We start from the raw sequence: 144179 nt of genomic DNA on the forward strand, positions 1-144179 counted from the left end.
AATCACAAAGCACCACGAGGATGTATGGTATTTCTGCAGCTACGATCAAGTCGAGTCTCACTGCTGGTCTCATCCTTTTTGCAGGATACTGAAATAGATAAACATGTGACAAACAATCTTACAGTGCTGCCATAAAAGTGAAGCATGTATCGAAGAGAACGAATGACTCACAGACACAAAGCTAAGCCAATGAACTGTGCAGGTTCAAGTGGGTTCTTCTTGGAGTACTGTCTATGCGTAATTATGTGGGGTCACCCTGCAAAGGGCCTTTTTTGTATTCATAGTAGAATATCTCCATGTGGCATGCTGTGGTGCTTGGCATCCTGTAACTCTTCACTTCTGGAACCTATGCAAAAACTGTTGAATGTGATTACGCATAAAAACAACCAATTGTCAATCAATTGCCGCCCGTTTCTGCTGCTATATCTTCCTTCACCTCGCCTAGCTCTGTGTTGCTCCACAGCTACTGTCAGTTTCGGTGTCTTGCAGTAAGTAGATACGCAAGAAGGAAGCGGCTCCACATTGAGAGCTCTCTTGACCAACTTGAATGTTGGAAGTCCTGGAATGAGCGTCAGTACTCCTCCTGTGAGCTCGTGAACATAGTCTACAAAATACCGTGAGATATATGGTTTGTACACTGCAGCATGTGCTCTGCAAGTGAAGTGTGGGTTAGTTATGAAGTGTATCGTGATACATTTTTGTTGATGGCACGGTACGTATCCCTTGCCACTAATGTAACGCAAGTGATGGACTTAATAAACAAAACATAACATGCTGGTACATAGAAATGTAATACAACTAGTAATTTTAGTAATATGACTGTACGACATCAAGCACAAAACAATTAAGGCTATTTTGTTCGGGCTATTTCAAACAAACAACTGTGTGTAAACAAATTCATTCCAGAATCTGCTAGGAAACCCAAATCATCACAGAAGTGGCCGATGCGTAAAACGAAAAACGTAAGCAATGTCGTAGACGTGTGTCGTGTTGCAATGGCCATTGCAAAAGATACAAGGCGTATAAAAAGTTGTCATAGCAGAACACAGAAATTAGTGCACAAATCTGTGCGGTTGGTGGAAGCACTGAACAACAGCATCAACAAAAGTCTTCCCTCATAATCACGTTTGGGTCACTCTCGTCGTGTACAAAGTTCAAAATATCTAGAATGATATTATGTGAGGTGACTTTGAGGAACGGCGCACATTTGAATGGCATGATGAATACAGTCTTCCGCTTCAACGGGTCTCGCAGTTACATGTTTGGTAACAGAGGCGCTAAACACGGTGTCGCTAAGCAATAGTGAGAGGTAGAGAGTCCTCGTCCTGACTTCGCAGGAAAACTTGCTTGTTTGCGAACGTAACATAGTATTGTGCCCAGTTCCCACTTGATGACGCCCGACGCAACGTCACTTGCAAGAGGCGGAAGTAGACGGGCATATACGGCGTTGTGAGAGGAGAGATGCTGAACCAAAAAGTTCGGCATGCTGAACTTCTCGACGTTTTGCAACGTTCGCGAGAGCTCGCGAGACCGATGTTCTCTTGTCCAATGACATGATATGTCGAAATGTCGAAACCACGTCTTCTCGTTTTTCGTCTCCTGGCTTTTCGCCGTTGTTGTGGCAGCTTCTTCGCATTGATTTGGTTCCCTGACGCATCAACCATTAAGATAATTAAAAGTACATCAGGAGCTGCAGAAACATCGAAATGCAGCATAATTTACGTTTAACTAAGACAGTGGATATCGTACCGATGCGCTTTTTCTTGATTTCTACAAAGCTTTCGATAGGGTACCACACGACACACTCCTTCTTAAGATTTTTGCTCTGAATCTCGACAGCAATGTAATTCACTGGCTACGTGATTTTCTCTCTCAACGTCTTCTCTTCATCAGTTGTCAGTTGCAATGGTCACGATTCATCATTCACACCCGTTAGCTCTGGCACACCCCAAGGATCTGTACTAGGCCCCATTCTGTTTTCCGTATACATCAATGATCTTCTCGATAATATATGTTCGCAAATCCGCCTCTTCGCCGATGACTGTGTGCTATACCGTAAAATTTGTTCCTCTGATGATGAAATAACATTACAGAACGACTTATCCTCAATCCAATCCTGGTGCGACACTTGGCAGATGCCACTGAACCTAAGCAAATGCTCACTTATAAGTTTCCAACGCCGTAAAACCTCGCATCACTTCCTGTATACCCTTAACAACACCCCCGTAACGCCCTCTAGTACTCACAAGTACCTCGGCGTACATCTTTCAGCGGATTTAACATATATAGCGGATTTATACATATATATATATAACAGCGGAATAACCACATTGATAAAATAATGTCAAATGCTAATCACACCCTAGCCTTCATCCGACGTAATCTTAAATCGGCCCCACCTAACTTAAAACGACTCACGTACCTAACATTAGTTCGTCCTAAACTAGAATATGCATCATCAATATGGGATCCTCACCAGAGGTACTTAATATGTAACATAGAATCCATTCAAAACATTCAAAATTGTTTCTTCATGCATAAACTTCGTTGTATGTCATATTATTATCTCACATTACCGCGGCGTTGTATTTTCACAATTTTTTCTGTACTAAATGTGATTTACATATACTCGTGATGCTGTTTATTATTGTAACCCACTCCCCCATGTAATGTCCCCAAGGGACCTTTGAGGTATTCTGAAATAAATAAATAAATCAATGAAGGCAAATGCGCGTTGACTACATGAAGGATCCACATAACCTTCTTCAGAACAGAGTTTCTAAACGTGCAGTGTGGGGTTGACCCTGGGGACCCCTGTGGACCACACTAAAGGAATGAAATTTTGTGTAGCTAGTACGCCAACTATCATTCTTGTGATTGTTTAAACATGCCTGCGCAAATAAATTCGTGTGAGTTCAGAGTCTGATATACGTTTGTCTCTTTGTATTAACCACCCTTCGTCCCATCTGAGTGCTGCACTGTAGCGACATGAACGGCATGGATCCGCAGAATACGCTGAAAGGAGAACGAACCGAGGAAATATCCCGCGTCCTGTGTTGGTCGCGAGACACGGCGGCAAGCTCTCTGTAGTGAGAACGCAAAAAACATGCTCTCAGCCGACGTCTCTCGACGTTACCAGTTCCCACTTGGTGACGCCGTGTCGTGCGTCACCAAGTGGGATCTGGCCGCTAGACTAGAAGGGTGAGAATCAGATTGCGGAAGTGCAAAAATGTGTGTTGCAGTTGTACGGATGTGCTTTCTTTTAGCTTCTGGGTAACCTCCCAACGGTAGACATTACTGTTATACCTCACATTTGTACCGTTGAAATTATTACACGTATTTCGGGACTTAGTGATCAGTGTCGCTTACTCACTCTTCGTTCGCAGTGAAACGTTTATTTCCCTTTTGTCGCATGCGCTGGAAATGTGAAACAAATGAACAAATATGGGAGGAGAAATGACAATTGTTCTATTCTATGCCCATTTGCTCATGTTCTGCTCTTGAGACATTTTTTGTTGCATTGCCTATGTGTATGTAACGCCAGAGGCACCTGTCTACATGTGTTGGCCAACGGAATGGCCCCTCTTGCACCCTGCCTAACAGCGGAGGGAGCTATGGGCCATAAAGTGAAGCTCGGAGATCCTCAAGAGAGATGAAGAGCTTCGATTGCTTTGAGTCTAAAAAAATAAGCGCGTACACTGTTAAAAATATTACACCTTTTAGGGTATGAACCTATACCTTCCGAGAAGGTATAAATCGTTTATGCCCTAGTGGAGATCTCGAATTTATACCCCTTGGGTACACAAACTATACCGCTGCAATGGTATATTCTAATTCAGTTTGCGACAAATTTTTAGCGGAGGGAACTAGAAAACTCACCTTTGGAGGAAAAAAACAAAAAACAAAAAAAGAAACAGATAAAACTACATACACACACATAAAACACTATCAACACGCGCAAACGCACATGGGTGTGGAGTGGGTCCGAAATAGAGAGTAAAGCTCGTGCACATTGCTCCCCATGTAACGGAAAAAACAAACATGCAATACAGTTTCAAGGAGCAAGATCGCTCTGAGAGCTTGGTATCGCGAGATACAGTTTACTGATATTCCGCTGGCGATTTTGACAAACTGTGGAGCAACCTTTGCCTAGCAAGTGACTCAAAAGGTGAGGACGTCTACGAGGGTGTTCAAGTCACACCGGGACTTTCTGTCTCCTGAGTGTACTAAGGGCTCGTGCTACTTCTTTTTCGTAATTTTCACACGCGTGGTCCCGAGGACGATAAAACAAGACGGGAGGGTTCCTCACTGAGGTATTCTTGCAGTTGGCCACACCGTAGGACTACGACACCGCATGTTGATATAAATGCTGCTTACGGAAACCGATGAACGCGATTCAAATTTTGAATTGCGTCACTGAAACCGTACGTCATGTGCCCAGGCTGCCAGCAGCGATCTTTCAAGCGCCCAATCCGCTGCGATTTTGCATGACGTCACTGATGGCTCTTGTTACCGGCAGATTTCGTATTTGAAATATGCGTGAACAATTGAAATTTACGAATTCAAACAAACCGCGTAACAGAGGTACTGACGCCAGGCATCGAACCTGGTCTTCTGATATCCGGTCATACATGCTAACCACTACACCACACCGCTAGCTATTGAGTGCCTCAAGTACAGGGGGGACGGACAACCAACCACGCTACTTCCATTCTCTGTTACATCTTTCTCACTCACTTTCTCATTCAGACACGAGGCAGGGCGATTTGTAGACGACGTAAAGAACCAGGACTGGTGGAGGCAGACCACAATTAGGGACGACATATACGAGTAAGCCTCAAACGCCCAGGTTCGATTCGTGTCGTCAGCACCTCTTTTCCAAGAGTTGTTTGAATTCGTTAATACCTGGGCGTTTGAGGCTTACTCGTATGTGTTGTCCATAACTGTGGTCTGCCTCCACCAATTCTCGTTGTTTACAATTGAAATTTCATTTCTTCAATACCAATTTTTCGTGAAATAACTTGCAGGCTAACATTTGAAGCTATATCAAATCGAATGGTGGGAGTCCCCAAAGTAAGTCGCTGCACGCTATTATCGCTTTAAGCTGTCTCGTGTTCCCCGAGCAGATTTTTCAATTGGTTATGCTTCGGGACACGTCACCCCTACATGTCAACTCCGCTCACAAATCTAAAGACATTTGTGATTCGCGTAGGCGCGCTGCGGGCGCATGATTTTGTCCGAGTCACAACGTAGTGTACCCGCTTGAAATTGTTGCATGTCCATTCATCATGTTGCGAAAGCACTTATTGGAGATGACGTATGTATGAACATTGACGTGCACATAATATGTTGAACCAAACACACAAAATATTCGCATTAACAAAACATGTGAATCTACTTCCCCATGCAAATGGCTTCCGCGATCTTTTCAGGAGCTGTAGTTGTTTTGTTTAGTTTCCAAAGTTGCTTTAGTACTGCGCACGTTCCAGTTGCCCCTGATCTTTTTATAGCTTTCTTTGTATATCCGGCATCATATTGTAAGGAAGACGAGACGAAAGAAGACTGTCATACCTGCCACGAAATACCTGCCACGTGCATAATACACAATACTCGAAGTGCATAGTGACGACTGGGGTGTGACAGCTATGCGTAGCTTTACAACGAATCCTTACAACTATGCTTTGACAGAGAAGTATTTTATGACTAGACGCGTCATCATAGAACCCTTTGTGTAATGCGAGCTTCAAGCTGAATTTATGTCTTCATGTTTTGCGCAGTCAGTCAAGAGCAGTTTCTTAAGCCGTGTCATTTAGTAACACGGTGACACGATATACGGTGCTCGAAAGTACACCAAGTAACACCGATGACTCCAGTGGTAGCCCTCGCGGCCTTCGTCGTTGTCGCCGTCGCGACAGTTCCAAGGTAACACAACCCATTACCCGCCACATTAGAGTGTTGTTCGCACTCCTCCACAGCGCAGCAGTTTGAAGGCTAGGCGGCAGCGCTGCCCATCGACTTATTTCGTCTATTGTTTCTTTCCTCCTTACAAAGCATTCTACTCAAGCTTATTAGGTTAGGATTTTTGTAGAAGCAGCGCAGGTCCCAGGAGGTAGGTACTCTTGCAAGAGTTCTAACTAGATAACCGTTATCATCGTAGGCGTTTTGATTGGCTGATTGGAGTTGTACCGATACTGTCGCGTGCTAGCGTAGTGTACCTCCGCCGTTCAAAATACTAATTTCAAGTGTCCCATCGTCATGGTGACCGCGTGGGCCAGAGCGCTTAATGTTCGAAGAGTTGGGACACCTGGGGAGCCCAGTATGCATGACCTGAAAGCTCTCATCCTCCGTCACTCCCTTCGTCGTACAGGGGATGATTACCCCCTTACACACACACACACACACACACACACACACACACACACACACACACACACACACGCACGCACACACGCACGCACGCACGCACGCACGCACTTCATCGCGCTGGGGCTATTTTTATGCGTCGATGGCGGCCGTGGCGGGGCTCAGCGCAGCAGTTCTCGTTTTGGCTCATTTGCATAGCGAAATTTGGTAATTGATATCTCGGAACATGTTCGCTTCTCAGGGCGTTTAATAAGGACGATTAATTTCAAGGATGGCCGGTTCGGATACTTTTTCGGATTTCCCATAAAATATATAATTAATAAGTTAATTAATTAATTTGAGGTAATTAGTCATCCAGTAGTTGCATACGCTGTCCTACAGGACGTGTTCCTGTCTGCATAAGCCGCCTACCAAAATGGCATCAGCGGTGCTCTCGCAACTCTTCTTTTATAGAAACTCAGTGACGAATAATAAAAAGAACAGCCTGTATATTAAATGTCGCATATCGTGCTCACGAGTACAAATAGGAACACATCAAACTCCCATTAACCGCATTGCAAAAATGATAAAGAATAGAACTAAAAATAACATGTGCACCATTACAAACCACAAGAACAAAAGCTACATGCATGACGTTGGGACGAGGTATTTCACTGCACCGTGAGAACACCCTTTGGTGTTCCTTACACTCGATTTGCACTGATCTCAAGTTCGGGATACCTCGAACGATTCCTCTTCGTGACATTTGCACAAGACATTGAACATTTAAGTGACCCATTCTACGATACCATGATTCCGTCCTGTCTATGCGTGCTTGCTGAGTTTGCCGACGGTCTTGAATTATTTTGGCATGCAACCTGTATATTCCCTCTTCTTTGACAGCGTCGAAAACGAAATTTGCGCATCAATACATGGGCAGCAGTCGCCTTTGAATGTCACGTATACCCCGTTGTCCGTCAGCTTACAGACCAAAAGCAGGTTATCGGCCATACTTGGGACATACAGGATGTCCATCATAGCCAGAAATTGTTGCCCTGTACATTTTTTTACCTCGACTGTGACATTTCCAATGTCATCTGTTCGTATGATTTTGACGAGCGAGTGTAACCACCTTCTAGTGATCTTGCCGAAATTCTTTTAAAATACCCCAACACCCTGTCATGTGGCTGCTGGCCCGGAGTCGACGGGCCAACCATTCCATCCGCTGCTGCGTGTGCCGTGCACTTCAACCTCAAAAGCGAAGAAATTCAATACATGATCAATCTCTGTGAGCTGATTCTCCTTGACTGAAGCAACCCTTGCGTTGTATTTCCCCCTGAAGGAACTCCGGTTGGATCGCTATCTCTTCCTTCTTTGTTGCTGGTTGACTAGACGATTTTTCTGGACAACGTCGAGCGATGTGTCCTAATTTTCCGCAGCTGAAGCACTGTATCCTCCTCTTGGCACCATTTCGTCTCGCGGGGCCAATTCTTGCTTCACGCGCTGCCTCGCTGCCATAACCTGTTGGCGTGACCCCTCCTTGAGAGGTACGTAACTTTTTTCGGTAGTGAGACCCGCCATATCAAAAGCTCCAGCAACACCATCCCAAGCAGCACGCCAAGATTGGACCAATATTGGACCAATATCGGGAGCTAAGGTCGCCAATATTGGCCCAATTTTGTAAATGCAACCCGGCCCAATACTGGTCCAGTATTGGGGACCAATATTGGCATGCCAATATTGCCATGCAGACCCCGTTATGGCTAGCCAGTATTGCCATTATGTAATTTTTGCTTTATTTGTTACTTTTTATTTAATTTCTTGCTATTCGCAGAAGTCACACCTGCAACCCCGATCCTTCTAAAAAATTTCAGACCTACAAAACTATTGTACACTGAACATTTTATTTGATTGCAGGGTGATTTGATTACGGGTGATATGATTAGAAGGTGATTTGATCATACGGCGCATTTTCGTCCGTGACTCCAAGTACACTCTTTCGCCTTCACCGCCCACCGTCCCTGTCCGCTGCACCGGCCAGGAACCGCCCCACTGTCTTGTGCACAGTCAATACTTCTACACCTGGAGCCCTCTGCATGGTTGCACCTGGGCATTGAGATAAACGAGGAACATGATCAGTTTCTTTAATAGGGTATTGCATATCGCATCTCAGGCATCACTTCACAAACAAACGAAACTCCAAAAATTCTTGAAATTGTACAGGTTTCCCTGAGAACAATCGACCACAATTTGAAACAGATCTCGCATGTTCGAGCACAATATGTCTGAGGTCCCCTCTCTTAAAGGAGCTCTGAAAGCCATCTCAAAAATGTTCTGTTCCGAATGCGTTGTGGAAGCAGGTAACTTAACTTGATGATTAACACGAAAATTATCTCTCTAGGCGATGTTTTTTTGCACAAAGAAAAAACACTTTAACATCGCCGTGCGTGCTCCCACTCGACTCGCTCCTCCAGGTCAAACGAGGAGGAGAATGAAAAAACGTCATTGGTGACGTAATAAAAGCTGAAAGCGGCGACCGCGCTTCTATCCGGGGCAGTGCTGACTGGTTTTCTTTTCTTTCTTTCCGTTTTCTTTCCCCCTGCTTTCTCCCTGTCAAGCAATGAATAAGAGAGGATCTCGATATTCCTGGTCGTGAAACCCCCCTTCTCGAAATTCATGTTCTGGAAACAAGGAAAACCAGGATAAATGCTACTTCGTAAGATGATATGCATATAATCTTGATTGATCAATCAATCAAGATGATATGCCGCGATTAAGAACATAACATGACGCGAGTAGCTCGACGGCTCGTTCCGGGCATTGCCACCGTTGCGCAGGGTCGCGATCTTCATCATCGAATTCTGCGATATGTGTGCACCCGTTGATAGAATTACTTCGCATGGTGCGTTTTAATAAGCTTACGAACGGCTTGGTTACAAAAATGATAGTGTTTAAAGTGCTTTTTGAGCTCCTTTAATAGTCATTAAATTGAGTGGAATAGTAGTTACGCAGTAGAAGCGAATACAAAGTGAGTAGTAGAAGTGCAAGGGTGCAGGTGAGCTGGTATATTGTAAGACGACTATACAACCTGGGACACGGAACGTGGTGTTGTCTTTTTCTGTTCCGTGTCTCAGGTTTTATATTCGTTTTACAAAGTGAGTAGTTTGAGGACAGTAGTGAACCAAACCAAATTGCACCGAATAATTCAATACTAGCAAAATTCAAAAATCTAGTTAACATAACGGAACATCCTATCACCTTCTGAACTGTGTAGTAGCTACTGGTAGACAGCTGCAATCATGCACACCGGTAGTGTACTGCATGCAAGTTTGAGGAAGCTGACTGTTGCCAAAGAAGCTTTAAGAAACGCATGCCAACTACAACACCACAAAGGCTGGTTCCTTTAAATGGAGCCTTGTTGCCTTTCTTCCCATGCATATTGAACTTCAGCTGTAGCGTTGGATGTAAAACCCACGACATGATCGCCCTCGTTGGAGCATCAAGGCCAGCCCCACCGTAACCAGCCAAGTATCGTTTCTGAAAATAGTGCATTACATAATTAAAGTAAGAGAGCGGCAACATGCATCCTAAGAGCTGGGAACAGTCCCAGAAGATATCTCCACACTGGTTAAGACTATTGTGGTAGGCTGAAAGCAGTAATTATGAACGCTGCTTAGTAATTCGTTCGTTAGTAAATATCGGGTTATATTTTGCTTCAATAATTCGGGTGTAATCGGATTGCAATCAAATAGAATCAGGCGTAAGTCTTCGTTTTGCAATACATAATACAAACAACACACCAGGACACAGAGTGCATGCATGTAACAGGCAGCATGGACTCTGTTTTAACATGGTGCGTCAGTTTTAACATTTGACATGGTCTCAGTTTCCAAAGTTCTCTCTTAGTTGTGATGACCTCAGATCCCCCTGGCCCAATAGTTTTCTGGGAAATATCGGGTTGAACCCTGCTTTTGCGGATTTCAATCGGGGGTAAATATCGTACGTAATCGGATATAACCGTAAAAGGTCAGGCTCTAACTATAGTGTATACAGAATGCCAGTCGACCTCATTAGCGAAGAGCACAAGACAAGCGCCAATTGGATGAAAAATCAGTCCTCAGTGTTCCTCACCAGTGCCTCACGCCTTGTTTTTTCTCCTAGAAGGTCCCCTAGGTCGTTAAAATCTTCCATTGTCCTCAAAGGAATTTTCAAGTCATCCGTGTTAAGCGGTTCCCCACTGTCGTCGTGTCGTCCCACAAGCTGGCTCAGCGTATGGAAGATGTCCAGCTGAGTTCTTTGGATGTGCTTGAGTGTGGATAAAACTTCTTTGGTGTTTTGCTTTGCTTCTTCTAAATGCGTGATGATGTGGTACTCAACAGCTAGAAAGTTAAGAAATACATCACTGTAGCTGTAGATGGGTAGAAATCCAGCGAACCGGTAGAGATGTAGGAAGGGAGTTGCCTCAGGACAGAAGCCGCCGATATTTCGAACAGAGACTGTTCTTCTTCTGGGCACCGTCCTCATCATTGGCATGGTATTTAAAGGGTTAGGTGTGACGTGTTTAAAGGTTCGTGCGAATTGTGGGTCAACAGCCCGGAGGGAAGAAAGGTCCGTACGGGTTTTTACGGCGGGAGTGAATGGCTGCTTTGTTAGAGTGTGGAGGGGATTATGTGAACGTAGTGATCTAGGCTACAGACCGGTTGCAGAAAAATGGAAGGTTCACGAACACGTGGACGAAACGGGACAACAGGCAAGAATTCGCAAGCATAGCGGCAAGCATCACTGTAGCTGGATTTGTAGAGACCGACAAATGCTCTAGGAGAAGAATTTGTTACTCTCAACAAAAAGTAAAACAAGACGGTCCAAAAAAGAAAGACAACCACTGGTGGGCGATGCTAGGGCACTATCATAATACCAGAATTGTGGGAAATTTGTTACAATGTACAGTAAAATCTCATTAACTCAAACACCCACCCAGACCAGTTAGTTTGACTTAAGCAGTATTTTGACTTATCAACAAACCGCCAAATTCTGATAAAAAATGGCCCCTAAACTGTTGCATAATCCACAAATGGATCAATATTGCCTTTATTTGTAGTTATAACTTAACTCACACAATACTTTGCAGACGTACTTCAAGGATTAGAAACATAGCCACTACTGCTGAAATTACTACAAACCACTGGTCGTGGTTGCGCTCTAACAGCTCTTGAAGTAGTCCGATATCTTTCGTTGCTTCCTATACATTTAATGTGCTACAAAGCCTTGAACCCTTTTTCTGTTCTGTTCTGTTCTGTTCTTTGGGCATGCTTCACTGCTGGCAGTTAAGAAAATCTTCAACTTCTTCGCCAAAATTGTGGATAACGTGTTCTTTGGTATCCGGAAGTCCGCGGCAATCTCTCCTTTCGATTTTGCGCCGGCTTCAACAGCCGCTATCAGCTCGTGCTATTTTGCAAGCGCGAGAGTCTTCAACCTGCGTTGCCTCAGCGTCGACAATGACATGTCGCAGAAAACTTAACAACGCGTGCGCAGTACACACAGTTGTTGACTTTCACTTCACTGCGTCCTCATCTAGCATCTTTGGCGCTGAACGGCCAAGCCCGCACACAGCATATCGCGCTAGTTTTGGAATCACGCAAGCCTCGATCCCGTCGACTCTCGATCAGGCGGACTTGGATTGAATTGTGTTGGCTGGCTTGAAGAACTTGGCCGATCATGGCAATTCATGGTCTAGGAAGGTGGTGTTTACCAATCGGAAGTGAAATTCGACAGATGAAAAATGTCACCTGGGTCTAAACACTTGTTCGGCTTAGCAGTGATTTCGACTAAAGCACGTATTATTTACATTACAGGAATACAGGCCGCGCACGGGACATCGTGGGCGTTCGACTTAAGCCAAATTTTGTTCTTAACCGGCGTTTGAGTTAAAGAGATATTACTGTAGTTACTTTTCGCGGTAAGCACCTTTCACAGGACGGTTATGCTGCCACAGCTCCCTCAACCATTGTTGTTAAACGATCAGATCCGGAATATGTCACGTAGAAATTCCACTGCAAAGTGATCAACATTCCACAGACAATTGCATATAGGCGTGTTCCTTATGTGCTTTCTCACCGCTTGTAAGTTTGCTACATTTTGTGTAGAGTAACGTGTGTGTGTGCTCAATCTGTAGTGTCTCTCTTCTGAGCAATGACTCCCACAACCTTGCGCTCGCACTTACCGGTCAACTGCATCGGGGAGGTCTGTGTTTCATTTTGTGTTCCTTCGGGTTCTGAAACTAAACAACACGTTAAATTTGCCGAGAATGTACACCACTCTGATGCATAACCATTTGCACAATGGATCATCACTACAGCATACCTGTTGCTTGCTCTGAATATCTTTCAAAGATCCAGTCTTCGTCACTTGAAACATCTTGGAAAGGATCGCTCTCTGAAGTACAAATTCCTTTTCTCAGACCTGTTTCCGCATTGAAAAAAATTTTCTCATAAATTTCGGTTTGCAGAGCTTGCACTAGAATTTTCATTTTGAGCGCATCTGCCAGTAATATGTATATTAACAACAGCAACATGAACTTGACTGCGCAATTGGAAGGTCCTAAGTATATGCATTGGAATAATTAAATATTTCAACGAATTCAATGTTAAACTTTTCACATGATGTACCACACATTTTTTCAAGAATTTAAATGTTAAACTTTTTTTCATATTTTCCAGTGTATGACGTACAAGTTATAGAGTAAAAAAGTGCCCTGAAGTGGTCATGTGCTTTAGTTACCAGTGCGCATTCTAGCAAAACGTTTTCCTGTATGGTTGCCTTCAGGCATGCGGTGCAAAAATTATTTTCTTTCCTGGAGAGTGCGGCAGGCTTCACCGATGTCACTCAATGTGATTCAGTCACGATAAAGCAAGGACGGGCCCACTACGAGGCAATGTTTAAGCATAAAGTAACTGGCTTTGCCGAAGAAAATCGAAATCAGGGTGACCGGGGGTCGGATTCACAAAAAGCTCGTGCGACCAAATCTGTCGTAACTGCATAGTACGGGAAAGTGTAGATTCAGGGTGTTAGAAAGGGTGTCAGGGTTAGGAAGGGCGGGCGTCGCAAAAATCTTCTGAATATAAGCGGAATCCTGCGCGAGCTCCCGATCTGTCTTGCGAAGAAAGCTGGCGGCATACTTGGTAGCAGGAGATTTGGAGACGGGAACAAAGACTGTGATATGCGTCCAGGCATTGCACTTGTCTCAGACCCTTGGAGACCATCCCCAGAAACGTCAATGGCGCACTTTTTAGCTCGGGCTTTCAACAAGGGCTTCAATTTTGTGCTACGTAAAATTGGGCTGCAGGAATTCTCCAAGCACCCTCTCACGCCCCCCAGAACTTGTAACACCCCCAAACTGTCTGTCAGAAAGGCAAAAGAAGCCAGAAAAACTGCAAATATGGGTGCACCCCCCATGTAACACATGTAATACGAAACATGTTAGAGGAATTCCTCTTATGAGAACTTACCAATCTCACTGTGTTCTTGAGGCTTTGGTGATGACACCAAGTCAGCTAGCTTGCGCTTCGGTGGCACAGGTTTGGACGGAAGAGCTGGTGTTCCTGGTTGGCTATTTCCTGTACCAGGTGAGGACTGGCAGCCTGTGTGATGGTTTGCCACGTATGATAAATATCGAAGTAAAGGAATCACTAATCTCAGTCATGTTGTCACACAAAGTATGAGGCATATATAAATAGCGAACAAGTAATTTGAGGTCTGGATATCCACATCTCACAGTGTTCGTCGCCTAGTCAGTTGGGTAACTCAGTTGAAACAGGAATATGACGAAATATCATGCACTAATGACATTGCTAGAATCTACAGGATATGTCTGTTTTGCTAAGGTTTAGCCAAAAGTCAATCTTTGATAAAAGCTTACTGGGCTCCATGTTGCGCTGTCGTGTTTTTGATGATGGCAACTTCTGTCCAGTTAATTTGCCCTTCGGTGGTGCCGGCATTGAAATGACAGCGGATGACAAGTCTGTGGGCTTCCCCGCTGTGGGTTGGAGGGTAGCCTGTCCCACTCCATTTTGCGAACCATCAACCGAACTTTGTGAAACTATTCCGAACACATCTTCGGAATCTGTGTCGTGCTCCGATTCACAGTTTGATGTGAAAAGACTTCTCTCTTGCCGCGTGACTGCCTGCCCATAATACCCAAGTGATACAGCAGAAACATTATGAGGAAGAGGAATATTATATCCCAAGTGGAGGAATGCATAACCCAATGGGGGAATGCAGTCAGTGGAACTATGATAAAGTGAGACAGCTGTACAGGTGAGACTTACTGTGTCTGCATGGAAGAGAAGAAAAACAATTAAGAATTGAGTACAAGCGAGGAAACATCAGCCCGCGATTGCATAAGCTATACAGGAATCGATACGCCCTCATAATCCGCGACACCCGTTTCCATTAGGCACATGTGCTTTTGCGCTTGGTGCCCGAGCGGTGTTCGCAGTATATCTTGAACTAATTACTCTAGAGCCGCAATTCAAACGAAATCAAAAACATGGCCTACCACATTTGCTCAAACGTCGCGACTTGCAGATCTGCATTCCAGATTGCGGTGGCTTTCCCATTTTCACTGTCGATATAACTTTGAAGCTTGGCCAGGTTTTTGGAGGCCACATGCACAGTCGCCCACTCTTCATGGTCCATGACACCGGCACAATGGCAACTCTCTTCTCATCAGGAAATTAGACGACGGCGAACTTCGCCATCCTGAAACACGTGCATGCAAAACCTTAGCCTAACCGACGCTGCGCAGATTAGCAAGGTACACCCACCTCTTTCTTGTCTTTGAAACGAGGAGTCTTCGAAAGAGATCTTGAACTATATGTGAGAGACCGAACAAGCAAAATGGTTTCTTTGCTACGATAAAAAACATTCCGCAACAACATGAACACGTACCCAAAACCTGCCACGCTAACAACCCTTTGGCATCCTCAACGGGAAACTAGGCCTGACTTTGTGGCGCCACAGAGCGATGTTTGGCGCTAGTGTCCGATGTTCTCCTTTCTTACGCATATAAAAAAAATGCAAACACGCAAGAAAATGTGAGAAAACTGCTCGCAGGTGGTGTGAACAACGAGATGCTTTCGCGAGTTCATTACGACAGTTAATTGTTTTACTTTTCTAATTTGAAACAAAACTTTCGAATGGGTTGTTGAGCAAGTCTGGAAAGAGCGAGCAGTGCTACCCATCTTTGTAAATAGAAAAGAAAGCAGTACAACTTCGGTTGCTAAACGTAGCAATCAATTAGCAATAATCGTCCGAAGTGCGCAACTAATGACTGATTGTAACTCAGCAACCGCGCAATGTTTCCGTTGAATGTCACGACATCTCAATCAGTCTTCGTACGGCTGATGTGCGAATGAGCTGAACGTCAACGACGAAATAGAAGAGGAGCCGGCGCATAAAGAAACTCTGTCAAAGTTATGTGGGCGGAATTCTTGCTGCTTCGTTGCCACCATGTGATACATCAGCCTTGAGTGATATCCGAAGCGACGCATTTACTGTTCCTGGATGCTCAAAGAATGCCACCAATTCTGAAGAACATGCAACAAATCACTCTTCGACTGTCGTGACACCTGCTGAAACTGAAATTCTGCCACTGCCGTCAGAAAATGTGTCTACTGCAGAAACTCACAGCACGACGGACTGTGACTCTGACTCTGAGCTTCTGAGGTCACCCGAGGATGTAGAAGAGCCAGACGAAGGTACACATGTAGGTTTCAATTATTTATTTATTTCAAAATATCCCAATTGTCCAAACGACATGGTGGGGAGTAGTATAGATAGGTGTCGTATAGGCGGACGTGAGAGGTAGAAACCTGGACCCCTGACCCCTGCCCCTAAGCCCTGCGCGTATTTTTCCCTGCGCGGCGTGTGCGCGGAGGGTTGTCCGCGTGCTTAACGGTGGGGGGAGGGCTGCGTGCGCGTTTACCCTCTCACATTTTTCAGCCTGGGCCGACTTCTGTCGACATTTTTTAGCCTTGGCCGACTTGGTTCCCGTATTTTTTCCCGCACCCGGCGGGCGGCGCTCGGGTGGAGGCGCTTACCGTTGGGCGGCGCGTGGCCGGAGGGCTGCGTGCGCGTTTACCCTTCAGCCTGGGCCGCCGACTTACGTCATTTTTCAGCCTAAGCCGAATTGAATCGCTAATTTTTTCCAGCTACAATAGGTGTGCAGTAGACTGTTTACATGCAATGGATAGCTATACACAAAAGTACAAGTGAAAATATATTTATTAAAGTCATTAGTGTCGGGAATTATGTTATGACTCTGTGTGAAGAAGAAAGACCCAGCCAAAAAACCTGATGCAGAAGAAACAATTATTATTATATTAAAAGTTACGAATATTTTCCGAACGAAATTTACTTAAAACTCGAAGAAAGGGTCACTCGCGTCGACGAACCCGTCTCCGGAGAAAGCAACACGCTCGCGTGCGGTACCGCGTAAACGCATCGGGCGCAGAATCGCGTTCGGGAAACGCAGCCTGGCGTGTTGCTGAAACGTCTTCAAGGACGCGGGTACCCTATCTTCGAGTTTTAAGTAAATTTCGTTCGGAAAATATTCGTACTTTTAATATCCACGACATAAAGAATTCGCATTATGTTATAGTGTATACAGAAAATATCAATCCATTCGATTAACTTCTCAGACATCGTGAAAGAGTGCTCGTCAAAGTGAGAGAACTTAAGCTTGCGTATTGAGAAATTACACATTCTACAACACCTGTTCAAATTTTAATTAAACTCTTACTGATGTGTGGTAGTCACCACTTCTCCTGAATGTGAATCGATAAATTTTAGCATTTAAGCCACAATCAAATATCTTGTATAGCATGTGTGAGTATATGCACAACTTTTTAATCTATATCTTTAGAAAAATGCAAGAAATACCGTGCAGTTTTGACTTTGAAAATTTAAAGAAGAAAATGATCTTTAGTGTGGAATTTGCGTTTTGCAAAGTTATGAGCTAAAGACTTATAAAATTAAAGTATGGCCTGTAATGAATTGGTATTTGGTTTAGGCTGGTTAGTAAGGTGTCAGCAACTTCGTCTTCCCGGTTGTGGTTGAGACGAAAAAGAGGGCGATGAAAAAAGGAAAAACGGTGTGCCCTGATACGTTGAGGAGCGTGGCGCACTGTGACTGGTCGATTCAGTTGTTCCAACATTGAAGACGATAAAGTTGTTTTGGTTCACGGCCGTCTTGGATATCCTTTTTGTAGAGATCGAACGAATACCTTTTTTCATGGTGCCGAAACCCAGGAGACTGACTCAGAGGCCTCCCACTGTATCGAAGCCAGGAACCGTGGACCAGGACTGTCTCAACGTTTAGAGGATTGTCGTCTTCAGATCAACGATGGACCGGCTGAAGCGAAAGCGAGCTGTACGCGGAACGCAGACGACTATGGTCATCAACGAGGCGACAGCAGCACTGGCCGACCCGACTACTACACCGCAAACGTACGCATCACTGCTGGAAAGGCTGTTGCACAACAGCAAGGAGCTAAGTATCTTGGATAGAGAAATAGAACCGCTGATTACCGATCAGCACATGGATCAGGAGTATGCGACAGTACTCGAATACGAAGATCAAGCTCGTCCTCAAGATGACGAGCCTGTTGAAGGCGAAGGCAACGGAACCCGTTCTGAACATTGGGGCAGCCACCACGACATCAACGAATCTGATATCAAACAGTGGAAGGCCAAGTGCGGTTCGACTGCCAAGGTTGCAGCTGCAGACCTTTAACGGAGATCTTGCGAAGTGGACACCATTTTGGTAGCAGTTTCGACAGTCTATTCACGAAAATGAAGATCTCTCACGAAGGGAGAAATTCCAGTATCTGCGCTCTTTGCTGTCCGGACTACCTGCCGCGGCGATAGCGGGTCTTCAAGCGACGGAGATGTGCTACCAGGACGCGACTGACATTTTGACTCGTCGTTTCGGAGATCAGAAGAGAATTGAACAAGAGCATCTTGGAAAGCTGAGGACACCTCCTGTGGTGACATCGTCAGACGACATCCGGGGTCTCCGCAGGTTGTTCGACCACGTGCAGACACACAGACGAGGACTACAGGCCCTCGGAATTTCCCCGTCAACGTACGCCGCGTTACTCGTGAACATCATCCTGAAGGCGTTACCTGGTGATATCACCGTCGAGTACTATCGTCGATCGGCTCGTGGATCGTTTCTGCCCAACCGAACACGTCAGGCGGCCACCAGAGCTCCCAACGGAACGACGAAAGCACCACAATGACGGGGTCATCCGGATCCGAGCTCGACAGCATTCTCGATTTTCTACAAATAGAAGTGGAGAGCAGAGAGAAAGCTGGTAACAGCAATGCTAGCAAAAATGATTCTGGTCGAGATCAACAAGCGAAGGGAAACCGACTCAAGAAACCCCGACCAGCATCCGCAGTTTTGCATGCATCGGCGAAGGTGGCACGGTGCAACTTCTGCGATTCCGAGCAGCACACGATGGAGAACTGCACCGCCCCCATAGATTTGGATCGAAAGAAGAGGACACTCTCCGCAGAAAGTCGCTGTTTTAGGTGTACAGTGAAAGGACACCGTGCCAACGATTGCAGGAGGAGGGTTGTATGCTCGTCGTGCAAAGGCAAACACGTGGCTTCACTCTGCGACCCCAACTGGAACTCCGTCTCGGGGACGAAGGTTAAAACGGTCGAAACAACAAGCATGTATGCCGCAAGCACAGGAGGAACAAACGATGGCGACGTCGTGCTATTACAGACATTTCGAGCGTGGATTCTCGCCGGAAAACAGTCGGCCTATGTTAGAGGGATCTTTGATGGCGGCAGCCAGAAGACTTTCGTCCGTCAAGATGTATCCAGGCGCTTGAACCTGGAGAAGCTAGGCGACATAGTGGTGAGGCTGAACACCTTTGGCGACGCTACGGCGGGAGGAGTCGTTCACCGACAGAAACTGGTGCAAGTAAAGCTCCGCAGCCAGTATGATCAGAAGGAGCACCTGCTGGAGGCCGTGGAGATACCGTTCATCTCCAAGGACATCGTGTCACTATGCCCAGACGACGCTCTCGTAGAAGCAGTCAGAGCTGAAGGAGGACACATTGCCGACGAGATGTTTTTCCAGGAGTAGAAGCAGAACCTGGAATCGGGCTTCTGATAGGCGCAGATCAAATGTGGAAGCTGGTGAAGACAAACGTCCGTCGCTGTGCCGGTAAAACGAACACAGTCGCCGTCGACACACACTTGGGTTGGACGTTCCAAGGGCCAGCCGTGCTCAAGTGATCGTTGACTGAGGAGACTAACGCGCTTACCTGCGTTTTGCACGTTGAAGCCGCAACGGAGGAAAGTACCTTCGATCTGAAAAAATTTTGGGAGCTAGAGAGCCTAGGAATTACCGACAACGCCGATGACGGTCGCCACGAGGAAAATACAGTCATGAAGCAGTTTGAGAGCACAGTCACGCGGGAGGATGGTCGGTACAAAGTAGGGTTGCCATGGAAGCACACCAGTAGTCCACTAGAAGACAACAGAGAAGTCGCAGAGCACCGGTTACGTACTTTGGTCAAACGACTGCGGCGAAACTACAGCCACTTATTAGACTACGATGGAGCAATGCGCAAATACCTGGAGCAAGGACACGCGGAGGTCGTTACTCATTTGGAGCCAACGTCGGCAGAGCATGTATATTACATGCCACAACAGGCGGTGATTCGGGAAAGCTCCACAACCACCAAACTCAGGGTCGTTTTCGACGCTTCCGCTCACGCTCCAAACACAGCTCCATTAAACGCGTACCTGGAAAAAGGGCCCAAGCTGAAAACATAACTGATACCGCTATTACTGCGCTTTCGCACCGAACGTATCGCGCTCGTGGCTGACGTCGCCCAAGCATTTCTGCAGGTAGTGGTTGGAGAGGAAGATCGAGACACACTGCGTTTCTTGTGGTACAAAGAAACACCGACGGAGGAGGGTCCTTTACCAGCCCCCGAAGTTTGGAGAATGACTAGAGTACCGTTCGGGACGACCTCGAGTCCGTTCCTCTTGGCAGCAACACTTATACACCACCTGAACGGCGTAGAGGAACGGTTGAAAGCAACAGCTTCCAAGCTCGCCACATCCTTCTACGTGGATGACCTGTTAACAGGGGCTTCCTGCGAGGAGGATGCACAACGGATTTACAAAGAAGCCAACGCGATCATGAGATCAGCGGGAATGCACCTGAGGAAGTGGGCATCAAATTCTAAGCGTCTTAACCAGCTTTTTGAAGAACAAGAAGAGGTTGGTCCCGGAGATCACGACACAGGCTTACTGGGATTACGATGGGATCGGCAGACAGACAGTCTGAAGCTTGCACAACACAACAGGAGTACCGGTTCGGAAAGCACTACGAAACGAACGATACTGCAAGTCTCTGCATCGGTATTCGACCCACTAGGTTTCGTGTCACCATTCACGATATGTTCAAAGATTCTATTCCAACGGATCTGGCAAGCCGGCGTTGGCTGGTACGAAGACTTACCCGTGGAGATGGTTGAAGAGTGGACACGATGAGTCGAGGGCCTACCGTACAGGCAACGCATCGAGATACCGCGTTTCGTGAGCCAAGGAATAGGAGATATCGCGGGAGTACAGGTACACGTTTCACGGACGCAAGTCCCTTGGCATACGGAGCAGTTGCATACTTGAGAACAGAAGACACGACTGGGGACGTCTCAGTAACGCTCATGATCTCGAAGGCGCGCGTCGCACCCTTGAAAACTTTAACATTGCCGCGACTGGAACTGATGGGAGCGTTAGTCGGGTGCAGGCTAGCAAAGGTCATACGGAGCTCCCTTACAAACTGGCCACTGAAGTTCTACTTCTGGACGGATTCCAGCATCGTCCTTGAAGGGATCAAAGGATCAGCCCTCCGGTGGAAACAGTTTGTACGGAACCGAGTCACCGAGGTACAATCCACCACAGATCCGGCAATATTGGCGTCATTGCCCAGGGAAGGAGAATCCCGCAGACTTGCTGACGAGAGGAGAGAAAATGCAAAGGTTGTCGAGCTGCAAAAGGTGGTTGAAGGGTCCGGAATGGCTGATTAGAACTACGGAGTCATGGCCGAACTCAGCACCCAAGGAAAAAGTAGAGGACGAAGAACTGGAAGCTGAACGTCTAAAAACCCAAGTCTTGTTGGCAGGCAACGACCGTCCAACGACCAGCGTCTTGAGCCTGGAGAACTACAGCCGACTGCAATTCGTCCTCCGTGTGACAGCGTGGGTGTACCGCTTCATCAATAACTGCCAACCGAAAGTAAAGGTTTCAGGGCCTCTAACAGCCGAAGAGATACAAAGGGCGGACCTCTACTGGATCAGGGAGGCGCAGAAACAAGAGTACAACACAGAGATGCAGCAACTAAGGCGCGGCGACGGGGTCGACGAGAAGTCTCCTATCGCTGAGCTACGACCAGTGCTTGATGGTGACAACATAATGAGGATATCAAGTCGTTTGCAACACGCTTCGTTGTCTACGGCTGCAAAGCACCCGATATTACTGCCTAATGGCCACAGGCTTGCTGAACTCGTTGTGGAAAAGGCACACCGACGCCTGCTACATGGAGGTGTGCAAGACACCATGACCGAAGTAAGGGAGCGGTATTGGATCCCCAGATGTCGACAGCTGGTGAAAAAGGTCCTACATCGGTGCGTCGTCTGTCGGCGATTCAAAGCTAGACCAGCATCAGCTCCCGTTGCTCCGCTTCCTGCTGATCGAGTAAAGGAAACAGGACCGTTCGATGTGATAGGGATCGACTTCGCTGGACCCCTGTTCGTGAAGACGCCGGACGGAGGGGATCAGAAGACATATATCGCTTTGTTCACCTGCGCAGTTACCCGAGCGCTACACTTAGAGCTGGTGACGACGATGAGTACCGCAAGTTTTCTGCTAGCCTTCAGACGGTTCACTGCCCGACGAGGTGTCCCGTCCGTAATATACACGGACAACGCTTCAACATTCAAGAAAGCGGACACAGAGATCTGGAAGGCACTGCGCGGACCAAGTTTCCAAGACCACCTCACCGAATGGGAAATTCACTGGAAGTACATTGTGGAGCGTGCTCCGTGGTGGGGTGGTTTCTGGGAGCGGCTTGTCCGAGTGGTGAAGAACAATCTCAAAAGGATCCTTGGGAAAAACCGGTTCAGTTTTGAAGAACTGACCACAATCCTGCACGGTGTGGAGGCAGTCGTAAACTCACGTCCTCTGACTTCCGTCGCCGACAGCCCGGATGAAGCAGAACCACATACGCCAGCGCATTTCTTGGTCGGCAAGCGGCCCAGTAAACCACCGATGTCCCAAGGACGTCTACATGATGTTACCCTCAGGACAATGAAGACATCCTGAGGACATCCTGAAACATAATTTTGACATACTTGGGACGTACTCAGAACTGGCAAAATAACATCCGCGCACGTCCCATGGAAGTCCATAGTACGTCAATGACGACCTTTTACGGACCTCTAGTGGACCTTTTTCCCGTGCCTTAGCCAGGCTTACTGGCGTTCTCTGAACATTACATCAACACCGCACAGCAGTGCGTATCAGTGGCACAAACAAGCAACATTAGATCAAACACTTTATTTCGTATGAAACTGAGCGTCATACACTGTTAAAAAAATATTCCTAAAAAAACTGATGTTCGCGCGGAAACCATATTGCCATAACATAGCCCGTTGTTTGCTTAACAGAGAGGCAGCTTATTTACGGACAGTTATCCGTCTTGTGTTGAAATAATTTGTAGTAGTTTTACGGAGGTTCACCCGTTCTCGGATTGACTGAGCTGACGGCTTTTTGCGGACAGTTGTCCGTTAACTGAACAACGGAGTATGCTGTTGTTGTATTGCTTGTGTGCCCTTTTTATTTTAATTTGTTATTTATTATTATTATTAATTTTTGTTATGGCATGCAACACTATCGAACACGGCATACAGTTCACCAAAAGCAGCCAGAGTAGGTTTGGCAACATTCTTTATTCACAAGCTCTGCAAAATGCATGTTTGAAAAGCTATGCGAGAAGATTCATGAATTTAAGGACCTTGGCTCCCACGTTTTTTTGCTTTCGTGAGTTCTTCCTCTTTGTGCCTTTGGAAGGGTTTATATCCATAAGATGCCTATCGAAAAAAAAGCAAGTCGTTGTAAGAGCACTTAAGCAAAGTAAAGAAAAATAAACACGAGCAACCACGGTGGAATTGGGGTCCTTAAGAAGAAATCGCTAGCAGCAATGTCTTATCTGCAACAACAATTTGGCAGATGTAGGTAAAAGCATGCACGTTTTCTCACCTAATGCACCTCACCAATCGCGACTGCCACAGGTAAAGGAAAAAGGGTACATCAGTGCTTTATCTGTATTGGTTTGAAATATCTTGTTCCCTTTTCGAGCATTTTGATGCCAAAATTGACAATTAGTTACTGTGCTCAATCACCTCTGAATGAACTCCAGGGTAGAAGCCACTTCATCTGGGTATTCCATGTTGAACATGTAATAGGCCATGAACATGAGCATCGTTGCTTCGGTGAAAGTGCTGACAGCCTCAAAGATTATGACATGTTCCACAACTACAAAGAACTTGTTGCGGGCAAATATGTCTCCTCCTGAAACGAAAAAGGCATTGTGCTGTAGTTTTGTGCAACAGCACATTATAATAATTTGTTGAAGGTTTACTGTCCACGTGAACGACAAGTTCTTTGTATATACCGGGCTATTTGTAATCCGGTCACCTTTGGGCAACGCCCGAATGTTTATTTCTCAGCCATGCTTTTATAACATGCAATGCAAAACTACTCCGGCTACGGCTGCGTGCCTGTATACTTTGAAACTTTGTCGATTCACTATGGGTGCAGGACAACTAAAGTTACGTACCGAGAACTACCACCACTGGTGTGTACGAGAGATGGTCCAGGCTATCAACAACACTGTAGCCTTCCTGTAAAGTAATGAGTTTCTGAATATACAGTGAAACACACAGCTGTTGTTGCGTACTCAGGTAAGGACATCCTTCTCCGACAGTGCATACGTACATCGAACACCTGAAAGAGGAAGTCCTCTTGGTCAGTGAAGGCGCTGAGCAGGAGAGGTATCAGCACTGTTTCTTGTGGATCCTCATGAACCTGCGTCCGCTTTCGTGCAATTTCTGACAAAGCAAGCCAGTGGTGACCACGAGGACTGGAGCTCTTCTTCAGAGCCTCACTGACACGACCTGCGTACGCCCTCATTCCCGCTCGGAAGGGCACCTAAATTGCGAGGGGAAAAAGTGATAGAATCAGAAAGGCAGCAATATAATGGAAATCGTGAACACCAATGCTCGTTCCAGGCCATATTCCTTTCAAGTAGTGCTATATATCTTGGAAGCTATCATTCACTGCTCACAGGTTACCTCAACATCCTTGCCAAGAAGCCGTTGTGCATGTGCAAGGAAGAACCGGCGCTGGAAGAGCATTGGCCAAGCATTTTTTATTTCTGCTGTGCTGTGGGCTGGTTCTTTAGAATTAATGTATAGACGCTGAGCAAAATAAGTGTCTTGCATTGCACGAGAAGCAGAATGTGCATCAACCAGCTCTTCCGGCTTTTGCACCTCTGTCTGGAGCCACGTTTGCAGTTCCTGAGCTCTTTCTTTGGATATGCTATTATCGGACGGCTGCCAGTCTTCACACCCGTAGGCCTCTTTTGCTTGCCTTTTTGAGAGATTACCGCTGGCGAAGCCTGCAAGCGCTGCATTCTGCCCACGAGAGACATTTTCTACTCTCGTTTCCAACTGTTGGAGAAAGGAACTATACCCATTCCCCAAAACATGCCCGGTGACAGAGCGGTCTTGCAGTGACTCAGGGTACTTTCCCACGAATAATTTAGCGACCTCTATGAGTTGACTCCGTCTCGGTCTTGAGCCCCTCTTTGTAAGCATTGTAACAATCGCTCTCACGAGTTCTAGGCGGTCTCGTGTGAGCAGCCTCTTTCCACCGGACAGCGAGGATTCGGATGATGCTGAAAGGCACAGCGAAGCGATGTTGAAGTCAACTGGATGTACAGGTTCTGAAAACTCCGACTGATAACTGCTCTGCCCGCACTGGTAGTCATCCGTTGTTGATGCTGGAAGGTCAGCATCTGAATAACAATGCAACAGTCAAATTCAAGAATGACAATTATTTTAAGGTGCCTTGCCATTGCGATCAGCCCATCTTTCTGTGATGATGAATATCTTTTCGAAAGAGGAGTCATTGCAGAGATCACCAAATGTATCTTCCTCCACCTGCGTCCCGTCTTCAAGATAGATCTGTAGGTTCATACAAGAAAATGAAATGTGGAATGAAATGCACAGAACGAGAACAAGCATCTGATTACCTTCGCCTCACTTGAGGAACAGATTCCTTTTTCATGTGCGACTCTTATAGCTTCGTGGTAAGATTCTACATTGCATAGCTTCTTGAGCTTTCGGTCACAACTCCAGAGTTTAACCAAGGGCATGGCTGAAACAAAACATTTTCTCACGCATTTTAATACGAAGGTTTACTCAAGAACCTGCATAGCTTTTTTTTTCTTTTTTGGAAACAGTGAAGGTTTGTTTAGTTCTTAATAGTGTGGCAAGAGCAAGGTTCACATGCATGCGCAGAGGTATCCCAAAAACACTTATGCGATTTTTGGCATAACGTGCTTTAGGACAACAACCTGTTTGTTGTAAAACAGATATGAATCATAAGGGGAAAAGTCTGCCAGTCCACTTTGAGGTACACAGACTAACTTATCACTTCTATTGTCGACAAGCTCATGGACGCCAAGAGATGAAGAATACAATCCTCTGACGGGTGAAACAACAAAATGAACAACACCATTTGCAAAGATTATGTGCTGGATCTCTCCAAACATGACTTCTGTTCTACAGCCAGAAAGCACAACATACTTTCCTGACCTGTAAGTAGTTCCATGCACCGTAGCAGCGGCACATGTCTGAACACTGTCAACCGACCCAAAGTAGCGCTGAAGACATGTTGCGAGCTGCACTGCACAAGCATTCATTTGGAGGACATCCAAATCTGACACTCTTATCGAGGAGGAAAAAAGTCCACGTGAAGCAAGAAACGCTTGAAAAAGCTGGTGTTTCTCGCTTAGCGATTTCGTGACATTTATGAAATTTCCAGTGGAACGGATGCACTTTTTAAAGTAAGAGTGTTTGCTTTCAAACTGCATCGTCCAAACCGAAACAAGAGGCCCAAACTCTTGTGTGAGCTCTCCGTAATGGAGGATGTAGTGATGCTTTGGGCGCAGTCGGTTGTCAGGAAAAGAAGCCTGGCGACAAAAAATGTAATCTTGAGCAATTACTGATAAATATGCTACATGCGCAGCAGAGAGTTTCGGAGACAAAGTGAGACTAACCAGCTCCCGAAGCTGCAGGACAAGAATCCAGACAGGGTCCGAGGAGTTCTCTATTCGGTTACCGATAAAGAGTGGAAACAGGCGCATGAAGCACCAGTTCTGTGCAGCATGGCCAGTCAGCTTTTTTGCATTTACAGGAACCTTTGGAGGCCTGTTCCTCCCATCCGCCTCACAGTACTGGAAGCCTCTAATCTTCCTGTTTAAGTATAAGTACGTGAACCATTTTTGTTTTTTCACGAAGTAGTGAATGTAGAGGGCCATGTCGTGACGAACGATGCCCTCCAGTAGGTCATGGGCGGCACACGGTGGTAATCCTGACTTACAGACATGGAAGCTGCTGACTCTATGCAATGGTGACTGAGCTTTTATACCATAGCACTCCTTCATGTCTGGGTCATTCTCAAGAGCAGCAATTACGCCGTCGTAATGTTCTGCTGACCTCCGCTGCCCTACCGCAGTGACATCATTTTGGAATTCCTCGCGAGTGACAAGGCAATACCTACAGAAATGGCTTGACGAGCTGAAATTCTGTGTAAACCCGCCTATTGCATGGCTGCCTAAATTATCACCAGCAACATGTGACAACTGTACTTGGTACACCTGACTTCCAGCAGTAAGTCCGTGCTGTTCCATTTCTGTAATATCATTAATTAGTACATTGAGTACCTTCTCTTGTCCAAAGTACACGTAATCAACTTCTAAACACAAAAATACGAGTTGTATTCCATCTGTAATTTTTCTCAGGGGGAGGGGAAGATTTCCAAGAGTCATATACATTGCCTCGACTTTGCGCTTTCCTCTAGCAGATCCCAATGGGTTTGCAATTTCAAAAGCATCTTGGTAGAGCACAATTTTGATGCAGTTTTCTGTGTCAGAAAATGAGGGATGGTCGTCAAATACGCCGTCTGCTGATTGGTCCTTGCGATTGAAAACCACATTGTCCTCACAGGATGCAAGCAAGAACCGTATGCTTTCTTGGATTGGCACATAATGGTAGAAACACTTCAGGTTATCCCCGTTGATACCCAAGTACACTTCCCTGGGTTTGACACTGTGAAATAACGTTTTATATGCCTTCTGCCGCATATGTTTTGAGCGCATCTGCCCCGTGCACGAGAAAACTGTACTAAATTCATCGTTTCTCATCAGCTCTTTCATCTTTTCAGCGTCCTCTTTTTCTAATTTATCACCAAAAATTCGCAACATATCTTTCAACAAACTTTCCTGGCTCAGTTCATGGAGTATGTGCATTTCATTTATTACATCCTGCAGGCTTGTTGATGGTAGCATGTGCTTAGCTTCGAGTTTCAATGTGAGCTCCGCTGCACTCTTTTGGAACATGCTCGTTTCGCTGCGTCTATTACCGTCGAGGCTTTCAACAGGCGCGTCACGATAGCCACTATATTCTGCCGCACTGGCATCACTGCCATCGCAAATTCTTGGTGTATAACTGTTGTCCACTGAATGGTCAGGTGCCTCGCTTTCAGGACTACTGTCAACAGGAACGATACTACACGATGGCAGACGGGATTCAACACCATAAGTATTCTTGTGCGATTTGTGGAACCGCCATACATGGCTGCGGAGAGAGCTCGGCGTGTTCAATTTGCTGACGCAGGTTTCATAGGGGCATGTGATAGGACCATGCCCGGTCCTGAGGTGGCCGCACAAATGATGCACAAGGTCGTGTCCTGACACTAACGAACTGCAATTTAGCGGACAGGGGACAGTCTCACCGCCCTTTTCGACCGCCTCACGATCCTGAATGTGAAGCCTGTTTATATGAGACACTATCGAAGAGTATTTATGGAAATGTGCTCCGCAAAACTGAAATGGGCAACGAGCACCATCAGCAATGCTGGCATGGTACCGTTGGTGCTGAAAGTAGTCATTCAGCCCTCGGAACCGCTTCCGGCAATGAACGCATTCAAACATTGCCTCTGACGCAGCAGCGTGCGTTCTTCCTGTTGGAGTGGAACGTGTGTCGCATGCAAGAGAACAGACGCTTAAGCAAACGGTAATTATACTGCAAAACCTACATACCCAACGAAATGTGGTTCGCAGATCCAAGTGAGAGCGTCCCGGACCCCAGAAAAACAAGTTATGACAGGCGCGCACGTGCACTCTGCCAAAAACTAAGAAAAAGAAAAGAGCACAACGGCGAACGCAGGTGACGAAGTGAACGCTGATTGGGCTACGCGTTGGTCACGCTGTATCAGCTTCAACAACTACCTTCCCCCTCGGCTCGCCTGTGCCAGCGAGAACAGCGGTTCCTCCGTACGTCTTGCGAACGGTAAATTCTCCGTCGCCACGACAGAGGAAAATGGCGTAATTTTACGTTTTTTTTAACAGTGTAGCATCGTATTACCTCACCAGGTATTATATCACAGCGTAACATGACCAGCATTTTTTTTTCGCATTATTATTGAGAACTTACATGTCTTTGAAAACATGATGTTCATGAACACACACAGCATCGGTCCACAAGGGGAAAAACTTAAAGGTATATGCCCGCAATGTCCGAAGTGCGACGCTGAAACATATGTTGAGCACTGGCATAACCGACGACCATGCTGCACTGTGTTTCGTACAACTGGAGATTTGCGATGTGTCCAGCTTGCCTTTCGTGCGCAAAAATTAACGCTATCCAACTTCGGCTATATTCACTTTTCGCCACGGACTCCCTTCCCTGCCGCGTCATGTGAGCTTAACCTGCAAGAAATGTAATTTCAAAAACACTGCTACAGCAAAATGTCACTGTGAAGTACGCATCGACGTATACGCATACCTTTAGACACAGTGCCTATGGTTGCAGTCTGCAGTAGCCTAGCATTCTCCCTATCAACAGCCCTATTGCCTGCGAAGACGGGAAATGCATGGATAACCACGTAGTAGGAACGTGAATGCCTCGCACATTCACTACGTACCTTCAAAACGGGAAAAATCTTGAAAATGACGCGGGCGACGCCACTTGGAGATCCATAATTCACATTCATCCCCTACGACGTTTCCACACATCTGTAAAAGAGTCAACAAGGTGCGACACATTGTACTTCCCTGCAAATTCTTTATTAAAATCACTCAGCATTTTTTACATACAGTGGCACAGCCGTAAAGGCTTGTGCTGCCGTGGAGCACATGACGAAGTTGCACGGGTGAAGCGTATGCCCAATCTGTTTCGCAGTAAACACAAGTCACTGAAGAGCTCTGAAACGCACTTTAGCGTAACTTACCTGATGTCTTTCAACATTTCTGTGACCTTCCCACGTCGTGAGTGTGCTGTCCCAACCGCGTTGTTCACCGCAATGAATACGTCGAAAGTATCTGAAATTAATAGATTAGACATTAGTAACGGGGCCACTGACGATATTGCATCTTCACCTTGAAAAGTGCTGGTAGGGTCACGAGTACACTTAGCTGAAAGATAAAGCATAGGGTAATAGGAATCAAAAGGGTAATAATCACACCGCTAGCATAAAGTACCCACACGCTAGGAATGATACCAAACAAAAGTTGCACGAATCGTACAAACATAGAACTAACCTTTAATCTAAGAAATCGCAAGGCTTCTGGACCTATCTTCCAGGGTGCACACATAAAAGCACCCCCAGGCAACACTAGTAGGGCATAAAAACACATTCACAGCAGTCCAGGGCACCAGAGCAACGACGGAACGCGAGACAACGGGAGCCAGAAAAAGGCGCGCGAACGCAACGAAGCTTGCAAGCGAAATGGACACCGCCCGCAGCGCAGAAACGGCAGGAAGGCCACCTGCCCGCCAGGCCATGCCCCAGCGCCCAGGCGCTCCTCGGAATGTAGCAAGGGAACGGAAAGTCGCGCGAAGACGGGACCAACGCTATCGGAAAGAGGACGTTTTCCTCTTCAAAAACACATTTCAATCACCTTCCTGCGCCAGCAAGAACCCGATATCGAAAAAAATGCCCCAGGCCCATGTATCACAGAACCGCCGTTGCCACGGTGTTCTAACTCGAGAACCGAGAGGGATAGAAAGATGCGGCAAGTTTCTACGCGTTTCCCATGTCGAGTGCGTGTGCCCATTAAAAGGAAGTCGGATCCGCCGTGGGCTTCAAGCCTGAAGACAGGGACAAAAATCGGTGAACTGTGGTCGGTGTCAGGAATTTCGAGAATGACGTCTTAACCACTGGAAATCGACGGCTGGTCTCAATTGGAAAGTTGTAGAGCAGGGAACAGAGCACGCGCACACAAAATTTCGACTAAATCGGACATCGGGTAATCGACTTACGACACCGAAAAGTTGGAAGCGTTTCAGGGTGGCTCTAGCCAGCCTCGCAGCTCGTCATGCTCTTGAGCCGATATCGGGAGAACGGAACATCGCGCGCCTGCGGGACAAACGCTGTTGGAATGAGCACATTGAGACCTTCATAACGAAGGCAAACATGACCATGTGGCAGCAACGAGAAGGCTTTTTTTTGGGGGGGGGACGGGGAAGCCGCTGGTCCCATGTATTGGGAGGAGTGTGAACGCGGAATCCTCTAACTCGAGAACTGCTAAATTTAGAGAGACGCGGTGAATTTTATCACGTGCTCCGCGTCGAGAAAAGTGGGTTCTCCAAGTATGAACCCTGTCCGAGGCGAACTTCTTTCCAACAAGGGCACTGAAGTTCGGAAAAACGAATTTTACTAACGCGTCTCCGCCTACGAGTTCGAAACCACTACAGATCAGTTCCTGTGTGATTTGCGCGATCACACAGCTAATCCAGGCCCGTTCGGACCTGAATTTTGGTCTCGATCCAACAGTCCGGGCGGGATTTACAAGACTTTAAAGGTATCAGAAGCACCGACGGTTGCCTAGAATTTTCAAATATCTGGACAACCGCCAGGATTTCTCACAAGCCGCAAGGTGCACGCGTAGGGGGATGGAAGGGGAATTTGTCACAAGAAACAGCATCCCGATATCGCCGCTGCAGGCCAAGATATTAGACACGGGAACCCATCGCGAAACACCGCGATATCACTCTGATGGGGTTAAACCATCACTGGATGGCTAAAAGACGCCGCGGTATCAACCGCCACCTCAAGTGGCATGTGCAGTGCTTAGTTGGAATCTCTATGCATATCTGATCTATTCTGACCGATGATGTCACTACGGTGCTGTAGGGGACCTGGGCACATTCTTCTTATTTGTCCATGCTACCAACCTTCCCGAACCGCGCTCTCTCAGATCCTTAGTCAGTTGGAATTTCACCCTTTCTTTCTCTATGAAAATTGCTTGGCCCCTGGTGAAATCCAGCCCATCAACACTCTGTCATGAGAGCTTTTTCGGTCTTTTTAGACACGTCAGGACTTCGATCCTTATGGTGAAGGGGCACATTTCATCGCATTTTATGCCAGTGGGCTCGGGTATCCACACTAGCGACGAAACTCCACATTATTAACCTTAGAAATAAAGTTGTTGTTTTATTGATACTCTAGGCCAATTCCTTCAATTGGTTTCGCATTCTTTGAACTGGTGCAGTGTGTACAAAACATGTTGGATTACATTAAATCGAGTGGAAATCAGCGTTTAGCATTTATATCCATTAAACCAATTCATTGAATTGCTTCTTTATTCCGTGGGTACGGTCTTCGCCACACAACATAGTGGAACATGATGTGGCGAAGGTATAGCTTCTCTTCAAAAACCCTGATTCTGTCAGTGAGGAACTTGTACCTGACGGCTACATAATGAACGAATTGACTGTCTGATTTGTCTTTGGATCTCATTGGAATTGTGGCGACAATTCAATGATGTTATGTCTTCTCGTTCCGGCAGGGAAGCACATCTGGAGATGTAGTTGTGTGTGTTCCGTTCTACATGGAGATATTGCAAGAGATATCGAGGTCTTCTCGGCCTTCCCAACTACCTTTATTAGCACTACAGTAAAAGGAAACAGAAGCTAGATAACGTGGTACATCTGCTAAGCTCGGACCATGTCGGGAGTTTCTTTGTAAATTCAGATGAATAATTTTTGTGTGTTGCCACTTCGGTAACACGGATAAAAATTAGCGTCACTGTTTTAGTTTCTTGCTGCACGCTGTTGAACGTTATCATAAGGATACAAAAATATAATAAGCATCGAAAGTATGTTTGTATTCTACTTCTAAATCAACATCCGATCGGGACGCCATTTCGAAGTCACAGCGATATCATTAAAATACATCCTGGCTAGACAACGCTAGGACGTTTCGAATGACGTCTTATTTACATCATTGGGACATTTTTCGCGGATCAGGACTTCGGGATCTTTTCAGGACGTCCATGGGACATCGGTGGTTTACTGGGGGGTTACTTCGGTACCATCCTTCTCTGAGAGCGCACCGAAGCCGACAGAGGATCTACAGGCCCGTTGGAAACAACAGCAGCTCTTACTAGATCGTTTCTGGAAACGATGGAAAGAAGAATATCTTCTGCAACTTAGGTCAGCGCACATGGCCAAGACGTCCAGCAGAAAACCGACGCTACGAGTGGGAGACTTAGTCATTGTTCATAATGAAAGACTACCGTGTCACCTGTGGAAGACCGGACGCATCACAGAGGTGTTTCCAGGCAGGGACAAAAACATTCGCGCGTGTGCAGTGAGACTGTCGGACAAAACAGTATTGCGCAGACCAGTGCAACTGCTCTACCCCTTAGAGATTTGTTAGAGTTGTGTGGTTACTAGTTTGTTGGTGGGGCAGGTATCACTTTGAGTACTTTTGCAAATGAGAATTCTCATTTTCCCGGGGGAGTGCGTAATGAATTGGTATTTGGTTTGGGCTGGTTAGTAAGGTGTCAGCAACTTCGTCTTCCCGGTTGTGGTTGAGACGGAAAAGAGGGCGATGAAAAAAGGAAAAAGGGTGTGCCCTGATACATTGAGGAGCGTGGCGCACTGTGACTGGTCGATTCAGTTGTTCCAACATTGAAGACGATAAAGTTGTTTTCGTTCACGGCCGTCTTGGATATCCTTTTTGTAGAGATCGAACGAATACCTTTTTTCATGGCCTTTCCATTTGTAGTGCCCGGATGCTATGACACTAAAATAATGTGATAGTTTTTCTGTATGGCTACGAGAAATCTCGAGTATATCTTGTGAATTGGATCTACGTCTATGTGTGACCTGCGCTGATCTGGTTATTATAATTGATATAACATATATCCCATTGTGTTTATGCATAACGCTCATCTTCATTGTATATTGGTTAAGCACTTCTGATGGCTGTTGCGTGATCCGCTTCTCCCAAAATCTGATTGTCACTTGGAAATTATTTCATATACATTTGTGTGCCGTGTGTTACGAAGAGTACGTGATTCGAAATGTAGACTTGGCCTGCACGTCATGCTCGTAAAATCTTTCGTTTGCATTGTGGCATCTGATAATAGATTCGCTTTTCGCGAAGGCTTCGTATTATCTCCCAGGCACTGAACCCGAATGCGATTGTAAAAGTCGATGACACTGTGTCGCGAATGCTTTGAGTTACCCGCCGCAATCAGTTATCTTGCCTTATTTCCCGTTTTGCCATATCTTGGACGGCACATTTTTCCTATCCAGTCATACAAATGGACAACTGTGTTGACAAAAATATTTATTTATTTGTTCCGCACTCCAATCCGGTTGCTTGTCAAAGATGCCTTTTCTTCTTCTTTTACTACGTCTGGGCTAGTGCAACTGATAGAGAAATATACATGCACTGTGGAATTTAACTCATGAGATATGATAAGTTTTCACATTAGATTAGTGATCCTTTTTTTTGTAATCATGTATGACTGATGTATCATGTCTCTAAATTTCAATGACCGCTCCTTCTCCGGCAATTCTATCCTTCGGGTGTTGAACTTGTACAGAGTGTGGTCGAGTAAAACCTATTTGGTGGTCAGGTCTCATTCCATATGAGAATTCTTACACAAATTGTGGAATATTCGTTTCCTTAGCGATCACTGTTCTCAGTCTAGCCATGCTAAATGCAAGGTGTTTTTCATTGTGATGCGTAGAATCGATTATAATGATGACAAAGATTACATTTATTGTTTCAGTTATACACTTGTTTATTTCGATAAATTACAGTTCTATTTCAATCTCTGAAGTTTTCGTTTGTTGTCTCATTGATGAATTCCGAAGACATTAAATAGTTTATTTTGATTATTAGGCGCTGGAATCCAATGTTGATTAACGCAGGCGCTATGTTGTCGGCGTGTTTGTATTGCTTCAACAACTTGAACTTTGTCGCGATGAACCTGCACAGTCTCTTATTGATGTTTCCTTTCTTTGTATGAAGATTCTTGAATGGCGTACAAGTGAGTATTAGATGAAAATTGTCCGGTGGTCCACCGCAATTGATATGTTTGTTGAGTTTCAACAGGTGATAATACATCAGACCTTGCACGACAATATTGAACTTCTGTTCATTCGACATCTTTGCAGAGACTGGTAGAATAAAATAATTGCGTTGCCGTGGTAGTGGAACATATCACGTGATGAGATTTTATGTACTTTCCATCTCAGATATGTGTAATTTCAACAAATCTGTAATGAATCGTGCGATATAGACCGCTTATATATGATAATTTGATCCGACTGCTTCCTTGATGAACGCAATACCCATTGCAGTGATTACAATTACATCTGGTCTAATTTCAATTCTTCGTTAGCAAACCTCAAAAACTCCGCCATCAATCCCAGTGGCCCTTCCGACGTTGATGTGCAGATATTTTTATAAGTATTGTAGATTGGGCATATAAATTCTTGCACCTTCAGTTCTGTAGTTTGTACCATATCTCCGAATACGACCATGTCTAGGACGTATTGAAATGCAACGATAATAAAATCGTTTCGCGGCTCCTCCTTTTTGAAGCAGTTTTTTATCACATCTTCCCATGACATATGGTATCGAGTACAAAATCTGTCCATCTTTTCAATGTAGAGCAATTGTCTCTTCTGTTTTCAAGTGCACGTCTACACTTAATTAAAAGCATATCTATGTTTATTTTATTGATTAAAATTTTATTATCTGGTTTAGAATGCTATAATCTCCACCTGTCGTGAGAATTATTGTTTTGACTTTGTTTCAAGTATTCACTGGACTGATTTATTTATTTATTTATTTATTTATTTATTTATTTATTTATTTATTTATTTATACTTCTAGCGTCTTAGACGCCAAAAAAGGAGTGGGATTACATACACACGGAGAAACATCTTGCTCCGTAGCAGCCGCGGATATACAGAAAATTTAGATGAACCTCGAACACATGTATATACCATATATCAAAAACCATCTACACACGCATACAACCTTCACATAAGATTACAACAAACGTAGCAGCACACTCTACCTATAAATTTGCGATCGCCAGCATAAAACTCGACAAGGTGTCACACCGTACCACTTCCTCCGTCAGTTCGTTCCATGCCTGAATGGACAGCGGAAAGAAAGAGTACATAAGGCAGTTAGTCCTAGAAAATAATTGTTTTATGGATTTGCTATGTTTCGTTCGGTGGCTACCAGTTGTGTTAAATGTAATATAATCAGAAGGCCTAATACAGGTATGGTTATTTATTATGAGCCATAGTAGCTTAAGTCGCTGAATTCGAGTCCTTTGATACAATGGTGTCAGTCCCGCGAGGTGGAGTAATTGCGAGGGGGAGTCATAACGCGAATATCTGCCATAAATAAATCTAACAGCTCTTCTTTGGATCATTTCAAGCATATGTATTTTGTTCTGCTGCTCAGGGAACCATACCACCGAAGCGTAGTCCATAACTGATCGTACTAGTGCTTTGTACGCAATTAGCCGCGTGTGAGAATCTGCGTCGTTTAAGGTCCTACGTAAATAATTGAGGCGGGTACCGGCCTTCCGAACAGTCTCTGTTATACGACTATTCCAGTTCAAGCTGTCGGTAAATGTTTTACCTAGATATTTATAATTTGATACTCGATTCATTACCGCACCGTTTATAGTATAGTCATGTATCAACCGAGATCGTTTTGTAGTCACGCTCATAACTACGCTTTTGCTCCTATTAATGCTCATTTGCCATAGGTCACACCAGCTCAAAATTTTATTTAATGATGACTGCAGAGCTTCATGGTCGTCTCCTGAAGATATTTCACGGTATAACACACAGTCGTCCGCGAACAACTTGATGTTAGCACTAATGCCTTCAGCAATGTCGTTAATAAAAGTTATGAATAGTAATGGGCCCAAAACTGAACCCTGAGGGACCCCAGAAGTGACCGACGTCATAGCTGAAGGGCTGTTTTCAAAACTAACAAACTGGAAACGATCAGATGGATAAGACTGCAAACAACCACATAGCTTGTCGTTTTTAAAGATGGCCTTGACCTTGAGTAGAAGTTTAGAATGTGACACCTTGTCGAAAGCTTTTTCAAGGTCTAGAAATATAACATCAGTTTGTTTGTTTCGATTAACGGAAATAGAAAGGTCGTGTACAAATTCGACTAACTGGTTTACAGTACCTGAGCCAGATCTGAAACCATACTGATAACGAGAAAGAAGTCTGTGTTCCGCAAGGTACGAAGCCATGTGTTTACTAAGAATGTGTTCGAATATTTTGCAGCTTGTGGACAAGAGAGAAATAGGTCGATAAGACTGAACATCTCTTGCTGCCTCTTTCTTGGGAACTGGTATTACCTTTGCAACCTTCCAATCAAACGGTATCTGACCTGTTGTGTAAGCTCTAGTAAATATTATTTGGAGATACAGGGACACCCAATCGGCGTATCTTTTCAAGAAGTGATTATCAATCCCGTCATAGCCTGGACTCTTCTTTACATCCAAATTTCGGAGAAGAGAAAGTATGCCCTCGCTGCAAAACAAAACGTCCTTCATAGCAGGAAAACCATGACTGGCAAAGGAAGGGACAATTCCGTTCTCCACCGAAAAGACGGAAGAAAAATAGGCATTGAAAGTATCTGGAAGGTACTCATCAGATCTTGTCATAATTTGGGTTTGAGGTGCTTTCTTAGGAGTCAGGTACCTCCAGAACTTTTTTGGAGAGGACTGAATAAAGGTTGGTAAGGTAACTCTATAAAAAAGCTGTTTATTTCTCGCTATTGTTGCCTTCAATTCTGCCCGTAGACTCACAATAGCCATGCGACTAGCAGGACGACGTTTGTGGAGTCGATTCAGACGACGCTTAATGTGGATAACTTCTCTGGTAATCCAGGGACTCTTTCGATGAGTCCTCTTTTTACTTAGGGGCACATAGTTGGTTATGCAAAACGTAACGGTGTTTCTAAAAGAACACCAGAGATCATTAATATTGACGTCTGTCGAAAGAGATCTGAATCTGTCAAATTCCCTCTCCGAGAAATCAATTATGCTTACATCATCAGCACGCACAAAATTAGGAAAGGACAGGTATTTCCCTTTTTGGTTCAAAACTGGTGTTACTTGTAAGGATAGAATAGTCATTTTGTGATCAGCGAGGCCATCTACAAGTTCACAGGTATAATTATTTAAGTGGCAGCTCACAAACACGAGGTCTAAAAGGGACGATGAATTATCTGTTACTCTTGTGGGTTCTCTCAGTAACTGGGTCAAGCTGAAATCTGACATAATGTTTAGCAGAAGGTCCGCACTCTCTCTTTCCCTACAACTTCCAGTGAACATAGCATCCCAATCAATACCGTCGAGATTAAAATCGCCACACAGTACAATTCTAGCATCCACACCAAGTGAGCTGAACATGTATTTTTTTTTTTATTTCGTGTTAGCGCCGCGAAGCAACTGTGGCTATGAGCGGCGTATAGACGTGGACAGATGAAGAGAGGACAGCAGGAAGGAGTGGGGGACAGGGGGGTTAGTATGCGTCCTGGGCCGACTTCAAGGGGAACTGTGCCGACATTCGTCTAGAAAGTCTTCGGAAAACCCAGGGAAAACCTCAGACAGCACAGCCGGTGACAGGATTCGAACCCGTGTCACCTCCCAGTCTCGGCGTGGAAAGCGATCACTCTAACCACTATGCCACGGGAGCTGGTTGAACATGTATCGACGTAAACTATCTAATACTTTCTTATTTGAAGACGGTGGCCTATGGACAACACCTACATATACGTTCCCTCTGTCAGTCTGTAATTTACACCACAATGTTTCACAATCACATGAAGATGGTGCGATTACAGAATACGACAGTGACTTAGATATGAGAAGCGCAACACCGCCACCACGAGCCCCCCTGTCCCTTCTAAGGACGGCATAGTCGTCAATGGCAAACTCAGTTGAAGATATGTCAGAAGATAACCATGTCTCTGTGATTGCTAAAACGTCAGGCTTGTGTTCAATTAATAGGCATTCTAAGTCGGTTTTCTTATTTAATATACTTCTAGCATTGGCATGCAAGATTTTACATAGATCATTTGTGGCAGCGACAGAAGAGTCTGCACGTGCCGACCGTCAGTCGTTCGTGTGCAAAGAGACTTCCACTCTCCTATCTGTCTTCAGGTCCCACTCAAATACAGTGTTGTTTACCTTGAGTCGTGTAAAAGATAACCGCACACTATCACCGTTTTTCCGGTTTTCAGCTGCACTGTCCCATAGCTTTTTTCTAATAACCCTTACTCGTTCTTACCCTTACTGATATTCTATTAGTCGTGAACTTACTGCCTGAAATAATTATTGTCTTGTATTTGTTTCAATTGTTCACTCGATTGACATAAGTAAGTACCTCTAAGATGGGAATGCCTCATAACTCTGAGTTGCAATTCACATTTGATATTTCTGTGTGGTTCATTAGAACTTTCTGTTGCAAGATATTACAAAAATTGATGTAATTAAATTTGTTTTTCGTTTTTGATGGAGTATCGTTGCTACCAATTAATAATTTGGACTTTCTTTACATGTTCAATAACAATATCGCATCTCTACAAACTTAGTCGACTTGTCAACCACTTTGACGAAAGATTTCCGTTTCAGGGAAAGGATGCGAAAAGATAGTGACCCCCGTGAGTGATATCGACATCTATTTGCGCTGCACAATAAAACATATCGACTTTGAACTCTCTTATCTGCCCTCTAGAGCGCCTCGTTTGCTGGACGAAGTAATATAGCCCCTAACCCTTTGAGTGATAAACCATCCACGGTGCTATGGTCACATAGATACAGACAAAGTCTCCCGGTTTTGAGGAAAGGAGTGAAAACAGTCCATATTTTCTACGTCTTGGATACCTCCATCAAGGTTCGTAGCGTTTGTTAGAATGAAAATTGTATATTGGTCGATTTTACGATGGTTCAATGATAGATTATTTTCCTCTGTTGTTGTTTACGTGTCGCCGCGTGTTCCTCTGTTCTTCAGCGTTATGTCTGTGCTATATTGTAATATTTCGCTCCCTCTAACTTCTCGAAGTGAGACGTAGGTAGTCCTTCTGCCATCTTCAATGATTAGGATTGACGATTGTCTATTTAATGCTTACCGTAGCCAAGCTGATATCTGGGCCCATAACCTATGTTGCAGATTAAGTACGCAGCAGATAACGATAAGCCAAGGACACGTCAGAACTCTATCTCGTGATGGCTAGGAATGTCCCGAGCTTCACGATCGTCATACGCCAAACTTTATTTTTATCTAGACACGTAAAATCACGAAGACAAGAGACGAAGACGGACAAGTTTAACGCGCAAACACATATTAACAAGAGCCACATTCTTTTATGGGGCGTGATATTTGGAGAGAATGTTAGCCAAGCTGTTTAGTGCCCTTATAATGCTGGTGACTGAATATTAAGCAAAAAGTGCTTGTCATTGCCGGCGCGATTCCCAATCGCTCAGGTGACGGCGTCGCCAGGTTGGTTACAATCCGATACCACCGAAAGCGTGGACGCAGATGTTTCTAGAGACTCTTCAGCAGCATATTGCGAGTCGGAAGATTGCAGCTTGCGACGGACACAGCTTGTCTTCATGACCGACTCCAGTGACGTCCGTTCGCACACTGTTGCCTGAATTCTGCGGGGAGCGCGGATCCGGCTGCAAAAACAGATGAAATTCATTTTCTAATGTTTTCGACTGTTTCAAAGCGAAATATTCCGCTTACATGCATTTCAGAAACCCGTTATTCCCTACTGGGAAATCTCACAAAACCTCTCACACACATGTCTTATATAATCATAAGAGAAACTCTATGGGGTTTCTGCCCACATTCTTATAAATATTCTTATAGAATTCCCTACAGGAATCCTTCTATGAGACCTCACAGGCCTAGGATCTCATAGATTTCTTATAGCTTGTTTCTTACAACATTACTTTTAAGTGTTCTTGCGTGGCATCTCATAGCATTTCCGTTAGAATGCTGTAAGAAACTATAAATGAAATTCCGCATGCAGTAAAAAATGACAGAATGGACTAGATCCTTATTCTTTATTCAAATCATTCAGAAAGCTTCGCATATATAAAACAAAACTGCCAAGCCTTTTGGACATCGAAACATCTGAGGGCCTTGTGCTGACATATTGTTGGTATGCATCTGAAAAACAAGGAAGGACAGTAATTAGCGAAATGTTTTATGTTGAGTCGTTTCACATTGGTCACAATCAAGTTGTGGTCCTTGAACTGTAACATGTGAAGTAACGTTAACGCAGCCACTCAGACATGGGCACAGAAGGAGGAGACAACACAGGTGCTTACTTGCAACTGACAAGTTTACTATCACGCAATGTTTGAAAACAAATCACAACACATGTACAGCATAGGCAAAAAGTTCACGTAACACTGCACCACCATATTTCTTCACTGGAGTGATCCCTGGGTCATTCCATCCCAAATGTAAAAAAAGTGACGCTGCACCCTCGTCCATTTTGTTAAAAAAATTCATACAAATTCGCTACTTGGAGAAAACCACAAAACCAAAGGTTTTACCTGTCATCACAAAATAGCTGCCTCAAGTACATGATTATTAGCTGTATGCATTATTTCTCGTATAACAGCGAGTCGCAGTTATGTCACGCCTATGTCGTGCCCCCCTTTGTGTAATGACACTTGTTGTTCCTCAACGTATAACCAAAATAAATAAGTGACCGTTCAAAGTTACTGAGTTTCTACCACTCCACAGTTTACGGATGTTGCAGCCAAAATTATGGAGATACTGCAACTATTTTCATGCTGCCTAAAGGAGAAGTGTTCGTCTACGTATCTGAGGGGCTTAAATATTCTGGCTAATTCCATACGCACCCTAATGGCGCTGCAAAGCATGCTTCGCGAATCAAAGTTTTGCATTTTTTTCTCAGCTACATTGCTCGAAGTAAAGAGCCAAAGCTATTTTTAACTTTGAGATACGAATGGGTACTATAACCCACAAGTCTTGTCGAGAGGCTAAACAAAGTAATAGGAGAAAAAAATATACAAATATGCGTCTCTGCCAGAATTGCAGCACCTTTAACCGTAAATAAAAAAAATAGCGAAGCGCAGAATACAACGAGCAAGTTAAAAAGAAAGTATATGTTTTTATGGCGGATAACATAATTTTTGGAGTTCAGGGCCCCGCGCAGACAGCGCGCGCAGCTGTCACTATGCTCTCCTCGGCAGCTCATCGAAGGTGCAGCAGGTGCGAACCTTCTTACCTGATTGACTTGACCTTATTGACCTGATTTCACTTATACCATTCTGTGACTTTTTTTGCAACTTTCCTTTGTATTTGCTGCGAGATCGACCTAGAGGAGGCGACATCGTCACCTAGTGTGGGTAACACGCCGGTCGAGGTTCGAAGTTGACGGTTCTTTTCCGTAATTCTTGTGTATATTCACCGGAAGATCACTTGTGCCGCGACGGTACGATACCGTTCGGTTCCCCAATGATCCACCTACTGCACTGAACGCGGAGTAAACGTGCAAAAGCAAATGACACAAGGGAGGTACCCAGACTACGGTAGTTCATCATTCCTCCGCAGCGCACCGTTAGATCTTGGAGCGAATAGTAGACTATGACGGCACCAGAGGACTGCCAAAACGTCTGGCAGCAAAAGCAAGCATGCAACAGTCCTTCGATGAGTATGCTCTACGGGTGGGCCAACCGGAGCCTCAAATGTTATATTGCTGCACTTTTGCCAGAGCCACATATTTGAACATTTCTGTTTCTCCTATCATGTTGATTAGCCTCTCAACTAGACTTTTCTGGCTTGTAGTACACATTAGCACCTCCAGATTAAAAGGAATTTTGTCGCTTTACTTCTAGCAATGTAGCCAAGAAAAAATGTAAAACTTTGTATCTCAATACATTTATTGTACCGCCTGAAGGATAATATAGCGAGTAGCCAGAATATTTGCGACCCTACAAACACTTCTTCCTTAGCATATCACAAAAAGAGACCTCCACAATTATGGCACCACCATGTGTAGACTGCAGAGGTAGTCAAAGGCTAACCCTGTAACTTTAAATGGACACTTAGCGACAACAATGTTGTGATGGCAGCTAAAGCCTTTCTTTTAGTCGCCCTTACCTTACCTTAGCTGTCATAACCAAATCGACAGAGGTCGAACGTCACCTCGGCAATGTTTGGCATGGAATGGCCCCCCTGCTAAAGGGCGTCAAGGGATCGAGTAAGAAATGGGTGACCAGCTATACCATGCGTCTCGCCATATGTGCTGCTCCTGTTTGGTGCTAGCGTGTCACCCCAATGGAAAGATGTGACACCCCAGTGTTCTCCTACCTTTTGTCCCTCCAGTACCTTCATGAAATTTATGAGTAGAACAAATGAACTATAGTATGATACCGGTTCGAGCTACGAGATTTGTACGAGACTAGTGTTTCTTCTAAGTGTGTGGATGCAACAGTAAACTTTGTCAGTTGTAAGTAGTAAGTAAGCAGTATCGTTCTCTTGTGGCTTTTGTGTCTGTGTCTAGGTTGCTGCTGTAACATTATGTCGCTATATGTGCCAGACTGAGAGTCATGTATTCTGAAAGCCATATTAGAAGCACTCTCTTGCAAGGGCCTGAACTCTTTGGGGTGTCAAGGCAGGCTTCGGGGGAATACCAGTCTTAGCATAACGATTGCTGATGGCCCCACTTAAGCTTCGACCCAGGAGGTTGGAGGTCAGTCTCCCTTCAAAGCTGCCGAGAAAGCTCTCGGCAGAATGTCGAGTCTCTCTTGGACGCCATTGCCCATTCGAGCTTCTCCTTCTTAACGTACACATCATTCCCCAGATGCACCTAAAATGCATACAAAAGCAGGATTAGTCTGGGATATGGATTACATAACAGAGTGACCTGATGTTCAGTAGCTATGCATACAACGAGTTGTAACTAAGGGTGACATACGAGAGAAATGCAGGCGCAGGTATGTGGTGGTACAGTCAAAGTCCTTTACAACAAACTCCAAGGGTCCGCATAAAATATTCGTTGTAAAAGTGACTTCACTAAAAAAGACCGTGCAGCGGTATTGCAGTTCAAAGTGACGATAATAGTCGCGATGCACTAGTACAACATTTTTTTTAACGAGAGCGTTCAAAGCTCCACACTTTCGGTCAGTACACTATCAGACAAAATGTGTGCCAAAAAGACAGCAGCCCTTTTCTTTTTGCGTCCAGCCCCTAGTGAGTCAGTGGCCACGGGGTCTCTGGAGGGACATGACCTCAGTGTCCTCGGATAATGCGCGCGGGGAAACCAGAAACTACGGGCGCGTGACTGAGGCGGAGAGGGGGTAAATGACGCTGCGGGGCATGCTGCGCTGCCCATTGCCACGTGTCGGGAGCATCTGCTTTTGAAACTTCGTTGTATGGGTCGTGCACTTCGGTAATCGGACCGCAGAATTACTTCGTTATTTCGGTAGTTTTGTTCTAAAAGATTTCGTTATAAAGGCTCTAATTATACATTGCGCTCAATGGAGCGCTGACGGACTGTGACAAGCATTTGTTATAGCGGTCTTTTAATTAAAAAGGCATTCGTTGTAAAGGACTTTGACTGTGCAACCTTTTTTTTTTTATGAAAAAGCTTTCAGACCAGACCAACGAAAAGGACCACAAAATTATTCTGGCGGAAACACACAGATATTACAAGGTGCTTGCTGTTCATAATAAAGCATATGCCATGTCTATGAGCTGCCAAAGACTGTCTCAAATACATATACTTGTTTTGTGATCCACCATAGATAATATTGTCACAGTACTGGTGTTCCTATTTTCATCGATGGCAAGTTCTCTTTTGGGGGCCTTGCACTTCTTCTGTAGGCAGGCGGGATTGGAGCTTGTCGCTGCCTTTGTGGTGTCAGTCGGGACCACAGGGGAAGCATTCTCTACAGCAAGCTGTGAAGCAGCTGGAGGTTCTCTGTTTCCCCATGAAACATGGGTGTAGGCCTGCGAGTATAAGGTAAAGTCGCAGAGCAATGCACAGTTACTAATGAACTAGCCAGTGGAAACAGTTACTAATGCGCAAGCTAGACAAAGTAATGTTAGACAATTCTGTATCTCCCCATGCTAATTTATTCTGTCCCGTGTTGACATTTTATATTTAAGTAACTTCATCAGACATTTTGGCTATGATGGTCTCTTGTGGGTACCTTCGTCAACCTGGGTAGTTACATTTTTTATATGTTTTAAGAAACATAAGCTTTGAAGAAAAAAGCAAGTTGCACTATCTTTAAAGGAGTACAGAGGACCATCCAAAAACTTTTCAGATTAAGACGTCTGACGAAAGTGTGTGTGTCAATTTAACGAATAGCACGATAGGTTTGGATGTGTACAATTTGTTTCCTAGAAAAAAAAGCTCACATAACCATAGCTCCGCGCATTAACCCGTAACTCGCCACTCCGGGTATAAGGAGGAGGAGAAGTACAATGCCACATCACTGATGACGATACAGGGGCCACGCGTTCTGGTTCGCTGGTCAGTGGGGGTCAGCGCCCTGTCCCTTTGCCACCGTAAACCAATTTTGCCAGTTCTCCCGGAGAATTGGGGATACAAGGAGCAGCTGAATCATGACTGAGCGAGGAGCAATGCTTTTCATAGCCCCGAACAGCCGAGTAGCAGAACTCTGAACCAATCAGCGAGAGCGGATCCTGTAGCGTCAGCGCGAGGTCGCAGGCAGAGAAAGGCTGGTAGTGCTCTCCACCACCGCTGCGCACGGTCGCTTTTTGCAGCGTACTTTGAATCCAATTTCTGTGATAATTATCACTCTATGGTGCGAATTGCTTCATGGTGCATCTTACTGGCCTACTAAACAGTTTTATAGGAAGAAAACAGTGTGTTAAAAACGACTTGTGTGCTACTTTAAGCTCTAACCTCGTGTAACAAACAGACCTCTGACTGGAACACATCACATGCTGCTCGTCAAGAAAAGTTGCATGAGGCGCCTCTAGGATCGTCGCATGATTACCTGCACGCCATTGCCCTTCTTCTGCAACCTCACAGTGATTTATAGTACGTCAGGCTGCCTGTATTTGCTCCGATGATGCGAGTAGCCCATAGTCACCTTGCTGCGTCCCTTGTTCTTCTCTGGGTGCGGGGATAATTTCTGTAAGCAAACCATTCCCAAGACCAATAATTATGATTCACATACATGACAACATGCATCTTGCCAATGTGATGTACAGGAAATTGGCAGACATGGAGAGAGCAGTCGGGCTTACAAAAGACTGTGGTACAACAATGAAGACAGAAAAGCAGTATACCAAATTTCTTGAGAAGTGTATCTTGGAAACGGCGACAGAGGGTCCTTTCTGCAGACAACTCTTCTTCCACAGCGTGCAGTCTTTCCCCAAATGCCGACAACCTTGCTTCTAAACTTTCAACTTTGTGTTCAAGATCCTGCTCAACTTTACTTTCAGCACCCAGCATGTCCTTGTACCGCAGGAGCATTTGCTTACAGCCAGCATCCCAACACTGCAACCCACCTGACGCTGCCTTCTTGGGTGGTGGCTCATTAGCACTGCATTCTTCATGCGTTCTCTTCTGTAATACCCTCTTCATATGTTTTTCTCTTGCTCCCGTTTCGTTGCATCTTTACTGCTTCTTTGACGGCGCCGTGGCATGCAACTGAAAAATAATGGATTGCAATTGTTAGAGGGCCTCGTTGAAGGCGCTGACATCGCATTAGCGTCACGCTACGGACCCACCTGGCTTTGTGGCACGTCGTCGCACTTCCAAATGCGAAGGATTGCCATATTTCCATCCAGCATGGATCGAATCAGGTGGCCTTCGGTTTCTGCAGCGAAGCAATCACATAACACATAAGGGTTCCCAGTTGTCGTTTACAAGTTCCCGATAATAAACACACCGCTTTAGCGGATGCACACCTTGCGTGTGCAGTCACAATGTAAAATTAACTTACTGCCAAGCATTTTCACTTCAGCTGGGTAAAACCCGGCCATGGCGCCATCTTCGGCGTACCAAAACGCCTCTTTCGTACCTTTCTTGTAACCTTTCTTTGGCTCGCAATCCTTGACAAAAGTTGCTGGAAGTACGGCTTCCGTTCCGTCATCGATATACAGTCAACCCTCGATTTATGAACCTTCGATTTGTGAATTCCCTCGTTTTATGAACACTGGCACGAGGAACCAAACTTTTTACATGCGTTTTTCCCTCGTTTTATGAACCTCGATATTCGAATAATGAATGGAATTTCTGGGAACCAACTAGGAGTTGCCCAGCGTTTTTGCCCTCAATTTATGAACGGATCGTTCCGAGGCCAACAAAAACCTTCAAGGGGATTATTCGTGGTCTTATGAATGACGCCTCAACAGACAAAACATTTTCGAGGTATTGCACCCTCGGTTCTTAACCCCTCGAAATCCGAACAACACGGGTTTTTGCAAAAGTGTTCCTGACCTCAATTCATGAATAATGTGTCCGCTGTCACCCGGAGATTAATAAACATTGGTTAAAAATCCCAGAGGAAATCCGAGACCAGTTGAGTGCGAATGTGCTGACATCTCCTCTTTCCAAGATTGACACAGCGGAAGGCATGGTCCAAAGCAAAATTAAACTATTTAGTATCGCATAATAAACAGAGTGTGAATGCGCTAACATCTGTGTTTTGTGAGACTGATACAGTAGAAGCCATGGTCCAAAGCAAAATTACACAATATATTGCATTATAAACACAATATCAACTCGAAAATACTGTTCCATTTGCTTGATAGCACTCACTTAACGGAATTTTCAATTTATGAATCCCTCGATTTATGAACGATTTTTCGGGGAACCGAGGGTGTTCATAAATCGAGGGTTGACTGTATATAACGTAGAGATACATGTCAGACATTACGTCTGCACAGCGCAAACCAAACACTAGAACAAGCAGGTACTTAGTCCAGACTGCATTCACCACATGTGGCAATCCAATGCCCAATACTCCAAAAGCGAAAGTGGGTCACCTGCGGCTCCGCGGCGATACGCGTAGTCTTCGCCATTTGTTGTTCTCGGGCTCCGTAGAGCGCACTACACATTATGAGCTGAAGCACGTCGTTCCAAAACAAAATGCAGGCGTCTTTAAGAGACTAGGATCGCTTGTGGAATTGTCACGACTGTTTAAATTTGCTACAAAAATGTTTGGAGTACGAGTTCTTGTATATCTAGCCTTTCTCCACAAGTTTTCTTTTTTTGCTTCTTGGTAGCAGACGAAAACCGTGGTGCCGTCGCTGTCATACTTTCGTAGAATTCCGTGAATGAATGAATCAATGCAGGCAAAAGATCTGAAGATTAGTCTTGTCAACGGCGTTAATCGTAAAAGTATATTTTATTAGAATATTAGGGTAGCAGAGGGACATAGCGAGAAGGAATCTTTACGAAATTGACGCCGTGTTGCGTGTTGCTTCACCATTTGCCATTCACGCACGCATGACTGTTAGTGTAAACTGATTAAAAATGCCAAATCGTATGAAGAGCAGAGCTGCGAAGAGAAAAAAAGTTGTATCTCTACAAGGATGCTCCGTTTGAGGTGCCGAGAAGGACACTTTACAACCGAAGAATGATCGGATCCAGCATAGCAAGGATGAGGTGAGCGACTCCACACACAGCGTGTGAGGAGCAAAGCGGTTTCACTCCATCCGATGAGGAATCACAGAGAATAGTAGAGGCTACAAGAATACCCGTAAATGTGGACTCTGCCAACCCGGGTACTTCCCTTGAACTGTCGAACAACACGAATCAGTCGGATAGAGGGATGTTTGATGCCGGTGAGCCCGTCGTACGTTAAAGCCACCTGTTCGATGCAAGTCCTTTACGCGAGGAACAAGACAATTTTTCAAGTACATCATTGGAGAGTATCGTTGGCGTTGCAGACGATTCAGAGCCTCAGAGCACGAACCCTGAAACTATACCGCTCGATGACAACATGAGCAATTCCATCGAAACGGAAATGCTTGCTACTGCCTTCCAAGAATATGGAGAAAGCACATTACCGAATTCGTCGACGAAAAGGGTAGAGGCGATCTGCATGGTGATATCGTTTACCGTTAGCCATGGACTAACGTGGACGGCAGTTGACGACCTCCTCACTCTCATTCACGTTTTTGTTTCACAAATGATGTATTACCAGGAAGCAAATACCTCGTCCTACCTCCTCAAATCCTACGCAAGCTGTGGCTGCCAAGGGCCAACAAGTATGCAAAGCATCACTTCTAATGTAAATATTGCAAGGCACTGCTTGAAGACGGAGAAAGCACAGCTGAGATGGTGTGTGTGTCACTTGCAATGTGACAAGACAGCTGTCAGACCTAAAGCACGAAGGGTATTTCTTCAACATCTTGAACATGGATGAACAGATGAAGAGTGTTGTTACACGAAACAAAGATGTGCTTTACAAGAACTTGATAAGGCTATGCATGGGGAGGACTGCTGACACCATCAGTGGCATCACAAACTGACAACTTATCCGTAGCCTACACAGCGCAGGACACTTGAAATTGTGTGACCTCACACTAACCTTCAACACGGACGGCAGTCCGGTATATACATAATCAAAGGCTTCCATGTGGCCGATCCAGTTCACCTTAAACGAATTGCCACCAGAGCAGAGATTTCAAAACTGCATCCCTGCAGGTCTCTGGTTTGGGAATTTTCACCCCAACATGTTACTCTTTGCAAACAACTCAGGGAAAAGAGGTGCTGACGCCAGGAATCGGACCTGGGTCTTCTGATTCTTTCTGGGACCTCTTTTCCCTGAGTTGTTTGCATTCGTTAATTTCTGGGCGTTTGAGGCTTACTTGTCTGTGTCGTCCCTAATTGTTGGTCTGCCTCGGCCAAATCTCGTTGTTTACGATGTTACTCTTCCTCGAGAAGTTTGTTGAGAACATTAACTTAATGCAGCCAGTGATGTGGCATGTTGGCGAGGAGATGATTTCGTCGAAAGTCTTCGTTGTCTGCAGCTGCGTGGACACTCCAGCACGTGCTGCGATCCAAAACTATACTCTTTTTAGTGGATACCTCTCGTGTCCATGGTGCTATGTCAAGGGGGAGCATATAGACGGTATGTATTAGATGGATAAATGAAGAACCAGGCCTATGCTTCTCAAATAATCTCTGCTCACAAATACTTGTCTCTTGTCCTTCAGGAACTATGCGGTTTCCGGACACCACCACTGTTGGTGAAAGGACTGCAAGCAGCACACTCCGAGACATTACGTTAGCAGTAGAGTATGGCCGCCCTGTAAATGGGCTTAATGGGCCATCCGCTCTAGTGAACCTGCTGCATCTTGACATTGTACGGAGTCACAGCAGTGATTACATGCACTGTGTCCTGTGTGACAAAACAGCTGACAGAAATTGTGTTGGCAGCAGCCACTGCAGGTAAGATGCCGCAGCATCTCTTCCCCTTTTTTGTTACATGGAGGCTTATATAACTTCCTTATCATTTGAACAGGTGCCACTGCTGCTGTTGAGGCCATGGACAAACGGCTCATTGCCATAAGGCCTCCTCACTGCTTCTCCAGGTTGCCAAGGTCACTTGCTGAACGCAGCTGCTGGAAGGCCAATGAATGGAGAAACTGGATCCTATTCTACTGCCTGCCATGCACCCTTGGTATCATTCCTAGGCAACATTGGAATCAGTTGAAAAGGCTTCCAGAGGCCACGTACACACTGTTGTGCGTAGAACTCACTCCAGCAATGTTACAGCGAGCTCGTAAGAGAAACTAATTTACTAGAGCTTGGTGTACTTGTCCTTAGTGTAACTTATCTATGTAGGACACTTGCGATACAGTCAAAACTTGTTGTGTTTTGGGAGGCATTCGAGTAACGAAATCAAGAATGAGGAATGTGGAAATTCACAGAAAGCCTAAATCTACTGGTGTTTATTGGAGAAGCTTCCACAATATGCTATGACAGTATCTCCCTGAGCACGAGGGAAAGAAAAGATCGGAGAAAACATGTGACAAAGCATGTGTCCACTGAAAAAGTAGCAAGGAGAGGGGACCTCATGTGCAGTTGTTGTGGTACCTTATTTGAGAGCGATCCAATGAGACCGTTCTACGTCCATGAGGGGAAAGGGAAAATGTAAAGGGCTGTGCAGGAGGTTGATGTACTTCCATAGAATGTAGAGATAAGTATCTGTATAAAGTATCCTGTTACCTTACATTGGACGCTGTTTCGTGTAGCATGCCTCACAAATGTGCTCCCAAGTTTGAGCTTGAAATCCACAACTTTGCTCTTTGGAAATGTGGCAGATTGTCCCGAAGGAAGGAAATGCTAAAAACAAAAACCAGTCTTGCACCTTTCCACCACGAATTGTGACTGATATTCAGGAGCTCATGGCTGCACGCTTGTCTGACTTGGGCCCGGAAGCAGTATCCTGCTTCCTATGAGAAATCTCCTCCCCATCTATCTCCAATAAGGGTGCGCTAGTGTGACAACCTCTTGTCTGGTATAAAGAAGTACGTATGACTCGGGAGATCTTACTGTATTTTAACAGCATATTGCGATTGAGATAGTGTCAGCAAGATGTGAGTAGCAGAAATAATCTGCCGTGCACAAAACGCAGTAAATAGAATAGCTTCCAACGATTAAGCAGAACATGATACATCAAGGTTGGGAATGGAAAACATGGCCATGTTGTACACTGGTGGTAAGTGAGCTTGTACGCCGCTCCTTCAGCCACCAGTATAACATTCTATATGAAATCCATTTTGGAATGCTGAATTGGCAGCTCCGTGTTTTTCTTTTACCAATCAATCAATCAATATTGAATTGGTCTTTTTTGTTTTTTTCATGAACTAAGTGGCAAATAATGGGTACATATTTTTCTTGTGTTTGTTCCTTGTATGCTCCAACCTCACAACAATTACTTTCCATTATGTTTTTGTAGTTGGTCAACCTACATTGTTCTCCACTCTTCCTCGTTTTTTGCTGCCTTTAAATGAGCTCTGCACAGGGGGAACAAAACTTGACCAACGCTGTAGTTCAATCATGTTTGCGTGAACTCGGAGTTCATAGCCTGTCGCTATTGGATTCAGTGGTTGTTACAGAACAGTGGGAATTAACGGCATTTAACCGTTCAGTTTCGTTTGGTTCGATGCAAAAGAAGCACCGTTTTCATGTGTATCATGACGTCATCCCCTCGATGCAAATCCCCCAGCGCGCGCCCTACCGAACCGAGGTAGCTGTTTTCAGTCATGGTCAGCTGGACTGCAAAGCCGTGCCGCTGTAGAATGCAGTGCAAGCATAGTCGCATGCAGCCAAATAGGTAAATGTAGCTAAACTCCAAGATGACAGCCTCTGTTTGTACAGAAATTAGCCATTACATCACAGAATACGTTACCTACAGTGAAGAGCCAGCAAGTTTTTACATAATTGTTAAAGCGTTTAAAATACTTTTGCATCTCCTAAATGCGACAAACTCTACAGAGTCTTTCCCTTTTGATAACTTATCAGGTGCATGCAACTTGCAGTAGGCAGGTAGAAATCCAGCGAACCCTTTCTCCCCCCCCCCCCCCCGGAGGTTGACCCACAATCCGCGTGAACCTTTAACACGTCATACATAGCCCTTTAAATACCATGCCAACGATGAGGACGGTGGAAAAAATACCAGCAGTCTCTGTTCAAAATATCGGCGGCTCTCGTCCTCAGGCAATTCCCTTCATGGAGCTAGCAGCGTTTTTGAACTGTGCAGAGCTCCTTTCATGGCGTGTAATCACACCAAATTTTGTCATATACTTTGCGAAATTGGTATTCACCTTGAGTTACAATGTTACGATGAGGACAAGAGTGGTTTAGGAACTCTGGGCTGTTGGGCTAGTCGGTACGTAACTCAGGATTTAAATAGCATTGTGCAAGGACACACGTACAAAAGGAAAAGACTGCGACAGGACGAGTACTACACAACAAGTAGCACTTGTCCTGTTGTAGTGTCTTCGTTGTTTTAGCCTTTTCCCAGGCTACCCTATTCCCTCAATCATGAGGATGGTTCTTTGCATGCTTGCTCTAATTTCTTCATGTGCCCATTTCTAGATGACCTGCTGGCTGAATTTGTGTCAAGGCATGCAGCACTGAGTGGAGCAATAAAAATGACGTATAATGTTCATCTGCTTCTCCACTTAGCAAAGAGCGTGCAGTACTTGTGTCCTCTTTGGGCGCACTCCTCATTTGTGTTTGATGGGGGGAATGGCAAGCTTCTAAAGTGTGTAACTGCTGCCAAGGGGCCACCACTTCAGGTGCTTGAGAGGACAGCAATGCCGCAAGAACTGGACCTTGCCCTCTCAACTATGCCACTGTCACAGCAGATAAGTAATGCATGCGAAAATATGTTGGGATATGCGAAACTTCAAAGTGCAACATACGTCGAAGAAGCATGTTTTCTTGGACGGCCAATGCCTGTGCACTATTTTTCGTTGGAGGAGGAAGATGCACTACAGCAATTTTGCTACAACAGGCCGCAGTCTGCTATCGAGTATCACCGCTTCGTGATGAATGGCATGGTCTCCACAGCCAGGCCTACACAAGGCCATCAAAAAGTGATTCCAGTGTTGTAGTCACACATTCTGAACAGTTCCTACAGGTCATAAGAATCCCGAAAGTATCTAAAGACGGTGACGAAAGGTGTGCTTTGCTATGCAAGAACATAATATTGTCTGACAACCCCAACGTCACACGGCTGCCTCTTTATATCTACGAATGTATGGTGTCTCCGCAGTTGACATTAAGTTCCATTTCACTCTCCGACATTCATAGTGTGTGTCTCTTCATAGGGTTTTACAATGACGGGAAATCATACGCCTGCATACTTCCTAATCATGTGTAGAGAGAATAATAATGGAAGGTAGGTGGGACTGTTGTGTGTAGCATTAGTTTGCAACATAAATTAGGTCTGCAAAAATGGCGCAATACGCCACATGGTTTGTCCCACGTGTTCGGGTCTAATGCTGTAAAGCTGTATGATGGTCATCCTATAAATAAGTTCCTGTGCTGTGAACAGAATAAATCCTATGGCCAAACGTTGAGAAATGGATATATTATAAAAATGGATATATAAAATTGATATCCAGGTTTCAACACTAGTTTTTGACGAAGTCACCTACTTTCTGCGAACATTTTTGCTAACGTGGTGGCTATTTTGGATGCCTTGCCTTGTGTCCTGTTTACAAAGCAAAGTGTTCACTTCGCATTTCATTTCTCTCTTTTTTTCTTTTGTCTCTGGTGTTGCGTAGTGCACCTACATATGATAACCAGTACTAATGCATCCAAGAAATGCATCACCACTGTCTTGATACCACTCAAGGAAAATATTCGTGCCGAATTAATTGGTTGCTGTATGTCAACGTTACTGAGCAGACATGGCACCCATCTCACACATACCTTTCTGTAATGAAGCTGCTGAGACAAAATTGTTTCGACGCTTGAGTGTCAGACATCAGTCCCAGGGGACCAGTGCATAAAAAATTCATTAATTGTGACCCGCCTATCTTCGTTGACAATTTTCTGGACTGCAGATAACATTGTTTCCTGTTGCGGTAACTGGCCTCCCAATGCGCTGTTCATCATGAACGTTTTGATGACCCTCTATCCAAGACAATGCTGAACTACTTGAATTCTCATACAGACCTCTCCATCAACAGATGCTGTCAATATATACGCAAAGCTTTTTTTTTTCTGTAAATAAATATATGACGGATCTCACTTCACAGTCAAGCATGCCACATGCTACATTGGGAAGCTGCTCCACGAACCAATACGTGTGTTGTCAGCGTCTCCCACTGAATTACCCTAACCATTGAGTTGCTTGTAGTACTATTTCTTTTGAAGAACGAAAATAGGGTAATTTACTTATTGGATGACCCTCGTATGAAGGCATCTTGTGGCAGGTGGTCAGATGTAGCGCCTATTGACCATGTGCACCACACACAGGTCCCGCTTGCACGAAACTCTGAGTGCAACTCTCAGCGAGTGTTGCACTCAAGCCTACTGTTTGTCAATTGGCTTCAAATGCCACTCCGGACTCAGAAAACAGCGTTTATTTTATTTAGTCAATGAAAAGAATGTACCTCAAGGATTCTATACGCGAAATTTCAATCCTGTTTACGAAGGCTGGGCATTTCTGTAAATTTTTGAAGATCTGCTGAGCCTCCACAAGTCTCGATGACGCAACGAGCGAGCGACGTAATCATAAGTTCATAAATTGCAATGATGTCATGTTCTGGAGACGACACCCGTCTCCCAGCAACGACACCGGAATCGCGGGAGGGTCACGTGGTGGAGCAGTCACGCAAGGCTGATCGAAAGAGGGGAAAATTGAAGAGATATCTTCTCCCTCCTTTGTGTTTCCTTCAAGGTCGGAGCCGTCTGGTGGTATGTCACGTAGGGCTTCGCTAAAGGAGTGCAAAAGGTGAGCCCCCCGGAAGATGCGAAGGGCAACAACGTTGCCAGATGAGAGCCGGACGCTCCGTCGGTGTATAACATGACTTCACGGTTCTCAAAAATAAAAATTCACTTTCTCTACCTTTCGCGCCACGTAGAGCCAAAATGTTTAGCAGGAATGTAAAGTGAGACAAGAAGATTTCATTTGCATAACTTTGTTAGGATTCTGTAGACATGAGATTTACTCCGTAGTGGCACTTTAAGTGGAGCAGTCGTTGAGTGTTGCACTCAAAGAGTTTCATGAAAGCAGGCCCAGATGTAAGAGTTCGCTTGTACAGTCACCTCATCGTCCTGTTAATCTTGTCAGGGTAGAGTAATTAAGTATATATGTACAGCATCCTGGTTGTTTTGGTGTGAGTTCTTCTATATAATGCAGTTGGCAAACTTACACTGTAATAAAATACACCTCGTTTTGTCTTCCTGTATCCCCAGATTTTTTTTTCTTTGTGGCTGGCACGCTTTAATGCCCACTTTGAAGTTTGCAGGTGAATAGTAAATGCTTTATGAGTCTACAGCGTCCTCAAGTAATATCTTAGCGATCCTCCAAATTCCGTCTTTCTAGCACATATATCTAACTCTAAGAAAGTGGACACCACTTCCACTTCTGCGCTTTAGAGGAAACCCTAGGAGAGAAATGCTCTCTTACAAAGTCTAGAAGAAAATGCAAAGGGTCTCCTAGAAGTTGTAAGAGAAACCTTGCTCTGTTAGAGAAGATTGGTGAAGCTTATAGGAAATGCCAGCGTCTCACAGGATCCTTCCTTCTAAGATATCCCTTAAGATGCATCGTTAGATCCCATTTGAAAGATATTCTGTGGGATGAGGAATTTTCTGTATGAAACCCTGTAGGAACACATTTTTGGTGTGAGAAATCCTAAAGGAAAGCACTGTCTTTGTGAGAAATTCTGTGGGGGTTTTCAGTAGTGTTCCCATCGTACCTTCAGTTCAACAGCGTTTCTGTCAGGACACCAGCTTTAACGAACCGTTTGCAGGTGACGTCACACATATTTCTGCTCTGAGCTACTCTTAAAAGGGGTTTTGAGGTTGAAAAGCTAGATGCCAGATAAATGGAAACGAGGGCTATTTGCGTCAACGTAGGGGAAGGTGGAGCAAGATTAGAAAGAAATTTGCACTTGGAAAGAGAATTGTTATTTTTTTCGTACCTTTTCTTAAAGCCATAGGTATATTCCAAGAAGTCTACAGCTCCTGATCCGTAAATCCGGTTCTAAAATAAACACTATAACAATAAAGATTCAAAAATGCAGGTCGTCTCATCTTGCCCCTGCCCTCAGGGCAAGACGAGGCATCGGGTGGAGCGAGATGAGACACGCCGTGGTAATGAACTATACAAATTAGTTTGCCCAACCCACACACCTTCACAGCCCCCTTGAGCACACCACCCACATGATGTGCAAGACAACCACACAGAACACGGAGCTATTTCCCTCCACCGTCCTTTGCAAACAAGGCACCGCCAGTCTGATGTGCCGCTGGTCGCTCGCTTTTGAGTGCGCTTCTGCTTTGCTGAAAATATCCCAGGTAACAGGAAAATTTACTGAGAAATACTAGGCAATATACAACAAATAAATATCTGGGGAACAAGCATAATCTAAATTACATGAAATTTAAATTGCATTAAATTTAAATTACATTAAATTGTCCTGTCTTGCCACGTGCATATACACGGATTCATCACTTTTACTGTTAAGAGTGCCCATATTTTTCATATCTCAAGATGAATGAATAAAGAAATAGGATGTGGACTTACATTGACAGAATAATCCTGCGAGACGCTACAGCGCAGATGACAAGAAAAATGAGTACAGAAAATCACGCCTTTATTGTGAGTCTTTACATTCCAGGCAGGGATAACCGATTTTTTTCTCCCTCTCTTCAACGCAACCACCAATACGGATAGTACTCAACTGCAATAAAGCAGATATGCAGATCCACCTATGAGTGAAGTTTCGAGCGCTTGGAGCAACGCGTCCCTGCGAGAGGCGTCGTGGCACCAAAAATGTCGCGTCTTACCCCGTGTCTCATTTTGCCCCACCACATTTTGCCTATACCTGCGTTCCAAGTTTTATACTAAAGTTTGTGATAAATACGCTGACGGTCGCCCCCGCGAATACCGAAATTTGTCCGACTGGGACATCATGGCGGGTCCCTCCGCCAGTGAGGAGGCCACAGGAGAAGGTGGATGAGGTTGCGATAACCAATAGGAACGGCTAACGCCATCGTCCATCTGATGTCAGAGCTGGACGCTGAGGGTCGGTACCTCGCCACAAGCACGGCACGCAGAAAAAATAATCGCTCTTGCCTGCGTACTCTGGCGTACAGCACAGTACATGCACGATTCAATGAACCATAGAGCATATTGTAGTATCACAAGCCCTTCAAGAAATTATTCACATAGCTTAGTGGGTGTACGAAAGATACAAAAAGGTATTCACACGTAGTTCAACCATGATGTTTTGCAGTCAGCAAGATGTGTCGGGTATGAATCCCTACAAGTGGGCCCATCAAAGACCAAATTTTCAACGCTTGCTTTTGGGAATAAACCAAAAGCCTCAATGTGGACAAGGGGTAAGTATTATACTAGTGCATATTGCGTTGTATAACCATGTAGATAGTTAGTAACTGTTCACTAACGAGGCACTGCTGGCACTACGAGGACGTACGACTAATTCAAAAGTCCGAGAAGCACAGTGATTGGGATATGACTTCGAAAACTCGCAGTTCTCTACTCTCTGGCCAATGATTGCATTCTTCCACAGCTGTTGTCGGCCCTTCGATTCCTCCAAATTGGTTTCACTTGCAGTCTAAGCCAGTCTAAGAGCGCATTTGAGTAATTTAAAGTGTGGTAAAAAGCGCTATTAGGTAGCGTTAGCAGAACGTTGGTAACGTTAGAGTGACAGTACCGTACTTACTGAAACCAATCACAGTATTTTGTGACTCTAATCTTTTGATTGGTTGCGGTAGATACAGTTCGAAGACCAGGGTATCAGCAGAATGCTAAAACTCTTTAGCAGCGATGACCACTAACTACTTCTAGTAAACACTTTGCGATTGAGTAGTTTAACTACTAGTTCGACAACTTTTCAGGGGAGTAGTTAAAAGTAATTTTTTTATCTACTGCAATGTAGTTTAACTACATCTATAACAACTTAACGTCGTCCATCAACACCAATCCCGTGTAGTGTTCTTGGACACCTAAATATGAATAAAAAGCAATGACAAACTTTGGCGCAAGCCATTGCTACGATCGTCAAATACAAAGCTTGCGGCGGGCTTCTTTCTGTGCCTACGCGATAGACTAAGTTGCGGAATTATTTCACAGCAAATGAGGCTTCACTATACAAGCATTAAAAGGGAAGATTTAGTACACATGCACGACAAAATTGCTCTGCACCTCCGTTTTCATCAAACAAGTAGCCAAGGTAAAAGTCGGAAGCACAATCGTGCCATAAACCTTGTGGCAAAATCGGAAGTAGTTCGCGGCTACTGTAGTTAACTACTTAAAATAATTGTGTAACTAGTAGTTGCCACTACATTTCTGTAAGTAGTTGATAACTACCTTTTAAATCAGGTACTTTAACTAGTGGTTTAACTACATGTAGCTAACTACTGGCCATCACCGCTCCTTAGTAGAGGGTTTTAGCACGGTCCCTCAATACTCATTCTGGTCTGGAAACTCCGCTCGAATACAATAGACAAGGTCACTTAGGGACAATTGCTCCCGCATGGGGCGATCGCGTCGTTCGGAAGGAGACACCCTCGTGGAGCAGACGACGTTTCCATAGCGCTGCGTGTTTTTAGGGAAGATTTGATCAGCTACTTTTTAAAGTTCATTTCGGGTTTAGAGCAGAAATAATTCTCGAATAGGTTCATGAGTTCAGCCCGAACATTTTAGTTCAGTTAGCGTAAATTTGCAGATTTTCCGCGTAGATTGCAACTTTCGTTGTTGCCTTTTTCTCACACGGAAAATGTTGGTTTTACTCTCACTCATATCTCTCAATGAAGGTTGAGAAACACATTAATTCATTCTGTTACACAATCACACAAACTAGTGATTGTGTGGTTTCCTCGTAGCATGCAGTTTGTTGCAATCTGAGCAGAGATAAAATTACGAGGTGATTCTATTTCAGAGAAGACATCAGACCTCAGAAGAAGTACTTATAGAAATCTTGCGTTGTAATCATGATCATCTGAAAGTCGTCTCTGGTGGTATGAGAGACGGGGGATACACATGCTATAAATCGCATGACTCGATCGTTTTCGGTGAAGAAATAAACTTATGTTGTTTTTCGATGTAGTTGACAATAACTGATCTATATTACACTATTAACGTATTGTAGATATCTTTACACACTTTGGGAAGATGTATCAACTTAAGATAGCAGTGGCTCTCATGCGTTCCCTTTAAACATAATGCACACGATCATCCCATGATAATATTTCTGAACCCTTCAAGTATTCAAGTAAGAAGAACCCTACTATTTTTGCGGCTTGGACTGACTGACCAACCAGTTGTAATAAGGAGATTCCAACATGATTTAAGCCGGGTTACTAAATTAACAGGATGGAATTTCCGCTTACTGAAGTGTGGCCCTAATAGCACTGTTCAGCTATAGAAATTGGCTGACGAGATTCAGGTGTCAAATTCATCGCGTTGGAGATAACCTCGGCGTATCAGTCAGATCAGTTCCAGCACGTTCCAATGAGCAAACTATTTAAGATGATAAAATTGTACTGGCGTGTGCTGCTACAGAATGAAGCTTTATGTGGGAGCGGCCACTGTTCTCATAGCTCGGAAATAAATTTTAGGACTGGCGAAGAACTACATTTACAAGAAAAACGTTGCAGTATCTGGTGACAAATAAATATAATAACCGGAAAGAGATTAGTAAGGAGAAATGCAGAAAATTTATTGAGTCAGTCTTTCACTTGAAAGTAATGATGAAGCCAAAGAAATGATATTTTGTAGCAATATACACGGCCATGAATGAGCTCTAGAGTCTGTAGTGTATAGGCCGCAGAAAAATTTCCGTATCGCAGATCAGAAAGGAAAAAGAAAAATGAAAAGGTAAAAGGGGTGAAAACATCATCCCTCCCTCTCCCCGCTTCCGATTCAGCAAAAACGAATATATCAGCCGGTATCGGGTGCGTAAACGAGTAAGCGGGTATTAGCTAACTTCGTTTACTGCTGCATCTTTCCTCGCAAGTTGTACCATAAGAAATGTTATTGTATTGAGATCACGTTGAAAGACCTATCATTTGAAAATTTTACGGTTCATATAGTGTTTGATGCTCCACAAATCACGCTCATCGCAGTACACCTCCAATAAGGCTATTAGCGAATGGTTTGTATTTATTTCCGTATAGCAAGTCATCGCTGTTTTGTAGACAAAGAAAAAAATACTTTCACTTCTCGTAAGGTTAAGGCTCCGAGGAATATAGTCATTCCAAAATGCTGCGTGCTCGTATCAGTCTCCTTCATCTCTGTAGATCACTCTTACACACGAACAGAGTGCAAAGATTGCAGTAAATTTCAAGGATATTTAAAAAAATGAACCTCTGTTTACGCACGCAAAACGCAAGCACCAAAAAACCAAAAGTTCTCACTTCCAACCACCCGCAGAAACACATGCAATCGATACGCGCAGGCACACGAAACGCAAGGACACGAAAGTCTCTTCCCGAGCGACGACGCGCCGCCACGTGTCGTCGGGGCGCCCTAAGTGAACTTTTCGCGGGAGTTTCCTGACCAGAAAGAGTAATGAGGGACCGTGGTTTTAGCAAGTGTTGCACCCACTCCCAAAACGAAATAACGGAATGTCACTCCATGACTTGAAAATCCGAGACGAGGTAGGGACGATAACAGACAAACACAAACACGGCCTCTTTGTGTTTGTCTGTTATCGTCCCTACCTCGTCTCAGGTTTTCAAGTCATGGATCGTCACCACCAGCTCGCTTGCTACCTAACTTTCCTTTCGGAATACCGCTGCCCGCTACTTCACAAAAAAGTGGCCCAATTCCAGCGTCACTACAAATTTAAAAAAAAATGACACAGATACCGCTACCGCTACCAAATGAAAGCAGCGTAAATACTATTTCGCTACTTTTCCGCTACCGTACACTTCTAGACCTGTTGCTCTGGGCCAGGTGGCGCAAGTGAGCAGCAACATCAGTGCCCCAAATTATGCAACACTCCCTAGTTTAGCAGACGACGCGGCACTTTCAAATACACGGTCCCGAGTTGTTCGCAGTTTTCAAGAAGCACCGCTTTTTCTGTGGATTTCCTACAGGTTTTGTAGCTTTCCTTGGCACCATACCGTTTGAAACACCATGCAAAACCCGCTGATGAAACTCCTTACTGTTTGGATTCGTGGCCTCTAGGGCCAGAAATGGCGCTGTGCAAACTTTAGTGCAACAACCCTCTAGGCAGCACCTTATTATAGGCACCGCGTTGCTGAATGTATTTTAAAACGGTGCAATATTTATGTTATCTCACACACCACTACTTACATACAATTATTTCCCATTGATTTTCACCTTGTGATGATCCACATTTAAGAGAGTATTGAATGCACAAAGCGCATATGCGCATTTATAATTTTCCAGTCAGAATATTTCGAACGCAAGGCTGTTTTTATGCAACAACAGTATTTTGTTCGAGATGGCCACGAATCCGAAACTCAAATTTTTCCATCTGCTTACTGTCGACGAATTGATGAATTTTCCCTGTTGTCAAGTGGCGCAACTGCCATCATACGCGATCACTCATTGAGGCATCATTCAGTACGTACCAGGCGCTAAAAACATCAAACGAATGGCATAATGTTTGCTCATACTTTCGCCAGAGCCAACGCCTCCAAGAAGAATAGGCAGCAGTCGGGGTGCTGTTGGCACAGTGCACCAAAATTCAGGTCTCACAGGATTTAAAAGTTACTGCTGTGGCCTACACCCTGGTCCCATGCTTCCAGCCACACGACAGTTTGTCTTGCGAAGCATTTGACTATACGAAAAAATTCGTTTAGTACGCTTTTTAGAGAGTATTAGTTCCTAAGGAAAAGTCTACCCGTGTGAAATTACCTCCGTAATGAAAGTTGTACAGAAAGAAAAATATGATGGAACTCCGAAGGAAACGTCAAACGTTGTGAGCAATCAATTGCCTTGAAATTAATCGCATGTGTACCGGCACCAAGCAAATGTGCAGACAGCAATAACAAGCATGTTGGCATACAGTGACTCCCGAATAATATTATTATGTCTTCATTTTGGTTGGCTCACATACATACAGTGTAACATATTTAATAGTAAACAAAAACTTGGTTGTGTTCAGCAACCTGTGTAATCTAAGCAGTAGTTTATTCAGAATCCCAAGTACGGGAGGTTGTTGCACAAAATTGGGGGTGGGGGTCATTATTACACTTACGCCATAACATCTCAACGTATACATTACGAACAAGTCTTTCACAAAAAACACAATGATTGATTGCCAGCGCTCATTGGCTTTTTCGTGAATAACTTGTTTACGTTGTCCTTGGGTACTTGGAAGCTCCATGTGTTGTGTTTGTCGCTAGGTGGCGTTCGCCTCGGCTTGTTTGCGTATCGATTCCGACATTATAGAGAGTGCACAGTAGTGATGGGCAATCCAGTTCACTTTGGTGAACTCGTTCGTACAGTTCAGTTTGGTTCACTGAACCGTTCAAAAGATTCGTTCTTTCGTTCATCTTTCCGTGACGTCATAACATCACGTGACCGATCTCAACGGCGAACCGGCATCTACTTATGTGCTGGGTTTTAGGTTGTAGACAGTAATTGAGTAAGAGTTCTGTTTTGTGGGCGAGTGTGTTCCATGATGTTCCATGACATTACCGCGTTAAATCTGACAGTTACCTGCTGGCCATATTGGTCATATGTTGCGATAAGCGAATGCATGTTTATGGGACCGTCTTTCGCTGTCATGAAGAAAATAAACAATTCATTCTGCCGCACTGTAATTCTCTCGTTAGTTTACATTTTCTTCAGTCCACTTTCCGCTTGCTTCCGCCTCTCGGCAGGGCTTTCTTTGATCACGCAAATTCACTTTCATAGTTACTTTTTGGTCCCCCCCTTCATAGTAGGTCCATTCTTTTCGCCTGCACCCCGGCCCTGAACTAGTTCAAGCAGTGCAACCCTCTCACAATCTTTTCGCCATGGACCTTTCATGTATTTAAGAACTGGTGATGGACCTGTGCAGCACTTTTCTTTCGAAAAGAATGAACTTAGTCTACGGGAAACAGCGAGACTCACTGCGACCTGCTAGAAAGAATCGAAAGCCACCCACGATCGAGCTTACTTCACGCTCGACGTAGTGTTTCCGCCGTTCCCGGCGGTCGAATGAATCAACACTCAACTATTCCGGTGCAGGCGCCATCTGTCGGCATTGCTCTGAAGCTTGAATATGACAGGCCACGAGCTCGATTGGCCACACTGAGAGCTTACCGGTTCGTGATTGGCCAAGCCCCACGATCTGGGATGAATCGGAGAGCACTGAAGGCGAGTCGCAAAGCCGGGGATCGAAGAACGATAGAGAACTCAACTGAATCGAAGGAATAGGAGAACGAGGAGAGAACCGTTCACTCGCGAGCTGAATTGAAGAGCAACGGAATCGTTTGCTCTCAAACGGTGCACTGGTTCTTCGGTTCTCCGCGACTCGCTGCGTTCTCGGCGTTCTCCGCGACTCGCTGCGTTCTCGACGTTCTCCGCGACTCGCTGCGTTGTTCTTGCTGGTCTCCTTTGGAATCTTAGCGTTGGTTCACTACGGCGCGTCGATATCGAGCTTTGTGGCGGACGTCGTATGGGTGGAAGTATTCAGAATCAAAAATGTGCTTTCTGATTTTTTGTTAATGATCGGCTCGCTATACGTATCGCTGGTGGTGATCTGCACTCGATAAATCCAAGTTATTTGTCATGTATACCGGAAAAGGGCCTTTCTGGCTAGTATGTGAGATGGCGGACATGTTTTTCATGTACGTATTTAGTAATGATCAGTACTTAGAAATCTTAAACCAGTCCCCTGGTGCCTGCCTACTTCGAATTTGGCGCCTCAGTGGCTACGGTAGAGGCTCCGCATAAAAAACTAGTAATGATAAGGGTCACATGACCCACTGGCGTCAATGATTCGCGAACGAATCTTTCGAACGAGTCCCTTCATGTTCACTGATTTGTTCGAGCACATCAGATAGGGCCACGCGCGCTGAGCTTCGCCTGGCTAACTACTGCGCATGCGTTCAACACTGCTTTACAGCGGCGAACATAGATGGCGACACGCGCACCATCGACTGGAGGAGAGTGGAGAAACGAGAAACTGTGAATCGAACGCAGCGGAACGCGGAACCTGACAAAACGGGGACGTCTAAGCGAACTGGTGAACGAGTACGATCGACAATAGTGAATGAGTTCATTCAGTTTGTGCCCGGGATTCGTTCATTCCGAACTGTTCATTCGCGAACGACACATCACTAGTGCACAGATAAAAAAGTTAGGGGTTGTCGCAAAACATTTCTATGGTATCGGGGGCGTGCAAAGGGGGCCTGGATAAATCACTGAAGATAAGGTAATTCTATCTTGCCAGAAATGCTTCACCTGAGGCGCAAACACATTAAATCAAAGTCGGCGGTAGGTTTGCAAGGCAATGACTTTTGCGATATTTCGTTGCGTTTCCAGTATATTTTTTGCATTTGTGTTCCAAAAGACACTCCTGCTTTTTTTATCTTCCATGAACAATAAAGTTGCAAAACTCAATTTCAAATATGCTATCAACACGCTCACACTTGTTTTGCAACCGGCTGTACGATGGAAAATAGCTTCGTAGTCCATATTATGCAGTATGAAGGGAATTGTCTCAGGACGAGAGCAGCGATATTTCGAAAAGAGGCTGTTCTTCTTGTGGGCCCAGAAGAAGAACGGTCTCTCTTCGAAATATCTGCGGCTGTCGTCCTGAGGCAATTCCCTTCATACTTACCAGTTCGCTGGATTTCTACCAATCTATATTGTGCAGTATGTTATACATACCTGTTCGTGTTTCGCACAGAATAACACAATTTATATTCCTAAATATTCGATTGCGCATAGCGTTTGAAGGTTAGTGAAATTGAGAAAGATCGTCACATCAGTCTGCGAGATTAACAAGCAACTAAAAGTAATTCTCCTTCACTGAAGTAAAAATTCAGCTTCGCCATTTTCTCACCTTTTTTCACTGTCTTGCACGTCTTCCATGCTATGAGAAGTAGCTGTTGCAGTAACGGACAAAGAGTACCCTTGCTACCCATATGTGTAGCCACAATACTTTTCCGTTACCGATTTAAAATGTATCGGGAGCGCTACTCCGCTACTGGAAAAAGTAGCGAATACTGTAGCGGCACCCGCCAATATACGCAGGCAGACCGCTCGAAATCCCCAAGTGAACCCCCCCCCCCCCCCCCACTAGCGACTGTACTAACAGTGCCGCTATGTTCAACACTGGTTTTACGTTATCGTACGCTATAGCTGTACGTGTACAACAGGTACCTCAAACAACAGTGAGCAAAAACACCAAAAGGACAGGTCATCGTTTTTGAGCTACGACGTGCTGTGCATTTCTCTCTCTCTCTCTCTCTCTCTCTCATTCTTTCTTTTTTTTGAAAAGTTACCCTGACATTTTCTTCTCGAATGGAGTATGTCGGACAAATCCTTCTCCATGGCACGAAGCGAAATAACGGATAGGAAGAGATAGAAGGTCGTGATCAAATTTACTTTTTTTAGAACTTCGTGGAGTTAGATGTGGCATGTGCTGTGATACTCACTCAGTGTAAAGTACTCTGGTCCTTCGCGTTGCACGGTCCCGAAAGCCTTCTTGTTTGCATGCTTCGTAGGAGATACGGCCTTCTGGAAAACGTTCCTCCCACTTCTCAACCATGTACTTTAGCCTTTGTGACCGGAGTCCGAAGAGATATTTTTGGGGTACGAATTTTTTAGATAACCTGATTAGAAAGAGAACCGGTTGCTGCTGGACACCGACTCGACAAGAGGTGGTTGCGCCCCGTAGTGACACCTTTTTCGACCATATAGGGAAGAGGAAAGTGGTACCGTAGCCTTAACGCTCCAAATTACGGTGTCTGAATACGAGTTCCTTTTGCGTAGAGTAAGGAAGCTACCATTTCATGCACAATAGTATAAATCACTTCCAATTTCGCGCCTGCTTGCGAGCCACCCTCTATCAGCGTCCGCTCACACCTATATTTCCGCTTCGTAGTGCTTGGCTTGGCAAACACCAGACACCGCAGGGGTGCCATTTTGAAAAGCGGATCACCTAACATCATGATTCTGCGAAAGACCGAGTCGATGAATCGTTCATCCATGCAGATTTGTGCAGGCTATTTGTGGAAGAGGTGTCTCCACACCACGGTACACGCAATTCAGGCGTCAAAGCGCCCTAACAGCCAAAGCCCTTCTGTGAGCTGGCGGAACTACGCCACTACGCTTCCGGCCTGGTCCTTTTCACTCCGTCACCCCGTTTCTTAGATGGAGTCACGGCGTTTGACTTGAGTCACGAGCAGCGAAAGTGGGCATGGCCGTTTAGTGAATGGAGTCATGACTCCTTTCAGTTTGTAGTTCAGTTTGAGTTTGAGTTTGGAGTTGTTTCTTCGTAAATACGCCCACTAGAACTAAGTGAATGACCTGATAACGTATGGTGAGCCACGTTCTTTGGAGCATGGTAATCGGAGAAAAATGCGCTGTTGAGTGCCCCTTTACGCCTGCCGATGAACTGGCAACTGACATAATTTTTCATGTTACGACCTCCTATGAATTGCGGCCAATATTATAATCTAATACCCAGTCTGGACTGCCACACAAAATCTGGACCATCCGCACAATCGGCACTCGATCACCAACGCGGATGCCCGGTTCGACGTACCCTCAGTGACTGCACTTGACGCTGAGTTTCCCGGCTTTCATCTGATGCCATCCGGCAGGGGCAGGGAGAAATGAAGTCACTGCGTCTGTACAAATCCTCCTTGAAGTGTGTAAACCCAGTCACGAACGCCGGGCAAATGTCCGCGTTGTTAATCTAGGTCGCGAAGGCACTCCTTGTCCGCATGTATAAGAGTGCTCACGAACGCCACCTCATCATAAAGACTGGACGCGATGTGGATCCTGAGTCAGTGTGAAATAAGTACATCACTTCCAACGTAATGTGACTGGAAAGTGATCGAAAACTCCTATTCTACTCAAGGGCGAAGCACAAACAAAGCGACACCGTATAGCAGACGTACCCTAAGAACACACTTGCGTCCATGGGATATCCGACGGTTATCATACAGGGACAGACGGGACGTCCACCGGAGGGCGAAAATGGTCCACAGGGTATCCCCCATGTGTTAAAATGGAACTCACACATGTCTTCACGATATCCTTGTGATTGTCCGTAGGATGTCATCAAGGACCGATGTAGGAGATTGTGATGACACAGCAGGGACGTAATCTAGCATTGTTTTAGTGTACCTTATTTGTTTTCGTCACGAACCACACGGAGTTTTGACAACTTCTGTTTCACTGATTGATTACTGTCAATTCATATTGACAAACTGCCGCATAAAGTGTCAATAACGGAAATGAGCGAGGCAATTTAAAAAGACAGAAATCTAGAAGGTGAAAAAAAAAAGAAGAGAAGTTTTGCCCGGAGCACAAAGACCGACAAACACACTTCAAAAGGTGCTGGAATTCCCTTCCGAAGAAAAATCAGACACTATTTATCGCTTGTTATGCAATCCTTCATAGGTTCGAGAGTCCTGCTCGCCTCGGACACAAAACGAAGGGTGAGCTATCGAAGTTTAATTAAATTTAGCAAACACACAATACTCAAGCGAAGAATTGCATGAAGTGTCAACTCTCAAGCAATGCGAAGCCTATGCTTCTTACTGCTTTTGGGTTGAGACATTCGGGTAGGACTTTCAAAAGTCAAACACAGTGCTAGAGAATCGCGCTGTTCTGTCTTTTCCGCGGTAAATGCTCCAGGTATCATGGACATACCACTTCTTTGGGGGAAGAAATTTTACGTAGGACCAGCCTCTCTTCTGACGAATTCCGTTCAGCCCGTGGGATTGGCCCAGAAAGCAAAACAAATGTGTCACTTAATGTCTGGAGAGTCTTAGCAGGGAAATTGAAAGTATTTCTCATCCCGATAGCTACCCACTGGCAGAGGATGTACCTGAATGACTCTGCACGGACAATCCGCGAGTGTCATCCTCAGGACATTCTGGGAATAGACATCGAAGGACGACGACACGAAGACAATGTGAGGACGTGCTGGGGATCGTCTGTGTTCTTGGGGTACATGATGCAATTAAACATAGCAGGACAAACACAATATAACCATCACAATTCCCTCGTTCTCCCGCGGATGAGCACGCAAATTGATGTGAGATTCAGAAAGTTTGGAGTAGTCTTCATATTTACTAGGAATCCACAGCATGACAACGAATAACTACATGCATCAAGTTACGTGAGCACCTCTTTAAGAATGTAATCAATGTGAAAGTCGTCGTCATCAGGAAAAATGGGCTCGCGAACGTGTAGTATTGTCTTAAACGTTAGCAGAAGCGAGGATTCAAAGCGCGCGCTTGAATATCACGTCTGCGGTTTTTGTGTGGGTGCTCGTCATGTGTGATGGACCAATAAACGTTGTGGACAGTGCATAAATATTTAGTCGGAGTTACGAAAGACAAGCCAATCCTTTTCAGAACTTCAAAATTTCATGGGCATTTACAAATGCATTAATTGTGGGGAAGTAATCCAAATTTCCCAATGTGATTCCATTCTCTGACTCTCATGAGAGAATTACCTATTGACATTTCGCATTTGTTTCAGTGTCTAGGGGGTGCAGAAGGGCAAGGGAAATGCCCCGATGGATGCATATGCGCAGTAGGATGGATCTGCATTAATCCAGAAGAGCCATATGCCCCTCCTCACCCCGACGAGGAACCTCATTGATTAAAACTTCATCCAGAACAACCTTGTGTAATTCATGTGTGTGTCTGTGAAACACGGGGGGGGGATTAATGCTCTTTGTACCTTCACTGAGTATCACCCGGGTCTTGCTTTACTGTGAAATATCTGGGAAAGACAGGGTGAACGTGGGCAGATATGTATGAAAAAATTAGTGTGACGCGCTTCTTTAGACTCGACTATTCTCACAGGGAGGTGTAGATACCGTCGCTCATATGACATAATTTTTTAAATCATTATTCTCTCTCAGTAGCAAGGACTGGAATGACCATTCAGAAACCGTGCTTGTCCTCAGTGGTCCGATTTAGGTTACCTGACTTATCATTCCACCGAAACATGTAAGCCACCATGATTTGTTCGTTTTTTAAAGACAGCTATTTGCTCTCATGTAATGCCCGCAGGGGTGCTTGAGGTAGTTTCCTAAATCGAGAACAGTCTGCTATCGCCAGGTCATAAATCAATCGTATGGACTCAAACGAGAACTAAGCGACTGGCGTCACAGCCACAGAAGCCTGGAGATGTTCTGTTAGAACAATGTTTTACTATACCCAAATCCCAGGCGCGTGGCTGCCATCCTGAATACGCGCGGTGTAATAACTTAATCCACTTCTTCGGATACGCTACACTTTTCCACTTTGGATAAGTCTTTCTAAGGGGCAATTAACATTCCCATTGTACGTAGTCGAAAAACACACAAGAGTGTCCTTAAGGAGAGCAGCCAAAGTGATCTGGAGGCTTGACCACCCTTCCTGAGCGAGTGGTGACTTCTCTTCGTACGAGACCCTTTTACTCTGGTTCAACAGGTGGGTGTGGACTCTTCCCAACTTGCAGGTGACGACTGGTACGCCTGGTGAGGCCAGTCGAAATCTCGACAACGTATGACCTCGGTGCAGAAGCCTGACTGACGATGCTTTGTAGTGCTCTGCCCGCTGCTGCCCGCGATGCTTTGTAGTGGTCATGACGGAATCAAAGAGGCTTCTCGAAGGAGATGTTTGCCTGTAAATGTCGATCCATGAGCAATTCTGCAGGTGAGTATCCATTTGCGCCTGGCGTGGTTCTGTGCACAAGCAATGCATCACTGATCTGAAGGCTTCGCCAGCAGTGTCTTCGCCGTCTGAACAGTCCGTTCCGCTTGTCCGTGACTTTGAGGGTAATATGGACTGGAGGTGGGATGACTAGCTCCAATCCTTTGCAGGAACGCGGCAAATTCTGCTGAGCTGAACTGCGGCCCGTTGTCCGTCCGTACCACCCGTGGGATGCCGTAAGAAGCGAGAATCGGCCCTAAAGGCCTCGACGACATCAGCAGATGTTTTCGTAGACAACTCCTTCAGTTCAAAAAACTTTGAGAAATAGTCAAAAAGGACTGTGTAATTCCGCCTGTTTGCGTAGAAGATCCAACCGTATGTCAGTGTCTTGGTGGGAGTTCCGTCCGTAGTAAAAGATTGTTCTTACAGGGAACAGATATTTCTCCCTTATCTCCTCGGCTCAGCCCTAATCACATCAAGCGCCGACTACGCGACACCTACAAACTGATCCCTACGAATTGGTGACCCCGAACGTGATTGTCCATTATATTTGATTAGATGTAAAAGAAAAATACGTGGTGATTGTAGTCGCGTACTCGAAAAGCACATTTCCGCTTTGGTAACGTCGATTGACCTATAATGTCCTACCCCGCATTCGACTCAGCCTCTGATGAACTCCTAAAAACATCTGCACTACAGGCTTCCTAAATAGCGCAACTGCTCCGCGATGTACCACAACTGCCTCTGGACCACTGATCTCTATAGTATAGGCTGGATCGCGCATAGGGTGCTCGAGAGCGTGGTCACCGGCCGCCATATTGGTGGGCCCAACGCGTCCTGTCGTCTGCATTTAGTTCAAGCGGGGCTGCCCGTATTTTTTAAAATTTCCTTTAAATTAAAGGGCATGTCATGCCAATTTGTTGCAGCTTTGAGTACACTTCACACGGACAGAGAAAGACGGATAATTTTTCACAGGTAAGCTTTTTATTTTGAGGAAAAATCTGTTTATTCGTATCGCATGCATCTGACAACCCGGAATTGCTTGCATTGCTACTTCGCTGGTGCCATTACGTACTAAGAAAGTATGTGTGGCTGCTCCTATCAATCTCAAAACTATGTATTTTCTATAAACAATGCGCTTGCGCTATACAAGTTCCCCTCCCAGTCGCTCAGCTGTGCCGAAGAAGCGGATGCAGAACCTGCGCCAATATGCCAATTTGTTCCACTGTTCTTGTAATTTGTGAGGTACGGTGGAAGTAAATAAACTGCTGTGTTAACCTCGTATGTGTAGTCGCTCCTACAGCGTGGTAAGTGCTGTCCGATATAGTGATGTCAGTAAATAGGATTGATGATATATATTTATATTTCTGTTATTGTGTAATCTTAGCCGCTTGTATAAATGTATGTTTCCTCAGCCATTCTTTTTCTTAATGTAACTGCCGCGTTTGAACAAGTAAATGTTGAAAAATATTATCGGATCGCACTAGCTTATAGCTATGATCCGACTGGTCTGCAGTGCCTTACCGTGTACATTACGATGTTGTCAGCTCAATAAAAAAAAAAGTCATGCGTGTGCGTGCTCTTCGTGCACAGCGCTTCGAACAACTGCAACACACTCGTGACAATAGCGTTATTTTCAGATGAGGAATGGGAAGTTTCATCGCCAGGGGCTATGCTCCACCGCATAGCTGGTGATGGTGGTGAATAAAATAATAAACGCCTTCACAATAAGGATCGAGGTCTTATTGTAGAACACACACAGACACACTCGTAGAATATAATACGAGAATGGAAAAAGTCAAACAAGAACCATACAACACCAAACCACACACGAACGAGAACCGCGCGGAACACCACACGAAAACCGAACAACAAACGATATCAAACAAAAATATACAAACGGAAGTACATTAGAATAACAAACAGTGTGAAACCTTTCTGAGCAAAAAGAATTAATTTTATAGGTTGACATTCACCATATTCGCCTTCATGCGTATGCTCCCTGTGCAGACCCCTATTCGGAATACAGGCAGCGGAGAAGAAAAAGAAGGCGATTACCATTAAAAACTACAGGAACACTGTTGAAGCACGTTTTGAACACATCAGCAAACTGATTCCTAAGAAAGATGCGTGCTAATCAGCAATGAGGAGCGTTCAAAGCGCAATCAATACTAAAAATTAAATTGCTTCCCACTGTTTCCTATAGGAGCAGCCGACGCAAGTGGGCCCTCCAACATGGCGGCTGGTTGCCGCACCTCTCTCCCACGAGCCCCTCTCCTATGCGCAATCCAGCCTTTATACATAGAGTCTGTGCTCTGGACGCGTTTCCCAGATATGCCACGATAATGTCTGCGGCACCGGTGACAACAGCTCAGTCGGCAGTCCCAAATGGACCAAATTAACACAAAACGTTTCGGTGGCCTAGCGTACCTCACATCGCTTCAACCGGGTCTGCACTTTCGACGCTGACACCGATCCACTTGACCTTTGCCACAATATCGGGTGGCTTGGTGGGATTTCCACCCCAAACTCCATCGGAGATTTCCTGCACGACCTGTCCTAACCACAGCCGCGGTCCCAGAGAACACGAATAGACAAATAAGACAAGACAAATAACAACAAGAGAACAGCTTCATTTCCTGAGTGTAACCAGGAACCTGCCTTCGCACACTCTCCTGCATGCCCCGACGAAGACTCCCATATTCCTTCCGGCGGCTGAGACCATTGTGATAAACCAAACAGCATGTCGTCAGTCTGTCTTTTTCGGGGTTTTCAGGTTAAGTTTTCAGGATTATGTTTCGCACAATGCTCTGACTCACTTGGCAAGCGATGTTCGTGTTCGTGGGGCTCTGGGTGTCTGGAGTGCCTTTCCTTCGAGGATTTTATGCAGATGCTCAAGAGATCTGTGACGAAGCCTGACAGACCCCTAGAGCACCTGCATAACCGTATTCATGAACTAAGGTCTGCACCTTTTACACGATCAGCCACATCAGATAAAGTGACCCTCTCTGTTGAAATTACATGGGCAACGTTCCACCTGGCTGCATTCCACCCATGTACAGGAAGGTCACTGTGCCAGGACGACTTCTGTTGCAGTGCAACTCAAAGGACAGCACATGTTTATTGCATCATGGAAGTATCGTCGTGGTCAGTGGTGCTGCCCTCAGCAGTTCAACATGAGGCATGCATTGTTGACAAAAAGTTTCACAGAGTTGAGGACCTGTACGTTCGCTTTGTGACTCCTCCATTCTGGACATCTACGTTGTTAACGAGCTGCCTGTGTCTCCCACCTTGCCACTGTCTGCTGTCCGCATGAACTGTGTGAGGCTTTCAGTAATGGCAAATAGATACGCGATATTTCCTTTACCGCACACATAAATGTAATTTTTATGTGCGCAGTCGGGCGCACTGTGACATTTTGATGTCTGCTTTCTCTCTCTCTCTCTCTCTATGTATACGAGGTGTATCTTTTTAGCTGCAACAGATTTTCAAAAAGGAGGAGTTGCCTTATGGCACTTTGACTTTTTTATTGCATTAGTCAATGATGCTGCTACTCTACAAAGCGGTATTTTTTTCTGTTAGGGGACTAATGAACAGATATATTTTAATCGACACTTTAATTATTGACTTGAGAAAGCACATTGCATTTGCGATATTAAAGCCTGACCTCCACGTGATGCGCTCAAGCCACAGATGAAGCACAAAATAGTCACAGCATACACTACAGATATAAGGATTCTACCACTGCTGTCTGCTGTAAACAGCAAGGGATCGGCAAAGGAGCGACAGTAACGTCTATCTCTGCTCTCACTTTGCGTCAGAGAAAGACGTCGTACATAATCCAGGCAAGCCCTTATCGCGGTATGTTTCACTTTTTTTTTCCATTGCAAAGAACTTTGTCGTGCGTCACCACTATATGTCAGTGCTCATTGTACCAGTGAAGTGCAAGAGCTGTGGCCTGCAGACTAAAGGAGTGACAAACGCAAAATAGAAAAATAAAACAAAGATTGGGAAACATACCACGATAAGGGTTTGCATGAATCTTGTCAAGTTGGGGTGGATATATTGACGTTACTGTCACTCTTCTGCAGGTCACTTGCCGTTCGCAGCAGACAGCAGAGCTGAAATAGTTAGGTCTGTGATGTTCATTCATATTCCATTTGTGTTTCATCAGTGACTCGACTGGTTGCTCTGGGGATTACACATTAACACTCTGCAATTGCAATGCGCTACCTAAGCCAGTACTTGGAAAGGTGATCGAAATATCTCTGTTAATTAGAATCATGGTTATGAAAAATGCGGTTTCCTAGTAGCAGCCCCGTCCAGTAATCCAATGGGAATCAAAAGCGTCCAAAGGCAACTCCCCTTTTTACGAAAATTAAGAGCACCAACTAAACTAAAAAGAGCACCACGTATATGACTCCATGTTAAGAGAGATGTTGTAGATACAACCTAGTTCTGGCAGCCCACAGTATTGTGCTACTCATCATAAGCGAACGTTCAGCAGACAAGCCTAATCAGTTCGTCATTCCTAAGTTCCACGATGACAGCGTGGCAGTAGTGCCTTGTGCTTGGCTTAAGAGTGATGGTTGTCGATGGCCCCCTAAAGAGTGCAAAAATGTCGGGACACTTGCACGAAAAGAAAAGGAGCCACAAGGAAACTGGAAGTTATTACAGTGCAAGATATTGGAACGATATGGTAGGACACATTACCGATGTACTTCCTTTTTCAAGCACTTATTATATCTAGGAACCTATGATGAGGCGCGGGCTGGGCCACCCCTTGCTGAGGAAACCTCTGATGTGAACGTTGAAGTTCCGTTGGGACGCGGGAGGCGTCAAAAGTTCACCAGGATTTACTCAGATGGAAGAGTCTAGATCGCCAACGCCCCTCACCCCCACCTCCTTCACAACAAGCATAAACTAAGAACAGGTGAGCACTGCTTTTTTCCAAATTCGCTCCACTCGCTGTGTTGTCAGAGGCACTTCTGTATAGTTTGTTCAGGACTCAAATTGTCACGCAAATTAGCTGCCACCTGGGGGCTGATTCAGACGAATCATCGTTTGTTGCATAAAGCTCTTTTGCCTGCAACAGATCCCCCATCCCAGTAAACCAGAAATATCCTAGGTACATCCCACAGAGGTAGCACACGTCGCATATGTCCGCCACGTCTATGCGACGTTACGTGTACGTCCACAATGTGATTTTGAAAAGTGTCTTACTTTCTATATCCCTGGGACATCTGGTAGCTGTAGAAAAGGAAGAAGCAAGTGCACGTTATTTGTCGGAGATATCTAGGACACGTCACCCTGAGTGGCATGACGTAAGCAAAAGGGAAAACTTTTTGAGTTTAGTATGTTATTTACCAAATAATCACAATATAGGCAGTAGCTTGAGTTAAAGACATGATATTTACCACGATTGGATGTCAGAAACATTCGCAGTTATACCGTGACACCTCTTGCGGACTCATAAGTTAACTGCAAAGACGTTGTGACCGTTGCAAACGTGATATGCCACGCTACACTTGATTAAAGTACCCCAAATAGTTGTGTTTCAGTATATGCTTCATCCAGTTCGCAAATGGAGGTTACTGCAGTTTCCCCCAGTGCCTAAGGCAACCTATGCATGCATAGTGCGAGGTAGAGCCCTGCACGGGCCCGGGCCCCCGACCTGGCCCGCGGGCCGAGCCGGGCTTGTTATTGGCTGTGTGCTCCGGGCCGACAAAATATGCTAGCACCGCGGGCCGGGCCGGGCCCGGGCCGTTAAAATACGCCACCACCGCGGGCCGGGCCGGGCCCGGGCCGACAAATATGTTTCCGAGAGTCAGGCCCGGCCGGGCCACGCAGCTAATTCCACACAATGGAGATGCATTAGTTCATATCATGCGCTTGCGTCATTCCTGTGCATATTTTGCAAAGACAAGCAAGGGATACTGCATTATCATACTGCATAGGGCATATGATTCGACCCTCTAGAACATTCTGAAAGCCACTTTACATTGCTCCTCAGTCCTCACGTATTTCACAATCAGTTGGCAAAGCTTGGTGAGAGGGGTATGGACTGGGAGAAGGAGATTGTCGACAGCATCTTCTACCTCCGCAAAATCTTGACACTGTAACGATAACGCCCATGCCCGCGTACTTTCTGGATTTAATTTGGTCTGGTGCGGTTATGGTGTTAAACCGCCATCACTTGTATGTTTGTCTTCTCACCTTATAAATTTACTGATAAATTTGTTTGATAATCGCCAGAAACATGTACGTCACGGCTGGAAATACTATGCCATGATCTACTCGCCGGGTCGCCGGGCCGGGCCGGGCTCTATTTGGTTAGACTCCGGGTCGGTCGGGGCTCTAGTCACTGGGTCGCCGGGACGGGCCGGGTCGGGCCGCATAAAAATATGAATGCCCGGGACGGGCCGCGCCATTTTTCGATGCGCCCGGGCCGGGTCGGGCCTGGAAAAGTCGGCCCGTACAGGGCTCTAGTGCGAGGTACGGCACTTATGCCGTCACACAGTGTTGCCGTACTGTGATGAATCATGTACTGCTACAAACTTAGCCTTAATGTAGAGTGGCAAAAGGGTTTTGACATATCTCATCAGAAGGTGTGGCTCTCTGGCATCTCTGAAATAACACAATTATATTAACTAAATACAAGGTTTTGAGCACATCCTGTGAATTTCCAAATATCCCGAGGTTGCATCGCTGGGACGTTCGTGGGACAAATCATAATCGCCAGGACGTACATGCGACGTCTACGGGCTCTCTGCAATGATTCATGTGATATCCAAACACCGAGTTTGGTATAATAACTGGACATCCCCCAGACGTCTATTGTTTACTGGGTAGAAATCCAGCGAACCGGTAGAGAAGTACGAAGGGAGTTCCTCAGGACAGGAAACGCAGATATTTCGAACAGAGACTGTTCTTCTTCTGGGCGAGGAGAAGAACAGTCTCTGTTCGAAATATCGGCGGCTCCTGTCCTGAGGCAACTCCCTTCGTATTGTTTACTGGGTTGTACATGAATCCGAGACCATGGCACAAGAAACGCTTGTGCTTGTTTTGGACCCTTCAATATAAATTTCAGTGTGGTTCGGAAAACTACCCCTCAAGCGCTCAAACTCCTGTTGTAGCACTGGGGAAGGAGTCATGCGTTTGTCGTACTTTGTAAGGTACCAGTTATATTTTAAGGGTGGTTGCCATGGAAGTACCCTCGGGCTACGACCAGCGATCATGTAACTATAAGCAGTGAAGCCCTAGACTTTAACCTAATCGAACATTCGCATGGTAAAGGGTGGGGCGACTGTTGTTAAGGAAGACCTGTTGCAAACATGTGGTCTTAACGCAAGATAAAGCAGGGTGTTGTGGGTAACCTCCCATCATGAGTCCATACAAGGTCCCCAGAGAGAAACAGTGATGCACATAGTGCTTGTTCTGATGTTAGCAGGTAAGAATGCTAACTGTAATTTTATTTTAGAAAGTTAGGAGGAACTTCAAGTCTAAAGATATCGAATGTATGGTGAACAGAAACTTAGTACATGTCGCCACCTGTATACAGAACAGGTCTGTCGCGTTCTCTGAGAAGATAAAAGATGTTACGCCGTCAACAAGAGGCCAAACACCCTCTGGTCCGTGAGTGCAGCGCCCAGTCAATGCAGACATAGGTCTAGTCTAGACACAGCTAGTGAGTGATTGCATGTACACTATGTGTTACATAGATATAGATGTATTTATTATTTCTTTCTTCTCGATATATGCTTTTACCAGAATCAACAATCTTTTCGTGAACAATGTTTGCGTTTCCACCTATTCTTTTTCAGTCATGCATTCAGTGGTCCCAGCTGTTAGGTGGCTAGATCCAGGACCACTTAGCAAAAGGTACCACTGGATCAATTCCACTTTCAACTTGCCCCCGTTCCTAAATGTGGAACCTGTCCAATAAACCACTTTGAAATGGTTCCACTCCACATTCATGCCAGGGGTGATAGACTGTGAGGTGAGAATGTGTCTTTATTCACGAACAACTGCGCCGACATTTGTTGGGAAAGTGTCTCGAAAAGTACAGGTAGAACCTCACACAGCAGAACTGGTGGTAGCATTCCAACCCACCACCTCCCTATCCTCAGCACGACATTGACCACCAACGAGGTGACGCTTTTATTCTCTCGGGCATCCCACTGACATACCATGGAGAAATAAGCATACTCTCCCCACCGGAACGGTTTATTCAGCATTTGTTGTAGCACCACACTGTACCAAAGTTATCAGATGTAACATACCCAAGTAAATATCAATGCATAACAATTTTGTCTCATTGTCTCTTTCTCTACATTTCTCATGCAGGCGGCGAATATGCACTCAGACACTGTGGATTACTTTGAGAAGCCTCGGAGGAATCAGACTGGCCGAAGGAATCTGAATTGATGGGAGACAACTGCCCCTCATCATAGTCATCGTCGTCATTATCTCTACACACGTCTAGCTATGTGGAAACACCTTTACATGGAACAAGACTCTGATATTTTGATTCTTAGTCAGTCAGAGCAGGCTCCCCTCAAGTCCTTCGAGGCCATTTTTATGCTCTGGTAGACGAGCCGGACCTCTTAATCAGCTCGACTCTCGCCCCCGTCTCTCAAAATTGCTTGGTCCCTGGCCAAATTCAACCCACGAACGCTCGGACCTCAAAGCTTTTTCGACCTTTTTATGCTACGTTCACACTACGTCAGTGAACGCCGCGAATGTCGCTAACGACGGAGATGCCGGTGAACTTGTCACGTTCACACAGCAATCCGTGAATCTCGCGGACGCCGCGAAGGTGCCGAAAGCCGCAGCGCGAGAGTAGAGATTGCCTCTACTTTTGACGGGAGTGCCGGGAAAGACGCGAGTCTGGACCAATCAGCGCGCTTCGCGAGCGAGAATGCTGGGACGTAGACAACAAACATGGCGGATGCGTAACCTGGTCTACCAAATTCTAATCAAGACTCAAAGGTAGAGCTAAATGGTGTACGACAGCAAATGCAAGAGGAGTGGAAACGGATACGAAGACCGCATCATAGCAGCTGCTGAAAGAAGACGAGGAAGTAAGTGTGTCGACTGTGTTGAGACATGTGTTGATGCACGTAGTCTCCTGCTCGAAACGGGCATCGCTTTACAGGTTGCTGTATAAAACGCGCTAAATGCGTATTTGGCAATTGTTATTCTGATGTATCACAACGACATTCTACTTCTTACACGTGTGGAGCTTGAGTACAGTTCCAAGAATGAAACGGATCAGCGTTTGTAGCGGAGTACGGTGGTGCCAGTAGTTCCCGGCGTTCAGAACACAGTATGAACGAGAGGGTCGCGAATGCAGTAAAAGCGGTGAATGAGTTCCCCGCGCTCGCGGCTTTCGATGACGTAGTGTGAACGTAGCATAAGACACCATAGAACTTCGATCCTTATTGTGAAGGGGCTCATTATTTTATTCCACACATCACCACCAGCAATGGGGAAGAGTATCGCCCCAAGCGATGAAACTCCCCTTCCATCATCTCAAAATAAAGTTGTCATTCTTTGGCCACCAAACCAAGAACTGGTAAACTTCTTGCACTTCCTCCGCATACACATCAAATCAAATGCGATCCGATGATTCTAACTGGGGCGTAGATATTACACCGCAAAGATAACAGTAATTGTCGACAGTTGTTTCAACAGTTAGTGTTTGCAGAAACACAAACTCATGAATTAAGTGGCTATCCTTTATTTGCTGTCTGATAGGAGATATGATATTTTGAGCATCACCTATCGTATGTTTACACAGTAGCCATATCTGTCACATTTTCCCTTCGTAGAAGCCTGTGGCATCTGAAATAAGGAAATAATGAGTTGCGAATTTATTAGAACCACAATGTGCCGGACTGCAGAGCAAAAAAAAAAAGAGTAGTATGACACTGAAGACAAATATATTGTATGAGAGTTAGTCATTGGAAACGGCTCTTTGTAACGATGCGCGCGGTATAGATTCCACCCTGTACATGATCTAGATCCGCCGCACGCAATAGAGGTTACCTCGTCCGCTCACCTGCACCTCACGCAACGACCTCGCGAGCCGTCGCGGTTCTCCATAGAAAGTATACACTTCGATTCAAGAATTAATTATCTAAACAACTTCGAACTCATACAATGAATACTACAAAGCATAGAGATACAGATTTGTACATGTGGAAATATTTTATTAATGCGAATTATTGGCAATATTCAATCAAAACAGATAGGTGTAAGGACCAAAAGAGTAATAGCAGCAGACGACATTAATTTTTGATACACGCTACAAATTTTATGCTATGCTAATATGTGAGGAACACAGTCAAAGCGATTGATACCCAATAGATAGATTCGATGACGCTGCGCACAGACAGTCGCAGCGAGCCGTCGCATTTCCCCAAGTAGCTAATATTCATGAAATAACTTCCATGCTAGGAATACACATCCATTATCATCCTAATTCAATCAATATGAATTCAACACAGATACACGCAACAAGTGATAGCAAGTGTTAATTGCTCGCCACTATGTTATTACCACAGGAACGATCGTAGCAACAATTAAAATTCCATTTAGTCAGCACTTCCAAGCGAGAAACAGGCAAGCAATTATTATTTCACACACACTATGTCCACAAAGAGAATTTTTCATTAGACAAGAGTTTTTTAATCAATACAATAACAATCCAAATTAGAATGTTTACGATAACACTTCTCAGCTTCCTATATATGACACCACCCTCGCGAGATATTCAACAGAGGAGCGGACTCAGACACATTCAATCAGAGCCATAATGAAAACTAGCAGTTGTCGGCACTACTGGGTTGCTAGACTCGTCGCAAAGTTCACAACTGAAGAAAGTTCAGCAGATGCGAAGAAGCACTGCGATTGGACACTCTACGTGGCCTGTGTGAGAGAGTGCGACTGTCAATCAAAACAAGTTCAAAAGCAACTGAAAATGTGTATTTTGGCGTGGCGACAAAATGACGTTGCTGGACTTATTCCAGGTTCAACAATGGCCAAGGCTGAATTGTGTTGATATGGATAAAGGCAGAGATTGGGAGCTCTGCGTGGCTCACGTGACGGCGCTTGACTGTCAATCAAACGAAGCTCAAAGCGATTGAAAATGTGTTTTTTGAACTTTGACGTGACGTCAAAATGACATTGCTGAACTTATTTCGGGCTCATAAAACTTCAACACCGGATCGTAGCGAACATCGGAAGTTCATAAAAGAAGATAGCTTTTGCTGCATTGTGTTTGTTTTCCGCCGCCGTCGTGTTTATTGTATTCATAGCGCCGCGCTCTAAATGCCTGACCAAGGGCGTACCGAGAGGGGGGCAAGGAGGCGTGCCCCCCCCCCCCCCCCCCGAAACTGAAAGTCACTTCTGAAAATAATGCGTTCGGTAGTCACAGGTCGTAGTGATTAATCTCAGACCTCATAGGAGCCTCTGAACACCACACAGTATAGGCAACGTCCGCCTCGAGAAAAATATGTGGTAGGCGGTAGAGGTTTGCGCTATTGCCACCCCTGGAAGACATCCTGGGAAAGCCAATGAGCATGGCTATACTTTTCGACAGCATTACCGATCGTCACAGGGCACTGTGTGGTAGTTGTGCGACCGCCTTCGCACAACGCCGGAGTTATGCGCAGGGTACCTTCCACGTCGCGGACAATGACAGTGGAGCAAAAGGTTCTTTGTTCTATTCGGTTCTTCGGAACAAGAAAATTTCTTGTGGCATTGTGGCCACAGATCGGAACCTGTCTGTGCCGCAGAGAACTATGAGCCAAGATGTTCGAGTGGTTTCCGCAGGGATTCTAGCGGATCTCGGTGATGAGTGGGGGCGCTTTCCACGGGATGCGGTTAGCAGCAGGAATCGGAACCTGTATTTTTTGCGGTCGGTTCGGGTTCGGGTTCAGGCATATTGGTTCGGTTCGGGTTTAGCTCCACTGAACCGAAATTAGCAGCTTGAACCGGTTCAGGTATATGGGTTCGGTTCGGGTTCGGCTCAGGGAGAACCCCCCTCCCTCTCCCCCCAAGAAAAAAAAAAGCGGCCAGCGGTCGGGACAATTACAGGGATTGGAACCTTTACTTTCTTCGGCTCTGGTTTAACCGTTTCATCGGCTAATCGGCTAATCAATATTAGTGGACATCATACATTCATGCATGCCCTTTGTGGGAGCACGAACACAGGCGCCCCGGTCCCGTCAACGGCACCACGGCCGATAAAATTCGCTGTTCGACGTCCGTTACAGATGCCGACGGACGGCGTCCGCCATTACCTTTGCCGTCGTTACGAATTTTCGCCGCTTATTATTATTATTATTATTATTATTATTATTCGTTCTACGGACTCTTCCCTACAGCTGCTGCCACTTCGCTTTGCTTTTCCGCACTGACCTGGCAGCGTTGACGGCGCTTCCGAGCCGCTTCCATTGCACACGCTTCTGGTCCCTGGTGAACAGCAAACGTCCTAGAGCAAGGTCTTGCCAAGAATCGGTGCTGCTCCATGTAGTTGAGCAGCACGTCCAACTCAAGGTCGAAAGCACGCAGACCCAGGGTCTTTCAAAGCTTCGCCGGAGCACACCGCGAATCTTCCGTCATTTTCATCGTAGCTGTCTACAGTGTCATCGCAATTAATGCACTTATATGTTGCTCAGTTGTAAGGATACACCATAAGGATAACTTAAGGCGCACTTTCTCGTTCTTCACTCTTTCACTCCACGTTATCTATCTCTACCTTCTCGCATGCCATTGGCCGTGTCGCACACGAGCCAACCTTTTATTTATTTTTTCCTTTATTGGCGCTGACGTAGGCCCAACTTCAGTGACCGGGAAGGGGAAACATTTCTGTTGAACTTCGCGAAGTTCAGAGCTCCTCCTGTCGCGACGTCATCTATTGAACTTAGTTCAGCGTTGACGAGTCTAGCACCCCAGGTCTTACAATAACAGAAGGATATCAAAGAATCATCAGATGGGTATAATCACAGCGAGCGACCATATGGCGAATTCAGGTAGTTATTTCATGGCAACACGGCCTAATTCTCAAATTGCTAGGACGGCGCCCGAGCTGGACCACGTGACCGTTGCCACACGCACATGAGTGCCAGGAATCTAGCTGGTTTAGTTGCTTGGATCACGCCAGGGGCACCGCGGTCGCGCGTCTTCTGGTTGCGTCGTTTGCTCAACCACGTGAACTGAACTCGACGTGCTGAGCAATCAGAGCACTCGCCACCATTGCAGTGCTGATGTGACGACCGGATATAGTTGAGCACCCCGTTGCTCGATCGTTTCGAGACCGGTCGAAAAATGTGCTGGCTGTCAAATTTCTGACGTTCGGAAAGCGCAACGCGAACGTGCGAGATTGCTCCGCTTTGACCAAGCGAACATAATTGATTGGGATCGCGCAAAAAAAAAAAACTTGCCACGAAATGACCACCCGAATTCACTAATAGCAATAATTGAAACCAGCGATAGTCATCTACAAACCGTCAAAGGGATGAGCGAGCAAGTGTGGAATCAGTCTTTCCTTCTTTCACAGATTCCGTTGCCTCTTTCCTCAAAACAGGTGGGAGGAATCTGTCCACCCCAAACCGACGCTTTTCGCCATTAGATATTCTGCATTATTGTAATTCAAACCACGTATAAAGCACACAGATACACGTAAGGAATTAATTATTCTATGCTCACATTATTCAAAAGCTACCAAATACGACTTTATCAACTGAAGAGCACAAAAGAGGAACAGATAGATAGATGAACAAAGCACAGACGAGCAGATTCAGATGCACCCAATCACAGCCATAATTAAAACTAGTGATAGTCAATGCTACAAATACTACGCTAACAGAGAAACATGAAAGTGAAAGAATCATCAGGGGAATAGAATGACAGCGAACGATCATAGCAATAACTAGAACTATCGACAGTCAATGCTACAAACTGCTAAAGAGACATCATTAACCGTGGAACAAAACTTCTAACTACAGAATAGACTATTCTAAGCATGCCGGCCTCGTTAGCTGAGCTAGGGCCAACACGGAGCTCACAGAGGTCTCTTTCTTGCACATTGGGGATCTTTACGTGTGCATAACTTAAATCCAATTTTGGCTCTTATTATTGCCTTTTGTTGAACATTTTGATGAGAACACAACAACAACACACACAGATAAATAAAGTTTCTAACTCAAGTCTGCAGAACTGATTTCTCCCTCTTTCCTCGATATGCGCAGGAGAATGATCTCCACCCACCAACCGACGCTGTTCCCCTAAACACAGATCTACCCTAAAGGTATATTAATCGACTCATGATCTCTATGTCTATTGTGTCAGCATTTTTATTAGTGTCAATGGTGCTGGGAAGTGCGCGAATGTCAATCGAGCAAGGGAGAGAACACATGAAAAAGACATGTCAGTCCAGGACGATACAATAAACAATTGTGCCACATCAGGGGCTGTGCACAATTAATTGCATCCTTTCTAAGCTATCCGCATGTATTCGTTAAGCGCAGAAGCGTCATGTAAACACGGGAAAAGTTGCTCTACAAAGGAAACATAATCACTTTTCTTTGGGTTTTCGAATAACATTCGTAAAACTACAAATTTTACTTCATACCTATATCATTGAGAAGGCTACAGAAAAACAAACCTTTACACATGTATCAAAACATTATTATTTCATTAATCACGAGCATAAGTTTTAATTGAAGAATAGATTTGTCATGATAAAACTCGCTCTGCGTGACGATCTGCGAAGGCTTCGAAGACTACTTCAACAACAACTGTCAAAATAAGGTAATGTATACTTGACAAAATGAATATTATGAAACTTCTGAGCCACATATCTTCTAAGAATCACCATATCGAACGCTACACATCGCACGGTGCAAGTAACATTGAGAACGGGCTGCGAACATTGATTTCGGAAACACGGCATGGTCGGGGAACACAACATTGTATTAAAGAAGAGATTACTTCGAGTCTTTATTATGACATTTCTAACTGGATACTGATGTTGTCTAAATAATAAGGTATACCTTCATTCAATCTGAGAAAAATAATAAGTGAGCCTGGCAGAACCATTAGGCACTCACACTCATCAAGAGGTTTACTAAAAGCGCAAGCCCCCCGAAATCGCCTTTGCTGCTTTCTTTCTGTGCTGACATTTTGCATCAAATAAAAAACATATCTTACTTGGAATAAAGCGGTCTCAGTTTTTCTTAGCTGTCACGCTGTTTCCCATTTCTTCCTACAATATGCGCATCAATCATACCGAATCATGATTCGTTCATGATTCTAAGACGATTCATGAATCATTAATGATTCCCCTTTTTTCAATATGAGGCAGACCAAAGTCGAGGAGGGTCCTTACATTCGAGTACGAGGTCTTTGAGACATACAGATGTCTAAAAAAAAGAAAAAGTCGTCACTTCTATTTTCCTACAATTCTAGTGGGAGTCACCGCCATCGGCTGACACGACTGAATCGGAGTCAGAGTAACGCGCCAGATCGTCCTCCTGCAACACATCGTCTTCCGTACCATCCAATGCGTTGATGATGCAACACCTCTTAAATGACATTTCAACCATTTCTGGCCGTATGGCTTTCCACGCGTCTGATACCCACTGTGCGATAGCCGCAGGAGATCCCTTCCTGATATTCCCGCCTGGCGTTCGCTCGCGGACACCATCCTGAATCCATGCTTCATATTCTGCACGGAGATTCGCCTTTAAAGGGCTGGTTGATTAACTCATCAAGGGATTGAGGAACGTATTTTAGTCCGCCAGGTATCACCACGAGGTCGCTGTCGTGTTTGCTGCATTGTTCCTTCACTTCCTCAGTAATATGCCCACTGAATGAGTCCAGCACTAACATCGACGGTAGCTGAAAAAGCGATCCAGGGCGCCTTAACCACACTGTCCTCAGTCAGTCTACCATAAGTTCGGACGTCATGCAGCCTTGTGCTTGACAGCGAACAACAACGTCCTTCGGGGAATGGTTCTTCATTTGGTAGACTCTGCCGCTTGAGAATCAAGTACGGCAGAAATTTTCTCCCGTCAGCAGTGATGCATAGGATGACGTTAACCCGGACTTTTTCGTGTCCCATGGTACGGATGGTCACCCGTTTTGCACCGATTTTATTAACCGTCGTAGGTCGTGGCATGTCCAAGAACACCGCGGTTTCATCGGCGTTCCCAATTTGTCCCATCAGGAATCCTTTCGTTCTTCGGAGGTCCGCCACATAGCGTTGGAAGTTAATGACTTTTTCCTCGAAATCTGCTGGCAGTTTGTGGCAAATTGTCGTACGACGACGAATAGAAAATCCCTGCCATTTCATGAAGCGTTGTACCCAGCCGCTGCTATCTAGGAAAACGGTGCTAGGATGTCCAATCTTCTCGCTACCTCATTCGGTTTATCACGAACCCCGTCCCAGGTCACCCAGAACCTATTGCTTCTTTCTTGTCTAATGTATTCAGCGACTTCCTCTTCGAGCTCCGGCTGCTGTCCTCGTTGGGGTCGGCGAACTTCTTACTCGTGGAAGCACGGCCGAAAATCTTCTCCCGCAGCTGCCGCCACCGGACCACACATGTCCTGTAGGCACCATATTTCTGAGCAGCGTGATGATTGCTGTTCGATTTGGCGCATAGAATTACTTTCCCCTTAAACTGTGCGGAGTAAAGGCTGGTTTAGAGTCCGACGTAGTCTTCGCCCATCGCCGCCCGCGTTGCGCGCTACAGCCAGCGTTTGCTACGCCACGCTTCCTCATCCTACCGGGATCATAGTCCGACGCGATTCGGCGCAGCGCAACGGAAACAGCAGCAGAGATTTTCACATTTCGTAGTGAGAAAGCAGTCATATCTGTACCCGCGTGCTGGAATCCGAATAAAGACAATCTGTGTTCCCATCGTTGGCACAGTTAAGTTTGTATTACTGTAATACGTTTGGTACCCCCAAGCATGAACACTGAATTAAATAAGAAAGTCTCACGTCTTCCCAGCTGTTCTCGTTCTCTTGCTTGTTTCTCTAGTCCATCCGTCGTTTATTACATAGGCATAGATGTTCCTTTCCTTCGATCAGAAGCTCAATGGGCGACGCCATGTTAGGAAATGCGAGTCTACCGGAGCCCACGCCGTGCACAACTCGCTGTCCACCACCAGATGTAGGGCATTGCTCTACCCCCCAACGGCGGCTGACGTAATCGCGCATTACCGCCGCGCCGCGCTTCACCGAGTGTAGTCGAACTATGAAATCACCAGCGACGGCTCGCGGCGCGTAGTTACGCCTTGCTCCGTCGGACTCTGAAGTGTGAACCAGCCTTAAGTGGTCACTATGGCGCAAGACCAGCGAGCGTCCACACAAGTCGAACAACCAGAAGTAACCTGCAGCACACGGGTGGCACAGGGTCAACGGTGAGGAGAGTGGAGGTGAGGAGGAAGGCTGATTAAATGTCACGGGGCACCTTGGCGCTACGAACCCAACGAAATGCAGGCGTCGAGCTGTGCACGCGAAGTTGTGGACCACGGTCATTAGACTCGAGTGGAAACTTTTTTTTTCTTCAATTGGGGGGGTCAAAAGTGAGGGGGTCCTTAGAATCGAGACAATATGAAATCCTAATGAATAACTGTATAGCACATCTTCCATTCATCACATAACAAGACAATGTCGCCAACAACAACAACACTAAATGATGACGACGCGATGGGGTGTTTCACCGCGGTGCTGCGGTACCCTACCCATCCAGTAGGCCCTAGGACGTCCATGAACAGGTGAAGAACCCGACGATGGAGCACAGGATCTTCATAGGGGCCAATGAGTGCAGCTAAGGTGAGCGGCATCTGGCTAATGCAGGCAAGCTCACCACACAATGTCCGCCAGAGTCGCCGAACGACAGATTCGTGACGAGGAAAACTATTTCGAAGGCAGCTGTACCATACCAAAATAAACAAGTGTATAATTGAAAGAGTGAGTATCACATCTTTTGTCAACACATCGCCAAGTCGATGAAGTTCAACAAGAGGCTTCTTGTAAACTACTCTGTCACCTTACTCATCAATCACACGGAGTGGATTTCATTACCATATATTGGAAGCAGACAATGTAGTAATTTTAGACAAAGACACCAAGAATGAATTAATTTGGAACTCAACGCAAGTATGTTATTATCCTCTGTGACGGTCTTTGTACATTGTACGGAGATCCAGAGTTCGTGTTAGAGAGGTTGACCACCGTTCATAAACAGAACAAAAACTTCAAAGAAAAATGTCTTAGACAAAACCTTCTTCATTCAGTGTGGAGCTTTCGATATTTGTTGTTGATATTTATACTCTCACACGTTGATATGAATGTTTTTTTTTTGCTTTTTAATAAAATCCCGAACGCAACCACGGGGCGTTTCCAGCCATCTTTCGAGAACCGCTCCGTGCTGCAGCTTCGGAGAGCAGAAACGCGAACTCTTTTCATCGGTCCAATCGGAGCGCTCGCGGAGGGGTTGGTTTTCCGCCCGCCGGCCTCCCAGCACAACAATTATACCACGCGGGGAACTTTCGTCATTTTGCGTGTATGTTTGATGGTGAATTCATTCTCACGAAAAGTTGTTTGCTGTCAACGGCGAGCTGGGAATTTACGCAAACCACATAATCAACGAAAATAAAAGCGTATTTTGAGTGTGGCCATGTGTGTTGGTCGGCGGCAGGTAAACATGTGTCTCCCTCAGACCTCGGCGAAATCACGCATAATCGCGATAACCCACAATAACCGCCATCACGATTACCAAAGGGATGAGTGTGGCTGTGATTGCAATCGTCATTGAAGTGCTTTTGCGGTGATCCAGGCGCGTTGAAATAACATCAAGAAAACCTGCGGTGATCGCGATCGCGCTCAGGGCAGTAATCTGTATTTCGTGATTCCTGTATTGGGATCACGATGCAGCGCCTCCGCAGGCACTCATGGGAATTACAATGTGATTGCGACCAGGCTGTTTTCCCTGAGCGCGATTATTGCGTGATCGCGCTCACCACCGCGATCATGTTGTTCTGCAAAAGCGCCTAGTACAGGGAAGCGCGCACTTTCTGGGCGCGTTCGCAACGTCGTGTGTTCCATCCCCTTCTGGCTAGTTTTGTATTATGGTTGATGCTCTTGCTTCACGGCTGTCTACCCTCAACATCCCCTACCCATAAAATTCAAATATAAGAGGCGATATTTGCATAATGCTTGCCTTTGGATGCTTTCTCAATGCTGTTATCATCCTCCGACGTCTCTAATTTTTCATATCTCGTCTTCGCCGATCGCTGTGTTGTTGTGAACCTGTTGCCAGGTGACCAAATGTCTGTTGTGACGATACTAGAATTTTTCAATGTCGGCATGTGGTGATGGTGTGTGCCGTTTTCTGCTTGCCGCAGTTGGCTTCGCGGCACCGGCATGTAGACATACTGGCCGCGAGAGGACCAATGGCCTTGCCTGTTAGGAAATATCTGTCACAATTGGGAGCTTACATTGTGCTTCTAACACCAATTGTTTATTCAGCGCGCTGAAATGCATGAATGAACAAACATCCTAACATTGACATTGAGAAATACATGTAGCTATAAGTGAGCTTGTACTGACTACGACGTGGAATTTCTCCGGCTTACTTCCCATTTTGACCCCTTCACGCTTTCAGCAACGAGGATGAGTTTTTCTAGTGCAGTCCGGAGAAATGAGGACCGTCGCCCCCTTTGTATTGCACCGGCCAGCGAAAAAAGGCGTTCGACGCCACCGGAAGCGGCCGGTATGCCAAAGCAGACCTCCGCTAGACGACCAAGCTTAGGATATCAACTGGCGTTATGTTTCCAAAAAGTGCAGACATCTTGCTTGTCATAGTCCTCCGCAAGAAACTCGTCACGCTCAGACGTCTGCCGAACTTCAGGCAACGGGAACACCGTACCAAGGACACCGTAGGTGCAGAGTGCTCTGGAAAGATCCACAGCGTGCTGTGACCGTGCTCGAAATTTCCCATTATTCTTCCCTTTCCAATCTTTCGCGTGTTATACAGTGAAGACACAGCATAAATATTTGTGGCTATAGTGTGTGGCTCATCAACGCAATCAGACATGACTATTCGCTGCTGCTGCAGCGGCGCAACACCTGTTGCCTGCACAACCACTGCTCAAAAGACCCCACACCCGGGCTCGAACAACTTTTTATTGCCATTGCGACCTTTGATTTGCCTATTTTTGGAACGAAAGCACAACTACAAAAGGAAATTCACGCCCTCCCTGCCTTTGCTGTCTGCAAGGTGCCATATGCCGACAGCGCAACTACATGGTGATCGCGTGAGTGCGATAATGCCTAGATGTCACACGAACGGCATATGCCTGATATTGTGATCGCACTCATGCAGTCACCCTAATGGTGATCGCAGCATGCGCGATCAACTCATTTGTTCGACGTTGTGATTGCGATAAACAGAGGCTCGAGGATGAGTGCGATCCAGTATCGCGCTCATGGTGCTCAGCGATCACGCGCCATATCAGCCTTAGGGTACATTTATGCTGCAGCATCGCTGTTTGGCGATGACGAAACAAACACATGTATCTCTGTGGGCGCGTTCATGCTGCAGCATCGCTGCTTGCCAAAGATGCACGCCATGATCATCGCTACAACAATGCTGTTGACATGTTTGAACATGCCCGGGGACTACCTGACTTCTGGCGATGACAGGTCAAACACTGAGCTTTCTGTTGGTGCATTTACCCTGCAGCCTGGCTGCTCGCTTATCCTCGCCGCTGCTTGCCGCTCTGCTCGCTGCACCTAGGAATGTAAACATGTTTGTCTTCCTGGTATCATTGATGACTGGCGTCTTGAAATCCGACCTGCGATTGGTTGTGATGAAGTCGGTTTCCTCCTTCCCACTTTTCCTCGTTTCCATCCTTCCACAGTGAACGCTGCTAGGCGACTGATATAGCGAAAGCGAGCAGCATCTTGAGCAATCTGCAGGGTAAACGCACCCTAGCGGTTATGCGAGCAGCGATGTGCTTGAAGCTGCAGCGAGCAGCGAGCAGCGATGCTGCAGCATAAATGTACCCTAAGCGTGTTCGTGAGTCGGTTTCAGCCTCACGCTCGCCTTATCAGATGATCGTGATCGTGAGTTCTTTCGGGCCGAAATGCCGAGCTCTGGTCTCCCTTCCTCTGCAGCTCCTCTTCTGCATCAGTGTTGGCGACTTTAATAGGAGGAGTTCACGATGACAGTTCCGAAAACATAAACAGCCAATCGCTTTGTTTCTCTGAAACGGGTGACATCATATTTATATGCTGGGAATTGATAGCTTTCCTCTTCGTATGTCGCTGCTATATTTTGTTATATCTATCGTTCCGACGATTCATGATGCAAGCAGGAATGATTCACAATGTAAATTTGAATGGAGAGCTCAAGAAGTGCAGGTACAATCTTGACATTGCAATAAGAATTAAACTCGTCTCTATGCTGGCTGCAAACGCATGTGTGAGTGAGCCTTTACGATGTCTTTGTGTTCACATCTCTTTAGTGCTTCGTCGTGATTACGTGGTATTTGGAACAGAATTTAATCTGCTTATTCTCGTTCGATTTCGTGTCGACTTCAAATGACTGTCGATTTTTTTTATTTGAATCAAAATGTGAACACACAAAGGGTAGCAGCACAGGTGATTTTTTGGGGATTGCACATTTAGTAAACCTCTTGATGACTCTGGTAGATGGGTAGAAATCCAGCGAACCGGTAGAATGTAGGAAGGGAGTTGCCTCAGGACAGAAGCCGCCGATATTTCGAACAGAGACTGTTCTTCTTCTGTTCTTCTGTTCTTCTTCTGTTCTTCTTCCCAGAAGAAGAACAGTCTCTGTTCGAAATATCGGCGGCTTCTGTCCTGAGGCAACTCCCTTCTTGATGACTCTGTGTGCCTAATTGTTATGCCGGGTTAAATTATTATTTTTCTCAGCTTTGATGGTGCTATACCTTACCATGTAGACAGCATCATTTCGACTTAGAAATGTTATAATAAAAATAGGAAGTCATCTCTACCCAGCACCAATGAAAGTAATAAAGACACTGAAGTAATACACATAAAAATTATTAGTCGATTAATATACTTTTTGGGGTACACCTGTGTTTTGGGGAAGAACGTCGGTTGCTTGTGGAGAACATTATCTTAAAGCGACACTCCGGACCACCGTAGGGTATTCGGATTGGGACTCCATTCGATTGTGCTCTACACGTATATTATCCACGTAAAGTAGAATGGGTGAAAGCTTTCCCGTTTTAGAGAAAATGAATTAAATCCTACGGTTGACCCATATCCGGTTTCGGTTTCTCCGTGATGTCACTGTTGTTCCGGACGTCACAATTGTGCAAGGCGACACAACAACACTCGGCGCTTGTTTTAGGTGCAAAGTGAGATTGTCAGGTCAGACTTAACCTAGTTGGGATTGGCGATATGTTTAATAACTTATGTTGTTCCTTACTATGTAGCTTGTAAGATTTTCTATGCAGGTGTTGGTGCACCGAGCTTTTCTCCAGGACGGTGAATACTGGCTACCCCCAACTGTTTTAGGGGTTCGGTCTCCGCAAACCCGAAAAATGACACGTACGTTGTGTTTTCATTCTTGTTCTCACGATGCACTAAGGAACACCTATGCTTTATCGCTCAACATACACCGCACATATGCAGTAACCAGTCACCAACCTTTTTTTACTTCAGCGGCAGTGCATTTGTTGTACGCATGATCTAATCGCTATTCGTGTTGCAGTCAACATCGGCACCTGGAATCCGCCTGTCAACATGATCTAAACCGGTGCTGCCTGTACGCTGGTCCCGCCCTCTACTTCATCGCTGGTTCTTAAAAGGAGGCTGCCGTTACCGACCCGCCTTTACTTCAGCGGCAGTGCATTTGTTGTACGCATGATCTAATCGCTATTCGTGTTGCAGTCAACATCGGCACCTGGAATCCGCCTGTCAACATGATCTAAACCGGTGCTGCCTGTACGCCGGTCCCGCCCTCTACTTCATCGCTGGTTCTTAAAAGGAGGCTGCCGTTACCGACCCGCCTTTACTTCAGCGGCAGTGCATTTGTTGTACGCATGATCTAATCGCTATTCGTGTTGCAGTCAACATCGGCACCTGGAATCCGCCTGTCAACATGATCTAAACCGGTGCTGCCTGTACGCTGGTCCCGCCCTCTACTTCATCGCTGGTTCTTAAAAGGAGGCTGCCGTTACCGACCCGCCATTACTTCAGCGGCAGTGCATTTGTTGTACGCATGATCTAATCGCTATTCGTGTTGCAGTCAACATCGGCACCTGGAATCCACCTGTCAACATGATCTAAACCGGTGCTGCCTGTTCGCTGCTCCCGCCCTCTACTTCATCGATGGTTCTTAAAAGGAGGCTGCCGTTACCGACCTGCCTTTACTTCAGCGGCAGTGCATTTGTTGTACGCATGATCTAATCGCTATTCGTGTTGCAGTCAACATCGGCACCTGGAATCCACCTGTCAACATGATCTAAACCGGTGCTGCCTGTACGCTGGTCCCGCCCTCTACTTCATCGCTGGTTCTTAAAAGGAGGCTGCCGTTACCGACCCGCCTTTACTTCAGCGGCAGTGCATTTGTTGTACGCATGATCTAATCGCTATTCGTGTTGCAGTCAACATCGGCACCTGGAATCCGCCTGTCAACATGATCTAAACCGGTGCTGCCTGTACGCTGGTCCCGCCCTCTACTTCATCGCTGGTTCTTAAAAGGAGGCTGCCGTTACCGACCCGCCATTACTTCAGCGGCAGTGCATTTGTTGTACGCATGATCTAATCGCTATTCGTGTTGCAGTCAACATCGGCACCTGGAATCCACCTGTCAACATGATCTAAACCGGTGCTGCCTGTTCGCTGCTCCCGCCCTCTACTTCATCGATGGTTCTTAAAAGGAGGCTGCCGTTACCGACCTGCCTTTACTTCAGCGGCAGTGCATTTGTTGTACGCATGATCTAATCGCTATTCGTGTTGCAGTCAACATCGGCACCTGGAATCCACCTGTCAACATGATCTAAACCGGTGCTGCCTGTACGCTGGTCCCGCCCTCTACTTCATCGCTGGTTCTTAAAAGGAGGCTGCCGTTACCGACCCGCCATTACTTCAGCGGCAGTGCATTTGTTGTACGCATGATCTAATCGCTATTCGTGTTGCAGTCAACATCGGCACCTGGAATCCACCTGTCAACATGATCTAAACCGGTGCTGTCTGTTCGCTGCTCCCGCCCTCTACTTCATCGATGGTTCTTAAAAGGAGGCTGCCGTTACCGACCTGCCTTTACTTCAGCGGCAGTGCATTTGTTGTACGCATGATCTAATCGCTATTCGTGTTGCAGGTGAGAACGTCATTTTCTATTGTGTAATTTTGTTTAGTTTATCAGCACTGCCGCTGAACCGCTGCCTGAACTGTTGCCTGTTCTGTGCTCTCGTACATTGACTGCTTGTACAATGTCGGCGAAAGAAATTGAGGAGCTTGTCAAGGTTATTGAAGACTTGAAACGAGAAATGCGGGCCGACAGCCGGTCCTTGAAAGACAGCATACAAAATTGTCATGACACCCTCCATGAATGCAAAAATGACATTAAGGAACTTAATGCCTTGCTGAGATGAGCTGAAGAAATGTGTTCAGAGGACGCAACAAGAACTATCTGCTTTAGAACAGTACCAGCGATTAAACAACCTTGAAATCAAAGGAGTACCGAAGGATGCACCCGGTCCGCTGATGTTGTGAAAAAGATAGCTGAGATATCGGCAGTGAAGTTAGAGAATGCAGACATTGACATCTGTCACCGCGTTCCAACACGGCAACCTGATCAGGAAAATACTATCGTTCGCATGATTTCTCGAACGAAGAGGGACGAATTGCTTCATAAAGGCAGGAAGCAGAAGTTTGTGAGACCTTGGGACTATCCGGTGCTGCCAAAATATTTATCAATGAACATTTGTCACCGTCAAATATACAACTGATGGGCGCTGCGGTAGCACGAAAAAAGATAACAAACTGGAAGCATCTGTGGACAAACAAAGGAAAGTTTTATGCCAGGAAATCTGATGACTCTCCAGTTCTACAGATCAAAACCAAGGAATATATCAATTTTATGTCGTAGGGCTGAGACGGCGACTGCACCTTTGTTTTTGTGACCGATCAGTATTTCTGCTCCATATTTCTCTCTGCAGGACCTAGACGAGAAATATTTGCGTAACACATGTTCTTCGTTTCATCTAAATGTGCGTAGTTTAAATAAACATTACGATAAACTATGTTCATTAATTACATCAACAGAAAATCGCATAACTGTATTTGGGCTTTCTCAAACTTGGTTGAGAAAGGATAATGAAGTATAGTACTCATTTCAAGGTTATAACACCGAATTTTCCAGTCGCACAGTCGGTTGCCATGGTGGAGTAGCGCTACTTGTGAATGAGGTGTTGCCGTATAGGCTGAGAGGAGACATTATAATGGAGTGCGATTTCTGCGAATCTATTTTTGTGGAGGTCTCTTCTGACTTTTTTAGTCCTGACTCATTAGCACTTAAGGGTAAAGACGTTATAATTGGTGTCATGTCGCCCCAGTGTAGCGTGACTGACTTTCTTGTAAAACTAGACGAAGTTCTTAGTGGTCTCCTTCTCTCCCAATACAACATTATAATAATGTGTGACATTAACATCAACATAGTCAGTCCAGTGAGTACTTGCATACTTTGCTTGCGAATGGTATGGATCAGTGGGTCCGAGAGCCCATTCGTACTCCGGCTGACTGCGGCGGCACCTTAATAGATCATGTCATATCGAATTTGAACGCGACTGTTTGCAAAGCTGGGGTGGTACCGTGCGATATGACGGATCATGATATCATCTTTGCTGTTGGATTGTTATCGTATCATGTTATCACAGAACAAGTGACTCGCTCCCAAATCTGCGACTTTGATGTGGCAAGAACACTCCTGGGTGGTGTGGATTGGTCTTTTGTAAACGCTGACATTTCCGCTGCTGCTAAGTTTAGTAAAATCCACAAAGTGCTCCTCGAATGTGTTGACGCATCATCTAGAACCATTTTGCGATCTCGGAGACAAATAAGACGTAAGCCATGGGTTAACGGCTGCCTTGTTGCGATCCATAAACCATCGCGCTAATATGTATCAAAAGGTGCGCAATAATCCTGATAATTTGAGAATAAAAGAACGGTACATAAGATATCGGAATCTGACGACGAAATTACTACGCGTGTCAAAGAGAAATTATTTTCAACAAAAATTTTCTGCCGCGTTTGGAAATCCACGACAATCGTGGAATCTTATCAATAGTGCATTGGGGAAGGTGAAGCCAACTTCTGCTGTCTTAAACATAATGGATGACACCTGAACCCAAACTAGTAATCAGAAAGCTATATGTAATATATTGAACAAACATTTCTTAAGTGTTGTTTCACCGGTAGTTGCTGGCGATAATGAAAGGCGAGACAATATTTTGCCATCCCACAACGAATACACGTGTTTCTTTTCACCTTCTTGTCCCGGCGAAGTAGAATCAATCATTCGGAGACTGAAACAAACCGCGGCTGTGGGGTACGATAAGATATCGGTTTCCTTTCTCAAGAACACAGTATGCTTGATATCTGAACCCTTGTCGTGTATTATTTTTAATGAGCTGATAAGCGAAGGATGTTTTCCTGATGAATTATAAATTGCCAAGGTCTGCCCTATTTTTAAAAAAGGTAGTAGAGTACAACTGGAGAATTACAGTATCTTGCCCACACTTGCTAAAATATTTGAACGTCTACTGCTTACTAGACTTGAGGACTTTTTTCAGAAACGCAATTTATTATCAGACTTTCAGTTTGGATTCCGTAGAAATAAATCAACGGAATTGGCTGCCCTCTCCATTAGTGAAATGATTAAACGTAATATAGAATCAAAATTGTTAACCATGGGCGTTTTTGTGGATCTTAAAAAAGCGTTCGACACTATAGATCATTCTCTATTGTGCATAAAATTGGAACGCTATGGAGTCCGTGGCGTCGCTCACAGTTTAATACGTAATTATCTCCGGAATCGAAGACAATTTGTACAACTCAGGGAAACGTCTTCATTTCTTGGGTCCAATTCTACTGGTGTTCCACAAGGATCCATATTGGGACCGTTTTTATTTCTTGTTTACATAAACGACTTGGCTTCATACCTTAACTCTCAAACAATCTTATATGCAGATGACACATCAATCTTTGTTGAGAGTCATGACGTTGTGGACTTGTATGCAAAACCTAATAGCGTTCTTTTAAGGTTAAACACCTGGTTAACTTACAATCAACTCGTAGTCAATCCAGCCAAATTATCCTATGTCTTATTTAAGCCACCACAAGTGCACATTCGACCACACGGCATATCTCTGGCCCTAGGTGCACATATCATTGAGAGACGTTCGTCAGTTAAACTGTTAGGCTTAGTGTTTGATGAACATCTCTCATGGCATAAACATATTTCGCACATCTGTCAAAAAATATATTCACGTATATATGCTATTGTCAAACTTCGATATCTCTTTCCCTTATCAGTTCTCAGAACAGTATACATGTCACATATTCAAAGTTATATATCTTATGGCATTGAATGTTATGCATTGACATACCGGTCCACGACACATCCAGTGCGCATAGCCCAGAATAAGGCGCTTCGTGCCATGTTACCGCTATCGCCTCAAGAAAGTGTCTCTTTTGTATATCGTCTTTTCAATATACCGTCGGTTCAGGTTTTGCTTATGCGTAGATTGTGTGTAATTGTTTTCAAACTGCGGCACAGTCTAATTTCCATACCGTTTGTAAGTTTACAGGCCAAGACCTGCGTAATCCCATTAAGGAATCAGGGATCATTTGTCTTGACTTTGCCTAGTATTCGAATCAACTATGGCTACTTTTCGTTCCAGTATTTCGCGGCCAAAGTTTGGAACTCGCTTCCACCTTATATTCATACTTGTAATTCGTTAGTGGTTCTCAGGAAGGTGATTCATGATTATTTCATGGGTGAAAGCGCTGTGTAATTGTCGCTTGTGCTTTACATATCAGGTGTTGACTCTTCATGTTGTTGATATTGGTGTTTTCTTCTTTGATCGAAAGGTCCTGGTCCTGTATGAATCGTTTGTAATACTTTTTTTTTTCTTTTGTGTTTCCTAGCGTTCACTGTCGTGTGTTAGCTTTAGTTGTATGCATACAATACTGGATCAATTCCACGCGTATGCCGTTTGATCCTTCTAATTCGTGCCGTACAATGCATTCAATTTCTTTACTCCATTTTGTATGGCATTCCCTCTGTACAAGCTGTAAAATAAAACATTTGAACTGAACTGAACTGAACTGAACTGTTAATAAAAAGCAGGAATGCCATGCGTATTGCAAGTACGGAAACCAAGAACGGCGACGTACAAAGAACACACAGCCCGCCGAGAGGAGCCGAGCAGACGCCGCAAAGGCCGGAAGAGAATGCTCCTGCCGTCACGGCTGTCCAAATGCGGCTTTCAGTCGGGGGCAAAAGATGCAAGTCGAAAATTGCATTAAAAATCCTCAGAGCCGAATATAAACGAATATTTTGCATGGTGGCTCGAAAAGATATAAGGAATCATCTGGTTAGGCCTATTTACTTCACATCTGGGGTCCAGACTGTCCCTTTAAGCGCTTCGAGGAAAGAGGGAAAAGGAAAGTATGAAAGAGGGAGAAACTGGTTCTGCCTGGTGTCGATCTGAAAATATATCCCTCCAAGCTTGTGTGTGGTATTGTGTTCTTCTCATTGAAATGTTCCACAGGAGGCAAGAATGTGAATCAAAATTGCATTTTATGTGTGCTCACTTAGTGATCCCCAATGCGCAAGATAGCGACCTCTGTGAGCTGCGTGTTCGTCCTAGCTCAGGAGGCGACGACAGCATGCTTAGAATTGTCTCTTCCTTAGTTCGTGGTTTAGTTCCCGAGTTAATATTGTCTTTCCGGTAATTTGTAGTATTGACTCTCGATAGTTTTAATTGCTGCTATGATCACTCGCTGTGATTCTATCCCTATAATGATTATTTGACGTTCCTCTGTTAGCGTAATATTTCTAGCATTATCTCTTACTAGTTTTAATTATTGCTACCATTGAGTGTGTCCAATTCTACATCTCTGTGCATTGTGCATCTATCTACATGTACCTCTGTTCTGCTCTTCAGTTAATAGATCCGCATTTAGTAGCTTTCGAATAATGTGAGCATAAGATAATTATTTCCTATGTTAATTAATATATTAATTTATTCCTATTAATTCACGTATATGTGTTGATTACATGTAGTTTAAGTTAGGATAATATCGTATGTCTAACAGGGAAAAGCATCGGTTTGAGGGGGTGGGGAGGTCTCCTAATCGTTTCGAGGAGAGAGGGAAAATGAATGTGATCGAGAAACCGGTTCCACATTTGCTCCCTCATCCCTCTGACAGTTTGTAACATTAACTATCGTTAGGTTTAATTAGTGTTATGTTCCTCTGTTATGTAAGATTTATAGTGCGGACAATTGCTATTTTTAGCTGTTGCTCCGATTGGGTATGGGTATATCTGTGGCAAGGATGGTGTCAAATAATGTGTTAATTCAGAGAAGTATAAGGTTTTGTCATTCTCTCGCCGTGCAAGCCTAAATCACCCCTACAACCTCGGACCCTGCGAACTACAACATGTAAAGACCTACAAATATCTTGGCGTCCACCTCACTTGTGACATGACTTGGGCTGAGCACGTTACATACATCACAGCGAAAGCTAACCGCTCCCTTGGGTATCTTCGCCGTAACCTTCGTTCTTGTCCATCCATAACAAAAAAAGCTGCCTACACGAGCTTCATCAGGCCCATACCTGAGTATGCCTCCCCCATCTGGAGTCCCTACCACTCCAAACTTTCTTGTGCAGTTGAGGCGGTGCAGAACCGCGCAGTTCGATTCATTTTAAATAATTTTTCTCCATATGGTAGTATAACAACAATGAAGTCGTCTATTGATATCCCAAAATTAGATTTACATAGGAAGGAATCCAGTCTCTGTCTCTTTCATAAGGTCTTCCACAACACAATCTTAAGCACAGACTTTTTAAGAAATGCGGCGTTTATCTCTGCACGACTGGATCATGACTACAAGATTGAACTAACACATTGCCACCATGATTTCTTCCTTAACTCATTTGGTTGTTACAAAGCGAAATGTTGGAATGATTTAAATTGTAACATTGCAGTGATTCATGATCCTTTGGTAGTCAAAAAAGCAGTCACCGCACTCATCATAGGGGACAATGAAAGAACAGTGTGTAGTTGAAGTCGGTCCTTTTTGTGTCTTTGTAAATTTATAACTGTATAACCCATGTTAACCCATATAGTATGTACATAGTGTGTTACATATTCTTATAGGTTATTATATGTGCTGTGTCCGCCGTCCGTTATGTAGTGCCCAAGGGCCTTTAACGTACCACGAAATAAATACAGGAAGCTGAGAAGTGTTATCGTAAACAATATAACTTTGGTTGTTATTGTATTGGTCGACTATAAGTTTGTTCTTTGCGAGCGTTGAGAGTTGCCACGTTTCAGTTTCTAAAAATGTTCAAAATGAATTAGCGATAAGTATGATGATATTGCCACGAACCATCATCGCGAAACTTCCAGGGCAGGCACGAAACGGTACATCTCATCCCGGCGCGTGCTGAAGAAGAAGCAAGAAGCTTCCAGACACATCGCCTGTTCTCTGGCAAACGCACGTGCTGTTTCTAGACTTTTCGGCGCGACGATTAAATGCTTGTGCGCTCCAAGCTGGAGCATTCTTTCTTTGGACTCAGTTGTGTTCAGAGAGCTATCACTCTTGTGTTTTGCTACCAAGTAGTCTAATAAACTGTCCGCTGTTTATTCGACTACTCGCCGACCCATTTCGCTTCGTGACATTTCTGGTGGAGGTGCGGGGCATTCCTTGCCCAACGGCCTGGAAGACCAACTGCGACAAAGCAGAAGACAACTTGGTCTGCCTGCAGAATTCGGTCCATTAGAACCCCCTAAACGCAAGAAGAAGATGACTGCGGAGACCAGTAACCCAAGTGGCGCAACTTGTTGCCACGCCCATAGCCCCTGCACGGTCGCCGAAGACATTCAGCGGGGAGTATTACGACGACGTGGACGATTGGGTCCACTATGAGCGGATCGCCAAGTTCAAGAACTGGAGTGACGACCAGAAGCTCGTCAACGTCTATTTCTCCCTGGAAGGCACCGCGAAGACATGGTTTGAGAACCGGGAGACTTCGCTCACGTCCTGGGACGTCTTCAAAAGCAAACTCCGCGAGGCGTTCGCTTTTCAACAACGAGCTGAACGCGCTGAACATCTGCTCCAGAGACGGATTCAGCTGCCAAACGAAAGCGTCACAGACTTCGCCGAAGATGTGTTGCGGCTCTTCCGGCGAGCTGACCCCAAAGCGTCCGAGGAGAAGGTTCAGCGACTCATGAGGGGCGTAAAAGAAGAAATTTTTCGCGCCCTGTCCCGGGATCCACCCGCCACGACCGACGCTTTTCTGGACCAAGCCGTCCGCAATTAGAGGACCCTGCTCTCTCGCGCTGCCGTCAACGAACGACACCAGGGCTACGAGGCTTTCTCCACGACCACTGGCCTCGACGTCGGATCGCTCAGACAGCTGATTCGAGAGGTGGTACGCGAAGAAGTACGAGCTCTCCTCTGTCCTGAGAAGTCTCAAGACCCTTTGTCTTCGATCGGTGCGATCATCAAGGACGAGGTTCAGCAGGCAATCCAGACATCGTCAACTGCCAACCCCGACGCCGAAGTACCGAGACCAACCTACGCTGCCGCTGTGAGACAGGTGAAACTTACTCGTCCGTCGTACTACGGAAACCGTTGGACGCCTCCTCGGCCTGTCCAACCTACTCCGAGCGTCCCGCCACACTCTCAGCCGTTTCGCAAAACGGACGTTTGGCGGACTCCCGACTTCAGACCGCTCTGCTACCACTGCGGAGAGGCCAACCACGTCTATCGCCGGTGTCCCTACCGACGACTTGACCTTCCCAGTTTTTCACCCGACGCCCCCCGCCCCCAGCGCGGTAATCGCCCCGCCGCAATTGAAGACTATCTACGGCAGCAGAATGCTTCTGCTGGCCCGCGACGCGACCTGTCCCCGAGCGTCTCCCACCGCAGCAGTTCGCCAGGAAGAGCACGTTCAGCGTCACCGGCAAGACGACCTGTGTGGCGCAGCCCTAACCGGGAAAACGACTGCAGCTCCGGGAGGTGGAGCTGCGGTCCGACGACAAGTTACAATTCCTCCAACTCGACGAGCAGCAACGGAGCACCAACACGACACTCGAAAAATTACCAATAACCTGAAAATACACATCGACGGCCATGAGATAATTGCGTTAATCGATACCGGAGCCGACGACTCTGTTATAAGTGGTAGGTTGGCTAAGAAGCTTCGCAAGGTGCAAACGAAGTGGGATGAGCCTAACATCGGCACTGCTGGTGGACACGTCGTAATACCGACTGGCCGATGCACGGCAGTCATACAAGTGCGTGACATCCCGTACGTCGTCAGCTTTGCCGTCTTGCCGAACTGCCCACGGGATGTAATACTCGGAATGGACTTTCTAGTCGAAAATGAAGCAATCATCGACTTCACAAATTGAGTTATCTCTTTTAAAACATCGGAAACAGCAGAAGACAAGTGGTGGCCACGAATAACCCCGGAGAAACGCGCAAACACGGACGTAACCGCCGTGACGACTCAGCACGTCAACCTGCCTCCCTTGTCGTCAGTCCTTGTGACCACTACGTGCGAGAAAGCACCGACTGGCTGTTTGTTGGCTGAAGGCAACACGCAACTTCTCCTCGAACGAGGAATTGGGATAGCAAGAGGAATTGTGCCCGTAAGAAACGGAATATCCGAACTCCTGGTCACAAATTTTCGCACGGAGCCACAACACCTGGCGAACGCCACGAAGATAGCCGTCATCGTAGACCAATACTCCACCACGGATGTTTGCCTGATGGACACTGCTCGCATCGCAGTCACCACGGAACAAGAGGCCGAACATTTCGACGTAAACCCTCAACTCAATACAACTCAAAAGCAAACCCTTCTCCAGATGCTCAACGATTTCAGTGACTGCTTCGCCGCATCATCGAAAGTAAGACAAATGCCCATTGCGAAGCACCGCATCATCGTCGACGAAAAGGCCCGTCCAATTCACCGCATGCCGTACCGGGTCTCCTGCAAAGAGCGAGAAACGATCCGAACGCAAGTAGAAGAGGTGCTAAGAGATGACATTATCCAGCCATCGACCAGTCCGTGGGCATCGCCGGTGGTACTAGTGAAGAAGAAGGACGGAACACTCAGGTTCTGCGTCGACTACCGGAAACTCAATGAGATAACGAAGAAGGACGTCTACCCGTTACCGCGCATCGACGACACGCTCGATCGCGTTCAAAACGCAAAATTTTTCTCTTCCATGGACCTCAAGACGGGGTACTGGCAAATTGAAGTCGACCAACGGGACCGCGAGAAGACTGCCTTCGTCACTCCGGATGGACTTTACGAATTCAAGGTTATGCCTTTCGGCCTTTGCATAGCACCAGTGACGTTCCAGCGTGTTATGGATACAGTTCTCGCCGGGTTGAAGTGGCAAACCTGCCTGATGTACCTCGACGATGTTGTCGTCTTGGCAAGAACATTCGAAGAACATGTTGAACGGCTAAAGCAAGTCCTCGAGGCTATCAGAACTGCAGGGCTGACGTTGAAGCCTCAGAAGTGTCGATTCGGCTACGAGGAACTCAGATTTCTCGGCCATCTCGTGAGCAGCGACGGCGTACGCCCCGACCCCGAGAAGACGGCGGCCATCGCAAATTACCGTGTTCCTTCTAACGTGAAAGACGTTAGAAGCTTTCTTGGCCTTTGCGCCTACTACCGACGGTTCATTCCGAACTTTTCAAGAATTGCGTCACCGCTGAATGCCCTCACGAAGGACGGATCCACGTTTATCTGGGGTCAAGCCCAACAACAGGCGTTTGATGAATTGAAGACGCGTCTACAGACCGCACCCGTGCTTGCTCACTTCGATAAAAAACGCCGAAACAGAAATACACACCGACGCAAGCAACGATGGTCTAGGAGCCGTGCTCGTTCAACTTCACCACGGCGTCGAACGTGTCATCGCTTACGCAAGCAGAACGCTAACCAAGGCAGAGAAGAACTATTCGACGACCGAAAAAGAGTGCCTTGCACTCATATGGGCCATCACAAAGTTGCGCCCCTACCTGTACGGACGGCCGTTCAAGGTGGTAACAGTCCACCATTCTCTGTGCTGGCTGGTTTAAGGGACCCCTCAGGACGCCTAGCGAGATGGAGCCTCCGATTACAAGTATGATGTAACCGTCACTTACAAGTCAGGAAGAAAACACAACGACGCCGACTGCCTGTCCCGAGCACCACTCCAGCGACAGGACAACAGCCTCGAGGACGACGACGCCTTCCTCGGTCTAATGAGCGCGACTACCATGTCTACCAAGCAGTATAACGTCCCCGAATTCAAGACACTCGTCGACTATCTGCAGGGCCGCGCCGACAATGTTCCTCCCGTCTTCAGGAGATCACTCCCAAGTTTTTCCCTACGTAATGGTGTCCTCTACAAAGAAAACCACGCACCACAAGGCGCTACGTGGCTTCTCGTTGTGCCTGGGGACATGCGCATCGAGATTCTTGAATCCTGCCACAACGAACCATCATCAGGTCATTTGGGTTACAGCCGGACACTGGCCCGTATAAGGGAAAAGTACTACTGGCCAAAACTGGCCAAGACCGTACACCACTACGTAAGGACGTGCCGGGAATGCCAACGACGAAAAACGCCGCCTGTACGACCTTCTGGGTACCTTCAGCCAATCGCACCGCCGTCGGCGCCGTTCGAGCAGATTGGGATGGATCTACTAGGGCCCTTCCCACGTTCGTCTTCAGGAAATCGTTGGATAATCGTCGCCACCGACTACCTGACGCGCTATGCTGAGATTAAGGCACTTCCACAGGGCACAGCAACAGAAGTGGGGAAGTTCTTCATCGAGAATATCGTACTACGGCACGGAGCTCCGACCGCCTTAATCACCGATAGGGGAACTGAATTTACAAGCAGGCTAACACAAGAAATCCTTCGACTCAGCAACACCGCTCACCGGAGGACAACGGCGTACCATCCGCAGACGAACGGGCTCACTGAACGCCTAAACGAAACCCTTGCCGACATGATTTCGATGTGCGTCGACGTCGAGCACAAGACATGGGACGAAATACTGCCTTACGTCACGTTCGCCTATAACACGGCTGTCCAGGAAACAACGGGATTCACACTGTTCCGCCTTGCACACGGCCATGACGCATCGACTATGCTGGACGCGATGCTGCCCCACGAACCCAGTGATGTGGAAAACGACGCTCTGGACTTCACACAGCGAGCAGAAGAAGCCCGCCAGCTGGCCAGACTACGGATTGGTCAACAACAACGCGTCGATGAAAGAAGGTACAATTTGCGCCGACGAGACGTACGCTTCAGTCTAGGCGACTTGGTATGGGTTTGGACACCCGATTCGACGACGAGACCTGAGCGAGAAGCTACTGAAGCGGTACTTCGGTCCCCACAAAGTACTTCGACGCATTGGAGACCTGGATTACGAAGTGGTACCTGAGGGCAGCGTTCCCTCTCGACGACCTCCGAGGACTGAAATAGTTCACGTCGTTCGACTCAAGCCGTACTACAGCAGGTAGCGGTGAAGACTTGCTGGAAGGAAACAACATGAAAAAAAAAGAGAAGAAACGGCATCGAGACGATGCCCCGTCTAGGGAGGGGGCAATGCCACGAATCATCATCGCGAAACTTCCAGGGCAGGCACGAAACGGTACATCTCATCCTGGCGCATGCTGAAGAAGAAGCAAGAAGCTTCCAGACACATCGCCTGCTCTCTGGCAAACGCACGTGCTGTTTCTAGACTTTTCGGCGCGACGCTTAAATGCTTGTGCGCTCCAAGCTGGAGCATTCTTTCTTTGGACTCAGTTGTGTTCAGAGAGCTATCACTCTTGTGTTTTGCTACCAAGTAGTCTAATAAACCGTCCGCTGTTTATTCGACGACTCGATGACCCAATTTGCTTCGTGACAATATGTGTGTTTGGTCACGCAGCCAAGTTCTACATGACGGTACCTTGCAACGTTGCGGTTATGTTTACAGTTCCTTTTAAATATGCGCCATCTTATGTATCGGCTAACTTTCTGCCAAGGATGCCGGTGCAGCTGTTATAAAAAAAGAAACGGAATGCATACTACTGCGCGAATAAATAATGATGGCAGACTTACGCGTCAGAGTTACACGTAAGGTGAGCCCATCAGTTCTGTGGCTGCATGCAGCACGTGCCACCCGGATAATGTCGGCCACCAGGGTGCGGATAATTTCGGTTTCCTGGGGTTTCGTCGCCCGATACTTGAAGATGCGGCAGATCTTTGCTAATTGTATCCGCAAAACAGCCACAAAACAGACATGGCTGACGGGAAAACTGAGGATTTTGACTGAAAAATATATTCTTTCCTACTATACTTTTTGTTATACATAACAAATTTGCATGTATCTTTTCCTCAGTCAACATTCACTACCAGAGATATCCGTGCATATCGATTTCGTCAGTTCCTCCTTTCCCTTGTTTCATGGAGGCAGTGGTTACTATACATGGTATTTCTTTTTAGCTGCGACAAATTTTAATAAAAATGGGAGTTGCCTTAGGAAGCTTTTACTTCTGTCATTGGATTACTCGACTGGGCTGCTACTAGGAAACAGTATTTTTTCTCAGTTAGGGGACTAATTAACATACATATTTCAATCAACTTTTTATTTTTTACTTTAGGGAGCACATTGTGATTGCGATAATAAAGCCTGATCTCCACATGATTCGCTGGAACTACTGATGAAACACGAAAGTAATCGCAGCGCGCTCTAGACACCTATTTCACCTAGCCGTCTGCTGCAAGCCGCAAGTGCTTGGCAAAAGAGCGACAAGACAAACCGTAATCGCGGTATGTTTCACGATGTTTGTTTTCTTTTTGGTTTCAAAGAGCTTCGCGCATCACCACTACATATCAATGCTGCTTATCGTATCGGTGAAGGGCAAGAGCCGTGTCCAGCAGGATGAAAGGAGTGATACGGCGAGCGACTGCGTACACAGCTGACTCATTAACATCAACCGAAATAAATTATTTTGCGACGATGTTTCGCGCTTTTATTGCCAATTGGGTGCTTGATGACTTGAAAGGAAGGTATCGAAGTAAAGTACTTAAACTACAGTACAAAGTGAACAAAGCGAAATGTACTTTAAGGAAAGCATGAATATTGAGAAATTCGCTGAGCATTTCTCACTGTTCGCCACCAATCCGGTCTCTCCGAACTCTCCGGTCTTTCAACTCATGTTTTAGCAAACTGGGTATGATGGATGAACCTATTCTTTTCTCGACTGTTTTATCTTACGTGTGTGAGTATAAGAGTCTTATCCTGTAGCGTAATATCGACGAGCGAGCCAGAGAGCGCAAACAGGTTGAGTGCCTTTTGCTGCCGTTGAAGGTTTAAGCGGTAATCGCGTACGACGAATTCTCGACGGAAAACCGGCCACCGTCACCGTTTTTCCGGTGAGCCGACGCGAGCAGTGGGAGTGTCACCGATTTGTCGACGACAGCGGTGGACAGGAAAGTCCGGCAAGGAGCGGAAGCGGCCACTCGACGGCAGCCAAAAGGACCGCTCCACGCGCTACCGTTCCACGGGCGTACGTGGCGGGCATTTCGGACGCCCATGACCCACTTGGGAACTGGGAAGCGTGCTGTCGCCGCTGTCGCCTTTTCTACGTGTAGCAAAATATCTATCGGTTAATTTGAAGTCAATATTTAGCACGACCTAACGAAACGCCCGCTAGGGCACCACCATCCACCGCAGTGGAAATCTGTGCACGCAGTTCGTCCCACCGTTTCTCCGTCGAGTTGTCGTGCAAGTGAGAAAGTTGGCCGTGTTTCCGTCGAGAAATCGTCGTATGCGGTTACCGCTATACGTATACTCTAGCGGCAGACGAGTAAAAAGTTTCAACAGCACACGAAAGCTAGTGTAGGCAGTATGGCCAGTGCGATGTATTAAAAGGGAGTCTGGCCATTAATCGGACCTGCATATACCTGAAGCTCTACCCACTTTTTGAGGTGCCTAGCCAATCAAAGGCCGAAATACAGTTCCCTATTATTACAGGCGATCCAGTAGTTATACCTCACCCTTATTTACTGGATGCCAGACTCCCTAACACGGTACTGAGTTTAGCGTACCGTAAGCGCCACGGGGCAACGCTGCAGGACCCACTCTGTAGGAGCCACGCTCTCTGTTGGAGGATAGACTGGCCCTTAAACCAGTTTGTATTGCTGGTTGGATTTCACTCTGCGGGGGTCACGGGTCGCGCGTTTTCAACTGACGGTCTAATGTGTCACCCGCGCCCAGATTTCGAAAATTTCAGTGCGTGATAGCGGACTATACTTTCTATTGTTCTTCGTCAAGATCGGATTTGTGAAGCACTAGACGGCCAATATTTTATGGATGTTAAAACAAAGCGAAACCTCGGGGGCTACGTGACGTGAGTTTTCTGCAGGCGACCAAGCGATCTTAGGTGGGCCTGCCCTTAACAGCTGACGCTGTAATGCGTGAGGTATTGTATAGATGCCTTAAATACTAGGAAAGTTTTGCCAATTCATCAACCCTACGATACATCGTAGTGCTTCACAGAAAGATATTGGTGATTCAGAAAGCTGGCGCCAAATCGCACTTTTGAAGTGGTTCGTTTCGTGTAGCTCGTATTCTTATAGGACTCGCTGAATGCTCACCACGACACCGTACAGCATAAGCGTCTATCATAATCACTCCTGTACTTCGATAGTGGGGTGAAGGCTATACTGAGGCGAAGGCTGTGCAGAAGGGAGGTAAAGTAGTGTGGTGAGCGGACTAGAACGGAAAATGGCAATTTTGGATACCCCTGACTACATATATGTCTGTAATGTCCCAGCACCACGGCTGGAGAGCGAGTGGCTGGCTCATCGTAGACGACAGTGGCCTCATGACAGTGATGAACCGGGCAAGTTGTATTGATTCTTCGTAGTAAGCTAGCACTGCAACGAGGATTGACAAGTGTTTTTCTTCACCCCTGTAAGTCCTCGTTGCAGTGCTAGTTTACTGCGATGGACAGTGACCTCCTGTCACACATCGACAGCACAGTGAGCACGACCACCCGACACTGGTGGATAGCCGCTGCTACTATGTAAGTATCCTCATTCCCGCATAAGTCACAAAACCCGGAACCCATTGCAGAGTTTATAGGGTGTCCTCTGCCATTCAGGAACTGAACTTGGTGGAAGATATCCATGACGATTGCGGCAAACGACCCACGAGCCTCCATGTTTGTCATTCATTGTAGAGCAGCCTTTGAATCCGGGTAGATCACCCATTACCATGCAATGTCTTTCATAGAAACGGTAGGACAGGACAAAGCTCTCTCGGTGTTGATGTAGGATGTGATAGACGGTTCTAATGTGACACTGTGTCCATTGACATGACAAAATCATCCGTGGAGCATACTCAGGTGGTGGATAGAGCTGCGAAAACTCCACTGTGGTGAGCATAACTGTTCTATTGTGCAAGTTGCCCGCTGCCAGCTGTCTGATAACTGAATGGCACATTGGTTCCTTTTGACCAAGCGAGAGATACAACGATCGCAATGGAAGCGATTGTAATCGTTGCAATCGCACGGACGCGTTGTGGGCGGTGTTGATTATGCTGTGAACGGAGGAAATTGGGCTTCACTTCCTTGATACATTTGTATGCACGACCTTGCTTCCCCGATAAACGTTCGCTAATAACGGATGGAGCCGCTGAAGATATGTGAGCCGCAAGTATAGTGATCGTCTCCTGCAGTTAGACGGCTATCATCATTTTGGACGTCCATTGTGGCGCTGACCTCTTGACGCTTTCATGGGATTAAAAGAGTGCTATTTTTGAGCAATATATACCTCAAGAGCATACAGTGAGCGCCAAAACAGTTTGTGAGCTGGTGGGGGTACACCTGAACTACGCTATACAAGAACAAAATGTCGTTGACTGCTCAACAAGAGGGTTCTTCTTCAATATGACAATGCCAGTCCTCCTCAGGTACCCGCGGACGCGGCTGTAGAGTGTGTACCACTGCGCCCATACACCATGCTGCAAGCCCATTGGCCGAGACTGTTTTGAAATCGCATTTTGTACGAGCGCATGTGTGTGCAGCGTCTTGGCCGTTTCAGCATAGTTTCGAAATAGCACGGCCGGCATGTCGTACTCCTTTGTTCGGTGGTGTCAATCGACAGACCAGTTTGCAGAAATATGTTCGCGGGTTTATTCGTCCGTCATTGTGAGTCTACGCGTGTGGTGCTGTTTCTGGACACAACCATTATCCCACGAACAATCTATCAACTGCGGTTCCGGAATGCTTCATGGGTTGGAGCGTGAATAACAAGTTCGGGCGCCGTTGGATTTCGAGGACTGTCAACAAAGACAGGATTACGTGCCACACAAGCGCTTTTCGCTTCGCTATAATGGTTGCACCGCAAGCAGCCAAGGAAGATGCTCATCATGAAATGGTACGCACTCATGAGACTGGCACGGTATTAAGAGTTGAACGGTGTGTTCGTTCTGCTTCATGTTCGAACTTTGTCCCAGTGTGCCAGCAACGCAGGGGGCTTTGTACGCGCAGTGCACCCATGTATCAGATCTTTAAATCAGTGCTTTGTATCAAATAAATGTTTATTTTGCCCAAAAATCACTTGAGCTATTTTGAACACCGAATAACGGCGGCAGGCCGGAAATCCAGTAGAAGTCGATGGTAGCCAGACATTCAGGCTCCTGACTGGCCGAGTGCTCGTGCATAATATCCACCACGTCGCAATTTCATTGGTCGTGTGCCCAGCGTTGTGTGAATTATCTCAAACTATGGGCTCTATCGGGAGCTGTTGGAGCCTGACAATACGAATTCCTCTCGTATACCTCTCGTATAACGAGAATACCTCTCGTGTAACTGCTTCAGCTATTTGCGATCTTCGGTTTGATTGCAATTTTCATCCCCCATATTCGCCTTAGGTTGCACCATAGGACTACGACATCCTTGGCTGCCTCAATGATCATCTTGGCGGCCGTAAGTTGGCATTAGATTGAATGCATGAAGGAAGCGGTGCATAAATGGCTGTGAATCGGCCAAATGACTTCGCTGCTGGAATACAGGCAGTTCCCAGACGATGGCTCAGCTGCGTTGAAAAACCCGGGGGGCTACGTTGGCAAATGATGTGTTATTTATTTCTATGATTCCGGGATTCGGATTAATTTGAAAAACTTGGGAAAACATATGCCTGTCAAATTTTCGGCAATTCAGATTCTGGTTTTTAGAGATCCCAGAAACCCAGAATTCGGCAGTCATGGTTTCAGTTGGCAATGCTGGTAATGCCTGTGTGTCACCACAATGTTAGCGTGAATGAGTGAGGTGAATGTACTCAACCCCAAGGACATTATGCCGTCATTTCAACCAGTTCAGTTCTACGCCCGGGTTTTTCCTGTGGGCTTTGTCCCATTTTCCTTATCCTCCACGTGAACGAAACTCTAAAATGGAGCATTCAGAAAGGTTGCTTGTTGGCGAAAACAAGCGTGATGGCTGGAAACCCGAGGGCTGTTCGAGATGTTCACATCATCGGGTGATAGCGATGGAGATGTCGTTGTCTGCAAGTGCCGTCGCATAACAGTAAGCGACGAAAACGGAAAGCGTGCGCTAAGAATTGCCGAGCGCTTCAACTCTCAACACGACATTCAATTGAACAAGCCGCGAGTAGACACGTATAAATAATTCCTTGTACAACGCACGTCATTTTAATGCTGTATGTAATGTAAGGTTTGTACCTTGTATCGTGAGAGAGCGCGTCGTTCGTAAGTCGTCACACACAATACTAACAGCAGAGGCGCGTTGCAGGTCATTCCCAACAACAGGTGTCTCTGGCGGACTGCATCATTGGTGACGCTGATGTCATCGCACACTAGTTCTGCCGCTCTCTTTAGTGTACCACTCATTCACATAAGTCGCAAATTTTTCTCCGAGTTTCGGACATTAACTGAGCCTTAAAATAAACACAGAAAAATCGCAACTTCCCGGAAAATAATAAACGCCGAAAAACAACCTCTGAATTTGCCCAAAAAATAGACACCCAAGACCCGGAACCCTAATTATTTCCCACATTATTCGTTTTTATCCTTCGTCAATGAATTATTCAAGGTTTTTGTAGAAGCTCTCTCGTTATGGCTGGCGTCTGAATGAGCGATTGAGTGAAGAAGATGTATTAGAGAATAGAAGGAACGTGATTCGTTGTCCGTCCCCCTTATACTTGAGGCATGGTAAACGCAGGAGAGAGTCCTGCTGGTGTGGTGTAATAGTAACATCCCTGACCGGTAATCAGAAGTGCCTAGGTTCGAGCCCTGGTGTCAGAACCTTTTCCTTAGTTCTTTGATATAATTCATGCTGAACCTCGTCTTCAGTACTATTGGAGGCTCTACGATTACTAACTCGTCCTGCTGAATATCTCCGATAGCATCTGTGGTCGAGCACCACGAAGCTTTCTACACAAGCCCTGGATGGCGCTTCAGCAAGTGTCTCACCCTTTGCCACCGATAAGGGGGGCTTGCCTCGAACAGGATAAAAGGCAGGGTGCGACAGGGCAGGGTTACTTTTTTGGGAAATGCTCGCCCTGGCGCGGTACACATTGTGGCAGAAAAGATAAAACAAACCTTGTATGTTGTTTGATTAAACCTGTTGTGCTGCTTGTTCCTTCGCGTGCGGAACGGACGGGCTGACGCTCCGGGGTTGTGGGAACTGAGGTTTCCACACATCCTGACATGGAAGATCTTGGAGCTGTTAGAGTGTTTCGCGAAAATATACCGGTGTGCGGTGCAAGAAAGAAGAAATACAACTGCACATATTTCTGGAATATTCGCCGAACATGGTCGGTACTTCCTCGTAAATGAATGGCTCCTACGTCGTCCTGCTGGACTTGAGCCGACGTCGTATACTAGTCCACAAGGAAAGCTTTTTCGGTGGTTGTAGATTTGAAAAAAGAAATGCAGAGACACCAATCAGTCCATGTAATGGCACTCCGCATTAACATTACCCGACAGGATTGGAAGACGGCTCAAGCAATATTGTCAGACGGCGCCATGACACGAGATACCTTACTTGTATCTACGTGGACATGCCGCAGCCTATTGAAACCTGTCGTTGACGCCCGAGTTGACTTTATCACACGCTGAATGGGCAGTTGCTAAAATACAGAAGATACATAAAGACATGTCGTTTGTCAAAATGAAAATGTTGCTAAAATGAAGACTTGAGTTTGTCAGCCAGTACCATTGCACAAAACTTGTTATTGTAATAATCTGTTACCTCTAGCACGGAACTGTCAACACACTTTTTCTCAGAAATAAATTTGAGTCACAACGTTTGTTTGCAATTGTTCAATAAAATTATCTCTTGCAATGGGTTTTGAACAGATTATTCGTGCTTACCAGACAGTCATTTCCGTCTGGACGGTCGGCATGGGTTCCACCTTCGGCGCAGTAATATCTGCAGCCGAAAGATCCGTAGCTGTTCTGTTTACAAGAGAAATAAAGTTCGTGGGTGAGGAATGATCAGACTGCTGTACTTGTGAGGATACTGAAATTAGAAAGCAACCTCAGATTGAGAAGGATTATCGCACGAATTTTCTTCTGTCCTTCGGTTCGCAACCTCTGAAATGCTCGTATGCCTGTAATGCTGAACGCCATTAAGATATATGTACCTAGCAGGCCAGAGCATACCTGTGACATACGTGGATGTACTGACGATATGTGACGGAATAAATAATAGAAAGAATAAATATAATTAGACGGAATGTGGTAAAGCCACAGCCGCCCAGAGGCGAGCTTCTGCGACGACACGATTATGTGGCGCCCCCCCCCCCCCCCAACCCACACACGCACTAGAAGCGTCTGTATACAAAATAAAAGAAAAAACCTCGTGTGTAGTTCCGAGATCAACATTGATCTTGATATCTCTTGAATCTCGTTTCCCTGTTCAACTTAGCTTCCGAACCTGCTGTACGGCGCCTTGGCTGGTGTAAGCGCCCGGGACAGCTGCCTGTCTCACCCGTCATCGGAATGACTCTGGTAAGGCAGCAGCGATCATGAGCAACGCTAAAGTGCTCGATCCGTACGTTACTTCACATAATAAACTGTTGATTAATTTAATTTCGACCAGGGAAGTGCTAGATGAAATATATACTATATATCTCACTCGTTGTGTAAGCATGTCGTCATGGTAGCCCACGATACCGGTGCAACAACACTTTCAGTGATCCAATGATCATGATTCACCGCAGCAAAAGTGTTGTGTGCTAATGGTGTGTGACATGTGTGGTGTAGGTATATTGAACTATTATTAACTTTGAAAATCATTTCAATACAGTACAATACTTACATATAAATAGTCATTGCCCGGCGTGCAAGGTAAAACTCTTTTCAGCTCTGTAAAATACATTTAAAACGTGGAATAGAGATGTGGACGCAGTAGACTACATGGATCCAATGGTGACATTTGGGCATTTTGAAGACGTGTAGCGAATATAGCGTTTTGTGAAGGGGTATATTTAGGAAATCGTAAGCATAGCTTGGCATTTCGGGCCTCGGAACTCACGATCACAATCATCAGATAAGGCGTTAGTTTAGCCGTGGCTACAAACTCACGTGAAGGTCGCCCTGGCGTATCAGTGAACTCGATCATGTCGCATATTAGTGCACTCACTGGATAACATCGCACTGATAAGCAGAACACGTGTGATGTTATCTGGTGAGTGCGTTAATATTCGGCATGATCGAGCTTACCGATACGCCTTGTCGACCTTCACGTGAGTTCGTAGCAGCGGCTGAACTCACGCCCTCTCTGGTGATTATGATCGTGAGTTTCAAGGCCCGAGGTGCCAAGCCAGCACAGTACGGTGAGCTAGAATGATAGGTGTAATTACCGGCCTACCCAATGGATGGGAGCGCCTGGTCCCGGCCGTGGCACCCAGCCACGTGCGATTGCTTACATGGATGCGCTGACGATCGCTGCGCGCCTAGCGGAAGGATTTCTGTGCGAATCCGAGGTGCTTTCGAGTCACGTGTCCTTCCTGTGCAATTCAGAGGTTCGTACCGCATCAGCTAGGAAACAGAACAGTGCTGATGGTGCCAATGGATAGCTTATCAGGGCGTTACGAGCTCTTGTTCAGCAGAAGGTGGGTGCTTGCTGCATGAGGTACTCTCTCTCTCTCTCTCTCTTGTAATTGATAATTTGATGTCGTGAGATAACGATGATCATAAGCGATGCAACAGTGGTCGGCCTGTGCATACCACTGTATCCTCGCTCATGCCTGAGGGATCCCTGAGCTTCGAGGGACCCCTCCAGGAGCATTGGCAATACATTGGGTGCGGCGTGCACAATTCATAACTTGTTCAACCTGTACCCTGCCGAAAAGCTGGTAGCGTCCTCGGCCGAAATCACATCCACAACCTGACACGAAACATTTCAGGGTTCTAGTGAGGGGGTCTCGATAAATCACTGACTGTTTAGTACGGGTAGATTTGGTCGGACGAAGTACAGTGGCTATTTCTTGCAAACTAACCGTGCTTGTTTCCTCACGTTGGGAATAGGCTATCTCATAAGGACCGCATCCTGGACCGACTTCATAGGGAACTGTGCTGACAGTTGTCTTAAAGTGTTTGAGGAAAGCACAGACTGAGCAACACAGCCTGCGCCCGGATTCGAACCTGGGTCACCTCTCAGTCTCGGCATGGTATGCCAGCATGAAAGGGCACCTCAAATTCCTACACGCAGTGAACCCAATCTCCATGAGGGTCACCGCAAGTTCAGCAGCGTTCGCAAAATGGCTCGGATTTGATCCCGTTTGGGTCTGCTGGTTCTGCTGAAGCCATCTTCCGAAATTTGGACGGTTTTGGAGGAGAGTACCTGCTTCTGAGCACTAAAGTCATGAGCGTTCTCTTTTTTCTCTTCGTCATCTTCACTTCACCTTCCTGTCACTGTCACCTTCCACTACTTCTAGTGAGGTGTTCGCGACACATGCATAGTACGCCGCGACTTTTGTTTGTCAAATGACGCGATTAGATTTTATGAAGTAAGTAAGGAGATGTTCTTCAGCTTGCACAATTTCATGTCACGAATTGGCTTAGGTATCTGATTCATTTTCCAAATATACTGCATTAGTAGTACATGTCGCTGTTTTCGGAAAGTGCCCAATTATGTTGGGTTGTACACAATGAGGTGTAAAAAAAATCCAGCAGCCAAAATTTTAGCAACCTTCCACAATGTCCTAAAACAGAAGATGAGCCGAGTGACCTTTCCTTGGAACGCATTCACACGCTGCCTTTACCACAACATTCCAAAAAGCGAACTCGTCCGTCCGTCGTAATCATATCTGCGAAGCGTGACGTATAGCACGCCCACTTTTTTTCTTCTCTGCCCCCATATCTGCCATGGATCGCTTCAATTTCACTCATCGGGGGAACACTCACGGGTGCTTCCAGGTGCTATGGGCACGTGGGTTCTGGTGGCCGTGAAGGCACGAGAAGCGGCAGCGAGCCGAGCCATTGGCAGCCACCTATCGGCAGGCCCGTCGTCATGACCCGGATTCAGTCACCGTTTAGCACACCATTCATTCTATCTCACCATAATAGAGAGTTTTAGCAAACCGTCGATAGTGTCGCTTGCGTCGAACCGTATCAACCGGAACCAATCAGTGGATAAGATTCTGAGTCACACACGACTGCGATTGGCTCCGATAGGCACGATAACTTTACCAACGGTGTGCTAAAACTGCCTAATGACCGTAAGCGCCCTGCCATTGCGACATCGTATCGCTGTCAGTAAATCAGATACCAGCAAGGTGATGTCAGCCGCCACTCCAAAGAAATCAGGCTTATCATGTTTTCTGAAACGTTATCGCGAAAACTGTACCTTTTCCTAAAACTTCCAAATAGGGAGTGTGAGTAGACCATTGAGTGCGTGACCATGAAGCTACCGCGCCTCCGGGAACCAATGCGTGCGTGCATGCGTGACTCTGAGTCCTGTCTATTTATTGGGTGAGGTAGACAGAGTAGTTAAAGCTGGTTTAGAGTACGACTGAGCGGCGCGTAACGATGGACATCGCGAGCCGACGCCGGTGAGTTCATAATTCGACGACACTCGGGCAAGCGCGGCGCGGCGGCAACGCACGACTACGTCAGCCGCGGTCAGGGCAGTATAGAGTGAGGCTTTACATCTGGCGGTGGCCAGCGAGCTATGCATGACGTGGGCTGCGGTGGACTCACATTTCCCAACAATGACGTCGCCCAACTGATCTTTTCATCGAATCTGTTAAGGAACATCCGTGCCTATACAGGGTGTCCGAGAAAACGTCTAATTGAATTATAATAAAAAAAACTACACCACCTAGAGTCATGTGGTCAATGGCATTTGTTCTTACGGGGTTTTTGCCACCTCCTGATGTGAATATCGTGTAACGCGTAAATTTAATTATGTAAATTTTTGCGAGCGTAAGTCGCAAATTGGCCAAGTAAAGGTCACTTTTTTACCCTACCAATGTGAAGAGCGTGTCTAATTTACTCAAATTAATGATAATTAACAGGGATATTCAGGAGCTATCACATCGGACAAAATAGCCGAACATCGTGCTCTACGGAGCTCCCACAGAATAGCGCACGATGAATTTTTCAGCGCAATCTTTGTCGGTCCGATGAAAGGAGGTTGGAAACCCAGCCCACCCCGGCATCGCAGAAAGAGATAGCACAGGCATGGCTTATCACGTCCGACTTTCGCTGGGATAATTCCCTCTCCCAATTTTAGAAACTGTTACTTTTCCTTCTCTTACTCTGTGGGCTGCCATTTGGAACCTCCTTTCGTCGGACTGAGAGCGATTGCGTTGAAAAAGTCATCGCGTGTTATCGTGCGGTGCTCCGAAAAGCATGGTATTCGGCTATTTTTTTCCGGCAGGAGAGCTCGTGAATATCACTGTCAATTATCACAAATTTGAGTAAATTCTGAACGCTCTTCATATTGGTGGGGTAAAAAAGTGACCTTTACTTGGGAAATTTCCGAGTTCAGTTCGCAAATATTCACATAATTAAGCTTACGATACATGACATTCACATCAGGAGGTGGCAAAAACCTAATAAGAACAAATGCCGTCGACCGCAGGATTCTAGGCGGCGTAATTTTTTTTATTATAATTCAATTACACGTTTTCTGGGACACCCTGTATAATACAGGACGGGTGGACTATAGAGACAAGCAAAACAAGATGAACAGCTGGGAAGACGTTTTGCTTTCTTCAATTCAGTGTCCATGTTTTGGTGTATGTTTGTGGGTGGGTTTGGGGGTGAGGCGTATTACAGTAGTAAAAGCATAACAGTGTCAACGATAAGGGGACACGGATTGTTTTTAGTCGGATCCCATCACGCGGGTACAGCCTCCAGATATGACTGCTTTCCCACTACAAAATGCGAAAATTTCCGGTAGTGGTTTCGTTGCGCTGCGCCGAATCGCGTCAGACTATATGATCCCGGTAGGATGAGGAAGCATGGCATAGCGAACGGTAGCTCTGAGCGCGGAACGCGGGCGGCGACGGGCGAAGACTACGTCTGACTCTAAACCACCTTTTAGGAAGCCACGTTATCGACGGTCTGCTGACACTCACTAATATTTCCTTTTCCCAGGCCCCAGTCTATCGCACTTTGCACGTCAGACCGATCGTTCTCGCAATACGTTCAGGTCTGCAAATCTAAAGTCGTTCCACAGTCGTGTACAGACAAGCATTAGAGGCAAATACTATTTTGTGTGCTAACTTTCCCGTCGATTGATGGCGTTCTATTATGGAGATTTCTGCGCCCTGATAATGGTAGCAGGTTGTTTGGGGCTAGGGTCCTTCGTGCGTACCGGGAGCCCGTGGGTTATCCAGAATTTCCTCATTGGTGGGGAGGCGGCTGAGCTCGGCAAGGGGGTGTATTTACATGCTTTTGATGATATATTGCGCAACCTCACAGAAGTTTAGGGTTGGTCTGCTCGAGTTTTGGCTTGGGGCTTGGGGGTGTAGGGGGGTGCATAAATTACGTCCGGGAGCTGAAACAGCACTTGTCGGGATACGTTTGCTGGTGTGCATTACCAGCGGCATACTGTTTTGCTTTTTCGCTCAGGGAGGCCAACTTCGTTCAGTGTAGAGATAACTTGATGCGTTCAGAAAAATAATCGGAACGCGCCTATTGCACCAGCACCGTGCGCAACGGTGTCCTATAGGCGCGTTCCAATTGCTTATCTTGACGCAAAAAAATATCTCTACACTAACGGAACTTAGCCTGCCGGGTCTACACATATCCTCCAATGTCCAATAATAATCCATTTTTTTCTTCCTTTCGAATATTTCCGGCGCGGCCATAATTTTTGCGCTACAACAACAACTTTATTTTGAGAAGATGAATGCGAAGTTTCATCGGCAGGGGCGATACTCTGCCCCATTTCTGGTAGTGATGTGGGGAATGAAATAATGTGCCAAGTCATGATAAGGATACTACAATAATTTGGGGCGCGAAAGACAATAACTGAATGCACACACACAGACACACAGACACACACACACACAAGCGTCACTCACAACCGAAATGTATTGCAGGAAAAGAAGGCATAAACACACAAACGGTATGAGGCGACACGTGCCGAGATACAGGACTTAATACACGCGGAGCGACGCATCGCTCCTAGTAGATAATAAGGTGCTTAAATTAGCTGTTTAGGAAGGCAGCTTCTTTATCAGACAGTGCAACAGATGGTTGGCTAACACACTTGCCTTCCCCCGCTAAAAGTATGCGATGGGCTTCGATGATCTCCCAGGTGATTTGATGTCTGGCTCTCCCTAGGACAGTGGTGCCCCGAAAATCAGGAACACAACCACATATATCTCAGTTGTATGCCAGATTACCCGAAGGCACATTTCTCAGGCTGTAGGAGTGTTCCCGAAGTCTAATATTTAGGCACCTGCCCGTCTGGCCCATATATACTCTATTACACGAGAAAGGAATGCTGTACACAACCCTAGACGAGCAAGGCACCAATTTCTGAGAATGTGCAATGTCACATGGATTGCCCGTTCAGCCCTACTGACCATGGCGCAAAGGCCGCCTACCTTGTTAGGTTCCGAAAGGACCGTAGGCACCTGGAACCTATTCGCTACCTTCTTAATATTGTGGGAAAGTCGATGGACATATGGCAAAAATACTGGTCTATCTGGAGGCCTTTGCCGTACCGTATCCCGTTTTGACAGTACCGAAGCCATCAGTCTCTCAGCAATGCTCGTGATGATATGATCAGGGTACCCCGCATCAAATAACCGCAAATACTGCCCTCCAAAGCCGCTCTAATTGTGTGGACACGTGAACGCTCTAGCGCTGATCTAATTGTGGCCGTTCTGATAGCCCTTTTTACAACCTTCGAGTGGGATCAGTCGTATGGTAGGAGTTACCCGACTGACCTGGGAGAAAAAGTCAAACAGACGTGATGGACAGTGTTCTCCAGCTTCAGTTCAGTTTGCTGCAAGTTGTTATCTTTTGGGAGCTCATGTGTAAAGCTAAGACACCCACCATTCTCATGGAAAACATCAAGCACCCCTCACACAAACTCGCACTCATCAATCCCCTGGACATGATTGTAAAATACTAGATAATAATCAACATACCTAAATGCCTTAGTAACACCGATGCATTCTAGAGTAGGCATAATGTTGGTATTCATATCTGACAGAAAACGGTCACACAAAATTGGTGCCAAGTATGACCCAATGCAAATACCTTTCCTTTCTAAATAACACTCCTGCTCATCTAAAATACAAGTTGAAGAGAGATAACACTTAAGCAGTTCCAAAAACCCATTGACAGAGACGCCAGATGCATTCTGAAACCTCACAAGCCCCCAGTTCTCGATGCGGTTCTTTACCAGTCGGAGGGGTTTAGGCGCGGAACCGAATAGAACAAGTGCTCAACGTCTACCGAAAACATTCTTTCTACACAACGGTCCTTGACCGGTCCAAGGGCCGTTGTGTAGAAAGAATGTTTTCGGTGGACGTTGAGGACTTGTTCTATTCGGTTCCGCACCTAAAACTCTGAAGACGGACCAAACGGCAGGAACACACATGTTTATAAAAGCGGTAGAAATACACACGGCGTACACAACGAAATAAACTTAACAACAGACATTGACGTTTCGGGGCCAATGCAGAACCCCTCATCGGAATGAAGCAGGAGGCAATTACCCGGTACTATCTATGTAGCAAGAGGGCGTAGCAGTCGGGTAGTGGTCCGGGGTGCTTGTTCAAAACATTAGTTCTTTTCATGAACCAGGATTCACGTTGTTTGCGCACTCCCCAACGACTTCCACGTGCCAAAATAACAGGGTTGTCTAAATCCACGTGGTGGCCTGTCTTGTGGGCATGTTCACACAGTTCGGTGTGTTTATCTGTGCTCTTATAGATATCAGCTTAGTGTTCCTTCATCCTCGTGCGCGTCTTCCCCCCGTCTCGCCTACATACACGTTCTTGCAATCGCTGCACGAGATCTGATATACGACGCCACGTTCGTCGCCGGTTGTGGTCCTGTCTTTAGGGTGACAAGATTTCTAATGATTTCTAAGATTTCTAATGATAGACTGGGGGCGCAAGGCTCTTCGTATTCGAACTTGCATCAAGGCCCGCCTGATCTGTTCCGAGATACCTTTGATGTACGGAAGTGTCACAAACGCTTGTTCCTGATATCCTGGAGTCGCTTATTTCTTCGTCCTCATACGGTGGCACGTGTCATCAATAAAGTTCTGCGGATACGATCTGGCCATCAGACGCTTCCTGGTGATATCCATCTCCTTCTGTCTCGAGCTGGGGCTTGAGGTTGGGGTTAAGCAAACGTGACGCTAAGGAACGAACCGCTGCCCTTTTGTCCTCCGAAGAGTGCGCTGAGTCGAAACGCAGCACCTGTCCAGCTTCGCATGGCTTCCCATAGACCGATGTCGATACGACTCCACTGGCGTCCCTCTTGACCAGAACGTCGAGAAATGGGATTTGACCGCAGGAATCTTCTTCCGGAGTGAAGCGGATGTTCTGATGAACACTATTTAGGATATCTGAGAAAGTCTAGGCACAATCTCTCCTTATAACCACAAAGGTGTCATCGACATATCTTCTATAGAAAGATACAGGTGATCCAGGTCGTTGAAGGGCTTGGTCTTCTACGTACTCTATTACCAAATTGGTTACGGCCATGGAGATTGGACTGCCCATCGGACAGCCGTCGATCTGTTTCTACACTTTCCCCTGAATAGAAAGAATGATTGTTCCAAACACATTTTGAGTAGGCTAATAATGTTGTCCGCGGAAAGAGCAGTACGTTCTTCCAGAGTGCCGTCTCGTCGTAACTTCAGGTTGCAGACCAACTTGCTGAACTCGAAAGAATTCTTAACGGAAAGTCCATTCCTGTACACGACAACTGTTAAGATGTCAGCTTGAAATCTTGACAGATTGTATGATGAGTCATCTACAAAGGACACAATCGGCCGCAGGGGACATCCTTCTTTGTGTATCTTCGGGAGTTCACATATCTTCAGCGTCGCACCATCCGACGAGAACAGGCTCCAATATTGCGCATCTGATATCAAACCCATCTTCCTCTAGCTCCTGAGCTCCATTATCAACCTTCTTTCTGATGTTGCAGTCGGGTCCTTCGGAACTTCAATCAAGTACCTTTTGTCATCCAAAATGGTGTACATCTTGGCATCATAGTCTTCTGTATTGAGGATCACCGCCCCTTTACCCTTGTCGGCAGGCAAAACAACTATGGTCGTATCGTTATGGAGGTCCCTCAGAGCGTTCCGTTCGGTCCTGGTCAAGTTGGCCAGAGGGGCTTTAGCGTTAGCTGCAGGATGCCCATAATTTTGTTCCTAGCAGAAACCGCCGCTACCTTGTCACCAACCTTCCTCAATTTGTCCTCCACCTCGACGAACGTGGCGTCGTATATCAGAGCTCGCGCTGCGATTGCTAGAACGTGTATGTAGGCGAGACGGGGGGAAGACGCGCACGCGGATCAAGGAACACTAAGCTGATATCTATAAGAGCACTGATAAAGACACCGAACTGTGTGAACATGCCCACAAGACAGGCCACCACGTGGATTTAGACAACCCTGTTATTTTGGCACGTGAAAGTCGTTGGGGAGTGCGCAAACAACGTGAATCCTGGTTCATGAAAAGACCTAAACGTGTTTTGAACAGGCACCCCGGACCACTACCCGACCGCTACGCCATCTTGCTACATAAATAGTACCGAGTAACCGCCTCCTGATTGATTCCGATGAGGGGGTCTGCATAGGCTCCAAAACGTTATGTCTATTGCTCATTTTATTTCGTTGTGTACGCCGTGCGTATCTTTATCGCTTTTATAAACCTGAAACTCTTCAGAGTGGTAAGGAACCGGATCGAGAACTGGGGGCTTGTGAGGTTTCAGAATGCATCTGGCGTCTCTCTCAGTGGGAGGGGGGGGATATATTTATTAGACGAAAAGGAAAAAAAAAACGGGGGAAAGGTCAGCCAAACGAGACGTCGGCTTGCTGCTCCAGAAATAAATAAATAAATAAATAAAATTAAGAAATAAGAAATAAATAAGAAGAAAAAGAATTAGGAAATAAAGGATAAACTAACAAATGATGAAAGAAGGATGAGGTAGATTAAAGACAAAGATGACAAAAAAAGATGACTAACAAACGGTGAAAGAATATGAGATGGACCACAGAAGATGACTTTAAAAGGAAAGCACGAGGTTAATGCGTTGAGGGTGAGAGTGGGGCACACAAGAATGAGGTTGCACGACTGAGTCCACAGGCTGTTCATCAGACCTGAATCTCTCAAGAAGTCAGAATTGCTTTGGTCACAGACCGCTGTGTGTGATCTCGTACTGGGCCGAGCACAGTGGCCAGAGAAAAGTCCGTGCACCGCAGCTCGAGTAGGTGTCGTCTCAGCGTGGCTCGAGGGGTGTCGAATCTGTGACAGTCGAGCAGAAGGTGTGGAACATCAGCTTCAACAGCGCAAGTGGGGCATTTGGGCGACCGGAGAAGACCCATTTTACAGGGAAGTAGAAGTGTCCTGGCGGCATTAAGGCGTAGTCGGTCTACAAAGGACGTTTCTTGACGCGAGCAGTGGTGTGAGGCAACGAAATCCATCGACGGGTCGATAGACCAATGGGTTTTTGGAACTGCTTAAGTGCTATCTCTCGTCAACTTTTCTTTTAGATGAGCAGGGGTGTTATTTACAAAGGAAAGGTGTTTGCATGGGGTCGTCCGTGGCACCAATTTTGTGTGACCTTTTTCTGTCCGATATGGATACCAACATTATGCGTACTCTAGAATGCATCGGTGTTACTATGGCATTTAGGTATGTTGATGATTATCTAGTATTTTACAACCATGTCCAGGGGATTGATGAGTGCGAGTTTGTGTCAGGGGTGCTTGATGTTTTCCATGAGCATGGTGGTAGTCTTAGATTTACACATGAGCTCCCAAAAGATAACACCTTGCAGTACCTTGAACTGAAGCTGGAGAGCACTGTCCATCACGTCTGTTGGACTTTTTCTCCCAGGTCAGTCAAGCAACCCCTACCATACGACTCATCCCACTCGAAGGTTGTAAAAAGGGCTATCGGAACGGCCACAATTAGATCAGCGCTGGAGCGTTCATGTGTACACAGTTAGAGCTACTTTGGCGGGTCAGTATTTGCGGTTAGTTGATGCGGGGGTACCCTGATCATATCATCACGAGCATTGCTGAGAGACTGATGGCTTCGGTACAGTCGAAACGGGATACAGTACGGTAAAGGCCTCCAGGTAGACCAGTTATTTTGCCATATGTCCATCGACTTCCCCACAATATTAAGAAGGTAGCGAATAGGTTCCAGGTGCCTACGGTCCTTTCGGCCCCTAACAAGGTAGGTGGCCTTTGTGCCATGGTCAATAAGGCTGAACGGGGGAATTGGTGTGACATTGCACATTCTCAGAAATATCTCGTCTGGTGTTGTGTACAGCATTCCTCTCCCGTGTGGTAGAGTAGATATTGGCCAGACGGGCAGATGCCTAAATAGTAGATTTCGGGAACACTCCTACAGCCTGAGAAATGTGCCTTCGGGTAATCTGGCATACCACTGCGATAGATGTGGTTGTGTTCCTGATTTTCGGGGCACGACTGTTCTAGGGAGAGCCAGACATCAAATCACCCGGAACATAATCGAAGCCCATCGCATACTTTTAGCGGGGGAAGGCAAGTGTGTTAGCCAAAGTAATATGCAGGGGTTGAGAAACTACGACAATTAGAAACTACGACATGGCCACCATGGCAGCGCCACCGTCACGCCGACTTCTTTCGCGTAGTTTTTCCGCGACCGGCAGGCGGCGCTCGGGTGGAGGCTCTTACCGGTAGGTGGAGCGTGGACGGAGGGTTGCGGGCGCACTTACCCGCTTACATTTTTCAGCCTGGGCCGACTTCTTTCATCATTTTTCAATCTGTGTCGGCTTCAATCGCTATTTTTTTTCCTGCTACAACAGGGGTGCACTAGGCAGTTTAAATACAAATGATAGCCATACACAAAAGTACAACTGAAAATATATTTATTAAAGTCATTAGTGTCAGGAATTATGTTATGACTCTGCGTGAAGGGGAAAAACCAAGCCAAATGCATGAAGCAGAAGAAACACAATACACGTAATAAAGAATATACTTATTACAGGTATGATGCAATAGCATTGAAGGGGTATCACACATCATACACAATATTTTTTTTCTCAGTGGTAATCACGCAAGTTTTCAGTTAAGCAGAACCAAAATGGTATAGCACATTTAATCAAAGATATTTTTAATCAATATGATTACAATCAAAATTACAAGCTTTATTATGAAAAGTCTCACATTATTATATGTGAGCACCACTGTGGAGCACCAAAGTTCTGATAGATGTATGTAACTTCAAGAAATATAGCTGGGCCGACTTCTCTAGCAATTTTTGTATTATATTTTCTAGCGCGCGGTGGGTGGCGCGCAGGTGAGGGGGTGTCCGTGTGCTTACCAGCGGGCCGAAGAGCTGAGCATTCACACTTATGGTTGTACACCCTGGGCCAACTTCTTTGATTATTTTTCAGCCTGGGCCGACTTCTTTGGCGATTTTTTAGATGGCGCGTGCAAGTGCAGATGCAAGTAGGGGCATGCACACTGACAACACCGGGCCGACTTCTTTGGTGACTTTTCACCCTGGGCCGACTTCGTTCGCAATTTTTTTTCAGGTGGCTCGTGAGTGGTTTACATGTAAGTAGGGACATGTACACTCTCATCCCATCCAGACGACGACACCGTCACACCTGGGCAGACTTCCATCGTCATTTTTCAATCTGGGCCGACTCGAATCGCTAATTTTTCCCGCTACAACAGGTGTGCAGTAGGCGGTTTACATGCAAAGGATAGTAAAGCCAAATAGTGGTAGGGATTATGTTGTAACTCTACGTGAAGGCGAAAAACCCAGCCAAAAAAAAAAAAAAAGAAAGCAGAAGGAATGCAATACACGTAATAAAAAATATGGGAAGCTAAGTTGAATATTCCAACACGACACAATTAATCAATTTCTTATGTTGTGAATAGCACACACGCAAGGAAATAACGAGAAACAAGATCAACAGCTAATAGAGAGCCAGAACAATGCACAATCCAACACGTAAACAATTTTCGAAGCAGCTTTTTATCAGGTCCTCCCATGACCTATGGTAACGAGTACAAAATCCGTCCATCTCTTCAATCTATAGCAATTGTATGTTCTGTTTCGTAGTGTGCCTCGACACTTAAATAAATCATATCTCATTTTATTTATTAAAATTTATTATGTTATCATGTTATATGTTATCATGCGGAGCGATCCATCAGCGCTTGCGGCCTTAACAAGGCAGTTGAGAAACTTACTAAAACAAGCCAAAGAAAGATACTATTCACAGACACTACCATCATTAATTGGCTCAGCCCCGCAAAAATTCCTGCGTTCTATAGTGGCAAGGGATAATACACCTAAGTGCATTGTGGAAAATGGTGTTCGGCTTACTCCTGAGCTTGCGGCGAATTTTTTAATCTATACTTTCAGTCTATCTTTGTACCTGATAACGGGAAAGATATAGTGGTTGAAAAACATGGTGCCCACTTGCCTGATATGACTGATGTAGTCTTTGATTTGGATGGCATAAAGAAGCTACTTAGAATCATGCATATCAAGAAATCCCCAGGGCCTGATAGAATACCTAACGAGTTGTTGAGACGGTACGCAGAATGGGTCGCTCCGTATCTTCACGTTGTCGTGATATGTATGTCGTATCAAAACGGGATGGTTCCGAGTGAATGGAAGCGTGCACGGGTTGTTCCCATCTTTAAATCCGGTTGCCCGTCTTCGGTGTCAAACTATCGCCCAATATCGCTGTTGTCATCTTGCTGCAAGCTATTTGAACATGTAATTTCCAAACACGTTACCACATATCTTGAACAAAACTTGCTGCTTAGCCCCCTGCAACATGGCTTTCGCAGAGGATACTTGACTATTACAGCCCTGTCCGAATTCGTATATGACCTCACACCAGCTGCTGACACAGGTGTACAAACGGATGTGCTATTTTTAGATTTTTCAAAGGCGTTCGATCGTGTATCTCATAAAAAATTGGTCGAGAAACTTGAAACAATTATTCCTAACACTAAGATCGTAGCCCTGTTTCGAAATTATCTTCATGAACGAAGTCAGTTCGTGGATTTTGATGGCCACAAGTCTCCTTGTAGACCGGTGTTATCTGGGGTACCACAGGGATCTGTACTCGGCCGCTTATTGTTTCTGATTTACGTGAACGATCTGCTACTTAAGATAGGCTGTAGAGCCTGGATGTTTGCTGATGACTGCATACTGTACCAGGAAATTCATTCAGAAAGCGACAGAAATGCCTTACAAAGTAGTCTAGATAAGATTGACGAGTGGTGTGAGAACTGGCAAATGACACTGAACATAAACAAAACTGTGTGTATGTCAGTAACCCGAAAAAAAATCTGTCTCGCAGACGTATTATTCTCTTAAGGGGAACCAAATCCAGAATGTGGACCGGTATACATATTTGGGCGTGGTTATCACGTCTGACTTGAGGTAGAATGGACATGTCCATTATATTGCCTCCAAAGCTAGGACTCGTTCATTCTACCTTAGGAGGACATTACGCTACGCCACAGCTGAAGCGCGACTGCTGTCCTACCACTTATTATGTACACCAAAGTCGTCTCGGATCCACACACTGCAAGTCTGAAGGCGGAGCTGGAAAAACTACAACGTATCGCTGTCTGGTTTATTTATAATAGATATAGCAGGTTGGATTCCCCGACGGCCATGTGTGGGTTGGCGGACTTGAAAACCATTAAGGTCCGGAGTATGAGCGAGAGGCTGAAATTCCTATACTTGATACTTCATGGTCAAATTCAAGGCAGAATAAAAAACATGGTCAACTTGCAGGAGCATCTAGTGCTTCGTGACCGTCATGCTTTATCCTTAAAGGTCAGCTATGCCGATATCCCAAATAGTCGAAACGGTTGTGATATTCTGAAAGCCCACATCCAGCTCTCCCCAAAATACACCTTCATTCTCTCAGTTCGGTACAGTACCATGTCAAAAAAATAGGTAATTCATTCCGAAACACACATGGGCGCAGCTATTTTTATGACTTAGATGCACCCGAACGGGCATTGTGACGTGTACGCGCCTTCGTACTTGTCAGTGGATTTCAGCTACGGCTTCTCGCGGCTTCACGTATCTGTGCTTGAAGATGGCGGACAGCCGGGTTCCACCGTTCCGCGATAAGTAGACAGTGCAGCAGCTGTGAACTCATTCGCGAACCAACCTCTGTGCGATGTTGTGACTGGAATTCGTCGTTTGTGTTTTGTGAGCACGTACAATTTGTATCAAGTCGCGTCTGCGTTAGCCCCTTTACAGCACTTGCCCATTGTAGAGGCTGACGTTTCGACAGCCGTGTCAGCAAGAAAATGCCGACAGCGTTTTATTACTGCAGCAAAATTGTGCTATGTATTTGAGAAACCGCATACTGCTATGGGAGAAGTTTTACGTACGATTTATCAATGTGCAACAGCGTCGACGATGGTATGCAACGACGAAAGACGTAAAACGAAATACAAATCGCATTTGAAACTTTTTGTGGGATTCTGTGCATTTCCCAGAAGCTTTCTTTGAATCACACACTCCCATGTCACGCTGTGTTGTGTGGTACGCTACAAACTACTGCATTTTATGTCTAACATCTGGATATTGTTTGTAATGAACACCGTCGCACAAAAACATGCACACGAAAGCTCCAGTAGCCATGTGGTTGCACACTATGCAGACGCAAAAGAAGTACCAGAGCACATATTGCCACTTAGAAATGTGGTGTCTGAAGAGTTAGGGCATAGCATAGATCCTAGAAATCAGGTGCACCTTATCCTCCTGTAGAGTGCTCTTTCAATTCACAACTCAGCCCATGGGGTGTAAAAATGTTAAAGGCAATTATGTGACTTGTCGTCCTGGGTGACATCACTGGCCAGTCTCGGGATTAATTCCGTGCTCAGGAATTATTGTACAAATCACTTTGTATGTAGGACGTGATAAGCAATATGTAAGTTGCAACCTTGTCTGCAGCATTCTCGATTGCCTCTTACCTTTACAGTTCGAGACACGTTACCAAACCATTTGCAAAGGGCACTCTTACAGGGGCCGTGTAACTTGAGTTTTTAGTTTATAAAATTTATAAAAATATAAGGATACAATATGTAATATGAAATTTATATAAAATCAAAAATAACATTTATAAAAAGAATTTATAAAAAATAAATAAAAAGGCTTCATGGAAGCAATCCATTAGCATACCCATTGCACATGAAGCACAATTATATATGCTTGGACATGATCTAGTTAATCTTCTGAACCATATGTGTGGCTGCATACGAAATTTTTTATGCGCATCCTCTAACTTCCTATTCCTACATGTGCACACGAATAACAGTGCATATATGTGAAGTGGCAAAAAGCAACGCTAGACTCTACCATCATTGTGCCCCTTTAACTTTTCCACATTTATGTCTGGTGAACAGGGAATATCTCCCTAGAAAAGAAGACATTTGTGCATTGTTTGGCAAGCAAATAAATATATTTATTTACATTTTCCATAAATCAACAATGTTGTGACCTCGTGCAAATATTAATGTCAACAAGTAAAGTACTTACAAATTGTTCCTGTGTGCTCAAATGCAGATATGACAATTCTGTTTTTGTACCTCAGCACAGTACAGTTTCAAAATTAACAAACTGCACAGCATCAGCAATCTAAAGTATCTGAAGAGGGGAATCACACAAAGCTCCAATAATAGACTGTGCAAACAAAGCTAAAAAAAAAGAAAGTACTTAAAAAAAACAAGGGAAAGGGTGCAGGCTAGCTGGTATAGATCCATGAAGAAGACCGAGAGACACGGACGCAGAAGACGACACACGTAGGTTCTGGAGATTGCCAATCCTTGGAGATTGCCACAAGGGGAAACGTATTTAGCAATGCGTCTTTTATCCCTCTCGCACCCCTTCGAAGATTTTTAGCTTTTAAGTTGAGATGAACTAATAAATTTATTGCTGTGTCTGAGAACCTACGTGTGTCGACTTTTGTGTCCGTGTCTCTCGGTCTTCTTCATGGAAAGTACTTCAAGAAAAATCTGAATAATCTGTTGCTGTTGTGATATGTACTACTATGCACAGTTCATGAATGGAACATGTTACCTCATTGCATTGCCTCCATGTGAGCACTAGAACAGGCAGCTTTTTAGGTCGCTCTTTCCGTGTTTTTCTATTGTCTTTTTCTGTTTTTGCAATAGCAACCAAGGACAGGATGAGACATCTACAATGCGACTGCTAGCTCTAAACTGATATATTTATTAGCAGACTCTGGAATATACACACATATGCTGCTAAGAAAATGACAATTTAACCAATAGAATAACAGAGAAGAAAAAGGGTTATATATCTTCCCCTCTCCTCATTCTATTTCACAGGCAGCCCTAGTATCATTCGGAGTGTGTCGTCCGTGCGTTCCCTTGGAGATAACGTATCTCTGACAGAAGCAAATCCAACAGCGGACTGCTTACGGATGCAACTATCTTGGATTTCTCTAACCACTTGTTATTTAACCGCTGCCTTGAGCTGTGTGTTCTGGAAATTTAGGCAGCATCCAGAGTCCCTGCAATGTGTTGCCATGTTTCTCGAGGGCCTGTGTTTCACTATGGCTCTCAGATACAAACTACCCCATTTCAACACAGTAGAAAACACAGATTTGTAAATAGCACCTGTTGATTGCACTGTACATACCCCCCACATAAAGGATCATAGTGGATACTACATCTTGTGCGATAATGTCAGGAACACAAAAAAGCTAGATTTGAAACCACTCTTACGTCGTAGTAGTAGTATTTGTGTGAAGCTGCGCAATTCCTGTCCTGCAAATAATTTAAACCATATGTTTCATCTGCCAGCGTGATGATCCCCTGAAAAGCAATTCACACTTGGCGGGAACTACCGGTTCTGAAACCTATCCCTGACATGTGTAGCCATCAGGGAGGAAACCCAAGAGCTGCGGTGGAAAAGAAAAACACACACGGGCTATGTTCTCTCTGTGTATCAGCTGCTCTGGCTACTAAGAAGAACATGTTCCAAATTAATATAACATGGCTTGACATGATACGCCAGCGAAAGCTATCCAATAAAATTAGTAGTTAAATGTACAATACGTAAACACTTGCCATAACATGACAGTTTCCTTCCTGCATTCATGCGCTACCATTCAACCCACACAAACAGTGTACTGAATTTTTTTATAGCATTACAGGTTGTTTGACAGAACTTGAACAAGATTATATAGCACACGATAAAAGTAGAGTGAACATAATGTGCAGAAAAAATGGCTGCAAGCAAGCGAGCTGGTGAAGATGATGCATATGTAAAACCCCGAGACTAGGGAACACAAAGGGACATGTTTGTGTCTGTCCCTTCGTGTTCCCTAGTCTTGGGGTTTTACATCATGGATAATGTGCAGGTTTCTATTCACGCTTAATGGCCGTAGCAGTAATGCATGAAGACCACTGCTAAGTTGTGTTGAGAAACACCACTTTATGTTTGCCATGTCTAAATGAAACGTACCTGACCTGATCCAAATTAACCGTTCTGAGTCTGGAACACACAAAGAGAAAAACGCAACACACGCCACAATATTAACAGATAGCAAATGAGCTGTAGCGAGCTCCACCTTGGGACAAAGTCAACAAGTAATTCACCAAAAGTCAATGAGCGCCTGACATCTCCAGTGGCGTAGCCAAACCTCAAAGGTAGGGGGTGGGGGGCTCGATACGAAAACTGCCCCCCCCCCGCTGATCCTGTGTCGACAACACACATACTTGTGCACACTGCAAACTGAGGATTAAAAAAGGGAACGAAAATAGTTGATTTAGACGTTCACAGTACGATTACATGTATAGGCTGTCATGACCAATGAAGTGGTGTCACGAGATTGGAAGTATTTTGAAAAGCTCATACTTTGAAAACCATTCAAGAGTGCTTCTTAGATAGACGTCATGAACTGCAAGAACTTTCGCGATAGTCACACTGGTCCCCCCCCCCCTATATTATGTTCTCGGATTTGCACGATTTGTGTGGGTCGGTCCGTGGCAGGTAGGGGGGGGAGCTCGAGCCCCCCTAGCCCCCCTCGTGGCTACGCCACTGAACATCTCTGACTGGTAGCAGGACGGTCCACGTTCAATTCCTGGTGCTAGCACTGACTGGCTTTTTCATGAATTATTTGTTGGAAGTTTCGATGTGCTTGAGAACCATTCGTCAACCATTGTATCCTTATGAGGTGATGAGGGTTTGTCATCCCAAAGAGACTCCCTTTCTGGCATGTGTCCTTATGGATGCTCATCACTGCAGAAAAAAAGAAAGAAAGAAAGGAAAAGCATTTCATGACAAGAAATGGATAGTCGCATTTACTGTATAATGATTGTGCACAACAGGAAGAATACTTTTGCACAGAAGGCTGTACTTCTTGATGTCTAACATCAAGTTACAAAATTCCAGAATATATGACATGTTGTAAGGTAGAGAATAAGTAGAGTTATTGAGTTGTCGAGTTGAGTTGAGGGGGGAGTTGTACCCCCTTTTTATTTTATTATATATGATTATATAATTATCTTTATGTCTGTACCACCCCTCGCTCTCTACATTACAACATGTTTTATATATTCTGGGATTTTGTAACTTCATGTTAGACATTAACAAGAGCAGCCTTGTGCACGAAAGTCTCGTCTCATTAAAATTTAGATGCTCTCAACAGTCTTCTTTCTGTTGTGAATCTCTATCTCAGCATACCTGCACATTGCTGTTCTACGTACTGTGACTTTGCAGTAAGAGTATGGACTTTGGGTAAACAGACTACACAGCACTGCTCAGGTATTTTTGCCTATCGAACAGTATGTATGTATGCAGTATGCACACAGTATTTGTGCACCGGACCCACTAAAAATGTAGTGAATGTGGCATTGCCCACGGTAATGCACCAAGTTGAACACAATTATTGTAGAATCCAGGTATTTTAGCTTACATGTCAAGCCAGTACCACACCAGTATCCAGTGTGAAGTTGTGACAAATAAATAGTTTCCATTTTTCTTAGCTCTCAGAAAACAGACAGTGAATTAATAAGAGTAGACAATGTTAACATGAATTCTGGGATATTCTTCAGTTGAAGATTCACAGATAGTAAAGGCACCTTCCTCAATGGACGTTGATGACACTGAAAATTCTAAAACGTTATCGGAGGCGACATCAGCTTCGGTGTGTCAAAGGATTGTATGTCCAACAGTAATCCAGCTAACAGTAACAAAAATGTGCAAAAGACAAATTAACTGAACTAATGTAACGTACCTTCTATATCAGACAGTGAAGCTTGTAACACCCCATCCACAGGAACCAGTGTCCAGACACAAAAGTGCTTGAACTGGGAGATAGCAGCTAATCCGAATGGCGACCTTTGTTTTCCACCCTGAACGCACAGGTTGTAACTTTGAGGGCAGATTTAAAAGTGGTGTCAAGATGTCTGCATGCGAGTGCACATGAAAAGTTGAACATAGATGAATACTCAAATTATAACATCACATTGTCATACCTGTTGGTGGAGGTGGACTGCAACTAACATGTCAGCAATTTCTTCATGACCAGATGCAAGCCAGATCATGCTTCATTTCCGCCTTCAGCGTGCACCTGTGACAATTCAGAAGTTAGATTATCAATAGTACTATTGTGTTGTTAATCGTGGTTATATCAGAAAAGCGCAGTAGGACAGCTGCACAATCGATTCATTAAGCTTGCTATTTTTTATATCTGAACCTCGACTTACCATTTTTTGCTCTCGTTTTTTGCCTTGATCCTCCTTGGCACGTTCAAAATGTTATGCGTCGGGCACCTCAGATTTTCATCAGACGATTTCGTGCCGAGATTCCAAATTGCCTCTGGAGTCGCGCGTAACCTATGATAACATTCGTGGACGAAATCCTTGCAGTGGAAATTAGCAGGCAGCACTGTCAGCCAAGAGCTTCGCACTGCTTGGTCTTTTGGCAGCTTATAATAGGTAACACTTGAAAGCTCCGATGAATTGTTTTAACAGCGTAGCACTGTCGCATCTTCGACAACTTCGCCGTGGCATATTCACGAATCATATCGCTCCAGCCCATAAAAGGCAAGGTCAGAACAAGGAAGTGCACTTTCCAAACGACGCTGTGCCAAAAAAAAAAAAAAAAAAAAAAAACATTCACATGCTTTGTTTCCGGCTTAGCAACAACATAACAGCTGTTCGCTTATGTACGATGCACAGACAAGAGAGGAAACGAAAGAAGCCAAGCAGCCAAGCCAAGAGTCCATGCCAAGCCAAAGACAGATAAACTGAGAGCAGTGACGTCGGTGCGCCCGTGCGCAGGGTTTGCCGACGGTCCGACGGCCGGGCGTGGGAACTAAAAAAATCTGTTTTCTAAAAAACTACGAACAGTTGGAGCAAGATATTTCGCACACATATTCAGTGTTCGGTAACGAACACACAGCGCGAGTATCGCTCAGTTCTGCGGCACTTCAAAATCGGCATATCTGACCTTTAAAGGAACCGAAGTGCAGGACCGACATCTTCAAGTTCTCCTTTATACCTAGAACAGTTTCAAATTGGAATGAATTGCCCGCTGACATATGTCACCTGAAATCCTACAGTGAGTTTTCGAGTTGGCTTCACACCCACCTTACAAGTGAACATGGTATCCCAGTGGACCTTGATGCGTAAACGAGTGACTTTTGGAGTTGGCTTGACACCCACCTTACAAGTGAACATGGTATCCCAGTGGACCTTGATGCGTAAACGAAATTTTGTTGCTTTGCTTATTGCTATTTATCTTTGTTGCTATTTTTGAAATGCTCTTTCGTGGTACATCAACTGTGGTGTCTCCCCTGTGATATCCTTGACGATTATGATAGGTGTACGAGTTGGAGTTGGTGTTACCTGATTGTCGGTTTTCTTTTTCTTTTCTCTTTCTTTTTGTCGGGGTCTTTCTTTTTGTCTTTTTGTTAACTGCTATTACTTGAAATGCTCTTTAGTAGTGCATGTTTCTGCTTTTTCCTGACATGGGCATGTGCCCCCACTCCTGTCAAGGCTCGACAGAGCCAACAGTATAGTGAAATAAATAAATAAATAAATGTTATTAATATCCACATGACATGAGAATTATGAAAGTCAATTTACAAAAAAAGATGTGATGAGCGAGAAAAACCTAGAAGAACCCTCAATTCACGGCTTGAGTTGTTGGAGTTAGTTTATGATTTTGACCACGACCATTGTGGGATCCCCCTTCTCCCTGCAGGGCGTAACCTTGTCGAAAGTGCATGGGAGCTCAGCTTCCCTCTCTCACTCCTTCTTTTTTTTGTTAGTGGGCTCTGAATGAAAAAGATGTGTTCCTGTGATGTATAGCCCTGCTTGGTCAGAAAGTGTTTCTCTAAATTAATTACTGCTTTGAGTTTCCTTCAGATGATCGCTCGATTGATATTAATAAAAATATTCTAGTAGTTGTGAAGGTATTTTTAAGTTGTGTGCGCTGATTTTCGATGTAGCAAACACATTAATTTGCATTTCAGATGAGTTGTTTGCGGCTTCTGCGTGTAGAAATTACTATTGCAAAGTTATCATAAAACGATGTAATTTAATTTGGTTCTCGTTTTCGAAGGAGTATCGTTTCTATCATTGAATAATTTTGACTTTCTCTTTTTTTGCTTCAGATATTCACTCCAATGATATTTTGTGAGTTGAGAATAATGTATGTATAATAGTTGTGTCAGGTCTAAAATACATTAAAATGCATCGTTTATCGTTTTGGTTGAGTATTGTTTGCGCCGATAATATTTCTCATTTGCTTAGATAATGTTTCTCTAAAACCAGTTTGCACTGACATAAAAGTCTATTCTTAGATTTTTTGCGTCCTCTTGTTTGTTGACAGAATTCTTATTGTGTTCTTGAGAATCGAATAATTCCAATGTTTATTTGCGATCAATAAAAAATTTCCTCTCTGTACACGAGTCCTAAGAATATTTCCTTTTGGAGGAAAGAATGTGAAAAAGAGAGAGGGTTTCCCCACCCCATAGATTGACAAAGGATATGCGGTTTCTTTGCTTTTGGGGTGTATAGAGAGAGAGAGAGTGACTCCACCGGGGTCGAGTCTGGTTGTACTGTGCAAAGCATAGCTGTGCTGCGTGTTTGGATACCTCTGTCAAGGTAATGTTTATAGTGCCCGAGTAGGATGAAAATTCTATATTCTATTTGGGAATAGCAAGTCGGCCTTGGCCCGTCTGATCTTTCCCCCTCTCTCTATCTTTAATAAACATATTCCCCCCTATATTATTAGGTCGCAAGGTTGATTTTATGATAGTTCGAAAGATATATTATTTCCATTTGAATTTGTAATGTTTGATAGTTTGTTTCGCTATTATTTTCCTGTGTGTTGTTTACATTTTGGCAGATGCATCGTTCAAAGCGTTTCTCTGCTATTCATCCGTGCATGTTTATGGTTTTGATAGATTGTTTTTTCAATTATTTTCTTTTGTGTACCTCTTGTTTGCTTTGGTGCATTTGTTTGGTTCTCTATTAGCTGTTGATTGTATTTCTCATTATTTCATTGCATGTACCTATTGTTTACGTGTAGATGGTATGCCGTTCAAAGTGTTTCTCTGCTATTCATCCCTGCATGTTTCTCGTTTTGTTAGATTCTTTTTCAGTTATTTTCCTGCATGTGTCTGTTGTTTACATGTTGGCTAGATGCGCCATTTAGAGTGTTTTCTGCTATTCATCCGTGCATGTTTCTCGTTTTGATAGATTGTTTTTTCAATTACTTTCCTGCATGTGTCTGTTGTTTACACGTTGGCAGATACGCCGTTTAGAGTGTTTCTCTGCTATTCATCAGTGCATGTTTCTCGTTTTGATAGATTATTTTTCAATTATTTTCCTGCATGTGTCTGTTGTTTACACGTTGGTAGATCCGCCGTTTAGACTGCTTCTCTGCTATTCATCCGTGCATGTGTCTCGTTTTGATAGATTGTTCTTCAACTATTTATCCTTTGTGTACTTCTTGTTTACGTTTTGGATTGTGCATTGTTTTGGCTCTCTATTAGCTGTTGATCTTGTTTCTCGTTATTTCCTTGCGTGTGTTCTATTCACATAATGAGAAATTGATTAATTGTGTCGTGTTGGAATATTTCCATATATTATATCACAGTGTATTGCATTCCTTCTGCTTTCTTTTTTTTTTTTGGCTGGGTTTTTCGCCTTCATGCAGAGTTACAACATAATTCCTGCCACTATTTGGCTTTACTATCCTTTGCATGTAAACCGCCTACTGCACACCTGTTGTAGCGGGAAAAAATAGCGATTCGAGTCGGCCCAGATTGAAAAATGACGATGGAAGTCGGCCCAGGTGTGACGGTGTCGTCGCATGGATGGGATGAGAGTGTGCATGTCCCTACTTACATGTAAACCACTCACGCGCCGCCTGAAAAAAAATTGCCAACGAAGTCGGCCCGGGTGAAAAATCGCCAAAGAAGTCGGCCCAGGTGAAAAACTACTGATTGATATGGGCACGCGCGGCTCTCCGGCTCGCTGTTAGGCACTCGGACACCCCCTCACCCACCTACTTGCATGTAAACCACTCACGAACCACCTGAAAAAAAAAATATATAGACGATGTCGGCCCAGAGTGAAAAATCACAAAAGAAGTCGGCCCGGTGTTGTCAGTGTGCATGCCCTTACTTGCATGTAAAGTACCCTCACGCCATCTGAAAAATCGCCAAAGAAGTCGGCCCAGGCTGAAAAATAATCAAAGAAGTTGGCCTAGGGTGTACAACCATAAGTGTGTACGCTCAGCTCTTCGGCCCGCTGGTAAGCACACGGACACCCCCTCACCTGCGCGCCACCCACCGCGCGCTGGAAAAAATAATAAGAAATCGTTAGAGAAGTCGGCCCAGCTATATTTCTTGAAGTTACATACATCTATCAGAACTTTGTTGCTCCACTATGGTGCTCACATATAATATAATATATATAATAATGTGAGACTTTTTATAATAAAACTTGTAATGTGGATTGTAATCATATTGATTAAAAATATCTTCTTTGATTAAATGTGCTATACCATTTAGTTCTACTTAACTGAAAACTTGCGTGATTACCACTAATAAAAAAAAATTGTGTATGATGTGTGATACCCCTTCAGTGCTATTGCATCATGCCTGTAATAAGTATTTTCTTTATTACGTGCGTTGTGTTTCTTCTGCTTCATGCTTTTGGCTTGGTTTTTCCCCTTCACGCAGAGTCATAAAATAATTCCTGGCACTAATGACTTTAATAAATATATTTTCACTTGTACTTTTCTGTATGGTTATCCTTTGTATGTAAACTGCCTAGTGCACACCTGTTGCAGCAGGGAAAAAAAATGCGATTGAAGCCGACACATATTGAAAAATGATGGAAGAAGTCGGCCCAGGCTGAAAAATGTGAGCGGGTAAGCGCGCACGCAACCCTCTGGCCACGCTCCGCCCACCGGTAAGAGCCTCCACCCGAGCGCCGCCTGCCGGTCGCGGGAAAAACTACGCGAAAAGAGTCGGCGTGACAGTGGCGCTGCCCAGGTGGCTATGTCGTAGTTTCTCAACCCGTACATGCTACTAGCCAACCATCTGTTGCACTGTCTGATAAAGAAGCTGCCTTCCTAAACAGCTAATTTAAGCACCTTATTATCTACTGGGAGCGATGCGTCGCTCCGCATGTATTAAGTCATGTATCTCGGCACGTGTCGGCTGGTACTGGTTGTGTACTTATGCCTTCTTTTCGTGCAATACATTTCAGTTGTGAGTGGCGCTTGTGTGTGTGTGTACCTTCAGTCCTTGTCTTTCGCGTCCCATGATATCGCAGTATGCTATCCAACCAACTAACCCAACTTTCTGCGCTTGTTCACAATAAGGATCCAAGTCCTATGGTGTCCAAAAAGGTCAAAAGAGCTGTAAGGGCAGTGGGTTGGTGGGCTGTATTTGGCCAAGGACCAACCAATTTTGAGTGAGAAATGAGGAGAGAGTACCGCTGATCAAGAGGCCCGGAAAGTGCGGTTTGGATCCCTGTCACGGCTGTGCTCTAGAAGATCTACAGCACATTATTCTTCATTTATGCGCCACATTCGCAACACAGTACATAAGAACTGTCATGACTCGAAGTTCTCGTGCAATCTTACTCTTTCCCATGGTGACTTTCTGATACTCTGACTGTGGATAACATACTCCTCCGAAGCATCTGCCGTAAGAAGGAGGGTCGAATCTCTGAAAAATAATAATACTGGCAATATTATATGACGCAACATGATTGTATGATTGGGCGTTAACCGTGCCCAAAGTACGAGCACTCTTTCAAAACCTGCACAACCGTGCTGTGTAGCTTTGTACTGTGCAGTAATCGAGGAATTACACGACACACGAAAGGTCCACCGTGTAGGGCTACACGTGTTTTGGACGCAGGTAAGTGCCTTAAATTTAATGCGGAATATTCGTGGCCTTTTCCACGGTAAGAAACTGTGTCGGTTGCTCAACGTCTCGAAGGCGACACCCGCGAAAGTGTGACATGTGGAACACTTGTATTGGTAAACTCCCTTAGCTTGACTTCACTTGGCTTGGTGGACCGCCATAGCACGACCACGCACAGTTGGCGATACAAGAGCCCTTTCCATTTAATGGCTAGGAAACATTTGATATTTTCCGCGGCGGTTGGACTAATCGTGGTGTGCCTAGTATATCTTTTTGCTAACACGGAGTAATATCCACACTCTAGCCCTGAGTGCCTTCAGGTTGTAATTTGCTACCACCCGCACGAGCGCGACCAAGTTCACGCCAACAATGAGAAGCATAGCGTCTGTTACTGTTTCTAACTGCGACCAGCAAATATTCAAACTTCTCAATCTTCCTTCTGGTTCCCTAGCAATCGATTCAAGAAATGATTCGTATTGCCGTTCCGGTGGAAAAAAGAAACCATATATGGAAGACTGGAATGTTTATCGATACGGAAAATATGGAATACGCTCAGAAGCTTTTTGTTGAATCTGTTTGGCGCCGCGAATAAACTGTGGTTATCAGCAGGGTACATACGGGGGGAGCGATGCCGAAATTCTTCTGGAAAGTCTGCCCGAAGGCCCAGCAAAAACCCGGGGAAAATCTCACCCACCACAGATGGTGCCAAGATTCAAATCCGCATCACGTCCCAGTCTCTTTGTGGAAGGCCATCCTTGACCACAACGCCACGCGAGCTGGTAAATTCTAACCACTGAACTCCAGGGCTGAAATGAACAAGCTTCGTCCTATGCGGTGCTTTGTTGGAGTGGTGATGTTGGTTATTGTTGGGTACGTGTTTCCTCTCGCTGTCTGGGTTTCCTGACGACTGCTAATGTTTCCATCTTTCGTGTTCTTAGGCACTTTGAAGCTTGTGTTTAGTTTGTGCTTGTGTCTGTGTTCGAGCAGTGACTTTCCAATGGCTTAAGATGCTTTACCAAGGGTAACACTGATGATCATGAGATTTTGATACAACTGGTGAGGCTTAACAAATGTAAGCTTCCACAAAACTGAACCCGAACTAAAAAAAATCATTGGTAGCTGTTGTGTGTGTCTGATGACACTTTTATTGCTGATATATGCACAGCCACTTTAGAGTGACGAGTACTCATCTGTGAGACGAATGGTGATGTGTAGAGCCGGGATTAGCGGCACAAAAATATTACTAAAAACGTGAGAAAAGCGGGACAACAAAAAGCTGAAGAATCGCGACACTTTCCGGGTCCATGTATCTATCCCCGAGTATGTCAAAACTGCTTTTATTAGCTTTAGACTATTTTAACTGGTTTTGCATCCCCGAAACCGAAAACGGAAACGCGGGTTTTGTGATACAGCCACAACGATTCCCCGTGACCTTCCCGTTAACAATTACCGCTGTAAAAGGGCAGTACGCTTTCCCAGTCCTCTCTAGTTTCTCAAACAGTGCGTCAGTACAAGTGCAGACGAAGGAGCTCTGCGGTATCCAGTCCGAGCGTGTCACGGCTCACCTCCCCCCCCCCCCCGTATTTTTTTTTTCTGTTCCTCTCATGGTCCCCCATCAGACAGCGTTGACGGCTTTGTGCTTAATAGGTACTTTCTTAAGAGGAATGCAGGTTACGTCGTAGGCGTCAGAAATACAATCCTCACGTGCCATTTGTACAAATAACACGATATACAACATTAACTTACCAAACAAGACGATTCTGCTTTCTCAACTTCGTAGCATGAAGTGGATTTCGCAGGAGCGCACATATAGCTGCAGCTCAAAAAGCTACCCTTATACTGAAAGTGATCAAAGCAGAGGTGGACATTAGAAGCAACACGCATTCGAGTCCTGATGTCACAGCATGCTCGTTCCATCTGGACAACTTTCTACGGTTTCCAACGTTTCCTGTCAGTTAGTTTTGCCTCCCGGTAATTCTTTTTACGTGTAGAATGTTTGTTGACATTTATGTTAAGATGACTGCTTTAGTTTAAGCAATTTTAGTTAGTTATGCAGCTACGTTGTACAACGCGGCATATGTTTTGCAAAAGTGCATGTCTATAATGTGCCCCAGAATCTGTCTTACTGTTGCTACCTCACAAGACCCATGTAGTCAAATGGACAATGCAACTACGTATAATGGACAAATGCAACTATGTACAATGCATTTTACACTGAAGAGGACGGAGCATTTATAGCTATAATTGTCAGCCAAATGACCGAAATGAGTGCTTTCACCTGTGTTTCTCTATGTCTGCATTACTTACTAATAATGTGCTCTGTAAGCGAACAATTACCAGCGCGGCTGTAATCTTGAACCAGGTGTGCACAGTAAATCATTTTACACCTTTATTTGCTCAAAAAAGGTGTATTCTTATAAAAACACCCTTTTCTATTCCGCAAAGGGTGCAAGAAGAGCATTACTAAAGATGTAATATCGACATACACCACGTTTTATCCAATGTCGATCATTAAGGGTGTAAAGTGGGGAGTTGAAACAGGTGTTTACCGTCTAATACACCTTTTTTCCACCCCATTTGGATTGGGAATATGGTGTTAAAAATGGTGTTGTATTTCGTCAGAGAAAAATTATGCTGTTTTCACAGCTCCGCTCAGCAAGTAATCACATTATACACGATAGCCTGTGTTAAAAACACAGTATTTGGCAGGGAGGTATGTTAAAAATTTAGCTTATATCTTTGACTCGTTGCAAGCGTGGGTGTTAGTTGCAAAAACGTATTCCCGTCACCGTTACGAACGTTTCCCGCCCCACCACATGTAACGAACGTGCCCCAACAAATTGTATTTCAGTATATGATCCATCCGACAATCCAGTATACGCTACTGTGGGTGCCCGAGGTCTCTTCAAGCCTCGGCACTCACGTTGGTCCCACAGTGTTACCAAGCTAACGAGGCGTGCCTGCGACGCATTGCGCTCCGGTTTAGGTTCTACGTTGGAACCACGGCTGGAAGTCTGCCGTGTTCACGGTGCTGCTTGCCGTAGAAGCAAGAACTTCGAATTGTATGTCTCGGCCACTGGTCTCGGCATGCT

General features: G+C 45.4%; 2 long non-coding RNA genes across 2 annotated transcripts; one reads left to right on the forward strand and one right to left on the reverse strand.

Moving 5' to 3' along the window:
• Positions 1–5635: 5635 nt before the first annotated feature.
• Positions 5636–69594, forward strand: LOC135383169 (uncharacterized). Its single transcript, XR_010419711.1, has 3 exons — positions 5636–5922; positions 58034–58139; positions 69451–69594. It is a non-coding gene; the product is annotated as an uncharacterized LOC135383169 (long non-coding RNA).
• On the reverse strand, positions 29594–30665 carry LOC135383168 (uncharacterized). Its single transcript, XR_010419710.1, has 6 exons — positions 30316–30665; positions 30154–30189; positions 30006–30096; positions 29872–29945; positions 29700–29790; positions 29594–29629 (listed from the first exon to the last, which is right to left on the reverse strand). It is a non-coding gene; the product is annotated as an uncharacterized LOC135383168 (long non-coding RNA).
• Positions 69595–144179: the final 74585 nt, after the last annotated feature.

The sequence above is a fragment of the Ornithodoros turicata genome, chromosome 2 (assembly GCF_037126465.1).
Source record: "Ornithodoros turicata isolate Travis chromosome 2, ASM3712646v1, whole genome shotgun sequence".
Lineage (NCBI taxonomy): Eukaryota > Metazoa > Arthropoda > Arachnida > Ixodida > Argasidae > Ornithodoros > Ornithodoros turicata.